Source organism: Ceratotherium simum, chromosome 25, assembly GCF_057802395.1.
Source record: "Ceratotherium simum simum isolate JZ-2026a chromosome 25, ASM5780239v1, whole genome shotgun sequence".
NCBI lineage: Eukaryota > Metazoa > Chordata > Mammalia > Perissodactyla > Rhinocerotidae > Ceratotherium > Ceratotherium simum.
Genome location: NC_141924.1, coordinates 36,278,937 through 36,423,115, shown reverse-complemented (window position 1 = coordinate 36,423,115; position 144,179 = coordinate 36,278,937). Strand labels below are relative to the sequence as shown.

Below are 144,179 nucleotides of genomic sequence, written 5' to 3'. Positions count from 1 at the left end.
TTTTTTTCCCCCCAGCAGTGATCTCTAGCTTTGATATAAGCACATAACCAGGATTTATGTTTATACAGAGTTGTTGTATTGTTTCAGGATTGTAACAAAGGAAAGGAGGGGGATGTGGTACTTAGAAGATCTGAAAGAAAATAGTTAAAAGAATAGAGCCTGGACTTGAAGAAATGTAAGCTATGACAGAGAACAGCAGTGGTTAGGGAGAAAATAGGAGAGTCACTGGATTCAATGGCTTGAGGAAATACAGGAGGAATAGAAAGTAATAAAACTCAGTTAAATAAGCCTCAAAGAAGTAGGAGTTTTATGAAAGGAAAGCCGTTTTCTGGAAGCTGCCTCAGGGTTGAGGGTGAGATGGTGTGTGGGCTATAGGAGACGGATATTCTCAAAGGAGAACCTACTGGCAGTTAAGGTCAAGAGGTAGAGAGTTTATCAATCGGGAATGATTGGAGTTTCAGAGGACACAATGGGAAAATTTGAGAGAGAAGAAAGTGTCAATTTAAGTCACTTGAGGAAGCTTATAGGATTATGTGTTTATAGATAATCAATCAAGGTATAGATAATGTTATCATTTTAGGCATGGAATAAGAGAAATGGAATAACCCTTGTGGTGGACTTTATTGACTGATGAGTGTCTATATATTAAATCACATTGGTCCCCAGTGTCACACTGTATGCTGAAAATTAAGTAAATGCCTCCTTAATAGGTCTAATGGCCGTGGGTGCCGCCAGGATAAGTTATCACACCAGGTGGCTGAGAGCAAATAATATTGCTCATCTGGCACTTGTTCCTTTCCCATAAAGCCCTTGAGGTGGGCACAGTGATGGGCAGAGAAGCCTGGGCTGGCACATCAGGGCTTGCAACTTATGTCAAATCATATCACGTTTTGCGTGTGGCTTTCTCTGCTTGGAATGAAATTTACAGGGACCGAATTTCTTCTTCCATGTGTTAGGATGGTGATATATATTTAAAGTATTTCTGCCAGCTATGTTCTCTACTTTCAAGCAATTTGGATTTAGAAAAAGAAAAACCTTATTTCTAAAGTTCTTTACTTGTCAAATTATAAGGAGGGGAAAAAGGAAAGAAAGTGAGCAGGGGCAAAGTTGACTTCTTTTGTGTAGTTAAGCAATGAAACTCATGTAATAAAAACTTATTTCCTTAATTTAATTTAAGTTTCAATAATATGAATATATTATGCCCTGGCGTTTCTATCTTTATACAAGATGCATGCAGATTGTTCATATATCTGGACTAAATTTGACAGCAATATGACCTCTGACCAAGTATTGACAGAATTATTTCTGAAAATTTAAACAGCAGAACTAGAGAAGACATTGTAAAATCTTCTACTGAGACTAACTGGATAGAGATTATTTCACCATTTGCCAATATCTTAAGGACAGTTATGTAAGGAGGACTTCTAGACAATTTCTTTTGTAACTATAACCTAAAAATAATGTTCCCAAAGCATAATTCTAGGAAATTTTACTAATAGCAGCACTTTGGTTATTTAATTGACAACATCGTACTGACTATTACTAATCCTAAAGTAATTCCTTCAGATTATCTGGGAATTGATTTCTTAATTTCCACGCTCACCACAAATTTTTCCTGATTTTATTTTGAAGTGATGATATTCAGAACTTAAAAAGGCTAACTTAAATGTATATAGCTTTTACTCTTTCAGTAATATTTAGCTGGTACATAACTTTAAATGATGATTCTTTTTCCACTAGGCTATATTATTAACAAACTCACTCAGGTTGATCTCTCCTATGCTTAGGTTAAAGTGAGACTCACTCCAGTTGTTGATTGAAAAGGATCTATCAAGAGGCCATAAAGAGAGAGAGAGATAAGGGAGAAAACACACACACAATGTCTCTCTTTCTGGCTGTATTTCTCACTTCGTTCACTTTTCCACTGTAAACATAAAATTTGCTTTCTTGTTCCTGTAATTCCTATGCTTAGAATTGCTCCACTACCACCAATTACTAATACTATTACTTCTAGGGCAGTGTTTTTGAAACTAAGACAATGGATTGGCGGATCATGACCCATTAGTGGAGTTGTGAAATCAATTTAGGGGTCAGAATTAAATAGAACAGAATTGAAAATATGAGTGCATCAAATACAATAAGGATAAGTATTATTTCATGAAACTTCAGTGTCAGTAATTATTATGAGTATGTGTGCATGTGTACATATGTGTGTGTCTTCAAGTATATACCGGTTTGCAATGTAAGCTGTATTTATGACTCTGGTTCATGTTCAAAACATTTAAAAACAATATCCTAGAGAACAGATTCTCATCTTTCAAGACTTGATTTTTACAAACCATGACTATGAAGCTTCATGTGCTACAGCTCATAGTCTGCTGGAAAGATGATTACACTATTTTACACCACATTGTAGCCTATAATGCCATGTCACCTTTATTTATTTATATGCCTGCATTTCTTTGATTGAGCTGTATTACTTTGATAGAACAAACTGATTTGTTAATTCATCTTTGTAACCACTAATTTGAACTTTCTGGTATATGGTAGACACTTAGTACGTGTTTTTGAATAATTGTATAAAACAGTGCATAATTAATTAAAGCATGTTCAATTTTAAATAAATTAGTACTTTGTTAAGGAGATGTAATTTGTAACCTAAAACCAAATAACATTTTATAGTTATAACCTAAGCTTTATTTACCTTTGGACATAGAAAGCACATTCACTGGTGCTACCCTACCAAAGTGACATTCCTAAAATGAATAGATGTTATTGTTTGCTTTAAAAAGAGAAAGTTAATTGTAATCACCTGGAAACTTTCCAGCTCTCATTAAACTACATAATGAAGGAAGGGCTCATTTGAAATGCAGATGTAACGTATCTGTGCCACAGTGTCTACAAACAAGATTTAGCCACCCTGAGGAAGCCTTTATAATATCATTGCTAATATTTGCTCTTGTCAGGGATCTGCTGTGTTTTCTCAAGAGGTCACATGCTAATGCTAGCAAAGCTGGTTGTCTAGGTACCACCACACTCAGTCAGCCCTCTTTAGGCCAACCAGTAATTAGTATTGGGAATAGAGAAATAATGACTTTTCTTCTGACATTCCTAAAATTACTTTTATTTGATCTGCTTCATGGATGCTTTCTTTACTTTTATACCACTAAATGATAATTAACATTTTCATAAATAAATGTAAAAACAGAAGACGAAGCCATCTTGAAGGTCCATTCTGTGGCTGAATTGATTTACTGGTATTGTTGCGACCATCTCTTTCTAACATGCTCAAACCCACACAGTGAAATTTCTCTCCAATAATTACTGATGGAATTATTATATTTTATATAATAGACAATATTATATGAATTCTACATATTTAAAATAGAAAATATAGCATTGTAAAATAATAAAATAATTTTTATTGTGAACAAATATATGTATTCGAAAATATACACAATATCAAGAAATAATTTTTCTTCTTTAGTATTAAATACTATTTTTTTATTGTTAAATATTAAAGACTATTTTTCAAAGAACGCCAAAAAGAAAGTATATCCATTGTTTTGTAATTTCTTATTGTAATTTATAGCCTTGCAATTAAAGGAAGAATTCAGAAAAAATAATTGACTTTTTCCAAAATCATTATTGAACTAAATTTTACAGAAAAATTAATACCAAGTTCATTATTTCATTGCCTATAAAACTAATAAACCTTTGTGTATTTGCATATATTACTAATAATGTAAGATTGTTGGTCATAGTTCTTGTTACTAACATTTTATTAACAGTGGAAAGTGAAGACCTCTTCACTAAAACAATTTCACAGGTACAACCAAGAAGCCATAATCAGGAAAAATACTATTCTGATTTAAACTGATTAGAAAATGGCTTGACACAATTAAAATTTATAGTCACAATATTGCCTGGATAATTGAAAATAATCCTTGAGCAAGAGAATATAGTATTTTGATGTGAAGTTGAGTTATGTTTTTTAGAGCCTTTTTGCCTCTTTCTAAAACTAAAACACAACTAATCATTTTTATCTCTAGCAATATAAAATAACAGTTATTTATATATTTTAAAAACGAATGAAAAATTTTTAAATTCATCCTAAGGACAAAACAATTATTCTATGTCTCAACCTTAGCTTTCAGCATGCATGGAAAACAATAAACTGAGCACATATGTAAGAAATTGTTAATCTTCAGAAGCTAATGAATAAATATTACAAAAATTAGCTAATAAGTTTTTTTATTTTAACTTGGCAACTAACATTATATTTATGCAAATATTTTATGATAGCATCTATTAATTGATTCTAAAATAATCTGTTAAATCGCGTTGTGTTATAGTCACTAAATTCAAATGGAATTTAGTTGAATTTGAGTTCAACTGAACTCAAAGAACGTCAGCAGCAAAGTACAGCCAGATTGCTTTGTTATTTTAAATATGACCAAACTCACCAAATTATACCACCCTTATCTTTCATCATTTCTGTGGCAAATGGTTAATGCTAAAGATCAGTTCTGTCACAATGTGTGGCCAAATCAACAGATGATGAATGAAATTATAGTAAGTAATGCAATAAGCATAACCAAGGTTTACTTCTGAGATTAGAAAGTAGTCATTTGCAAGTTACAAAAGGATGATATCTCTATTTCTTACTGCCAGTTTTATCAATAGAAATTCAGTTGCACTGTATATAATTATTAATTTTCTAATCTTTCCTCCTTACCAAAGAAGAAACTAACCAAATTACAGAAGATTTTATTCTTGGTAAGTTTGATTGTAAAAAAATACAATCACTTCCCAATTGATAAAAATTTCAGGAATTATCTTTTCTAGAATTCTTCTAAAAATTACAAAATCAAAAGAAGATGAAGATGTAATTATATAATCTCAGCATATGAAGCCAATAATGGGAACACAAATAATTAGATATATTCCAGAGCCTGTGATCAAGCCACAGAAGAGTTGACATATCTCATGAATTTATAAGGCCATTCTTGAGAAGATTTTCAAATATTTGCCATAAAGTAAAATAAAAATAAAATTGCTGTTGCTGAAGTTGCTAGTAAGAGGCAACTAGTACATGAATGTGATAATCATTAGTGATTTTTTACAAAATATCTCTAGTATTCACCATTGTAGACATTGTTAAGATCCATCCTCCAGAATTCTCCTTTTCCTCTAGTGATGTTTGAGATGACTGCTACTTTATCATCAGCTTATGTCCCTGACTGATCAATAGAAGAAGAAATCTCTTGCCTACTTGCAATGAAGAGATAGCATGAGCAAGAAAGAAATATATTTAAATAATATTTTGGAGTTTTTACAGCATTGTAATTTTACCTTTCCTGATTGATACAATGGCAGAAATGAAACCTATGAAATTAGCATTGTACTCCATGTCCAAGACTTTCTTTTTCTTCACTATTCCATCCTGTCATTGAGTGTGTGCAGTAATCCTTAGTAGGTCATGAAATCAATAGACTATGTCATATTGAGAATTATAAATAAATAAATGAAAACAATAGAAAAACAGGACAACTAAATGATAAATTCATCAGAATGATATATATGTATATAGAGAGGGAGAGACAGAGAGAGTGGGAAAGAGAGAGAGCGAGAGGTTCACTTATGTATATGTACAAGGTAAAATGTAGGTCCCAGCCAAACATCTGATTTAAGTCATAGATATTTGAGATAAAAGAAAATGAAACCATAATAACATACTATAATTTGTGTATTGTAGGTAAAGCAACACTCAGAGGAAAATTTATAAAAATCATAAAATGCTAATCAAGATATATTTTATGTATTTGATATATGTAAACAAACCATCTTTTGGTGTAAGTACAAATGTTAGATAAGTAAAGATGAATTTCATATCTATGAATATTTTTCCTTGATATCTGTTTCAGGCGAGTGGCTAATAATGTTAGAGAATGACTCAACATTAATGGATTGATCACTTTGGGGTGTGTGCATTTCTGTGAGTGTGCATGTATGTGTAATTATATTTTTGAATATATGTATGTTTGTATGTGTATGTTTATTTGTATGTTTGTATATGAAGAAAATCCTCTTACTTTTAGCATCACTAAAACTTCAGGGCACAAACTGAGAATTACTTTTCTAAATATCAATTTCCACAAATTTTTCAGATAATTTTTTCAAGCTCTTGACCAGCAAATAATATACAAAAGATTTTTTTAAAGAAAAACTTTGGACTATGTTTACATCTGGCCTATCATATATAATCATCTAAACACTCTTACCTAAACTCAAGTCCATGTAACTAAAATGCACACTACAGTCCAAAGGGGAATAAATTCTTCTTGATTTTCTGAGTTTCCTGGGCTTAAATTTGACTACAGCATTTTATTTTTCCGAGAAGCTGTCAAATTCTACATGTCTTGTACCACGTTGATATTTGCGTCCCTTGTCTAAAGAAGATGGAGAATTTGGATCAGTCACCTCAATTTTGTCAGTATAAATTTTCATCATTTTGTCTTTCACAAGCCTTCCCTTACACAGTCCACCAGACAAAAGGTGCGGTGTACAGGCCATGACAACATGTGGACAAGGACTCGGGCATATTTTCTCCCTTTGTTCTCTTCCTCTGGGCACGAGGGAGTTGGACTCAAAACAAAGGATAAAATACTGTACCTTCTCCTTTTTACATTAAATCATATATGTAGATTTGACTTTTGGCTATTCACAGAAATCCATGGTTGTAATTCTGAAGAGATGAGATTAGAGTTCTCAATAGGGCTCTTAACTAAGAGTCATCATATGTGAATTCTAAACAAGGCTTTGCTACATTCCAACTTCAAAATTACACATTCACTGTAACATCTCTGTGTCCCAGCCTTATTGTCTGTCAGTGTTTACACCAATAAAAATGCTTTGTTTTGTATAACCCATTATGTTATTGTAAGGATTAAGTAAAGTGATATAGTGTATATTTCAACTGCCCTGTAAAGTATAATGTTTTACAAAATCATTGAGAAAAGATTTAATGATTTATTTAACAGATATTAATGAGAGGACTAGTGATTTAAATTCCCTTAAAATTTGAAGCAAATTTTTCACTATTTCTGGTTTGATAAGAGGGTTTTTTAATCGTAGATGGATGATGAGTATTATAAAATACATATTTCTTTCATTGATTAACAGTATTATATGATTGTTTTCCTGTTAATATGGTGAATTTAATTAATCACTTTTCTAATTAAATCAACCTTTTATTCCTGGAATCTCTGAGATGAAGCCAAAAGGACCATGATGGGTTATCTTATTTAAGATAAACTAAACTATATACACCCTAACTTGATGTTAGATTGTTAACATTTTTTTAGGGTTTGAACATGTACAGTTATAAATGTGATTAGATTGAAATTTATTTTTCTTGTGTAATTACTACCAGGTTTTTATAATAGTGATCCTAGTCTTATAAATGAATTGGGAAATGATAATTTTGTTCTGTTCTCTGAAAGTGTTTGTGAATGATTCTAATTTTCTATTTCTTAAATGCTTGTGGGAATGACTTTTGAGCTGGATTTTTTTTTAGGGGGTAAGATTTTTAATTACTAAATAACTTTTTAAAATGTTTGTGAGATATTCACTGTTCAATTTCTTCTTAAAACTCAGATAGAGATGGTTTCTCTTAAGTCATTTTCCTTCTTTTTAAATAGACTTCATTTTTTAGAGCACTTTTAGGTTCACAGCAAAGCGTAGAGAATTCTCATATATTCCCTTCTCCCTATAGACAGTCTCCCGCATTATAAACATCCCACACCAGTGGTATATATGTTACAATTGATGAACCTACACTGACACATCATTATCAATCAAAGTCCGTGGGTTACATTAAGCTTCATTCTAGATCTTGTACACTCTATATGTTTTCAAAAATGTGTAATGACAGATAACCACCGTTATAGATTCATAGAGAGCTCACAGACTATTCATAAAGATTTGTTTCACTGCCCTAAAAATCCACTGTTCTCCACTTATTCATCCCTCTCTCGCTCTCCCTGGTAACCACTGATCTTTTCACTGTCTTCGTAGTTTTGCCTTTTCTAGAACGTCATACCGTTGCAATCATATAGTATGTAGCATTTTCAGATTTTTTTCTTTCACTTAGTAATATGAATTTAATTTCTTCCCTGTCTTTTCATGGCTTCATAGCTCATTTCTTTTTGGAGCTGAATAATATTCCACTGTCTGAATGTACCATAGTTTATTTATCCATTCATCTACCAAATGACATCTTGGTTGCTTCAAAGTTTTGGCATTGGTAGATAAAGCTGCTATACACATTGTGTGTAGGTTTTTGTGTGGACATAGTTTTCAACTCATTTGAGTAAACACCAAAGAGCGTGATTGCTGGATCATATCATCAGAGTATGTTTAGTCGTGTAAAAAACTGACAAACTATCATCCAAAGTGGCTGTACCATTTTGCATTCTTACCAGCAATGAGTGAGAGTTCCTGTTGCTCCACATCCTCACCAACATTTGGTTTTGCCAGTGGTCAGGGTTTGCACTACAGTCGTGTGCTGCTTAATGGCAGAGATATGTTCTGCGAAATGAGTCATTAGGCAATTTTATTGTTGTGCAAACATTATAATGTGTACTTACACAAACCTAGATGGTATAGCCTACTACACACCTCAGCTATATGGTACTAATCTATGAGACCGCTGTCGTATATACAGTTTATTGTTGATGGAAACATCATTATTTGGCACATGACTATCTTCTAATAGATGTGTAGTGGTATCTCATTGTTGTTTTAATCTGCATTTGTCCAATGACATATGATGTGGAGCATCTTTTCATATGCTTATCTGCCATCTGTTTCTCTTCTTCGGTAAGGTGTCTTTTCAGATATTTTGCCCATTATTTAACCAAGTTGATTATTATTGTTGAGTTTTAAGATATCTTTGTATTGAATACAATACATATTGAAAATATTGGATAACAATCCTCTAGATAGGTTTTTTGCAAAGAATTTCTTCCAGTCTGTGGCTTGTATTCTTTGTGTTAATGATGTCTTTCCCAGAGTAGAAGTTTTTAATTTTAGTGAAGTCTGGATTATCAATTATTTCTTTCATAGATCATGCTTCAGTGTTATGTCTAAAAAGTTATCACCATACCCAATGTATCTACATTTTCTCCTATGTTATCTTACAAGAGTTTTATGGTTTTGCATTTTAAATTTAAGCCTATGACCTATTCTGAGTTAATTTTTATGAAGGGTGTAAAGTCTGTGTCTAGATTCATTTTTTTTTTTTGCCTGTGGATGTCAAGTTATTCTAGCACCATTTGTTGAAAGTACTATCCTTGTTCCATTATATGATATTTACTCCTTTGTCAAAGATCAGTTGAATATATTTGAATATATTTTGTCACTCTATTTCTGGGCTCTCTATTCTGTTCCATTGGTCTATTTTTCTATTCTTTTGCCTATTCCACACTTTCTTTATTACTATAGCTTTTTAGTAAGTCTTGAAGTAGGGGAGTGTCAGTCCTCTAGCTTTATCCTTCTCCTTCAATATTGTGTTGGCTAATCTGGGTCTTTTGCCTCTCTCTATAAACTTTAAGATTAGTTTGTTGTTATCTACAAAATAATTTGCTGGGATTTTGATTGAAAATATATTGAATCTATAGATCAAGTTGGGAAGAACTGATATTTGACAATATTGAATCTTCTTATCCATGAACAGGGATTATCTCTCCATTTATTTAGTTTTACTTTGATTTCATTCATCAGAGTTCTGTAGTTTTTCTCATATAGATCTTGTACATATTTTGTTAGAGGTATACCTAAGTATTTCTTTTTTGTGGGTGCTAGTATAAATGGTATTGTGTTTTCATTTTTTTTTTATAATTTTATTTATTTATTCCCCCAAAGCCTCAGTAGACGGTTGTATGTCATAGCTGCACGTCCTTCTAGTTGCTCTATGTGGGACGCAGCCTCAGCATGGCCGGAGAAGCGGTGTGTTGGTGCGCACCCGGGATGCGAACCTGGGCCGCCAGCAGCGGAGCGCACGCAGTTAACCGCTAAGGCACGGGGCGGTCCCTGGTATTATGTTTTCAATTTTGGATTCCATTTGTTCATTGCTTGTTTGGCTTTTGTATATTAACCTTGTATCCTGCAACCTTGCTATAATTGCTTATGAGTTCAAGAGATTTTTTTTGTTGATTCTTTTGGAATTTCTATGTAGACAATCATGTCATCTGTAAACAAAGATAGTTTTATTTCTTCCTTCAATCTGTATACTGGCATACCTCTGAGATACTATGGGTTTGGTTCCAGACCACTGCAATAAAGTGACTTTTACAATAAAGCAAGTCACACAATTTTTTTTGGTTTCCTGGAGCCATATAAAAGTTATGTTTATGCTATATTGTAGCCTATTAAATGTGTGATAGCATTATCTCTAAAAACACAACGTTCATACCTTAATGAAAGAATATTTTATTGCTACAAAATGCTAACCGTTATCTAAACTTTCAGCGAGTCATAATCTTTTGGGTGGTGGAGAGTCTTGAAAAAAACACAATATCTGCAAAGCACGATAAAACAAAGCACAATAAAGCAAGCTATGCATGTAGGCCTTTTTTTCCCCTTGTTTTATTGCATTAGAATTTATTGTACTTGATCACCAGTATGATGTTGAAAGGAGTGGTGAAGGGGACATCCTTGCCTTGTTCCCTATCTTAGCTGGAAAGCTTCTAGTTTCTCACCATTAAAAGTGACGTGAGCTGTAGGTTTTTGCAAATGTTCTTTACCAAGTTGAGGAAATTCCTCTCTACTGCTAGTTTGCTGGGAGTTTTTATTTAAATCATAAATGGGTTTTGGATTTTTTCAAATACTTTTTCTGCATCTGATGATATGACCGTGTGCTTTTTCTTTTTTAGCTTGTTGGTGTAATGGATTACATTAATTGATTTCTGAATGTTGAATCAGACTTGCATATCTGGGAATCCCACTTGGTTGAAGTATATAATTTATTTTTATATATTATTGTAGTTAATTTGCTAATATTTTGTTGAGGATTTTGCATTTATATTCACGAGATATTGGTCTGTAATGTTGGTGTTTTTTGGTATTAGAGTAATGTTAACCTCATAGAATGGGTTAGGAAGTATTACCTATGCTTCTGTCTTCTAGAAGACATTGTAGAGAATTGGTATAGTTTCTTCCTTAAATATTTGATAACAATTCATCAGTGAACCCATCTGGGCCAGCTGCTTTCTGTATGGAAAGTTAGGATTATTGATTTAATATCTTTAATAGATGTAGGCCTATTTAGATTGTCTATTTCTTATTGTCTGACTTTGGCAGGTTGTGTCTTTCAGGAATTGGTTCATTTCATCTTGTTTACCAAATTTGTGGACATAGAGTGTTTGTGTTCCTTTGTGCATTTGTGTTCATAGAATTTCTTTATTATCCTTTTAATGTCCATGTTATCTATAGTGATGTACCCTCTTTCATTTCTGATATTAGTAATTTGTATCACCTCTTTTTTATTTTTCACTTAGCCTCTCTGGAGGCTTATTGATTTTATTGATCATTTCAAAGAACCACCTTTCAGTTTCATTGATTTTCTCCGTTGGTTTCCTCTTTTCAAGTTAATTGATTTCTGTTCTAATTCTTATTATTTCTTTTCTTCTGCTTACTTTGGATTTAATTTGCTCTTTTTTTCCTCATTTCATAAGGTGGAAGCTTAGATTATATAAGCTTAGATTATTTAGCCCATTCTTTTTTCCTAATATATGCGTTCAATGCTCTAAATTTCCCTCTAAACATGCTTTTACTGAATTTCACAATTTTGATAAATTATATTTTTATTTTCATTTAGTCCAAAAATATTTTTAATTTCTCTTGAGGTTTCTTTTTTGACACATCTGTTATTTAGAAGTATGTTTAATCTCCAAATACTTTGGTTTTTTCCAGCTATTATTCCACTCAATTTCTAGTGTGATCCCATTGCGGTCTGAGAGCAGACATTGTATGACTTCTATACTTCTAAATTTGTTAAGATGTGTTTTATGGCCCAGAATGTGGTCTATCTTGGTGAATGCTCCATGTGAGTTCGAGAAGAATGTGTATTCTGCTGTTGTTGAAAGAAGTAGTCTGTAGATGTCGATTATATCCAGTTGATTGATGGTGCTGTTGAGTTCAGCTATCAGTTCCTTACTGATTTTCTGCCTACTGGATCTGTCCATTTCTGATAGAGGGGTGTTGCAGTCTCCAACTATAATAGTGGATTCATCTATTACTTGCAGTCTGTCAGTTTTTGCCTCATGTTTTCTGATGCTCTGTTGTAGGCACATACACAGTAAGGATGTGTTTGTCTTCTTGGACGATTAACCCCATTTCTCCTGATATAATGCCTCATTTTATCTCTGATAACTTTCCTCACTCTGAAGTCTGCTCTGTCAGAAATTAATATAGCTACCCTTGATTTATTGTGATAGTGTTAGCATGGTATATCTTTGTTTTTCCATCTACTTTTAGTTTATATTTATCTTTATATTTAAAATGGATTTCCTGTAGATAACATGTATTTGGATCTTTTTGATCCACCTGGACAATCTTTGTCTTTTAATTGGTGCATTTAAACCATTATGTTCAAAGGGATATAGTTGGATTAATATCTACTATATGTTACTGTTTTCTATTGTTGTCCTTGTTCTTTGTCCCTATCTCTGTCTTCTACTCTTTCCTTGCATTTTGTGTTTTTAATCAAGCATTTTAAATGATTCCATTTTTTCTCCTCAGTTAGCATATCAGTTACACTTCTTTTCTGTTACTCTTTTTAGTGATTGCCCTAGAGTTTGCAATATACATTTACAACTAATCCAAGTCCACTTTCAAATAATACTATACCACATAACGGGTAGTACTAGTACTTATAATGACAAAATAATCCTAATTCCTTCTTCTCATCCTTTGTGTCACTGCTATCTTTCTTTTCACTTATACATAAGCATGCATAAGCATATGTATATACATAAACATACATAATTTAATTCATTGTTGTAATTATCATTTTGAACAAATTGTTAGGTGTTAGATCAATTGAGAATAGGAAAAATAGAAATTTTGTTTTTTTTTCCTTCACGTATTTGTTTTCTGATACTTTTTCTTTATGTAGATCCAAGTTTTTGAGGTGTATCATTTCCTTCTCTTTGAAGAAATTCTTTAACATTTCATGCAAGTCAGGTCTACTGGGCACAGATTTACTCAATTTTATTTGCTAAGATAGTATTTATTTCTCCTTCACGTTTTAAGGATAATTTTGTAAGGTACAGAATTCTAGATTGGTGGATTTTATCTCTCAGCTATTTAAATATTTCACTCCACTCTTTTCTTGCTTGCATGATTTCTGAGAAGTCAGATGTAATTCTCATCTTTGCTCCTCTATAGGCAACATGATTTTTTCCCCTTGGCTTCTAAGATTTTTTTTTTATCTTTGATTTTCTGCAGTTTGAATTTGATAGGGTAAGGTGTCATTTTTTTTTACATTTATCCTGCTTGGTGTTCTCTGAGATTCCTGGATCTATGGTTCAGTGTCTGATGTTAATTTGGGGAAATTCTCAGTCATTATTGCTTCTGTTCCTTTCTCTCTTTCTAGTATTCCCATTATGTGTATGTTACAACTTTTGTAGTTGTCGCACAGTTCTTGTATATTCTTTTCCTTTTTTTTCAGTCTTTTTTCCCTCTTTTCTTGTCAGTTTGGGAAGTTTCTATTGAAATAGTAACTCAAGCTCAGAGATTCTTTCCTCAGTTATGTCTAGTCTACTAATGTGCCCGTGAAAGGCATCCTTCATTTCTTTTACATGTTTTTGATTCTTAGAATTTCTTTTTGATTTTCTTAGAATATTCATGTCTCTGCTTATGTTACCCATCTGTTCTTGCATGTTGTCTACCTTTTCTATTAGAGCCCTTAGCATATTAATCATAGTTGTTTTAAATTCATGGTCTGCTAACTTTCATATCCCTGTCATATCTGAGTTTGGTTCTGATGCTTGTTCTCTCTCTTCAAAGTATGTTTTTTTTTCCTTTTAGTATCCTTTAATTTTTTTTTTTTTTATTATTGAAATCAAGACATGAAGTACTGGGCAAAAAGAACTGGGTAAATAGGTCGTTAGTGATGCAGTGGTAATGTGTGGGAAAGGTGTATATTTTATAGTCCTATGATTAGATCCCAGTATTTTACTGAGCCTGTGCCCCTAGGCTGTGAACTTCACAACTGCCTCTGACTTTTTTTCCCTTATTTTAGAAGGGATGTGATAGCTAGAGAGGGCTTTAATGGGGTATTTCTCTTCCCTCACATGGAAGGCTAGGGGAACTGGAGTTGGGTATTTCCCTTCCCCAAGGTCAGTTAGGATCTGATATAATCCCAATAGATTATGCTCTTTTAAAATAGTTTTTCTTGAGGGCAAGCCTTGTTAAGAATAATAGAATATTCTGGCTATTTCAAAATGGTTATTTTCCCCTCCCCCTGACAGAAGCCTGAGAGAATTTTTATCTAAATTTTACTGTGAGAACCTGTAAAGCTACATGAGGTAAATCTCACAAAAGTGTGGGGCCCCTATTTAAGTCTCAGACTTGTCTACCCTGAGCCTGCAGGAATTCACCAATTACTGCTCAGGTTTCCCTATTCTGGTATAGGTTCTCAGGGAGGTTTCTGCTTGTTGGTTTCTGCTCCTGTAAGTTGTGATTCTCTGTATCTATTTGTCTTTCTAATTCTGGGGGCAGTGGTTTAGAGACAGCCCTGTGGCCTCGCTTCTCTGAGGGATCTAAGAATAGTTGTTGATTTTTCAGTTTGTTTAGCTTTTTATTTGTTGTTAGGGTAGATTAGTGACTTCCAGCTCCTTACATGCCAGACCGGACACAAGAGATCTTAAGTCAGTTTTGTTGTGTTGAATTTTATGAGAGATTTACCCATTTCCTCTCAGTTTTCAATTAATTTTCATGAAATTGACTATGTAGTTTTTAAAATTCTAGTATTTTTGTATTCTAATATGAATGCCTTTTCTTTTTCTTTCTTTCTTTTTCTTCCTGGAGAATGTTACCAAAGGTTTGTCCATTTTATTAGAACAAGAGGCATAATATTAGGAGACAGGGACAGAAAGATGTATGTGTGAAGAGGGGAGGGAGGATTGAATCATTTTCAGGCCATTAAACTGACTTTGGCTTTTACTCTGGGTGCAACGGTCAGCCACTGGAGGCTTCAGAGAGGCATTATTAGGCTCACTCAAGCCACTCTCTTATAGATTGGGGGGGTGGTAATGGTGATAACAGGAATATTATTAGGAGGATATAGTTGTAATCATCATGAAAGATATCAGGTGCTGGAACCATACTGGTGGCTGTGAATGTGATAAGACGTGACTGGTTTCTAAATATAATTTGAAGACAGACTCAAACATCACAGACAGGTTGGATGTGTGGTGTGAGAGCAAGTAGTTAAGGATTAATCCAAAGTTTTTGGTCTGAGCGAAAAAAATGTGCAAGTTAGCCGAGACAGTGACACTGCTGGGAGATGATGGCAGTTAGATTACTTACAGCAATTTTTATACACATATTTGTATACCAGATTGTATCCTAATGAATATGTTGTGCAAAAATGCATTTGTTTCTTTTTTTTTCTTTTGGGAATGATTTTTGTCTCTCTGTCCACTTGAAAATACAATATTTTTCTTGGACATAAGTGATTCATGATCCTCAAATTGGTTTTACACTTCATGTTTTGACCCTTTGTTACTTTTTCCCTCTTTCAGTATATTTTATCCAGAAGAGTAGCAGTCACGTTTTGGTCTAAGTTGAAATGGATTTACTCTGTCACTTAGACACACAAATGCGTGACATTTCTTATTTTATACCATTACTTGAATCTCCTGACTATACTACTGCTTTTTTTTTTACAGTTTAACCACATTTACCCAACTATCACCTCTCTCTTCTATCACACTTCTTAGCAAAACAAATATTTTTCATCTACCACTCATCCAGACATCCTAATACTCTCTTTCAGTTTCCCATATTCCACTTGGTTCCAGGAGAAGAATATTAAACTGGGAGTGTGTTGATTAATTTTACTGTGTGACGGCAATTGCTTTAAACATAGGATTAACTCCAGCCTCATACTCTTTTCCTTACTCAATAAAGACAGATTTCCTGACTATATGAGACATGAAAAATTTAGGTAGCATTTATAGCTTACGTAGTTTGGCATTGCTAAATAAAACTTTTTCATATATACCTTGTGGCATTTCTAAAACCACTTCCGCAATATACTAGTTGATTTTGATTCAGCTCTTTTCTCGTTAACTTCTTGCCAGCATACATGGCTGGCCCTTGGCTTGGCCCTCTCGGTGTGGCTTCCCTCTTTTCAATTTCCACCTCCCTAACAGATGCAGAAATGCAATTACAAGGCATGGAAGTACCATTCTGCAGCTTCCGTTATTTCTCAAAAGGCCATATTTTACAGCATATATTCCTGCTTTTCTATCCACTTTACTTCTACTGTCTTGTTCCAAAATTCTCTTCTCTCTTTTTCTAATCATTTCCAACAACTGCACATTCATTCTCTAGACTGGGGGAGTATTACACATATAATCTCTCTACGGAAATCCTAAACAAAAATTCAATCCTATTGGGGACAGGGAATTATTTCAATTGGATGTCTGAATAAAATTACTCCTCAGGTGATTCAAAAGTTTAATCTTATGGTTTCAAGCAGACACAGTCTGAATATCTGACAGTTTTAAGTAGAAATGGGAATAAAACTATTTTCCTGGATCATATCAGCCTCAAGTTAACCATGCCAACTTTCATTAATAAATGTTCTCAAAGTTTTGCTATCCAAGCTATTTTCATTGTTTTTATTTCCTTTTTCAGACAGTATCCATTAAACAGATGGGATTTTGAAATATAAAGCCTATGAGAATTTAAAGATGTCTTGGGAGAATAAGACTACAACATTATAAGAATGTCCCCAAACTAGGTCCTTCAGTATTATATATATATACTTAAACAACTTTATAGATTTTCAATAAACCTTTTGATGAATCCTAATTTTAATAAAAGTTTTATATGATTAATATTGAAAATAAAGATAGAAGACCTAACTCAGTTATTTGAAAGAAATTATGAACAGGTGCCTTATTACACAATTTTATTAAGTGTTTAATCAATGAATTATTAAAACAGTACAGTTTATAATGCCACCTAGTGGATTTCTGAGTTAAAAATGACCCTTGAGTATAACTGATATATAATATGAAACATATGTAAAAAGAATGTTAATCCACTCTTCCTATATGTTAACACTGGTCTCTCTCTCGCTATCTATACACACTCAGTATTATACCATGAGATATAAAGCATTAAACATTTAAAAGCTTTAAATTGAAACAGAAAGAGAAAGCATGTCTGAGAAATTTCTCTTTAAGTTTTCTATAGTTGCAGAATGTTTTAATTGAATCTCAGAGACAATAGGTAAATACTTGGCACATTTTGTTATAAATAACTGCATATAAATATGATTAAAATAACTAAACAGCAAACTATATATAATTATGGTTATATATAACATAGTACACATATATATTAGCATAAATTAAGTCATTATCAGTTAAACTTTTCATTTTTAACTCCATGTAAAATTGCTCGGATCAGTATGAAGCTGTGGTTTGTAAATCTGGCAGTGTATTAGAAATCTTCTGATTAAAAGACTCCAAAAATGAGGCCCAAGAATGTCTATCTCAACAAACCTCCACAAGTTCTTATCATACACATTAAAGGCTGATCATTGCTGCCGTAAAACATTATCTAGACTCAGAGACTAGCGTCCTGACTGCCTGAAACTGGACAAATGAAATTTAATACAGAATATTGTCTTAGAATGGTTTATTCTGTGTTTGGATATAAACGTAGCATGGCAATATTCACTACTTCCTCTTCTCTGTCAGTTTTAAATACCGGTATATTCTATGATTCTTTGTCTCATCTTCTCTCTCTACAATCTCCCTAGATCACATAACTATTTCCGTGGTTTCAAATACCATATATATGTTGATACCTTCAAATTTATGTAGCAAACTCATATCTCTATCTTGATTCCCAAATCTGTGTTCAGCCGCCTCCTGAATATCCCCACAGATTCACACCAATTTCAGAGTGTCCAAAGCTAGTGGTACTAGTCCACCTCTAACCCTCGAGGAATTTATCAAAATTTTTACCTTCCCTATTTTAGGTAATGTAACCAGCATCCATCAAGATGAGCAAAAAACAAAAGTTCAAATCTGATTCTTCCATGTACTAACCTCTCACAATTTAACAGTTTTTAAAATTCATCAATTATACTTCTTAGTCTTAAATCTACCTTATTCTCTCTCTCCACACTGTGACTACCTTAGCTCAGACCTTCCTAATTTCTTTCTCTGATTGTGGACTCAAGTTTGTTTTCCTCCAATCTATCCCTTCCCTTCACTCTATAGAATGATAGCAAAGTGACCATTTTAAAATATAGTACTTTAACCTGTTTTTGATATTCTTAAGATGCTTTAAATGGCTTTTGAAATAAAGTTCTTACATTTTAACAGCAGTATTTTTCAGAGGCTCTTCAGTGACCCAACTGCCCTAGAATCACCAAGGGGTGGGCTTGTGAAAATATAGATTCTAGGGTTTAATACAAATGATGGGGTGCAGGGAATACTTTAAGTGACCATCCACTGCAGGGCAACCAGATACTAAAAGACACATTTTTTGAGGCATTGCTGGTATTATAGGAATTAGAAAAACTCTTTAAAAACACTCCTTCTAAAATAAAAATAAAAAAAAAAAAAGGATCACCTTGGTGCGAGATCTAGAAACCTAGTCACAATTGCTGGGAGTATTCCAGAGGTTGGTGACATAGACAATCACTGGTACTAGGTTAGTGAGCTTTGGGCCAGTTTCTGAGCCTGATATTCTTGTATTGAGACAGGAAATTTGAGGAGAGAAGAAATGCTCCCATATCAGATATTTCTCCTGGTGCCTAGTTGAAAAAGACATAAATCCTCTTTGGGCAAAAATTATGCCAGTTTAGTCTCACAGGGATCTGCCAGATGAAGATGTGGCAATAACTTTACAATAAACATCAAGTAGAAAATTACTTATGTAAGAAAATCAAAGAAAATTTTTTAAAAATTATCTTCTAAGACTTAAGTAGTTGAAATTGCCAGAAACACAATATTAGCAAGCTGAATATCTCTATAAGGTTTTCAAACAAATTTGAAATAAATGTAGGTCTAGAAATAAAATGTAATTTTTGAAATATAAAAGGGCAACAGATGGATGAAACAACAGAAAAGATACAACTTAAGAGAGAAGTTAAAAACTAGAAGATGTATCCAAAGAATACACTGAGTAGGGAGTGACAAAGAGATAGAAAAATATTAAAAAAAAGTTAAAAGAAATTGAAAAAAATAATGATGTTTTAACATACATCTAAGAAGATTTTCAGAAAAATAAAACAGAATGAAAGGGAAATTTTTAAGTGATAATTGCTGAACAATTTAAATGACTAAAGCAAAATTTGAATATAGTGATTCAGAAAGAGAAAATATATAGAAAGTTAAATAAAAAAACATATATCCATCTCAAAGAGGTTATGATTCTGTATATCAAGACAACATGGCCTTTGCTCTGCCTTACTCCAAATTAGTCTCTATCAGGTAAAAGTTATTAATTTACTAAACATTGCATCAAGAATTTGAAACTAGAAGATAATTAGAATTTATAAAACTATATACCTAGAGTAAGTATATTAATTATGAATATAGGCATTTCATATTAAGTACTATAGATAATTGAGTGTCATTCAAGTTTAGTTATATCTGTCAGGAAAGTCGAGCTTACTCTGAAGTAACAAACAACTCCCAAATATCAGAGGCAGCAAGAATCATGATTATTTCTTGTTCATACTCAGTGTCTATTTCAGGTTGGCTGTGCACTCTACCTGCTGTCATCATCCTCACCGTGGAAACCAGGCCGGTATTGTCATTATCTGGTATTGCCATTGCTAGTTGTCACAACAGAGGGAAAGGAGTGTGGGAAGCCTCTCATGGGCTCTTAAAATGTCTACCTAAGAGTGACACACATCCCTTCCACTCATATTTCATTGGCCAAAACAAATCACATGGCCGCTTCTAAAGTGTGAGGGTGAAGTGCTATATAACCGAGAGTCTGGAAGGAGAGACAGCTGGAATATTTGTCATCTCTCTAATGTCTACCATCCATAGTATATTAACATTGCTTATGGAAAAATAGAAATTTGGAGCAATTTAATTATAACTGTAATTACAATCAAACAAATAAAAAGGCCTGCTATTTCTCTCTTCTCTCTCTCTCTCGATCTCGCTCTCTCTCTGCCTCTCGCTCTGTCACTCCTATTTTATATGTCAGTGCTTTGGGAATTGAGTTACCAGTTTATCTATCTCTTTCTGAAACTCGAGACCAAACCCCTTATAATAATATGAAAATAGAAGAAAACACTTAAATACCACCCACTTGCTGTGTGCCTAAATAGATGGGGTTGGTTTATCAATTGGAGTAGAATAAAACAAAATTATATCATCAGTATTAAATAAATCCCTAAGGACAAAGAAAGGGATATGGAACAGACCTTGCAGAGAGCTAAGGAAGTTAGAAAAGGGAGTTTAGATCCATAAGTTAGACTGGAACAAGACAATCCTTAAAATGTTGAGAGCAGTTTTGAATCCATCCCAATATAAATAAAACTTCAGGGGAATTGTCTGAAGAGGGTGAGAGTGATGTGTTCCTGTTTCCTTGTCCTACTCAGGGCAGAAGTGCATAGCCAGAAAAAATATTGTCAATCCAAGCATTAAATGTCACTACTAAATATAGCATGGACTTATCTAAAATGCAAAAAATAAAAACAGTTGTCAATTGTTTGTGACAGTGAGCTTAACTCTATCCTGTCAACCTTTATTGTCTTCAGTTTATAACCTCCTGCATATAGTTAATCAGTGTCAGTAGTTTTTATGTTTTTTTTTTTTAATTAAGAATGTACTAGTTGTAAGTTTTCAATGCAGTGTAATTGTCTGGAAAAAACAGGCTAGATTTAACTGTAATTTTGGCTCATTTTGAACAATATTTTATTTATTTATTTATTTATTTTTGGTGAGGAAGATTAGCCCTGACCTAACATCGGTTGCCAATCCTTCTCTTTTTGCTGAGGAAGATTGGCCGTGGGCTAACATCTGTGCCCATCTTCCTCTACTTTATATGGGACGCCTGCCACAGCATGGCTTGATAAGTGGTGCATCGGTCTGCGCCCGGGATCCAAACCTGCAAACCCTGGGCCACCAAGGTGGAGTGTGCGAACTTAACCACTATGCTACCGGGCCACCCCCAAGCAATATTTTATTTTTAAATACTATATCCTTTCCACAAGTAATTAAGCCAGGAGAGAAGAAGACAAATTAATCATTGAAATGATTTTGAATTTGTAAAGCTATTAAGTTTGTTCTGTTTCCTAATATAGATAGGTTTAATTTTATGGGATGATATACACGTATACTCATTTAAGTGCCCCCTTCAATTCATTAAATGATAAAGAATAATTCAATACATTTCTGTATTTGGCATTGGTAAAGATTATAAACATAAATAAATATATATGTGTAACTAAGGATAATAGAGAGATATGATAATCCTTCAGATCATCAAATCTCTCAAAATAAGAAGCTGACACAACTAATCCAAATTTGAAATTTGTAAATAGAAATAATATGTACTCTTTGCTTTTCCCACTTAAAATAATAGCAGTTTCACTTGGCATAGAAGATGTTCCAGGATTATTAACCATGTGGAGTTAACTGCCCTTAGATTATTTTTTAGGCATCAGGAAATGTAGGACTATTAATATTCTCGGATTCTTATTCTTGAAGATACTTAATAAATATTGTTGGAATGAATGAATGATCTACAGAGAGTGAATAAATGTCCCAGACAATGGGAATTTGTGATTGTTTCTGTGACAGGACACATTTACTATAAAATAAGTCCATGTAAACGATATAGCTGAGAGTAAAGGTAAGAGTTATTGGAAAGATAAAGGAATATTTTATGAGGGTTTGGGAAGGACAGACAATGTCTGAAACACTACCATGGATCATGCCTCCATCTCATCCTTTTTATTCTCTGCCTGTGAACTCTGTTCTTTCCACTCTTCTCTCCACAAGGAATATGGTCACCAATAGCTTATAAAACTCATGTCAAGGTTACTACCACCAGAGAAGGACTCACTTGCTCTTTGGTATAGGCTGGGAAATCTAGTGTAGGTTTTTAAATGGCTTAATTTGATTCAGTTGCACAGCTCTAATTCACACAAGTGTGGTCAGGGATGTGAGACTGACATGCTTGGCTCAGCTGGGGTCAGATTATGCTTTGTGTTGGGCTAAGAAGCATGGTGCTGTTAGCACAGAAAAAGCAGCTTGGAGCACAGTAACTTGTGTTAGGACCAGGCTTAGAAAAGGAGCAATCACTCTGAACTAGGTACTATCTCAAGTTTCTCATCCTTGTAATAGTCAATTCCATATTTTCTCTATCTCCAAACATTTCTTGATGCTGGGAATCAAAAATAATATATTACTGTTCTGAGGAAAGTGAATGTATCTCCCTGACACACATTAGAGAGTATAATATAAAAATAATGGATATGTTAACTAACCTTATTACACTTCACAATGTATACATATATCAAATCATCACATTGTACACTTTAAACTTACACAATGCTTTATGTCATTTATATCTCAGTAAAGCTGGAAAAAAGAACTCTTATAATTCAATAATAAGATAAACAATCCAATATAAAAGTCTGGAAAGGATTTGAAAAGAATCTTCACCAAAGAAGATATATGAATGGCTGATAAACACATAAAAGATACTCAATAGCATTAGTCATCAGAGAATTGCAAATTAAAACTACAAACACCCATCCACTAGTATGCATAAATTAAACAGACAATATCAAGTTTGGGCAAAGATGGGGAACAACTGGACTCGTATATTGCTGGTGGGAGTGTAAAATATTACAACCACTCTGGGAAAGAGTTTGGCAATTCCTTATAAAGACAAATATACAATTACCATATGACCCAGTAGTTCTACTTTTAGGTATTTACCTAAAGAAAATAACATATGTCTACAAAAGGATTTGTATACAAATGTTCTTAGCAACTAATTACTGATATACACAATAACATGGATAGAATTCACAAACATCATGCTGAGCGAAAAAAAGACACAAAAGAATACATAATATATAATTGTTTATTTTACATTTTTCTATTTATATGAAGTTCTAAAATTGACTATTAAAAACATAAATAAATAAGTTGCAATAAGTTGCAATATTTTGCAAATCTGATGTAGGTGAGTTAATGAATCCCAACAAGATCTTCTCATTCACAGCTTGTACTTAAGCAATTCATTTAAGTTAGGGTACAGTGTCATTTTATATAACAAATATGTAACCAATTTCAAGCAAAAGAAAGCCAAGAGAAAAACATTCTCTTGCTTTTTTCAGTACTTTTTTCTAACTTTCTAAGTCAAAAGACAAACAAGAAAACAAATGAAGAATATTAGGAAAAAAGGCCTGGAGAAAATGAGAGAATAATTTTGGGGGTTTTCTTCTTATTTAACAATTCATTATTAGGAGGAAGAATAAGGAATCTTGCAAAAAATAATCCTGTTTTTTTTTCCCCCTTACTTATGTGATACATGTCATAAAATCCTCAGTGAATAATACACACTGGAAGGTCTAAGTATTTCAACTGTGTAAAATTAAGTGTGAAATAATGAGTGTGAAAGAACTTCCAATATGAATGTATTCCCTATACTCTTGTGAAAGAATTTTCTTCGTTTGTCGTGGTTATCACAAGTATAATGAAACATGAAACTTAAAAAAATTAAAGAAAACTGTTCTTTCAGTAGAGAAGTAACCCAAGGTCTGCAAATAATTATCGTGAATAAGAAATATGCCTGCTGGTGATCATTTGTTCCACAATATCATTCCATTTTTTTCCATGAGGTATACTCAAAATTACACAGTTAGTGTTTCTAAAGTTAGAAACAAGAAGATATTTGCCCAGCTGTTCTAATCTCAACAGTTGCCATTCTGATAGAAATGCCAATCTATTAGCTAATGAACACAAATTTCCACGACACCAACTCAACACATCTAAGTATTTTGAATGATTAGTTCCCAGTTAACTGAATCGTTAGCTTGGTGCTTCAAAAGGCAGAGTAGGCTAATAGACATTGATTTGTTTTCAAACGTACTGACTCATTCTTTGTCAATAAGGTAAGCATAGATATAGAAGTATCTGCTGATATGAGGTATGGAATCTAAAATTAGACTTATTTTTATTTCCTCATTTTAGAATCACTAGATTTGGGGGTCATCAATTTTTGGGGGAATAACATTTTCATGGTAGTTTGGAGTTTTTAACACAGTATTTTTCAACCTTATTTTAATTCATGCCCCAACAGCTGAGCTGAGTTTGTCGAGATTTAATTTCTAGAATTTATGCTTCAAAAATACATTCTTTAATTTCTTAAATATAAATTCATTCTACAATATTTGGTGTAAGTTTGCAAAATCCAGTGCCCCACCTCCCATCTTTAGAAAGTTTTTATTTGTTCCCTTAGAAGAGCAGTCTCTCCGGGTCATGACTCATGGGAGAAAGAACATGAAGTTTGGGGTCTAAGTGAATAAGAGTCTACCTTTAGCTCTGCAGTTTACCAGTCCTATGGTAGTTTCTTTGCCCTAATCCTGGTAACTTTTTTTTCCTCCTATATGAGAATAGTACTTATCCTCTAGATTTGCTGTGAGAATCAACTGATTATACTACTGTACCTCTAATTACCCAGGACAATAATGGGCATATAAGTCACTCAACAAAAATAATTCAGTATTTTTGAAGTATTGTTGAAATGACATCCTAGGATTATTCATTAAATATTTCTATACACACATCAACAATTATTTTGACAAGTAAAAATATAACTATTAAAAGAGAATTATTTATTCAGTGTAAACTCCCAAGAATTTAAGAATGGCTGAGTTTTGAGGCATTCATTATACTTTAGTAAGCTATTATAGGAAATACTATGCCCTCGACACTGGATGTGTTGATGTAGCATCCAGAAAGTAATACATACAGAAAAGATCCAAAAAATAAATAAAATAAGAGGAGCACCAGTAATTGATGAAACAATTTCAAACAGCCTGATATAGGAAATGTGTGGAACACATGCAATTATAGTCTTCAAAAAAAAGGGTGAGCATAAGAAATATTTGATCAAATATTGGTCAAAAATCTCCAAAATTTAATGAAAATATAAACTAACAGACTCAAGAATCTCAGTGAACTTCTGCCTTAGTAATACAGTGCCAAGCCAGAGGGATGAATAACTGCAAGGCAAATTTGCTTATTTTAATTTTATTAAAGAAGAGGTGTATTTGAGTCAGTGTCTCACATTGGGTTAACAATCGTCAGCATGTCAAAAATATTTTAAGCAATCTGGTTTGTATTTTGTAATTTCGAGAAAAGTGCAGATAAACATTATTGACCAATTATTAGTTTTGAGATGTGCAAGATTTAGCACATAATTCGTACTCACAGTTTTATATTTCTGTAATAAGATAGTGATTCTTATTTGATATCGTGTTATCAGAAAATGAAATTTAAACTTTATGTCTCTCTGGCAATCAACAAAGAGCCACAAAGTATCCTCACCTTAATTTAAATGTTCTAGGTGATTTTTTTTCAAGGCACAAAATATAAACTAGTCACTCCACCAAAGTAGAGATGCTGTGGTAGCACTGGGGGTAACCAGCAAAACTAAGTCTATAATTCTTCTCAAACAAGTAAACATACACGTGGCTAGAAAGAGTCCCTTCTTTCTAGCTGTAGGCCTCTGCCTTAGCCAGAGGCAGACTTCTCTGAGATTTTACTAGAGAAGACCATTATGGAAATATGAAGTCTAAGAAATAATAATCAAATTGCGTTTAAGTGCACTCTAAAACTAGAAGGGCAGGATATCTGAGGCATTAACTAAATTAGGAAAAGAAACGATGGACTTTTTTTCCATTTGTTTATTATTTTAAAGTAACATTTACGATTACTTCAACCAAAATTTTATGTCTAAGTTGCATTTTTAAAAAGGATAAAGAGAGGGAGAAACAGAATACCTATTAGGCTCAAATATGCTTTTAGAAGTCTAAAAATGATATCATTAACTGACTTGTTTAAATATATAGTTAAATCATTTTCTCTGGGAGTGTGAGTGAACTAAAACATTCCCTTCATGAGGCAAACTATGTAAGAAGAATTATTTTCCAGCTCATGCTTTTATTCTTAAATTCAAGTTACGTAACAGATCTTCAATTATTATGACTTAAACTCTGTTGTGGCCAATAATATTTTTTAATAGGTGCCAAAAAGCCCAGAATCTTGCACATTTTAAGGATTATGTCTACTATTTTATTCCATGCTGTATTGGGGAAGTGATCTGGTGAGTGTGGGGTAGCAAGTCCAAGCTTCCCAAGATTTTTGCTTTGTTTTTAAGAGTAAGGAGATTTGTGAAAGGGGGTAGGGCTGAGGTGTCCCCACGGAGGGTTTGCCTTGCAGTCATTCAATTCTTAGAGTCAAGTTCCTCGGTAAACTGCTGTTTACATTATAGCTCCTCATGTTTCCAAGTGAAAGAATTCCTTAGAATAATCCTTCAAGCTCTTTCCCCATTATCCATTTCTCTCTGTGGGAGGAGTGAGTTTTCTGATTAGAGATTTAACAAAAAGGAGCCAGGCATGCTCAGCTTAGCTCTTTCCTCTTTTAGAGTCAGAGGTCTCTTCACGCTATAAATTTTACAACGGTAACCTCAATAGAGGAAGTTTGTGGTTTTCCAGCTATGTCTGTACCTGGGTGAATAAGTGTAATTCTTCGATGCACTGTTAGCAAGCCATGTCTTCCAACCTAGCTTTTGTCATAAATAAAGATGATATATTAATCTCCATCCGTCTGACTCCTTCATCTACGCCACACTTTCTCCTGTTGCACTCTTTGTGTATATTTGTGAAGGCTCCTGTTTCATTCTATTGCATTTTAAATTTATCCGTCTCTTTCACTAGGCTGTCATTTCCATTATAGGCTGGGGATGTCAATTCCATCGCCCTATTTTAATTGCTTAGAAGGTTTAAACATAGGAAATAGGCAATATACGTTTGTGGAATAGATGGATGAAAATGCAGCAAGAATTCCATATGACAAAGTTTATCTTGGATATGTATTACATAACAAGTCCTAAAATAAAGGTCCAGTAACCTTAGTCAATAGACTTGCTGCTGTTTACTGGATTACAAAACATAAAGGTGATAGATTAGTTCTAACAGGGAGCCAACCTTGATCCTTAGCCTGCTGCACCTTGGCGCATCAAGTGGACTTTTCCAGGCAATTACCCTCCAAACACATATGGCAGAGTTTTCTGTTTCTTCTGTTGGATAATTCATCTTTAACCGGTGGTTCTTTGTGTGATTCTTTCCACCTAGATCAAGTGGAAGAAATGGAAGTTTTATTGAGGGTGAAAGAGCCCATTGGCACAATGACAGGAGAAAGCCTTTGAAAACGCATGTATTTCTCATTCTTCTAGCAGGACAGTCTTTCCGGTTCAAACCAGCTGTTTGATTCTCTAGGGTTCTATTACTTAGACTATCTCAACTTTGAAAGCATTGCGCCGTAATTTTAAACATATATATATTCCAACACTGGTTTAGAACTATTCTTTAAGATTGAAATAAAATCCAGGATGCAGAAATTTAGGATAATCAATATAGGTAAAGAAAAACGCATTACTGGCAGTAGAGAATGTAAACAAAAAAAGTATTAATATTTATTTGCTGAAATATTAGCTTATGAAATAAAGAATAGCCAGGATTTTATAAGCATTAAATAGAAAGTAAAACTCTTCCAGGCCATGTTATAATGTCTCAAGAATCGAGCAAGAATTTTTCCATTTCCTTTCTTTTCCAAGAGGAAAATAATAGTAATAACTATGATATTGAACCTCCTCTGGGATTTGGTAAAACATTATAAAAAGTCCAACCTGAGCACTTTTGGTTTTCATGACCTGAACTGAACATGACCTTATCCCATATATTCAGCTTCCTTTCCAAAATTGAGAAATTAGTGATTTATAACATCATGTCATTTTTGGCTGCGGTAACATATCATAAATGATGTTGCACGTTGTTACAACATGCAGAGTGTTGAACAAATATTTCTCTTTTCTTACCTCTTTCTGTGTTGTTTATTCACTTGTATTCCTAGGAGATGCCAGCTCAACACAAAACTTTCTGGCATAGAAATCTTTAAATGAGTGGAAATAACCAACGACATTTTTGGGTTAGGACTTGCACTAGCTATTGAATCCCTCAAGCCTACAGGAAGAAACCATTAAAATAGATTCCCTACATGTTCATTTTAAATGGGTCAGAAGGTTACATAACAATATAAAACAGCACACGAGAGCTTTAAAAATGATTTATGCTTTGTTACATTTATTAACACTAATAACTCTGAAAATTTTATATAGGAACAAAAACCTTATTCTTGAAAAGTATCATGTCCATCAATGGACATATGGTGTTTGTAAAATGTCCTTAGTCACAGCTTATATCCTCATTTTTAATTTTCTATAACATTTGGTTTTGTCTCTAATTTAAACTTGTCTTCTTTGTCTTAGAACAAAGTGATTCTTGGAATTAGTGAAAAAAATAAAAAGTTATATTTCATATGAAGGCATGAAATATTATCAAGAAAATATATGCAGTTAGCTTAAAGAAATAATTTAAAAGAAAAAAAGATAGGCATGTTTTATAATTCCTATTTATTTCTACAAAGGGCTTTACTCATTTATTTTATTTAAGAAAACTTTCATGTCACTTAATTCATGGCAAGCATTGTTATGAATTCTTTTCATGTATTAGCTCAAGTAATCCCCATAGTACCCCTATGAGGTAACTACTATTAGCATCCTTGTTTTATGGGTAAGAAAATTGAGCCACGCCCTGTGCTTAAAGAATTACTCAGGCGACTCAGCTAGCGAGATGGAGCTGGATCCAGAGTCGAAGCTTTTACTTCTGGGGTCACTGGAACTCCAGAATATCGAGGGGAAAAAAAGTACTCCAAAATGCTACAATATATTCTTACTTATTTATTTTTGTCCATATGCCTATGCTTAGGAAGTGAATTTATGCTTGCTTTTATATTTACAGTTACAACCACGATGCCTATACAAAATTTTACCTCAAGTTTAACCTACAATTTTATCATAAATTTTGGTCCGTTATTACATAGCGAATTTAACTATCAACTTGAAGGATGCGTAAAATACTACTATATTTTTATGTACTTTATTTATGGAGGTTCAGATCACATAATATTTTCTCCTATAGATATGAATACTGTTAGTTATGGTTAATATTTAGAGAATGTGGCTAAACCTTTCCACAATACTCGCAACAGCTTTATGAGCAGGTACAATTATTCCTATTTTAATGAGGAGGAAACTAAGCATAGGATGATCAAATAAATAATTGGGTGTCACACAGCTCTAAGGACTAATACAGGATGTGAATAAGCAGTTTGACTAGAATCTCTGTTCTTATATACACCACATGCCCTCCCATTGAATAGACCATTGTTCATAGAGAGTTCTCCAAGGTCAAAGGGTAAAGAATTTTCAAGGCTATAGATGTATTTAGCCAATTTGAAAGGGTTGTATTATTTCCTCATTCAATTGGACTGAAGATGCTGCCCAACCCCTGCCAGCATTGGAAGCTCTCTCTCTGTCTGGATCCATCTATCTTTATATCTCTATACGTACTTAGAAATATATATAGAAATATATTTGCTTAAGCTATTTTAAAAGGAAAAATAACACAATTTTTAAATATGCACTTATTTTGTTCAAAGTTAAAAATTTCACATATGTGTGTATAACATTAATTTCCTTTTTTGCATATTTTTCAATAATTTTGGCATTTTTAAGTTAGTTTGTAATGCATTAGATATATTAATATAATAAAATATTATCCTTTTTCTACCCTACTTGTCTTTTTTCTTATTTTTAAAGAGGTTCTCTACCTATGTCGACACAATGGCTAAAGAATTTTCTATGTCATATTTTACAATTTTAATCCAGCAGAAGAGGAATGGTGCTTATCCATTAATTTCAATCGAGTGCCAAAATTGAGACTAACTAGCTCTGATTGGCCCATGCTGAGCCAGGAATCCATCTTCAGAAATAGTCACTATGGCGGGTTAATGAGATGTATTTGTGTGCCCGGTCCCAGCTCACAAACTCCACTCTTAAATCAGGAATTGGAGCTATTCATGAGAAAAGCGTGGACTGAGAGTTGGTGAGGTTTGGCTCCCCGAATGAATGTCAGGAGCAGTTAATGTAAGTAGGTAGAAAGAAATGCTGACTGGCCAATATCAATAACTGTAGGCTGTATCAGTGAAAAAATATAGAATTTTCTTCCTTCTCCTAGAAAAAAGTGATTCAGGTAATGACTGGTCTCTTGGAGTTTATATTCTTGCGGATGAAGACAGTAAGTAAATGAATACATATAAAGCAGATGAAGGTAAGAGTTGATATATTATAAATAAGTTTAGAATGTAATACTTATAATGTTTGGCAACTAGGATATCAGATTGTGTTTACTTTATAAACGTTCTAATATTTCTATGAGCTCAAGCATTTCATAAAATTTAGAAATATCTTTTAGTTAATCAAAAATATTCTTTCAAGAAATGATCTTCAGGACATATACAGTCCAATAGGAAAGATGAGATATGTAAATAGATTTATTTTTAAATATCTTTCCACTTACACCTTTTTAAAGTTGGAATGATAAATTATAATCACAGTTAAGCCATAAAATGTTTAGGGCCAATAGTTCAGGAAGATTCCCTGTGAGATAAGGTATATGAGTACATAGTATAGATTTTTAATAAGAATATGATATACTTGTCCAGCACAGACTAAACAACCCAAGTGAAGAATTTTTGTCAATTTGACATAAACATAAGAGAATGATGACAACTTAATCCCGTGCTTATATAAACAATGCATATCTGGAGAAGGTATTTGACGATGTGCAGTGGAATAGTTGTAACATTTCAATAATGGTTAATGTATATCTTACTTTAAACAATCCTGATAGGAATTTCCTAATCATTTTAATTTGTATTTATACTTGAACAAAAATTCTTGGCCTTAAAAAAGTTGTTTCTTTGAAAAGTTGTTTCTTTGTAGAGTGTCTCCATTTTACGTAACATACAAAAACAGCTGTGTAGAAGTGATGTGAAGATTTTACTTAACATTACTTTATGATGAAACTCTTCTTTACCTAACGGAAGTAAAACAATTATAACAATTTCAGAGGTTACAAGTAGCATTACATTTAAAAAGAAAGATTATTTTTATTGGTTATAGAAACCCATATTTGATATAAGTGACACAAACACTTTCTTACTTCAGTGAGGAATTTTTGGTTATATATTGATTGATGAAATTCATGGCCAATCTGCAGAATTTTCCTTGTTCTCAAGCTTTTTGACTTTTGTATCCTTATCTCTGTTCAGAGCCATATGTTCTCAGGAAGTTAAAAGCTCAAAATTCTTTCGTTTATTATAATGGTGGAAAGCAGAGAGTACCTGGATTTCCTTTTCCATTAATGTGCCAAGATAGACGTGCTGAAAAAATACCTGATACAAGACACCTATAAATACTGGAAAAATGTAGCAAACATTTGTTAATGAAACACTGTGCTTGCAGAATAACAAAATATTGCCAGGAGCCAGAAAAAAATATCTGAACAAAAAAATTGCAAGTTAACTCTCAAACTATAGTCACACCTGGGGCATTTACCAGTTGTAGTAATTAAGAGTACTGGGATTTAATGCTGGGTCCTAGAACATCTAAAGTCTCCATGAAAATGTTGACAAAAATCCCCTTGGCTAGCAAAGATAGCTGAAAAGGAAAATTGTTTATTCTGGCATTTACAACATGGTCAAGGAAGTTCATACTGAGAAAACGATATTGAATAAGTCTACATTTGGTCCAGCCAGGAGCAACTGACAAAAGTAAGACTCTTGGGGCTGGCCCCATGGAGTAGTGGTTAAGTTTGGCATGCTCTGCTTCAGCAGCCCAGGTTCCTCGGTTCAGATACTGGGTGTGGACCTACACCACTCATCAGCCATGCTGTGACAGTGACCCACATATAAAAAATAGAGGATTGGCACAGATGTTAGCTCAGGGCTAATCTTCCTCAAGTGAAAAAAGGAGGAAGAGTGGCAACAGATGTTAGCTCAGGATGACCCTTCCTCGGCAAAAAAAAAAAAAAAAAGAAAAAGACTCCCAGAGATAAAGCTAGAGAAAGTCTCACTAGATTAAAACCCTACTAAAAATGATTTAAATTCCAAAATTACAAACACCCAAGGAAACAAAAAACTATTATTGGTATTCCCCAGAATTGAACACCATGAAACTTCATATGATGCAAAGACTGGGCAAAATACGCAGTCTTGCTGAATCAAGAAGTAATGTAACCCTTTCACATATCAAATTGGCAAAATATATCTACAGCCTTGTAAATTCTCTTACCCTTTGATGCTGGAGAGCTCTCTATGCACAGTGATTTATTCAATAGGAAGGAATGTAATATATATAGGAGCAGAGATTCTAGTCACACTGCTGATGCACATCTTGCATTTGCCTATAGAACCATGTGGCATCGAATTATTTATTTGACCTTCCAGCGCCTAGTTTCCTCCTCATTAAAATAGGAATAATTGTACTTGCTCATAAGGCTATTATGAGTGTAAAGTGAGATTATAAGTGGAAAAGCTCAGCCACATTCTCTAAATATTAACCATAATTAACAGTATTCTTCGTATCTGTAAGAGAAATATTATTGGTTTTCTAATAAAGCTAAAAATGGTAACCTGCTGACTTTTATTCTTCTGAGCCAATTTCAGAATGCTAAGGCAAGGACCAAATAGAGGAAAAAAAATTGTGTCATTCTAATCTTTGTAGCAACCTTGTGATGCATACATAATTTTTGATATGCCAGTGTTATGGGTTGAATTGTGTCCTCCCTCAAATTCATATGTTGAAGTCCTAACTCCCGATATCACAGAATGTGATCTTATTTGGAGATAGGGTCTTTACACAAGTAAAATGAGGTCATTAGGATGGGCTCCAATCCAATATGACTGATGTTCCTATAAAAAGGGGAAATTTTAACAAAGAGATATACCTAGTAGAAAGATAGTATGAAGAGACAGTAGGGAGATGATGGCCATCTATCAACCAAGTAGAAAGGCCCAGAACAGATCTTTCCCTCACAGCCCTCAGAAGGGACCAGCCCTGCCTATATCTTGATTTTGGACTTCTAGCCTCTATAACTGTGAGACAATAAATTTCTAATGTTTAAGCCACCCAGTGTGGTACATTGTTATAGCAGCCCTAGCAAACCAATACAGTAAGTATATAGAATAACATGATTAATTTGGTTTAAAAGGAAGGGAGGTTTGAATTAATAATAAACCTCAAGTTAAAGTAAGTTTAAATTTTTTGCAAATATACAAGAAAATGGAAAGATCTTAAAGTGTATTTTTCTTTTATGTTTCAAAATGGCTAACAATCCATGGGTTATCTGCTTTATCTTACACGTTTATATATAGCCATACAGTGAAAACTCCTAGGGCCCAAATATTGGTATCTAATACTGTTTTTCACTTTAATAAATAAGGCGTCATCTTGTTGTTGTTTGAATTTTTTTGAGAAACAAACATTATTTTGAAAGTCATCAGAAGTTGTTAAAAGGAATCAGCATAAAGAGACTCCTTTTTGCCACATTGTGACATTTTAGCTTAATTTTTTTATATAAAGATGACAGTGAATTGAAAATAATTTAGCTTGTACTAAGCCACAAATCCATGCAAATGCTTAAGATAAAGTTTATAGATGACAAGTCTCTTCTGAAAGTCAATTGATTTGTGCCTAATTTTTCACATAAAAGCGGGAGAAAAATTCAATTGATCAAGGAAAGTGTAATAAACAAACAAGTTTTACGAATGCAATATCATCTCCCAAATAGTTCAAAGAATTGTTGGAGTAAAAGTGATAGGTATGTTTTGTTTTATTTCCCTGAAAAACAAAAAAGTGGACAGTAAAGAAAAAAAAAACTTTAGGAAGTACAAACAATTTAAGGCTAAATCTACTAACTTGATGATGTGAATATATCTTAGTTCAGGGTCCATTTCAGAACTCAACCTCAGAGTCTGCTTAGGTTTTTCCTAGTGGGGGATGATATGCTTAGGAAATTGATCTGTGAAACAATGAGACATCCAGGGAACATTGGGGAATGTTTTGGGGTTGGTTTGTACCAAGCTCTTGCACCAACTAAACTGGCCCAGCACATAACCAGTGCCTAAGAGCAGTCAGAGAGAGTGAAGGGGCAAAACAAGTCCAGAGTCATCTTTGTTACCTCTATTTCTCTTAAATTCATAGATTAGGAGATTTTATAGGCTATAAAGTATTTCTAATGACAAATTTTAAAAGGTGTCACAATATTCCTCCAGTGAAAGTAGTAAGCATCCATCAGTTTCTTGACAACTGGATTACTCTAACTAGCAGGTTATATGACATGCAATTCTATCTAATATGGGATTGGCTTCACCCTAGTCTATTTGGGGGCAGGGTCTAGCCAGCCTCCTCATTTGAGCGCTCAGTAGTCTGAGCAATTCTTCATCTAAGTCAGTCAGAAGGTCCTCCCCTCATCTCCTAGGTCCAAGGGAGAACAGCTGGTTTGTTTGTTTGATTTTTAAGTCAGGTCATTTTTGATTAACTCCTTTCAAGACATTTGCTCAAATTCCAATAAGTTTATATTGATGGCAGTTTAGAATTTTGGAGTGGGAGTGAACAGCCTCCTTCTTCTTGGCTCAGACACAATGAATTTTAGCCAAAATTCTACAGGACCTGAGATGAGGGCATGGCACTACCTATTTTCTTAGAGATAGGGCTATACTGATCAGTACAGGGTAAGTGCTATTTTTTGCCACTTGTTTTCAACCAGTGCAGGGAGGCAAACTTCCCTATACAAAATTATATGTTAAATTCAAAATTGGTTATTTAACATTATAATTGCCTTGAGCTTGATGAGATTAACTCAATATTATTAGGGATCATGGATCATCTTCAAATTATGAAACTAAAGTTTCAATTTCTCAGACACTTAGAATATTCTAGTTGGCAAGATACCATGTACACATTCATCCAACTTTTAAGCAAAATTATCAAAAGAAAAATCTTTTGTACACATTCACCAATGAAAGATTTATGGCTCAATAAAAAACAAAAAATTTTTTATTTGAGGGGCAGATATTCTAAGAAGAAACTTTTAGGCCCAGTTCTCTCAGCAACAGGTTTGATACTTCTGTAAATATCATTACAAAAATTTTAAAATACAATTAATTTTCAGATATCACAGAATTCACAAGTCACTTTTTTCTTTTTATTGTTTGTTTTGAATTTTCAAAAAGGCCTTTCGAAGGAACGGTTTACTCCTTTAGATAACACGACACAATCATAATGAAAACTCACTCTAAGAATTGTTTTCTTGTCATCAATCACCCACCATTTTTCCCCCTTCATAGGAAATTCTGATTCAAAGAGTTTCTCAGTTATGATTTTTCTAAGTGAAAAGTTTATTACTCTTTAAAAAAATTGTAGTATAATACATATAAACATAAAATTTATCATTTTTCAATGTACAGTTCACTTGCATTAAGGACATTCACATTGCTGTGAAACCATCACCACCATCCATCCCCATGATTCTTTTCATCTTGTGAAACAAAAACTCTATATTCATTAAATAATAACTCCCCATTCTTCCCTTGCCCTAACCCCTGGAAATCACCATGTACTTTGTCTTTATGATTTTTACTACTCTAAGTACTTCATATAGGTAGAATCATACAGTATTTGTCTTTTTGTGGCTGGCTTATTTCACTTAGTATAATGTCCTCAAGTTTCATCCATGTTATTGCATATGCCAGAATTGCCTTCCTTTTTAAGGCTGAATAATATTCCATTGTATGTATATACCACATTTTGTTTATCCATTTATCCTTCCATAGATACTGGGGTTTCTTCCACATTTTAACTACTGCAAAAAAATGATATTATGAACATGGGTATGCAAATATTCCTTTGAGGCCCTGCTTTCGATTCTTTTGGGAATATACCCAGAAGTGGATTTGTTAGATCACATGAAATTCTATTTTTAACTTTTTGAGAAATCTCCAAACTGTTTTTCACAGTGGCTCTATCATTTTTCATTTCTACAACAGTACACAAGGATTCCAATTTCTTCGCATCCTTGCCAACACTTGTTGTGTTCTATTTTTTTGATAGTAACCATCCTTATGGGTGTGAGGTGGTATCTCATTGTAGTTTTGATTAGTATTTCCCTAATGGTTAGTGATGTTAAGCGTGTTTTCATGTGCGTATTGGCCATTAGTGTATTTTCTTTGGAGAAATGTCTATTCACGTCCTTTGCCCAGTTTTGAATCAGCTTGGATTTTTTTTTATTGTTGTTGAATTTTAGGTGTTCTCTATATATTCTGAATATTAACCCCTTAGATATATGATTTGCAAATAATTTCTCCCATTCTGTGGGCTTTTACTCTACTGATAGTGTCTTTTGATCCACATTTTTTTTTTTTAATTTCTGTGAAGTCCAATTTACCTATTTTTTCTTTTGTTACCTGTGACTTTGGTGTCGTATCTAAGAAAACATTGTCAAATCCAATATCATGAAGATTTTGTCCTATGTTATCTTCTAAGAGTTTTATTGTTTTAGCTCTTACGTTTAGGTCTTTTATCCATTCTGAGTTAATTTTTGTATATGGTGTTCATTAAGGCTCCAATGTTACTCCTCTGTATGTAGATACCCAGTTTTCCAGCACCATTTGTTGAAAAGACTACCCTTTCCGCATTGAATTGTCTTGACACTCTTGTCAAAAATCATTTGTCAATATATGTGAGGGTTTATTTCTGGGCTCTCTATTTTATTCCATTGGTCTATATGTCTGTCTTTAGGCCAATTCCTCACTGGTTTAATTACCATAACTTGTACTAAGTTTTGAAATCCTGAAGTGTCAGTCCTCCCTTTTTGTTCTTATTAAATATTGTTTTGGCTATTTGGGGTCTCTTGAGATTCCAAATGAGTTTTAGGGTGGGTTTTTCTATTTCTGCAAAAATGTCATTGTGATTTTGATAGGGATTGTGTTGAATCTGTAGATCACTTTGCTATTTTAATAATTGACATTTAATATGACATTTTAACAATGTTAAGACTTCCATTCCATGAACATGGGGTATGTTTCCATTTATTTATATCTTCTTTAATTTCTTTCAGCAATGCTTTTTAGTTTCATTGTACAAGTCTTTTACCTCCCTGGTTAAATTAATTCCTATGTATTTTATTCTTTTTGATGATATTATGAATGGACTTGTTTTTGTAATTTCCTTTTCAGATTGTTCATTGTTTGTGTATAGAAATGCAGCTCATTTTCGTATGTTGACTTGGTATCTTGCTACTTTGATAGATTCATTTAGTAGTTCTAACATTTTTTTGTGTGTGTGTAATCTTTAGGGTTTTCTTCATATAAGATCATATCATCTGCAAACAGAGGTAACTTTATTTCTTCCTTTCGATTTTGACTCTATTTCTTTATCTTGCTTAATTGCTTTGGATTGATGTGGTGAATGTTAGCATTTTTGCCTTGTTCTTGATCTTAGAAAAAATGCTTTCAGTCCTTCACCATTGAGTGTGATATTCACTATGTTTTTGCTATATGACTTTTATTAGGTTAAGGTAGTTTTCTTCTATTCCTAGTTTGTTGCGTGTTTTGATCATGAAAGTGTATTGAATTTTGTTAAATGCTTTTTTTCAGCATCAATTGAGATGATCATGTGGTTTTTTTTCTTCATTCTGTTGATGTGGCATATAGCATTCATCAATTTTCATATGTTGGACTATCCTTGCATTCCAGGAATAAATTTCACTTGGTTATGTTGTAAAATCTTTTAATATGCTGCTGAATTCTGTTTGCTAGTATTTTATTGAAGATTTTTACATCAGTGTTCTTAAGAGATATTGGTCTGTAGTTTTCTTTTCTTAGAGTGTCTTTGTCTGGCTTTGGTATCAGGATAATGCTGGCCTCATAGAAGGAGTTAGGAAGTGTTCCTTCCTCTTCAAGTTTTTGGAAATGTTTGAGGAAGATTGGTATTAGTTCTTAAATGTTTAGTAGAAGTCACCAGTGAAGCCATCTGGTCTTGGGCTTTTGTTTGTTGATAGGTTTTTTTATTACCAGCTTAAGCTCTTTACTACTTATATGTCTATTCAGATTTTCTGTTTCTTCACGATTTAGCCTTGATAGGTTTTGTGTTTCTGGGAATTTGATAATTTTATCTAGGTTATCCAGTTTGTTGGTGTACAGTTGTTCATAATTCAATCTTACCTTCATTTTTATTTCTGTAGAATTGGTAGTAATGGCCTCACTTTAATTTCTGATTTTAGTAATTTGAATCTTCACTCTTTTTTTCTTAGTCCATCTAACTAAAAGTTTATCAATTTTGTTGATCTTTTTGAAGAAATAACTTTGATTTCATTGATTTTCTTTATTGTTTTTCTATTCTCTATTTCATTTATCTCTGCTGTAATCTTTGTTGTTTCCTTCCTTTTGCTAGCATAGAGTTTAGTTTGTTCTTCTTTTTCTAATTCCTTAAGTTGTAAAGTTAGGTTGTTGATTTGAGATCTCTCTTGTTTCCATTTTGTTTGCATATCATTTTCTTGACTCTCTCTATATCTTCCTTTAGTTCTTTGAGCATCTTTAAGATACTTTTTTATGTTTTTTAAATCTTTGTCTAGTATATCTGCCATTAGGTTTCTTTCATGGACAGTTTCTGTTGATTTTTTTTCTTCCTTTGAATAGGCCATACTGTCTAGTTTCTTTGTATGCTTTGTGATTATGTTGTTGAATACTGGGCATTTGAATCTAATAATGTAGTAACCCTGAAAACCAGATTGTCCCTCTTCCCAGGTTTTGCTGTTTTTTGTTTTTATTTTTGATTGTTGTAGGCTGTCTCTGTGCTGAAGATCAGCCTGAAGTGTAAATTTAAGGTATTCTTGGGTTTCTGTTGAGCCTTTCTGTGAGCATGCATGTGGTCACTTTCTAATTTTCCCTTTATATGCAGTTGTTTTGAATATCCTAGCCTTTAATGTCTGGCTCCTGAAAGGGGAAAAAGTGAAAAATAAAGGGGAAAGGTGCTAGCCCAAATCTTCTGGAAGTCATTTCAGCCAGAAGGGTAGGGTCTTGCAACAATGGGAGGTTGTGCAACATTGATGACTGGCTGCCTCTTTGTCTTCACTTCTGTCATCAGAGGCAGCAATCAGAGATCAGACCACAGATCCCTGATATTTGGAGGACAGTGTGATTTTTTTTCTCCCTGGCTCCTCCAAGCTATGTGCAAGCTTCTCCAGGAAAATGTTCATGGTTGCCTGCCATGTGGCTGGGTTTGGGAGATGGGTAGCTACTACTGTGCTAAGAGCTGAAATTGATTGAAATTAACCACAAATTACCCTCTAAGACTTCGACTGGAAGTTGCAAGCCTTCAATAGATTCCACAGTTCCAAAATAGTTACACAAGATAGGTTCTGCCAGTACAGTTGTTGTCTAGATGGGCAGACAGATTCCTGGGGCTTCTTACTCTGCCATCTTCCTAGAATCCTCTTTCCTCAGGTGAAATTTTATACCTGAACACTTCACTGGTATTTGCCTGTAAAGATACCAGGTTCCATCTAGAAAAGATCCTGAGTACTTTCCTCAACCCTAGTGTTACCATCTTACCACCTGGTTCATGACTTCAGTCTTGGAGATGAATGAGAGTTGTCAAGTTATACAGCTAAAGAGCACTTTTTTTTTTTGGTGAGAAAGATTAGCCCTGAGCTAACATCCATTGCCAATCCTCCTCTTTTTGCTGAGGTAGATTGGCCCTGGGCTAACATCTGTGCTCATCTTCCTCTACTGCCATGGCGTGACTTGACAGGCAGTGTGGAGGTCCGCACCCGTGATCTGAACCTGTGAACCCCGGGCCGCTGAAATGGAGTGCATGAACCTAACCACTATGCCACCGGACCGGTCCCTAGAGCACAGTTTTTTAAGATTAAAATATATACAAGTGTGTACTACAAAGTCAGAGGCACTGAGGTATCTGTCCCATTGTATAGGCTTTTATAGCTTCTCTGTCTTATCCATAAAAACACAACAGCAGCCAATGTCACCATCTATACAAAGTGAGAATTTTGCGAGGCTAGAAAAGCTTGCATTTGTCATTCTATAGGTGGTTAGACATTTATGTGCCTGTACCGGACTGCCCAAAAGGCTCCATTTATATACCTAATCAGCTGACATTATCCTATGTAAGTTTTAGATTATCAATCTTGCATCTATTGGGGAGTTTGGAATGGAATGGCATAGAGGAGAAATTAAAGAGAGTGTTGTGATTATTCTTTCTGTACAGGTGTTTGCTGATGGTGACCTGAGTAGTCTGGAGAAGGAATCTTTTCATGGTTGATGGTAAGGAGCTCTCAGACACTGGAGTAGAATTGCCTAGGTTCAAATCTTGGCTATATTTCTCGTGATCTGTGTAATAGTAGGCAATATGTATAAATTCTCTTGGCATCATTTTTACCATCTCTAAATTAGGAAAATAATGCTACTTCATATGGTTGTAGAGAATATTAAATTAAATATATATATACATACACACACACACACATACGCACAATGGTTAGCATAGGAAGCACTCAATAAATTTGTAAATATTTATCTTCAAATATGTATGTGTAAGTATGAGTGTGTGTATGTGTGTGTGCATTGTAGTAGTAGTATAGAAGTCACAGTGGAAGGAAAGTAATGGATTTTAGATATACTTTACAGAGAAAATTGACAGGAATTTTTTCATAGATGAAATATATGGCATAAGGTAAAGGAAGGACCCAAGAATGTCCCCTAAATTTCTAGCTTGTACAACTAATGGTGCTATTACTTAAGATGGGAAAGCATGGAGAAGGCACAGTGATGGGATCAAGCAAGGAAAAGCAAACTGAAGCCATGTTTTTCTGTCTCCAAAGTCCATCCTTTATATTTGCTATGGAAAAAGCACTCTGTGGTGATTTGTGGTCTTCTTTGGGGTCTTCTTCGTGGTCTTCTTCCATATGATGGGGTTCAGGGCAGGCCCCTCCAAGATGTGCCACTCTAGTGTGTAGATTAGTTTGAACTGAACACAGTAAAGGCTCAGAAGACTCTGAAAGAAACTTTGACATCCCCCCCAACTAAGTGACTAAAAGAATTTAAGATAGAAGGTCTGTCCCTTCTATCTTAATGGCCTGAGGACAGGCCATCACCATAGGTAACTCTGGGTATTAATAGACTGAGAGGGTCCTTGCTAAGCCCATTCTTATCAAAGTTCTGTTACCAAACATTTACATTTGTAAGGGAAATCACCATTTATAAAGATATCTCCCTCTCTGTACTGGGAAGAAGGGGGATGACCTGTTCTCTAGAAACTTATCAGTGCAGAAGGTGAGTCCTTAAATCTGCATAATAACCTTACTTTTGTTTACTGTGCTTTTCTGGTAATCTCCCATAACTGACTCCCCCCACCCCCAACACCGTCCTTTGTCAGATAGTATTTAAGACGAGAACCTTCACCATTTTGTCAAGTTACCCAGTTTTTCCGGGTTTCTCCCATGTAAACATGTTATAAAGCTTTGTTTGATTTTCTCCTTTTATTTTGTCTCATGTCAACTCAATTTCTACCTCAGCCAGAAAGGACCCAGAATGGGTAGAGGATAATCTTTCCTCCCCTTCACATAGTAAACTGTAACTGCAAAGGAGACAGGGGGTTGCTTTGTATAATGCACACCTACCTCTAGGACACATCAAATAAACATAAAATATGAATGAAATGAGATTTTTAATTATGCAAACATAGCTTCAAAATAAATTCCCTATCTCCCTCTTCAAAACACATGGCTGTCTCTTAGAATTTTTTATATGGAAAGTTTGCATCCATCACTCTTGCAAGAAGGACAGATTCACAGAGAAAATTCACTAGAATAAGGATGACAGGCTACACAGAGAAGGCAATGTGTTTAGGGTCCATCAAGAATTCTACTTGATAAATCATATGAAATTGTCAATATTTGATCCTTTTTGGCCTACAAGAAAAGCAGTCTTGTATAGTTTAGCCAAACAGTCTGGCAGAAGGTCAGGTGATTTTTCTGAGAACTCTAATGGCTGTCATCTTATAAACAAGTCTTTTCTACACCCTGCCATCAATATTGCTCAGAAAATCTTTGAATCTATTTTTTTTTGCATATATTTTGTCTTCTGCTTCCTTTATCAACTAATGAAATCTCAACATATATTTTTATGCAATTTCTCAAAAAAAGAGAATCTAACTGATCTATCCATTTACATTGCCCCTTTGCGGGCAGAGATTTCTCACCAGATATAAAATTTTTGTTCAATTTCAAAATGTATTAAAATCCATTTAAAGTTTGTAATGGATATTGTTTCAACTCAATATTTTATAAATATCACACAGACAATTTTTTCATTTTAGTCTAATTATACAGACAATAAGCTTTATATTTATGCATAGCATTTTTGCTATAGATAATTTCACGTTTTCAATTTTTTCTACCATTAATATCATATAATAACTATTCTGTAATTAATTAACAACTACTTATTAGTACAATATCAATAAGATGCTGATTGCAAAATCAAAATTATTAAAATATTAGATGATTTATCAATGAAATTAATGAAGCTTTATTAAGCAAAATAACACATATTTTGCATTGAAATTTAAAGAGATGAAATATGCCCTTGGGTCATTGAATTCTATGTTTTCATCATTAATATGTTACAATGTGATGTCTACTTTTTTTTCTGTAAATTACTTCAAGTAGTACTTTGTCACTATGTACACCCGAACCTTTTCTTTTTTTGAGAATATACAAATAGACAGCAGGTGAATGCCAGAAGAGATTTACTGACTTGGCTTTCTATATTGCTCTCCTGTGTGATGTTAGGCCCTGCTCAATATGTAATAATAAAATAAAAGTTCAGGGGCTGGCCCCATGGCTTAGTGGTTAAGTGCACACACCCCACTACTGGCGGCCCAGGTTCGGATCCCGGGCGCGCACCGACGCACCGCTTCTCTGGCCATGCTGAGACCGCGGCCCACATACAGCAACTAGAAGGATGTGCAGCTGTGACATACAACTATCTACTGGGGCTTTGAGGAAAACAAAAAAAAAAAAGGAGGAGGATTGGCAATAGATGTTAGCTCAGAGCTGATCTTCCTCAGCAAAAAGGGGAGGATTAGCATGGATGTTAGCTCAGGGCTGATCTTCCTCACAATAAATAAATAAATAAATAAATAAATAAACAAACAAATAAATAAATAAATAAAAGGTCAAATTGCAAGATGAATAAGCCCAATCCACTGATCACGATGCAGGAGAAGTACAGGTGCTCCCAGTATCCTGGGAACTAGGTTGACATCGCTGAGAAACCCAAGAACTCTGAGCATCTGTCTCCTGAATTGTAAAACAGAGACATGGATTCTCGCCATATCTACTTCATAGAGTTGTGACAAAAATGAGATAATGATGGTGAAAGGACACTATTAATAAATCGTTGTGATACATAAATATCTATTACTCATAGATGACAAAACTTAGATTTAGACAGACTAAATGACTAATTAATTGTAGACCATCTTTAAAAGTCCATGTACTTCTTTCTTTGAAATTCTATGGAGAATGATATAAACTTGAGGACAATGGTTAGAGTAATATCTCCTTCATTTTCTAATTCTCAGCCTAAATCATTCCTGTTGCAATTTAGTTCTATTCTTTGGTCCTTCTCCGGTGCAAGGGAGAGCAGTTGTTCATCGACACCTGTAGAAGATCATTCACATCATCACATACAATGTTATTATTAGATCCTTTTGTTAGCTGTGTTTTATCCAAGTCATGCAAACATAATTCTTTATGTTTTACATGTTATCCTGATTTTCTAGCCGTTTAATCATATCTCTTCCTATGCACTGTGGCATCTCCAATTTTTTTATTTCTATTAAGTTTGAGGCACTGAATTTGGAAACACTATTCAAATAATGACTAGACCAATGATAATTGTGATTTCCTCACATTCTCTGACTAATATTCATTTTGAATATTTGAGACTCATGCTTGATAAACTTTAATTGGTAATCATTTATAGTTTCAAATAAATTATGGTCGTCTGCCACACCCATTCCCTCAAAGTGGGAAAATGTATATGATCCTCATGTTGATGTAATTACATAATATCATTTTTCTTATATTGCTTCACTATGTAATGTCTTATTATTTTGCTCTCAACTTAGCGTCCTTTTGAGGTTGGAATGATTGGTTAGTAATATTACAAAAGGGCCTCATGTTTATTGTTCACTTATGGTACATAAAATATATAAAATACAGGCTGAAATAGAATCACGTTTGTCTTAATGATAATAACAAAGTTTTTGATGAAAAAATTAACACCATGATTATTGGTTTTAGCAAAATCCAAACATCTTAGCTCAGTTCTAGAGAGGTAAACGGTCAGCAGGGCCTTCATGTTTTCCTTGCAGATTACCATTATTATATTTGAGTCCTTGGACTTCTCTTCTTTGGCTACAAAGTCATTCACACAACTTGGCAGCTAGTAGAAAATGAATTAAGTATGCAAGTGGTAAATTACAATATAGAACCTATTCCATAAAGAAGCCAAACATTTTTTAAGCGATGAAAAGCAATGGTAAAAACATCATATTTAATGGATTTGTAATATATTACACAGTAATAATCAAATGAACAACCTCAGCCAATTCATATGGGCCTGTCTTTGACTTCATGGCTGGTGATTGCATTGCGTGTTTTTGAAAAATAAATTAAATACCAAACTTTTTCAGTAATACTTTGAAGAACTTGCACTCTAATAATAAAATTCCCATAAAATTATCTGGAAATATTTTTATTAGTTTTGATTCTATAAAGTTTCACAGAATAGTAAAGATCTTTGCATAAAGAAATGTTTTCTAGAGAATAAAGTGAAATTCTTAGAACTGATATGACTATAAAATATTTATGTGGACCACGATAAGGACAAGTTTCCAGGAAATAAAGAGGAAAGTGCCAAAGAAGAAAACAATACATAAAAGAATAAAAATAAGTAACACATGTGTTATGGAAATGCTTTCATGGTCCTAAGTATCCCTTCTGTGGTGTTAGACCTAATATCTATTTTCAGGCCTTCCAGTCTTAAATAGCACAATTAAGAAAAAATTTCCTACCTTCTCCTCTCAGAAAATTTTAATATGAAGAGACATCTGTAAACCCAAACCACAATACATAAGGAAAACTGGCCAAATGCAATGAAGGTTAAATAGATATGTGGAAAGTCCTTTGGAGGTGATAATGTTGAATTTCACGTAAGCACTGAAAACAGCAACCTTTAATAAATCCCTCCCACACTTTTTTTGTCCTCGAAAATGGCTAGGAGAGAGAACCATCCTTCCTCATATGATTTACTTAGACTTGCTGTTCACTCTTTTTCATGATTTCCATAAGACTAGTGTATGACACTCTCGCTTACCTATGACAAGGCTAAACACAGATCTTTAAGCTTTTGCCTGAACCTAACAAGGACAGACACAAACCCTCCAACTTCCCATTCTTTGTCTCATGAATGATTAGCTGAACTGTTTGTCCCTCTAAACTAGCTACACACAGAGATAAATATTTCCTATTTTGCTGACTGACTGAGACATCTCCTGACTGCAAAATCAATCTCGTTAAAAATCATTCCAACTGTAAATTGTCTACTGATTCTTATAAAAGTATAAGGCAATATCATCTTACCAAGACACTCTCATCTTCAGATCCTGGGTGCTCTCCATATTTCAATAGTGTGAATAAAATAAATTTCCTTATTCTGTTTTTGTCACAGAAAGAGGGAAAATTCAAGGATGTGCATCTTATAAAAAGAAGGCAGAGGACGTTTCTCTGCATGGCAATCAGGAACACATACTCTGCAGCCGTTACATCTGGATTACAAACCCCATCTCTAACACTTAAAAGCTTTTTGAACTTCAGCAAACTTACCTAAAATTTTTATCTCAATAGCCTCAATTTAAAATGGGCAACAGTGTATTACCTATTTCATAGTGTCATTGGGAAAATTAAATGAGTTACTGTATATCTGTATATATACATAAATCACTTAAAACTGTGCAAGTCACATAGTAGGGAGTATTGGAATGTTAGATATTATTGTTATTACTATTATTGTTGTTGAATATTAGTTATTCTTGTTATTATTATTAATAATTTTATTATTTTTTCTTCCAAGTAAGTTACACAACCTAAGGGAATAAAACAGTACTCAGTTTGGAAAAATGAGATAAATTTCAGTTTGCTGGATGTGGGAGCACCCCTTGATGCAGTTTAGAATGAATGTAGGGGTCTAAATTAGGAATAATTCAGAAAATCAATCATGCAAGATGAAGCAAGTAATCAGAATAGAATAGAGGAAAAGTCCTCTACATTGTGAATATGGATCTCGGTTATAAGGACTAGGAATCAACTTACATATATACACGATATATGCACATTATTATAAGAACAATCCTTGCTTCCTTCAAAGACCTTGGCCCACCTCTGTATGAACCTCATGGAAATAGCTGGTCCAAGAAGAATAAATGTCATAAAAACATGAGAGATATACAAATAAAGACAAACATATTACTCATTTATTTATCTTTTTATTCATTCAACCAATATTTTATGAGAACTCACTGGAAACTCTAGGCATTTTTTTTTTTTTGATACATCAGTAAACAATGAGACAGTGGCACCTGTCCTCAAGGAATTTTTATTTTACTGGGAGAAATGGATACTGAACAGCTAATATCCAGATAATAAACAATAAACTTTATAAATATGTAAATTTTATGTCATGTTAGATGGTGATTAAGACCAGAAAAGAGAAAAAGTGAGACAAGATAAAGGAAATAAGGAATGATAAATAGTAGAAATGGAAGCTATGTGGAGTGTAATATTCAACAGAATAGTCAGAGTAACCTTTGAAAGGTTGAGATTTAGACAGAGACTTGCAGAATGTGAGGCAAATAGCCAAGTGGATGTGTGGGGGAAGAACATACCAGGCAGAGGGAACACTTGGAACAAAAACTCTAACAAAAATGTGCCTGGTGTGTTTGAGGAAGAATGAGGAGACTGGAGTGACTGAAGCAGAATGAGAAATAGAGTAGTAGAAAAAGAAATCTGAGAAAGTACAAGGCCAGGTCGTACAAGGTCTGGTCGAGTTTGGTGAAAAATTTTTTTTTACTCTGAAATAAATTAGAAGACATTACAGGGTTTTGAGCAGAGAAGTGACATAATCTATCTTGTGTTTTAACAGGATTACTATTTCTGTTCTTTTGAAAATAAACTAAAACTAAACTAAACTACAAGGATGATAGAAAAAGGTTAAGAGGCTATTAAAGTGAAGGATGATGATGGCTCAATCCAGGGTAATAACAATGCGTTGGCCAGAAGTGTTCAGATTCTGGATGCATTTTACAGGTGAAGACAAGAGGATTTATTGATAGATTGGATGTTCAGTATGAAAGAAAGAGAGGCATTCAAGGACAACTCCAAGATTGTTGACCTAAGAAACTGGAAGAGAGGAGTTACTATTGATTGAGCGTAAATTTTGGAAATAAAAACACAAGTTCAATTTGGACATGTTGAGATTTAGATGTTTAGAAGTTATCCAAGAGGAGTTTGTGCAGGCCTTTTCATAGTTGAATCTAGACTTTGGGGAGCGGTCTTTAAATTTACAGAGATATAAATTTAAAAGTGTTATGTAAACTATGTTTAAGAAATGGAATTGAGGGCTGGCCTGGTGGCGCAAGTGGTTAAGTGCACGCGCTCCGCTGCAGCAGCCTGGGGATCGATGGTTCGGATCCCGGATGCGCACCAACGCACAGCTTGGCAAGCCATGCTGTGGCGGTGTCCCATATAAAGTGGAGGAAGATGGGCACAGATGTTAGCCCAGGGCCAGTCTTCCTCAGCAAAAAAAAGAGGAGGATTGGCAGATGTTAGTATAGGGCTGATTTCCTCACAAACAAACAAACAAAAAAGAAATGGAATTGAATGCAATGACCAAGAGATGTAAAAAGAACAGAAAGTGAAAGTGGGCAAAATTTACACACTGAAAACAAAACAAAAGCTAAGAATAATTTTAGAATAATTTAAATAAAAATAGATATATACTATGTTCATGGATTAGAAGACTCAATATTGTTATGACATCAACTCTTCTCAAATTGAAATATAGATTAAATGCAATCCCAATTGAAATCACAGCAGGCATTGTAAGGAAATTGATAAGCTGATTTTAAAATTGATTTGTCAGTACAAAGAACCTAAAACAAACAACCTTAAAAAAGAAGAACAAGTTGTAATTCTTTCCCTACCTGATATTACAACTTACTCAAAAGGCAAAGTAATTGTGACTATATGATATTGGTATAAAGATAGACAAATATATCAATGTAACAGAACAGCAAGTTCAGAAATATTGCACATAGTTAATTGGTTTTCAAAAAAACATTGTCAAAGCTTTCAATGGAAAACGAAAATTTTCTAAACAAATGTTCTGAGGACAAACAAATAACCACATGGATAGTCAAAGCCCCAAATTACTTTGAGATGAGTCATAGTCCTAAAATTAAAACCTTGAAAAAACATAGACAAATATCTTCATGATCTATAGGTAAACAAAGAAGGCCACAAAAAGCAATAACCGTAAGAGAAAAAATATTGAGTAATATATTATCAAAAAGTAAAAAACACACTCATCACATATGGAAGCAAAAAGGAAGTGGAGAGCCTAGCCACACACTGGGAGAAAATATTTCAATATATGTATGTGGCAAATGGCTTTATCCAGAACATAAAGAACTCCTATAACTCAATAATAATAGGACAAATAAGTAAAATGGACAAAGGACTTGGACAGATATTTCAGAAAAGAAGATATACAAATGACCAATAAACACAAACAAAAATGCTCAAAATCAATAATAATCAGGGAAATGCTAATTAAAACTACCCTAAGATACCATTTCATACTCACAAAAATGACTAAAACTAAAAATACTAATAACATCAACTGTTGGTGAGGATGTGGACCAGCTGATGCTTTTATATACTGCTGTGTGAGTATAAAGTTTTACAACCACATTGGAAAACTGAATGGAAGTTTCTTATACCATTAATCATATATCTACTCTATGATCCAGCAATTCTACTCCTAGATATTTACCCAAGACAGATGAAATTAAATGCCCACAAAAAGACTTGCATAAAAATGTTCAGAGCAGTTTTATTCATAATAGTTGTAAACTGGAAACAACCCAACTGTCTATCATTAGGAGAATGATTAAAAAATAAAATTGTTTGAAATTAAAAATATTATTACTAAAAATGTAGTGTATTGGTGGGATGAAAGAATTGGGGAATTTCTGAAGAACTTAAAAACAAAAGTCAAATAGAAAGAAAATAAGAGAAAAAATATAAAAGACAAAGAGGATTAATTTAAAAGATCCAAGATCCAAGTTGAATGAATACAAAGAATTGGAAAAGAGGAAATTATCAATGGAAAAATGCAAGAACAAATTTTAGACCTGAATTGGGACAAGAGTCTTACATTTAATAGGTCTACAGAGTGTAGGTAGGATAAATGAAATACAAAATGACTCACATATGTTATATGCTATAACTTTGAGATTTTGTATATTGGATTTTCTTTCCTTATTAAAAAAATTCAGATATGGGAGTATTTATTACTATTATATAAGAATTCTTGTGTATTATTTAAAATCTAATATTGTTTTGGAATATTTTCTTTTAAAGAAAGACAGCTCTTAGGAAATATTATTTCTGATGAATTCAGAATTTTATAAGAAGATAAACAATAATACATATAATAGCCTCGCTTTCTTTCTGGCTACGTTTAACATCATACATAGTGATGCGGAACAAAATGGCTTTCAGAGGGAAGACCAATTCTTTTTCACAGCACAGATGGCCTGAGGTCTAAAGACCTGATTATACTTTCTGATGTAAAACAAGCATCAGGAAAAATAGAGCCAACTCTAATAGGGGCACACACACACACACACACACACACACACACACACACACATCAATATTTACTCAGTTCTTGGGGATGATTTTGATGGTGTGAAGAAATTTTTAAACATTTTCTTTTAATTAAAAGGGAGTTACTTATTACTACTGTTATACTATGAAATATCATTTTATTGAATACAGAAAACGTGTCTATGTGTTTGTGAAATGTGTAAATGAAATGATTCGCCAATATTCAAAACGATAGTATGAGACCTTCTTTTGCATATGAAAGGTTAAATGTAGTAGTAAAAACGTGATTTGTAGTTAGATAGTAGTCAGATTGACATGACCTAGAACCCTGGGTTTACCACTTATAAGCCATGCTCTTGGAATCTGAGAGTTTCAATTTCATCTATTAAATGAGAATAATAATATGTGCCTTGTAAATTCAATACAGATTTAAATATATACAAAATATCTAATATGAAGCCTTGAACATTATAGATGCTCAGTTCAGAATCATTTTGTGAAATCCTTCCCTGGCTTCCTAGTTCTCCTACAATAAAATTCAATGTCCTAAATATCTATCACCAGGCTCTTCATCATCAAAACTCTCTTATCTGTCCAACCTAATATGTACTTTCAGCAATATTCAAGCACTTACAGCTTCTTGAATGTTCCACGCCATCATACACCTCTAGCACTTTGCATATACCTCTTCTTGCACTTTTCACTCTATTCTTATACGTAGGTATATTCTGGCTTTTAACTTCTCAGCTATATCTTATTCATTTGTATTTGTTCATTAACATATTCATTCATCACACGGTGACCGTTCTTATCTGTCAGGCACTGCATTTGACTCTCAGGATACAGTAATAAACAAAATAAAGAAAGACCTTCTCATTTAATAGCTTATAGTTGAGTGGATGGAGACACACCTCTGTGCACATGCATACACACGCATATATAACACAGACAGGTATGTAGCATACGCTGTATTGGTGATGAGAGCTGTGATAAAAACGGAGCAACAGGTTACAAGGCAGTGTGAATTTAATGGAGTAAGATAAGGTCACAAATGGGAGGAAAAGAAGTCACAGACAAAGAGCATTTAACGTACCATCCAGTAAGACATACTGAAAAATTTAGGTGCTATTTTAAGAAGTCGTTGGAGAATTTGGAGCAGGAGGGTAGCATAATCTGATTGGCATTTTAAAAATATCCTGAAGTTTGCTGAATGGAGGAAATTTTACGGGATAGCAAGGAAGCAATCAAGAGACCAAGGGGTCAGGGTGAGAGAAGATAATGACTTTTATTAATGTCAGAGCAGTGGAGCTGGGGTTAAGAGGTTGTTAATAAAATATTTTGAAGAGAAATTGACTGTGACTTCCTGATTAGATTTGGACGTGAGAGACAGAAGTGCAAGGTTGACATCTAAGCATGTTGGTGATCGTTACTGCCATTTACTAAGATGAGGTGACAGAGGAGGAGACTTGGGAGAAAATCAAGATTCCTTTTTGGCACGTGTTACTTTTGAGATTCCTGGTATTTTCCAAGTGAAAATATCATTTAATCAGTGGAGTTTTTTTTTTCCCCCGAGGAAGATTTGTCCTTGGCTAACATCTGTGCCCATCTTCCTTTATTTTGTGTATGGGATGCCACCAGAGCATGGCTGATGAGTGGTGTAGGTCCGCGCCCGGGATCGGAACATGTGAACCTAGGCCACTGAAGCAGAGCTCGCCGAACTTAACCACTAGGACACAGGGCTGGCCCTAACCGGTGGAGTTTTGATGGAAAAATTCCACAGAAGTTATCAACATGTACGTGGCATTTAAAACCATAGGGCCAAGGATTATATAAAGAAGAGAAAGGGGTGGGAGACTGAACCCTGGGTAGCTATGTTTTTTAGCAATAAACAAGAGAAAGAGCACATAGAGGAGACATAGAGGGAGCGACCACATAAGCAGCAGAGAGACCAGGAGAATGAGTTCTCCTGTAAGTGTAGTGAGGATTTTGTATTAGTTGCGGTTCACGCTAAGGTATTGTAAAACAAAGATCTGAACACACATTGGATTAAATACAAATCTATTTTTTTAAATCATGTATTAGTCCAGTGGTTCACAGTCCAGGCTTGTAGGGCACTTTTGTTATTCTCAACGTGGCTTCCATCTCTGGGTCCATATGTCAGCTCCTGTTCGAAGCATCTCCTAACTGGAGGAAAAAAGAAAAATGGCAAAGAGAGTTTATTCCTGTTTCTTTTAAGGCCATGACCGAGAAGAGGCACACATCCTAATGGCAAGTACCTAGTTTCATGGCCCTACATAGCCACTGCAGAAGTCAGAAGTGTAGTTGGCAGTGTGTCCAGCTAAAACTTTATTACTACAGCAGAGGGAAAGAACAGATAGGGTAATGATTAGGGGATTCTTCCGCAAAACTATATCAAAAAGGACAGTGACTGACTATGCAGAGTGTTGCTGTGAGGTTAAGAAATTTTAGGACAAGGAAGTAATTGTTGGATTTGTCAAAACAGAGCTCACTAGTGACACTGACTGAATTGGTTTCAGTGGAGTAGTGGGAACACAAATCTGATTGCTGTGGTTTCAAAAGAGCTAGGAGGTTTGGGAGTAGAGACAGTAAATATGGGACAGCAGCAGTCTTATTAACTTTTAAGAAAAAGATGACAGTGGCACTGGTTTCCAATCAAATTCCTTCTTCTTAAAGTAAAATAAGCAAAGAAAACACACAGTCACACAATACGAAATGAAAAACTTGATATATATTTGGGAACATAAAACATTGTTTTAAATTTTAGGTCCAGATTTGTTCCAAAATGGTTTTATGGAAGGAAAAAAAATTGCGTATGAAGAATCAGCATGGCTAATGCAAAGACAAACCAAAGAAGGCAAATTGAAAAAAAAGGAGGAAGAAAAGGAGGCAAATCTCAAAATTCTACAAATTCTATACTCTAAACTCCATACAATCAGAATTAACGAGGGGAATACCAACACAAATTTGTTTCCTTGATTGTGGATTTTAACAATAAAAGGCAGCATAAAGATAGACAAATTTAATAGTGTTCATTTGTTTGGAAAAATATATCACGTGTGAGCAGATAACTTGAATATATCCCAGTAGAGTTGGAAAGATTGTAAACCAAACTAAAACAAGGGAAAAGAGACTCGGAGAATCCCTAAACAACCTCAATATATTCACATCCCCAGGACTCAATGATACACAGACAAAGGTGCTCAAATAATTGCCTGCTTTTATGATATCACTTAGCCAATTATTTTGATGGAAATTCAAAGAATAGGAGAACCTTGAAAGTTAAAATGACAAAAGGAGCTTTCTTGAATAATGAATAAGTCTGATAATTACCGAACACCATTAGCTTAACTTCACTCCTAGACATGCATAGTCAGGTGAGGAATAAGATAACAGTGCGTGGATGAATCCAGGAAGACGAACGTTAAAAATGTACTTGATTTTGCACCTCTGATTGTTGTTTTTTTCCTTTAAAATTTTTGAAAAGGCATTGTTTCAATTCATACCACTAAATACTTTTAAAAAGCAATTTTTTATCTCAAGTTCTCAGACATGTTTAGGACCATTTCATATATAAGTAATCAGGTTTTAAGAGGTTGAGAGCTGATATTTTCATAAAACAAAATATTAAAAGAGCAGATTTGTTTTACTTCAAAATCACTTCTTGTTTCATTGCATCCCACTGCCTTCAAAGGCATGTGTGATTCCCATTCTGTGACAATATAATTAACAGGTACTGTGAAACACGGTGTAGAACATTGACATAGTAATTCATTGGTAACAGACCAAACAAATTGAAATTAAGGAGGAACAATTTCCTTTGTAATCTGTCCTTCATTAAGAAATGTTTTTCAACTAACATGGCGGAACAGGTCCATCTGAACTTCTCAAAAACTACTGCTTCTGAGACTAGACTACTTGGTGTAAAAATAGAAAATATCCAACTGGCTATTTGACATCTTTGACCAAAAAAAGTGGTTTTTTTTAAAACTTTACCTTTTGTCTCATAGCTTTTTACTGTAGAATAAAATGTTATGTCAAATTAAAAATGAATTGCTTTTTAATGCCAGAATAGCAGAAACTAAGCGTGTTTTAAAAGACATTTTACTTGCTTCAGAAACACCGTGTGTCATGGTTGTTGCAATATATCTGTATTCACAAAATTTATCTTCTTTCTAATAGCAACAGTAAATTCCTTCTAGTAACAATAATAGCCTGCTTGATTCTGCCTTTCATCCAAAAAGATTATTTTTGTGTATATATGATGGGCAGTGTGAAATAAGCTAACCTCAGCTCCCACCTGAACCCTTGATGTTACTTGTGAAAGCTCCACATGCATCTAGGTGTTCCTGACAGCTCCCAGCTTGCACGTATCTGGTTGAAAAGTCACAGGACACTTGGAGTCTTGAGCTTGAGGCCAGTTCAGTGAAAACATGTTGGAGCAATGCTGAGTGTAAATGTGAAGAACAACAGGGCATACACATTACAGTGTGGACTATTTTAACACAGGAATTCCCTTCTTCCTCCCTTTTTGGAATGAACACTTGTACACCATAAGAAAGAACTAATCCAAACCATAAGAAAGGACTAATTAATATTCATACACACACACACACAATGCACACTGACTCACACTTTTGGAAGAAAAATAGCAAAGACAAGACCTTTATTTTCAAGCTTGTCAGAAAATCCCCCTAACTAAGCATACCTGCTTACAATGTTTATATTCTAAATATGTTCTGCTTATTGCGTTATTCCCCAAAGTTATAAACTCTTTTTTTAATTCCAAAACAGTTCAGCTAATACTTGTGAATCACTTATAGTTTATAAAATGATGCTTTCAGAGCATTACATTATATTATAGTCAATGTCCAATAGGCAAATACTATTAGTATCTCCTTTTTACGGTTAAGGGAAAATATTCAGATGGATTAAGGTCACCCAATTGTTAAGTGGCTGTTACCAAATTCTGGAATTAATAATATCAAATTTACTTCTAATTACATAGTAATGTTGGAAAATAAGTCTTCTGGGAGTTTTTTTTTGATATTTCTAAAAGTCATAGTTTATCATCTCTTCCTTAATACCAAAATTTTCTGTGAATAGAGACCAGCACCTTGAAAGGAAGACCATAAGTTACATATTTTATAAATATCAACAGTATTGTGAAAATTGATTTTGAATATCAATGATAAAGGGAATAAATAAAAACAGCAAAGGTATATTCCTGTAGCAACAATTGGCAGAGGTCGGAAAGCCTTGAAATTTTGTTTATAGCACGGAGGCAAATATTGTATGTTTCTTAAGGCAGAATTTCCCAAATTTCTCGAATTAAAGTGATTATCTATTGGGACTTATAAAAATGATGAATTGCAATGCAGATCTAGTGAATCAGAATCTTCTGAAAAGTGACCTGGGAATTCATATTTTTAATAAATAAGCTAAGTGATTCGATTAATTATAAAAGTTTGGGAGAAACAGTCAATATATTTCACAAACTTCTAAGGGTATAAAGGAATAAAATTAATCATAGGAACTCTTTTGTTCTAAATAAAAATATAGTGTTAAGTGTGTTTTTGCTAAGTTTTGAGAAATGCATATACCTTTGTAACCCATAGTGCCACCAAGATACAGACTATTACCATCACCCCAGGAGTTTTCCTAATGTCCTTTACAATCAACTCCTGCCCCATATGCAGGCAAGCAATGGCTATTCGGAATTTTTTCCACCATAGATAAGATTTGCCTCTTCTATAACATCATAAAAATGGAATCAAACAGTATTACTCTTTTGTTTAAGGCTCCATTCACTCAGCATAGGGTTTTGGAGATTAACCCATGGTGTTGCATGAACCAGTAGCTTATTTCTATGTAGTGTTCCATTTTGTTAATATACCAAAACATATTTATCCATTCTCCTATTGATACACCTATGGAATGTTTCCAGTTAGAGGCCATTATGAATAAAGCTGCTACGAACATTCTTGTACAAATATTTTGTGGACACATGTTTTCATATTTCTTGGGTAAATACTTAGGATTGGAATGGCAGGGTCATAGAGTAGGTATAGTTTTAATTTTATAAGAAACTTCCAGACATTGTTCTAAAGTGGTTGTAACATTTTATACTGCCACCAATAATACGAGTTGCTACACAATCTTCCCATCATTTGGTGTGTTTTCAGACTTTTTATTATGGTTTTGATTTGTATTTCCTTGATTAATAATGATGGTGAGAACATTTGCATGTGCTTAGTGATCATTCAGAGATCTTTTCTAGTGAGTTGTTTATTTAAGTATGTCCATTTTTTATTGGCTTCTTCCCTTTTTGGTTAACTCTGGCCTACTGTACTTCAGAGCATAGACTGTATACATATGAAGACTATGTAATTATGAATAATATGTATTTACATAGGAAAAATCCAGAATATCTGTGATGTCTACTTCTTCAAGCATTCAGTAAGGTTCCAAACACAGGGGTATAGTGGCAACCTCTCTAAAGGCAGAAAGGTAAGGCAGAAACTCTGCCCGGAGGCTTTCTGCCTGTGGCCTGCAATCCAAATTGACTGTGGGAATATAACTTTCCCCTTGTCCAAGTTAGGAAAGCTGAAGTTTCAAACTAAATTCTGGGTAAAGAAAGGTAGGAAAGCAAGATGTTGTTAGCCACATGGCAGACCCTGGAGCTATAAGGACAATAGAAAAGGGAGATCCCTCCAGCAATTATTTTTCAAATATTTTTCTGTAGCCCTCCTTCTGGGTCTCCAGATACCCTTCTCAGAGTGTTTGCCAGGTCGCTGAATCTTGCATCTTACTTTTTCAGTGTTTTATTTCTCTGAGCTTCAGTTTTGATAGTTTATATTGCTATATCTTAAAGGTCACTGATCTTTTCTTAAGCCCTTTCTAAATTACTGTTAATTCATTCTGTTAAGTTATATAGACTGCATTTTCTACTTTTTCCATCTTTAGTAAAATTTCAGTTTATAGTGAACATTGTATGATTTTTCTGTGGCTGGTATATAAGTAACTAGTGAATCAAATTAACTTTTTTTTTTTTTTTTTTTGCTGAGAACTCACCTTGAGTTAACATGTTGCCAATCTTCCTCTTTTTTTTTTGTTGTTTGAGGAAGATTAGCCCTGAACTAACATCTGTGCCCATCTTCCTCTATTTTGTATGTGGATCACTGCCACAGCATGGCTGTCAAGTGTGTAGGTCCACGGCCAGGATCCAAATCCGTGAACCTAGGCCGCTAAAGCAAAGTACACTGAACTTAACCACTACGGCACAGGGCTGGTTGACTTTTTTGAGGCTTGTGTTTAAGCTTATTATGGAGGTCTAGTGTGGCCTTGATTCTATTGCTAGTTTATCCCTACTACTAAATCCTGAATTTTCTGGGGCGTTTTTTGAATTAGAAGTGGTCAACAAGGTTTCTTCACGGAGGGTGTTTGGAACTTAGCATTATAAAATAAATTTTGAAATTCTATGTTGTTCTATGGCTTATTTCAATTTAAATAATAATGAACTTATCTCATTTTTAAAAGTTAGGCAAAATTCTGCCATTTTCCAGCTAGAGCTCACTCACTTTTCAATATATGTTAACTAACCTTTCTCTTCTTTTTGAGTACAATTAATTTAGTCAAACTTTTCACCTCTTTTTGGATCAGTTTTGATGATTTGCATGTCTCTAAGAAATCATATGCTTGTTTTATGAAGTCACATGTAGTGTTTCCTTTAAAATAGCTTAAGTTGTTTTTCTAATATTACTTACATATTTATTTCTCCTTTTTCCTTAAGTTGCTGAGAGCTTATAAATTTTATTAGTTATTAAAACACTGATAAAGAATTTTTTATATTTTTTTTGATTAATCTCAAAAGATAATTCCACATTCTTTGCAACTTCTCTTCTTCTTCTTTTTTTTTTTTTTGCTGAGGAAGATTTGCCCTGAGCTAACATCTTTTGCCAATCTTCGTCTTTTGTTTGAGGAAGATTTGCCCTGAGCTATCATCTGTGCCAATCTTCCTCTATTTTGTCTGTGGGTTGCTGCCACAGCATGGTTGCTGACAAGTGTTGTAGGTCTGTGTCCGGGAACAAAATCTGGGCCGCCAAAGTGAAGTTTGCTGAACTTAACCACTAGGCCATGGGGCCAGCCCCTCTTCTTTCTTCTTTAATGAATTATAGATAGCTATAAACTTTCCATCCTAAAGCATTTACTCCATTTCACATGTATTCATATAAAGTGTATTCCTTTTCATTTGCTTTCTAGATAGTTTGAAATTTCATTATTTTAATTTTCTTCTTTGATTCTAGAGTCACCTAGGTGTGTTTTTCAAACTTTCCAAGAAGTTGAGATGTTTCTTGATACCCTTTTCATTGCTCATACCTAACTTTATTAGATTTATTATTTATTAGATTATAATAACAGGAAATAGCGTATAAAATCTTAATATTCTAAGTTTTCATTGTGGTAGCAACTTGAGAGGTTTTACTAATAGCTTATAGTAGTAGATATTTATATAATATATTATATCATCTATTTAAGAAAGTTAATTTTCTTATTTTCTTCTCTTCTTTCATTCTGTCCCTTCTTCCCTCTCTCTTAATTCCTCTTTTTCTTCTTCTATCCCTCTCTGATAATGTTAACTTATTTTATTATGGAATCAATCAATGTCGTGTTTATGATGGCTATATCTTCTTAATAATGACTCTCCACTGTGTCTTTATTCTCAAATTTTAATATATCTAATATGAATATTCCTATATTTGTGCTCATTTTGTTTTCATTTGCCTGTATTTCTATTACAAATTATTATTTTCAACCTTACTTTATCACTTGGTCTTATCATGTCATCATTTTAGAAACAGTATTTAATTGATTTGTTTTGTGTTAACCTAATCTGAGACTGCATTATAGAAAGATAATTAAATCTATGCACATTTTATTTAATGTTAAATATGAAACGTCACTTGAATTGTCTATTTTATCTATGCCTACCTTTATATTCACTATTTGTTTTCCATTGTTCGTTTTTCTCTTTTCTTATTTCTCATGTTACTCTTTTTTAACATTCATTTCTGTTCTTTACCTTGTTAATTGAGATGTTTTACTCTACTTTAAATTTCATTGATGTGAGCTTCATTCTCTTTCCTTGCTATTTCTGCTCCCTTTCCTCATTCCAATAAGTTGAACTTTTTAATAATTTTACTTCCCTTCTCTTTTCGCCTGTGTACGTCACCCGTTTCATTCACAATCTTTGATGAGATTTTGAAAATTTTACCCCACCTCCCACAAACCTTGATTTTTGCTAAAATTTTTTATTCATTTTAGATTGTCTATTATTACATGTCCCTCACAGTATAACTCTTCTTTTTCAAGACATTTTATTTAGCAGGTTCCTATCATAGTTAGCCACTAATTCTTTTTATTATTTTCCTATATTTAGGGGACTCTGTTCTGCTTAATGTATTATTTGATTAAAATTATCTTTCAAGTATTTTCCTCAGATGTGTTTCTTGTGTGATGTCTCCAAACTCTTACATATCTGCATAGAGTCTTCTTTCCTTTTGACCATAGGTAACTTTGTGGGATTGGAGTAATTTGGTGACAGTTCTTTCCTCTCAGTCATTTGTGAATATTATTTAATAATTGTCAAACTTCTAATGGCAGGCTAACATCATACACTTTACAAGTTACTCATAATAGTTTCCTATGCCTTAAAGCATGTTTTTCATAGACTTTTTTTGCTTTATGATTAGACTTCAGTAATTTTACTAGGATATGCTAAGGTTGGTGTTTTGTTCATTTGTTTGTTTGTTTTTCTTTCTTATCAATTAGTCCTGAATTTTCTGAGCTCTTTCTACTGCTCTTGTTTAATTTTTCTTTTATCTTCTCCTGACATTCTAGGTACATTAAGTGTTCTAGACACTTTGTCTTCTGTCAATATTTTCTTCCCGCTTGACAAAAGTGCCTAGACCTTTGTACCACTGCCTGGTTGCAGGCTGCCCTAAGAAGCAAATAGAATTGGCTCAAAATCTAAGGTAGGATCTTACAGGTGGAAGTTGTCAGCTAATCGCATTCCTCATATCTAGGCAGCCTGTCCTTTCTTCAGGAGGGAGCCAAGTAGCACATCTCTGTGCCTGCCACAAAATGGTAGAGAAAAACATCTTTATCTTTAACCTGTTTTTTTAAAGAAGCTGAAAAGAACATATCAACAATATAATAAGATAACATTGTTTAAATATAGGAGGTAAAGAAAAATTAAAAGCAAGATTGTGAGATAAAAAGAATCCAGAAATGCAGCTCTGAATGATATATACATTGTGCATGAAAGGTAAATTTTTTTAATCTAAGCTTTCTAACATCTAACTGAAACTAAGAAATTAGATCATTTAGAAAATTAACTATATCCTTAGATTAAGACTTTGTAATTACTTACACGAGTCACAACTTTCCTTGGTGCTATGTTCAGACAAAATTTCTTCCCTGGCATGTTTGTTATGGCAGTAGGCTGATGGGGGAAAAAGACCAGACTTTGTAATATCACTGAACCAGTGGTGAGACTGCCATTTTACTTGTTTTTTGCCTTAGATATTACTCTGCCTAGACTCAGTGACAGCCCCAATCCCAGAAGTGTACGGACAGCAAAAGCTCCAAGGGAACAGCTCATTTTCCTGTCCAATAAGCAGGAAAAGGAAACTGATACTGGTCAGAGAGAGTGGGGAGCATTCACTTTTTCTTTCTTTTGTTCTCTCTCACCTGAGCCACCAGTAACTGTGGTGGTGGTGACACTGGAGCAGAAACCATGGTGATGGTCAGGCAGTTGCCTTAAACTCGGAGGGAGGGGAACCTTGCTTTCTCTGACCACAGGAGGTATAGTCCCAAAAGCATGAGGTGCAGCTCCGCTGTTTACCTCCTCTCTCTTTATCCTGATGCTTGGCTCTACTTGAGGACGTAGTCACAGAAAGTGTGCAGGAGAGAGGGAAAGATAGAGAAGTGAAGCCCTTGGGAAGCAGAACGAGTTAGGGTGATTGCAGAGAAGAAGGAGCTCAAGAAAGAAATTCCTTAAAATTAGTCATGATTTTCTGAGTTCACTCTTAAGCTGCATATGCATAGATCTGTCCCTCAACAGAATACCGCAGATTTTGAAAACAGAACTACAGAAAAAAATCACCATGCAGGTCGCAGACTCCCCACTGGGTGGCGTATATATGGGACAGTTCTGGATAGGACTAAAAAGACTTTAAAAAGTCAAAAAGTTGCAGTTATACAAGACAAAAAAGTCCTAGAGATCTACTGTACACTATAGTGCCTACAGTTAACAATGCTGTATTGTACACTTAAAAATTATCTGGGACCGGCCCAATGGCATAGCGGTTAAGTTCACATGCTCCACTTTGGCAGCCTGGGGTTCACAGGTTCCGATCCCAGGCACAGACCTATGTACCACTTATCAAGCCATGCTGTGGCAGGCGTCCCACATATAAAGTAGAGGAAGATGGGCACAGATGTTAGCCCTGGGCCAATCCTCCTCAGCAAAAAGAGGGGGATTGGCAACGCATGTTAGCTCAGGGCTAATCTTCCTCACACACACACAAAAAAGAGGGCCGGCCCCGTGGCTTAGCGGTTAAGTGCGCACGCTCCGCTGCTGGTGGCCCGGGTTCGGAATCCGGGCACGCACCGACGTACCGCTTCTCTGGCCATGCTGAGGCCACGTCCCACATACAGCAAACAGAAGGATGTGCAACTATGACATATAACTATCTATTGGGGCTTTGGGGGAAAAATAAATGAATAAATAAAATTATAAAAAAAAAGAAAATTTCTAAGAGGGTACAATTTATGTTAAATGTTCTTATTGCACAAAAAATAATAAATAAAGAAGGCAGGAAGAAACTTTTGGAGGTGATGGATATGTTTATGGTATAGTTTGTGGTGATAATTTCACAGGTGTATACTTAATTCCAAACTCATAATGTTGCATATATTAAATTTGTATAGCTTTCTGTATGTCAATCATATCTCAATAAAGTGGTGTGTGTATGTGTATACATATGTAAATGAAGTTTGCATTGGAATTCAGCCCTCAGAGAAGCTTGGACACAACAAGGTGGACTGTCTACATAAAACATACAAACAAATAAAAATTAGCATTCTTTTTAGGACTCAAACAAGAACAAGAGACGCATGGCATAATATTCAAAATGTCCAGGATACAATACAAAATTACTCAGCACATGAAGAATCAGAAAAGTCTCAACTTGCAAGATAAAAATAAAAAGAATCAACAGGGGCCGGCCCAGTGGCATAGCAGTTAAGTTCACACACTCCGCTTTGGCAGCCCGGGGTTCACAGGTTCGGATCCTAGGCGCGGACCTACACACTGCTCATCAAGCCATGCTGTGGAAGCATCCCATATACAAAATAGAGGAAGATGGGCACAGATGTTAGCTCAGAGCTAATCTTCCTCAGCAAAAAGAGGAAGATTGGTGATGGATGTTAGCTCAGAGCCAGTCTTCCTCACACACACACACAAAAAAAGGATCAACAGACTTCAAATCCAACACAACCGACAGGTTGGGGACATAGAGAAAAACTTTAAAGCAGCTTTTATAGCCATTCCCCAAGAAGTAAGGAAAGTAAAAATAGAAATCCTAAGCAATAAAATAAGAGGAACAAAGATAAACCAAATACGCAGAACTGCAAAATACTATAACCACAATAAAAATTCATTGGATGAACTCAATAGCATAATGGATATAACTGAAGAAAAACGTCAGTGAACTTGAAGATAGAAATCTGAACAAAAAAGAGGAAAAAAAGAATGAAAAAAATGAACGAATGTCTCAGAAATCAGTGGGAAAATACTAAAAGGTTTAATATTTGTAGCATAAGGCTTCTGGGAGGTAAAGAGAACAAGTGTGTAGTAGAAAAAGAAAATTGAATAAATAGTGGTTGAAAGCTTCTAAATATGAGGAAAGACATAAGCTTAGAGATTCAAGAAGCTGAGAAAATCCCCAGCAGATAAAACTCAAGGAAATCCACATCCAACCACATGATAATCAAACTGTTGAACACTAAAGACAAAGAGAATGCTTGACAGCAGCTGGAGTAAAACCACCCATCACTTATAGGGAAACAAACACTTAAATGACTGAATATTTCTTATTGAACACCAAGAAGGCCAGAATGAAGTGAGGAAAAAAATTTTTTTTAATTTATGAAGAGCTGAAAAAAAGATTGTTAATTCAGAGTTCTATTTCCAGTGAAAATATACTTCAGGAACAAAGGGGAAATAAAGACAATTTCTGATAGAGAAAAACTAAGAGAATACACAGCAGCTGACTTGATCTAAAAGAAATACAAAAGCATATTATTTAAACAAACAAGAATTGAGGCCAGAGGGAATCAGGCAACTTGAGGAATGCAAGTAGAGCAAAAGAAATGATTAATAACTGGGTAAATATGACTGATTGTTCTTCTCATCTTAGATTCTTCAATACATGTTTGACAATCTAAAGAAAAGTTATAATATTGTCCATACAAACTGGAAGGAGTAACACTGTCCCTATTTGTAGACCACAGGATTGCTTACTTAGAAAACACCGAGTTACCTACAAAGAAACTCCCAGAACTAATAAGTGAGTGTAATAAGGTCACAAGATACAAAGTCAACTCACAAAAATCCATTACAGTTCTATCTAGTATCCTTTATAGATCCTTTCAACAATTGGTGTCAGAACAAAGCATATTCGGTGGGCAAAAAAAAAAAAGTGCCTCAAACTAAACCTTATATTAACTCTAAATGGATTATAGACCTAAATTTAAAATATAAAATTTAACTTTAAAACTTTAAATGTAAAATATATAATCTTTTAGAAAAAAATAAGAGAAATATTTGTGACACAGGGTTATGTAAAGGATTCTTAGATATGACACAAAAAGCATAATCCATAAAGACAAAAAAAAGATAAACTGAACTTTTGCTCTGTTAAAGACATTTTTAAAAGAATGAAGCATATACTCAGAGAAAATATTTTCCAATCATGTATCAAACAAAGGACATGTATCCAGAAAACATAAAGAACTCTCAAAGCTTGATAGTAAGAAAACATTCCAACTCATGAGTGGGTAAAATACTTGAACAGACACTTCACCAAAGAGAAAGTAAGGATGCAAATAAGCTTTTGAAAAATGTTCAACACCACTCACTACCCATTAGGAAATTGTACATTAAAATCACAATGATATACTAAAACATACCTATTAAAATGGCTAAAATAAAAAAAATAGCAATAAAATAATAATGAAACTGATAATACTAAATGCTGACAAGGACATAGAGCAACTAGATCTCTCATAGATTTTTAGTGGAATGGAAAATGGTACAGGACCTCTGCAAAACAGTGTGACAATTTCTTGGAAACTTGAACATCTACTTATTCTATGACTCAGCAATATTATTCCTGGGCATTTACCCAAGGGAAAACTCATATTCACACACAAACCTGTATACAAATATTAACTGCAGCTCTATCCATAATAGAAAAAAGTGGAAATAACTCAAATGTCCTTTCCTGAGTGAATCAAACAAAACTGTAGTACATTCATACAAAAGAATACTACTCAGCAATAAAAAAAAAATGAGCTATTGATCAATGCAATAACAGGGATGAATCATAAATGCATTTGCTTAATGAAAGGAACCAGTCTCAATGGCTATATATCTCAAGACTCAATTTATATGACTGCTGGAAAAGACACAATGACAGGAGTTGAGAGTGATCAGTGGTTGCCAGGGATTAGAAAGGAACACATGACTATAAATGAATAGATAGCACAAGGGAGATTTTTGTGTGTATGTGTAAGAAAGACTAGCCCTGAGCTAATATCTGCTGCCAATCCTCCTCTTTTTGCTGAGGAAGATTGGCCCTGGGATAACATCTGTGCCCATCTTACTCTATGTTATGTGGGACACCTGCCACAGCATGGCTTGATGAGTGGTGCGTAGACTTCACCTGGGATCCAAATCTGTGAACAGGGAGGTTTTTTTAATGGGGTGGTGAAACTATTACATATCCTGATTGTGGTGTTGTTCGCACAAATCTACACATGTGTTAAATTTGCTAGTGTACACACTAAAGAGAAAGTCAATTTTATCACGTTAACTCAAAAAATAAAAATTTTAAAAATGTTCCTGGGCTCCATAAAGAGTATGGGAGAGGACCCTCCTCAACTCAGTGCTACTCTGAAGTCCCTCTGTTTTTGCTCAGTTTCTTATAAATAATCTACTCACAGCTGTGGTCTGAGCTTTCTAATCAAGATCTAGCACGTGAGGCTGTGATCACCATCTCATCCAATTCACCTCCCACCTTCCACTCATCTCTCCTCTCCTCTTCTCTTCAGCCCCTCTGCAGAATCTCTGTTTCTTCTTTCAATGCCTCTCTCTCTTTTTAATTATAAATCAAGTGCTTATTTGTGCATTTTAGGGAAGAATTGTTTAGAGAATGATAGAAATAGTATGTTTGTTAGTCTAAATTTTCTTATTAAATATTCCCAATTTGATAATTTATTGATTAGATGCAGAAACTGGGATTGGAAGTTAATAGGCTCTAGAACTGAGTTTTTTTTTTTTTTTTTGGTGAGGAAGATTGGCCCTGAGCTAATGTTTGTGCCAATCTTCCTCTATTTTGTGTGCGGGACACTGCCACAGCATGGCTTGGTGAGTGGTGTGTAGGTCTGCACCTGGGATCTGAACCTGTGAACCCCAGGCCACTGAAGGGGAGTACTAACACTGGGCTAGACCCTGGAACTGAGATTTTAACTCAGATATTCTTTAAGTATAAAAGAACTATACCATACTATGGAATTGATTGATTTTCCTGGTACATACGAGGCTCTGTAGATTCTAATTGAAATTTAATAAACATTATTTAATTCAAAATTAATAAGTGCTTCTCATTCAAATGTAATTAGCATCCTGTTCTTTATTAATGTTTTAACTTTTATTGAATATCTTCTAGAATGAAAGAAATATGAGTGATGCCTCTAGATATTTTGTTAAAATTATTATAAAATTAAATCTAAATTTAGTTAGCAGTGGTTTATAATTTTCACTCCACCTCAGAGGGAGATCTTTTATAGCAACCCTGGTTCTTAAATATAGTTTTGCTACACAGAAATTCTGCCAACTGTTACTATCACAATGTTCATAAAAACAAAAATTACATACAACTGTGAGCAACAGTTCATGTTTAATGTAGCAAACACTTGTGTTTTTAATTCAGATCAGCATCCGGTTTTGCCCTTGTTTTACCACTAAAGAAGCCAAGGTTGATTGACTAAAGAAAGATCAATTAATAGATGATGGTTGAATTAAATGTTACCATTCATATACAATAATATATCCTCCTCACTCAAAGAACCCAATTATAATACTATTTTCCATTTATATTTGTTAATATCACTGCTATTAAATTTATGGTTATAATTTTGTTTAAAATGTTTGCTCTTTCAAAAATTTTATTAATCATGCTTCTCTGTTGTTGCTACGCTAAAGTGTTTAGTAATCAGTGGATGGTGAGATATCTTCTTATACTGTTTGTTTGCTATTTTAACTATTATTTACATTAAAACTGGTTGTTAAAACTACTTCAGAGTTTTACTTTGCGCAACATTTTTAAATTGTCTTATTTGACATCAATATGAACTCATTTTTAGGTTAATACAATATGGATAGATAGATACTGAAACCATTATAGATATGCGTTTGTACATGGGTTAGGACATATACATACAGTGCTATCTCTCTGCACCGAGGGGGCTTACCAGCACCCCAGTAGCAACAAGCATGTCGAGCAGTGAGACTTTGGTTTCTAAATATCCCTCTCCAATAAAGTGAACCAAAGTCCTTTGGAGAAATGGTTGATTCTAGGCCTGGGTATGGAAAATACAAAACAATCCTGGAACATTTTGCATTATCAAAGAGTAAGAAAGACTGAAAAAGGAAGAGAAGGATAAGAGCATGTCAGAGGGAAATAGAAGTCAACTGAAAGAGCCCCCAGTGACCACAGCTGGAACAAATTGAGCAACAAAATAAATAATAATAATGTTGGGTTATAAACCAAAGAATAAAATAAATACATAAACCTATATTGATATAAGTAAATGATTAAATAAATTTAAAAATAGAGGAGATGGGACATATTTTTTACACAATAATTCCAAATAATAAAAGTAGAAGGAATAAAAATACATATAGAAGGTCATCTTTAGAAAACCACAGTAATAATCATTGCATGCAAAATCTTTTGATGAATGCTAAAAGTACTGGATGAAATTTTAAGAAAATATTTTTATACCCTCAAAGCATCATTATTAATCATTGTGGTGGTTTTAACTTATGTCCACAAATACCTTGATATTCCTCCCTCTAGGAAGCGGAGTTTACTTTCTTTCCCTTTAAGTGTGTACAAGACTTAGTGATTTGCTTTTGAAAATAAAATTATGGAAAATGAAAGATATTTACTTTGCAGTAGAAAAACCTGGCACACAGCATCTTAACAGAATGATTTAAGCTAACACTAGCAGAAACAATTCGTGTTGATGTTATATGATGTTATATCTGTTCTATTCTTCCCCCAAATCCATAACTCCAGGCTAATCATGAGAAAACATTAGACAAAATTTACTTGAAGGAATTCTACAAAATATCTTACCAGAATTCTTCATAAGTGTAAAAGTCATTAAAAAAAGGAAAAACTGAGAAACTGTCACAGACTGGAGTAAACTTGATGACTAAAAGCAATGTGTATCCTGGACTTGATCCTGGGCTAGAAAATGACACTAGTAAAAAAAATTGCTAAAATCCAAATAAAGTCCACAATTTGTTAGTATTGTACCCAATGTGAATTTCTTGCTTTTCATTTTTTACTATAGCTATTTAGAATGTTAACACTTAGCAAAAACAGGGTAAGGGTTATCCGAGAACTGTGTACTAGCTTCACAACTCCTCTGTAATTCTAAAATTATTTCAAAATAAAAAAGGTGAAATCCAAATCATCATTTAACAGAAAATGACAATCAGACTCATTAGTAATCAGGAAAATTTAATGAAATTCTACAACACACACACCACAGATTGGCATGGAACTAATAAATATCTGCTAAAGGTTGAAGGAAGAAGTTCTCTGAAACACTCCTGGTAGAAGTGTAAATAAGTACAGCTTCTTTGGAAAACCATTTGGCTTTATCTAGTAAAGCTGAGGATATGCATATCCATGACCTAACAATTGCACTCTGAGGTGGATACACTAGGGAAACTCACACACATGTACATCAGAAAAAATGTCCAGACCATCTATAGTAGCATTTTAGTACTAGCCCAAATCTCAAAACAATTAAAATGTCCATCGGTAGTAGAATGGATAAATTGTTACAGAGCCATACAATGAATTAACAAACATACAACAATTAAATTTACTGAACTTTAGCCACAGATAACTCTTTATGTATATTATAAAAACAATATTGAGTTAAAGATACAGACGAGATAAAATATGCAACGTGATTACACATATAAAAAGGTAAAAAATACAATATTATATCTCTCTAGGGACATGTGCGTAGGTAGTGTTGTAGTCCATTTTGGCTGTTATAACAAAAATACCATAGACTGGGTGACTTAAACAACAAACACTTATTTCTCACAGTTCTGGAGGCCGGGAAGTCCATGATAAAGGCCCTGGCAGGTTCGGTGTCTGGTGAGAGCCTGTTCCTGGTACGTAGAGTGCATCTTCTTACTGTGTCCTTGCTGTGGAGGAAGGGACAAGGAAGCTCTCTGGGGTCTTTTTAATGAGGGCACTAATCCCATTCATGAAGCGTCTTTCCTCATAACCTTATCGCCTATGCAAAGCCCCACTTGCATACCATCACACTGGGGGTTAGGATTTCAACGTATGAATTTGGTCAGGGGGAGACACAAGCATTCAGTCTATAGCAGGTGGTAAAAACATGAATAAAAACAAAGAAGTAATTGCCATCAAAGTTCAGCACACTTGTTACTCGTAGGATACTTTTGGGATACATACTAGGTGGTAAAAATTGACAAGTCCAAAGCTAATTACCATAAAGGTTAGCATAGTAGTTGCTCCTGAGAGTGGTGGGTGTGATCCAGCAAGAACACATTAAGGACTTCTGGGCAGGCGGCGAGTTTCTTCCCAACCTAGACGGTGGGTCACATGGTCGTTAGCGTTACTGTTATTTGACATGCTGCATGATACAGTTTTATGCACTGTCGTTATATATGTTATTTTTCTTATTTTTAAGAAGGAAAATGCATAGATACATTTGTTTTAAGAAACCCGGAATCCAAACTAAGACTTCAAAATCTGTAACACTCCAAAAACAACATTTACAAAATTAATGACTAGAAGAAAATTTGGTTAAGCAAAAGTTAACCAAGTGCTTACTAGAAGTGTCATTTGACTCTAAATTTGAAAATTAGGTACGAAATAGAGTCTCCATGAATGTAAAACACATTTTCTCTTATATTTTGTAATGTAGAATCTTAAATTTATGTGAAACTAAGAATAGCGGTTTGGCTCACCATCCAGTCTAAATACTCAAAATTACTGCCAACCTGAGAGATCTGATATAATATATTCAGACTGAGCTGATACACTGAAAAAGTGGAGACCAATTATATGGACACAATAAAATCATAGGGGAGGTAGAAGAAGAAGTAACACAATATTATAAGTTTCACTTCTGCATCACTTCCAATAGTTTATTATTCAGGCAAATCATAATCCCAGAAAGATTATACTCTCTCTGTGGCTAACTTCAACAGTCCAAGTAAAATATTTTAGTCCTTCATGGACTAGGTTATATAGCTAAAAAGAGGGCTAGTCACTAAACAGATTTCTTTAAATCCCTAGGCAGACTTAACCCCTGCACTTGCCCATTGTAGAGCTTTGATTATTATTATTTTCTATTTTTTATGGTATCTGCTGGCATGCCCGCTTGCCTAATTGTACACTGACTATATGGTTTAAATAAACCCAGACCATGAGAAGTTATCCCGAATCCTTCTTTTAGTGTTGTTAAGATTTTCTCACAGTATTTTTTGATACTATAGCTTCCATTTCATAGATTTTTTTTCTTTCCACTGAACTTTTCTGTCACGACCAATCTTTCTTCATCGTTTATGTTTTTCCAATTATGGTGTAAAGGGGTGTAAGGACTTCCCAATACACATACTCGTATCCTGACAGCTCTTTCCACACCATTTATGGTATCTAAAACAAAGAATGTATGCATCACAGACATTCCTTTCTCCACTCCTGGATTTTGATCTCACTTTGGTGGATTCATGCCAAGTAACTTATCTCTCCACTGGACGTTTGCTTTAATTTGAAGCCTGATCTATGGGGACACGTAGTCACTCTAATTTTACTTAGAAAAAGTCTCTTCTAATACCTCTCTTTCAATACTAGGACGATACATGTTTCCCCTGCATTCTATAGAACAACTTTCAAGCACATGAGGAATTTATCTCTTCATAGATTCAGAGTATAGTTCCAGAATCCCAAATGTGTATGCAGATTACCCGAGGCCATTTTGTCAATATCTCTCCATGCTTTGGGTGATAGTAGTTCTAGACCAGTTCCTATCAGTTTGATTTCACGCAAAGGCCAAAAGACCAGTTTACTTGAAGTAGATGTCCTAACTGCTTAACTGTCTATTTAGACATAAGCCTGGTCAAGGGACAGCCAGACATAGTCGAGTGGAAATGACAGCCCATAGACATGTGACTGGTATTGAAAAGTGTCAGAGAGATGGCTTTTCTGAAAAATGCAGGGAATATGTTTTTTTATAGTCAAACAAGTAAACATTTGCTGGTAAAAACAAAACCTAAATTTTTAAAAATCTTTCTAAAGATCTCTCTTGTATAAATTTTAAATTGCCTTATTTTAAATATGGATTTTGAGTAATATTATTCTTTCTCGGCTATTAGTTGGTAAATATTATTTCATCAAAAACTAAATGAAATCTGTAACATAAATAGAAGGAGTAATATGTAGGGCACAAGGCATGAGACTCTACATGAGAAAACACATTTTGATTGTTAGTTTTCAGTTACCATAACATTCAATTTTGAATTTGAAACCAAAGTTTTGCGTTAAAGAATAAGTACTCGGTTTTCACAGCAATCATTTGTTTCTAGATTTTCTGTTTTGCCTTTTCCTTGCTCAAAATAAAATTTCGTGTGGTATTCTGAGAGAGATAAATCAATGATCCTGCAATATATTGTTGTCTGTGGCTTCTAAGGGAAATTAATAACGTCTGTAATTGGAAATTTTATTGAAACCAAATCTCTGATGAATGGCACCACAAATGCTATTATTGACTCAGAAAATTACTGTCTAAATAAAAATGAAAATCCACGTTTCAGGCTATTATTATTTTCTTGCCTCAAGTTAATTTCCTCTACACCACCTTTCCCACTGATGACAGCCACTAGAGTTTTGACTAACCACAGCCTGTTACTACTATTCAGATGCCACAAATAGCACAAAACTTACCCGTACTGGAAAAACTCTGAAGATAGCTCTGTCCTCACTCCAGGCTAAAAATATTTTTTCAGGATGATAAACAGAAAGGACAGTTAACCCCAGTGACATTCTGGTACTCATAAATATAACATTTTAGTGTAAATATCTATAGCCATATTTGTCCTGTTTAGCACTTAGGTCTTATTTACATGTCTAGTAAATATTGTGAAGAGAAGAATATGTTTGCAAAATAGTAGTTATGTGAAAAACTAGCAATAATATTACAGAAGAAGTCACGTTGAAATCATACTGAGTGTGCTGGGAAATCAAATTGCTCAGCTATTAGGCCAAGAGCCAGACTAGTCTCTGGGGTCTTGCAAGTTCATGAAGGAACACGCCATCTTGTCAGGTTTCTTGGCCTCTTCCTTGGAGAGTTGTTGGTGCTATAGCTCCAAAAGTCCACATTTTTCAGATAAAGAACATAAAACTCCTAGAAACTAAGCAACATTTTTAGCCATAAACAACTCATGGAAGGGCCAAGATTCCAGATCTGGTCTACTTGAATCCAAGGTCTGTAATTTTTTCACTCATTTGTCCTTTCTCTTCTCCCCTATTCTCATTAATATCCTACAGACAAATAATCCTCATTCCTTAAAGTTATGAAGACTACATTTATGGTCTCCTGGAGGATGCTATGAAGCAGTGAGAAGGCGCAGGTATGGGAATCAGATGGAAGGCATTGTAATAGTTGGGCTGGAGGCAAAGGGCGTCTAGAACAGAGAAATGCCATAAATAAGGAAGAGACAAGAAAGGAAGAGATCTAAGTGATGTATATAAACTATATAGGACATAATTATTTTAATGTAAAGTATGAAGAAGAGGGAGGCTGCTTCACTCGCTATGACTTTTGAAGTCCTGATAAAAATATGAGTTAGGGCAATTAGATTTATCTTTTAGAAACTTGGAATTTGGAAACCTTGAGACAGAGCCAGTTGCTATTGAGCACTTGAGATGAAAAATATAAAAGTTCAGACACCCAGAGAGGAGCAGAGATGTAATGACTGAGAGAAGTTCTGGCCCATGATAAATAGAAACTTGAATTCCTGATGGCTTTCAAATTCCCGGTTGCACTCCATAAGAGGCGTGGATGCCTTTTGGTCTGCCTGTGGGTTTCTGTGAGACTACAGCGTGTACTCATATAAAACCACTTGCCTGAGCTGGTTCGAGTGAGTCTTTGTTCTTTGCAGCAAAGAAAGAAAGAAAGAGAGAGAGAGAAAGAAAGGAAGAAAACAAAACTCTTTTTAACTGAGAAAACATAAATTGTTGGGGAGGGTCTGTATTAATGGCGATGGAAGCATAAAAAGATTAAAAATATAAGGAACAAGAAACCAGTGACAGAAACTGTGGATGAGAGGGTGATATAGGCATAGATCCATAACTGATTTCCAGAAATCCACTCAGATGATCCCAACCAAATCATGAAATAGGAGATCATGTATCCATATGGCAGAAACCTTAAGGAAATTTGTCTATAGATCAGGTTCATTTTGAACCAAATTGAAGGAAAGACTGGTCCCAAATCATAAAATGATTAAAAATAAATTTATTTTACCCAGGATAGTTTTGTTTATAGTACAAGTATTTAGGCTTGCTTAACATCTTTTAACCTTACATTTTATTTTTTTAATTTTATTAATAAAATTAAAGGTTAAAAAATGAGGCTACCTGTTAAAAAAGAAATGAAAATTTTATAAATTAATAATTGTAAAAATAAACTAAATACTATAAAAATCTAGTAGGAATAAATAACATTCTTACTAAAAATAGATTACAAATACAAATTGGCTTTATATTTAAAAGAAAAAACTAAATCTTGGTCAGGAAAAAAAATTGAGAAATTTTTAGATGAAAATGGCTCCAGGCCTGCCTAATTTGGTCAGACAGTTCTTTCAAACTTTCAAGGAATAAATAATCTCACTATTATGTCCTAGTCCAGAGAGAATAATATATCTATCTACTAAATATAGTATATGTGTATATATGCTACATATATATACATATATATGACTTTAAGTTAATAAAAACTTTCTTTGAAATATCATAAATATATCGACAATTAGCGCCAATTTGGGGGGGTTAAAACTTTCATTGTGTAAAAAGCCAAATTCTATGTTAATTTAGCAAAAGGCAAAGGTCTACAGTATATCATGTTATTGCTCACTTTGAAGCAGGAGGTGAAGATTCTGCAAATAAAAAATAACATCTTTTTGGTTTTATACCATTAACATTTCTAATGCTGTCTTAACCTGAGTCATATTCCTCCAATTATACATGATTCCTGTGTGAGGTGTTCCCTGGCCGAAATGTCCCCTAGTCCTTCATTTTGAAATTCCAACTTAGCTAATTTATACTCCTTTCTCAGAACGCTTGGGAACATCTATAGTACGATTAGGCAAGAGATCTAAAGAGTTATGAGGAGGTAGGGAGAAGAAAAAGAAAATAAACTATTGTGTTCTTGTGTGCCAAGCACTGTGATGGTTACTTATCTTTAATTCTCATAACCCAATGCAGTAATTATTCTCATTTGACAGGTTAAAAAATAGACTCAGAGATGGTTATTCTGACTTCACCCCACAAGTGCTTCTCCCATACACTAGAGCATGCTAGCACTCAATATTAAAACGCTGGATTCAAAATCAAAGTGAAAATCTCAGTTACGTTAATGAAGGACATTAGAGGATAGTGGTTAAGAATATAGACTCTATGGGGCCGGCCCTGTGGCTTAGCGGTTAAGTGCACGCGCTCTGCTGCTGGCGGCCCGGGGTTGGATCCCTGGCGCACACCAATGCACCGCTTGTCAGGCTGTGCTCTGGCGGTGTCCCACATAAAGTGGAGGAAGATGGGCACGAATGTGGGCTCAGGGCCAGTCTTCCTCAGCAAAAAGAAGAGGATTGGCAACAGATGTTAGCTCAGTGATGATTTTCCTCACACACACAAAAAAGAATATAGACTCTAAAACTAGATGGCCTGGGTTCAAATTCAAATCTGAGATTTGTTAAGTTTGTGAACTTGGGCAAATTCTGTAACCAATCCATGCTTTAGTTACTTCATTTTTGACAAAGGGATGATAATAAATCCTGCCTCCTAATGTATTATAATGATTCAATCAGTTAATATATGTAAAACACATAGGAGAATGCTTGGTACCTAGTAAGAGCTTTATAGGTTTGCTAATAATAATATTTCATAAAATTAAACTTGGTAGGGAAAAATGAAAAGAACTTTCAGTCCTACAGACCAGAGCACATATCCTGTTCACTGTTGTGTATCTTCTACAATCAAGACACTGAATTCCTAGAGATTGCTTTTTTTCTTAATCCTTCACACAACATTTTAACTGTTACTGGCACATTGGGTCCTTGCTGTCCCCCAGGATGGAAATCAAGAGAGACAACAAACGGGAGTAGAAAAATAAAAGTTTATTAGCTACACAAGAGAGGCACCAGGGAGCTGGTGCCAAAAGGAAAGGGGAAGGTGACAGGCTCATTAGGGAGCAAGATTGTGGGGCTTTTATTAGGCAAAGGCTGGGGAGGAACCTTGTCATGGCATGTAGAGGTGGGGTTGTGCTTGTGCCTGAGCTGTCGTGTAGGATGCTACCACATGGGACGCATGTATCATTAGCATGTTAGCTCTCCACCCCCAGGTGTGACTTTTACTGTGATAACGGGGCTGAGGTCACCTTCAGTGGACTCCTGGGTGCTAGGGCGCATGCGTAAGCCTGGGAGAGTCCAGAAACTGCGGAATGTGGATCTTGGTGGTCTCTATCTGATTCTCCTAGCTTACAGATTGGTTAGGGGCCTTATCTTGTTAGGCCAGGGGCCTTGCAGATGGCCCTGTCTCATTAGGTTGGTTCCTGTCTCATACTATCCCAAGTAAAGTGAAACTTCCTGCAGTTTCCTTTTTGAGTATTAATATCCTCCTCTAACTTAAAGCAGTTGCCCTGTGTGATGGTTAATTTTATGTGTCACTTGTCTGGGGCCATGGTGCCCAGATACTTGTTTCCATGAGGGTGTTTTGGATGAGATTTACATGTCATGTACATACATGTATGAGATGGTCTTCCATAATGTGGGTGAGTCTTATCTGATCATTTGAAGGTTTGAATAGAACAAAAGGCTTGACTTCCCCTGAAACGAGAAAATTCTCCAGCAGACTGTCTTCAGACTTCATCTGCAACATTGGCTCTTCCTGAATTCTACAGCCTTTGAACCGTTGAACTTGAACTGCAACACTGGCTCTTTCTCGTGTCTTCTGCCTGCTGGCCAACCCTGCAGATGAAACTTCTCAGCCTCCTTAATCCCATGAGCCAATTCCTTAAAATAAATCTCTGTCTATATATATATCTAGATATGTATGTATCATATATCCGTGTGTGTGTATATCTAGATATGTCATATACACACACACACATACATCTAGATATACACACACACACACACATCCTATTGGCTCTGTTTCTCTGGAGAACCCTGACTGATACACCCCGATTTCTCATTTTCTGACTCAGTTGTTTCTAAAATTTTTCCCTGTGTTCTTTGGAAGTCCCTCCTGGGACTAAAAGCAAGGAGAAAAGGGCCACCTGCTCTTTCTGGCTAACTTGGATGGGCACATTATAAAATTCACAAAATAAAAGATGTATTACACTGTAGCAGCACCCCATTACTTTAATTGGGGAGGAGAAAAGGACACATATGTTGCTTTTGGTGTTCTTATTCTTTTCAAAGTAAACTAGCAAGCTCATAAGTTGACAATTTTCCATTGTAATTTTGAGAAATTTTCTAGTAAATAGAGGTAGCAGTTCAAGTACTGTTCTAAAGTATTTTCCTTGTTTGGAAGTAGCATTGGCGTGAAAGATGATTGACAGACAGTCGCATACAGGGCAAACAGGAGCCACCCTGTCATCACCCACCCATCTAGTCTCCATGAACTCTTTGGGAAGATACCCCTTGTCCACAAAATTTCCAGAATACATACCCATTAGATTATAAAGTTTATAGTTTTTTTCTAACTAAAGTTTTATATAGTTCCTTACTATGTGCAAGGAACATCTAGAAAAAAATAAATGCTAGAAAATCTCATCCTACTGGCAGAAAATGAAACAAAACAAAGCAAATGAAACACTTCGTTGGTTTAAAAAAAACTGATGTCATACAGGAACAGTCAGGACAAAACATTGCAGGTCACTGTAGTTGAGTGTTAAGAGTGCGGGACCTGGAGACAAGTAATAAAACTGTATTTTTCACTTCAACTTTTTTTATTATTATTAAACTTTTTATTTTTAATTAATTGTAAAATCACATGCAGTTGTAAGAAATAATACAGACAGATTCTATGTACTGTATATCCAGTTTTCCCCAATGGTAATATCTTGCAAAACCATAGTATAATGTACAATAGCACATCCAAGATATTGACAGTATCACAAGAAACTCTCATGCTTCCCTTCTGTAGCCATATCCATTCCCTCTCACATTCCCAGCTTTCCCCCCACCATCCCTAACACCTGGCAACCACTAATCTGTACTCCATTTTATAATTTTGTCACATCAAGATCATTATACATATGGAATAATACAGTATGTATGTACCTTTTGGGATTGGCTTTCTTCACTCAGCGTAATTATCTGGAGATTCATCCAGGATGTTGCATGTATAATAGATACTTTTCCTTTTTATTGGTGGGTAGCATTCCATGGTATTGGTGTACCACAGTTTGTTTAATTAGTCACCAATTGAAAAAACAGATGAGTTATTTCCAGTTTGGGGTTATTACAAATAAAGTTGCTATATCTATGTGTGTACAGATTTTTGTGTGAAGGCAAGTTTTCATTTCTTTGGGAAAACACCCAGGAGTGTAATTGGTTGGTTGTATAATAGTTGTATGTGAAGTTTTTTTAAGAAACTGATAATTAGTTTTCTAGAATTGTCATTTTATTTTATTTTTGTGAGGAAGATCAGCTCTGAGCTGACATCAATGCCGATCCTCCTCTTTTTTTTGCTGAAGAAGACTGGCCCTCAGCTAACATCCATGCCCATCTTCCTCCACTTTATGTGGGACGCTGCCACAGCATGGCTTGACAAGTGGTGCCTCGGTGTGCACCTGGGATCCGAACTTGGGGCGCCAGCAGTGGAGCACGCACGCTTAACCGCTACGCCACGGGGCCGGCCCCTGGAATTGTCATTTTACATTTCCACTGACAATGCATAAGTGATCCAGTTTCTCTACATCTCACCAACATTTGGTATTGACACTATTTTTTCCCCCTTCTGATAGGTGTTTAGTGAGTCTCATTGTGGTTTTAATTTGCATTTCACAAATGGAAAATAATGGTGAATAACTTTTCATGTGCTTGCTTGCCACCTGTATATTTTCTTCAGTAAAATGTGTATTCTCATTTTCTAATTCGATTGTTCATTTCCCTTTTGAGTTTAGAGTTCTTTATATATTCTAAATACTAGGCAAATACTAGTTTGCAAATATTTTATCCTAGTGTGTAGTTTGTCTTTTCATCCTTTAAACAAGGTGTTCACCAAAGCAAAAGTTTTTAATTTGATGAACTCTGATTCATTAACTTTTCCTTTAATGGATTATTCTTTTGGTGTCAAATCTAAGAAATCTTTGTCAATCCCTAGATCTCAAACATTTTCTTCTATGTTTCTTTCTAAAAGTTTTATGGTTTTACAATATACATTTAGGTCCATGATCCATTTTGAGTTGGGTGTGTAATTACAGCCTTGAAAGGGTGAAATTCTACGCTCACCACCAGACCTTTGCTGGCATGTTTGCAGTTGGGGCCGCATTTTTTTCCTGTGGTGTTTGAACGGAGTACAGCTGTTATTGACTATAAGTTTCCTGGCCCTTTGGTTAGAGATAGAGGACTTTTGGGGAGGCTTTTTTTTTTTGTCTCTGTTTGCTGTCATTTCTGGATTGCTGACTTCTTCAGCTCCACGTCTGGTACATATGAGGCAAAAAGACAACCCAGGGAACTCAGCACCATGTCCTTCATCAGATCCCAAAGTCCCCGGTCAGGCTGCCTCACTCTCTTCACCTTTAGAGTCTTCATATGTTTGTTTTATATATAATGGCCAAGAGTTTTAGTTGTACTAAATGGTAGAAATAGGGTAAATTGTGTCCACCACTCTTCCCAGAAGTGGAAGTCATCGCTTAAATTGAACTTGGGTTTATTTTTTCATATGTAAAAGAATATACAAATACAACCTAGGACGTGAGTTCATTGTGAGAATTAAATGATTTAATATATTTAAAGTATCTATAAAAGTGTGTGACATATAATAAACACTTAATATATGGTGTATATAGTTGATATATAATTGTTTCTTTTCTCTGTCTAGCTAATGAATCCCATGTAGCTAAATAGAATCACACATTCTAGCTCTGCATATTATTTAATTCACACACACATATGAACACAAATTGAACTATAATAGATTCAAAATTAATAATTGAAAGTTGTCCTGGAAATCACAAAAATTGCTACTTTTTTTCAATATGCTTGTTGTGTCTTTGACTATAAGTTCTGCAAGTGAAGCAAGCAACTGAATTCCCCTAGGCCTATTACATAGGAAGTCATCAATACACATGCGTGTTAGACGAATGATTGCATAAATGTTTCAGAATTTAGTTTAGGCTGTTAGCACAAATCTCCTATTTTCTAAAATGGTATTAAAAAAGGAATTCTCTTTTCCTTTTCCTTTATTTCCCTCTCTTTTGTTTTCCTTCCTTTTCTTTCCTGAACAATTTAGATCTAGTCTTTAGCAGGGCTGTGTATTATATGCATCTGGGTTTAGGGGAGTCACCATAGCCTAGAGTGTTAATTCAGAGCCAGACTCAAATGAGAAAGTCCAAACTGGGAGGTGGCCGTGTAGGCGAGTCAGAGCCCAAGCAAGATGAGGAGGCTGTCTCATGGAGGGGCGGTGTGACATGCAGTTTCAGAGCTGTAGCGGCCTGGGGTAGTGTATAGGAGGCTGCTCAGCATGGGGTGGAGGGTGAAGATCAGAGCTAAGGAGGGTGCTCACATATGAGGCGGCAGCCCGGTGCAGGGTGTCAGAACGCAATCAGAGAGAAGGATGTCTATGTAGTAAGGTAGTGATAAGAAGCTGGTTATGAGCAGGGGGACCATTCAAATAAGGAAATGGATTGTATATAATGGGAGCCAGGTTTTCCACTGTCTGAGAAGGGAGATAAATAAAAAAAGAGAGAGAAGGCTAGTAAGCCCTGTGGTTTTGGATTGATATTGGTAGTATCAGTGTGAACTCATGGCTTTCAATATAAATGTAAATAAGTAGAGAAATAGATATGGATGTATGTATTTATTCACCAGCTTTATCCACTGACATCACTCGAGATTAATGAACAGACCTCAGAACCTGGCGTTATATACCAAACTCTACTGAAAGAAGAAACTGGGATTCCTTTGCAGAAATGGTTAATTCCAAGGCTAAGTCAGGAAAATTACAAAGGAGCCTAGGACATTTAGTTTTGCCATAAAATAACAAAATACTTAAAGAATAATTCAGCCATGTCAAAAGGACCTAGAAATAGCTAGAAGGTTCTCCCACTGGCCAAAGCAGAGACACTCTGAGCACTAAAAAAACATATAATTATAGGGGCCAGCCCCGTGGCTTAGCAGTTAAGTGCGTGCACTCCGCTGCTGGCGGCCGGGGTTCGGATCCCGGGTGGGCACCAACGCACCGCTTGTCCGGCCATGCTGAGGCCGTGTCCCACATACAGCAACTAGAAGGATGTGCAACTACAACATACAACTATCTACTGGGGCTTTGAGGAGAAAAAGGGAAAAAAAGGAGGAAGATTGGCAATAGATGTTAGCTCAGGGCCGGTCTTCCTCAGCAAAAAGAGGAGGATTGGCATGGATGTTAGCTCAGGGCTGATCTTCCTCACACACACACAAAATATATATATATATAAATATAATTATAGTAACAGATTATAAACTGTTGAATAAAATAGGGATCTATGAACTTGTACTGACATTAATTAATTAATTCAGAATATTATGAGGAGTGGATATTTGTGTAGCCTCAAAGGACCTCCCGACAAAATACTGTATTCTATGAATTGACACACAATGACAATGAGTCGGTTTCAGGTGATGTTAACGTTGATCACTGATTAAGACGGGATCTTCCAGGCTTCTGTGATGTAAACATATTCTTTTTTCTTTTTGTAGTTAATAAGTATTTTGTTGGGAGATTCTTAGAGGATACTAGAAGAATTTAGGACCAATGTGTACAGGATTTGGACTGCTAATCTATATATTATATTTCCTTGTATTTTATATTATTCTGTGAATTTATAAAATAGTTAATAAGAATTACTCTGTATTATTGCACACATAAGTCTTAGTCCCAGATGTTTTTGATATCAAATAGGTAATATTGAGATACAAATATTAATAAAGTAATTTATTCCCTAACTCTCACTTTTTTGGAAACAGAACTGAATCTGTAAGGACAGCTTTTACTTATGAACCAAATTTTTCTTGGATTTGTGTCCTCTCTATGGAGTATACAACTCAATTTATTCAAGAAAGAGGAAGGAAATCTTCATAGAATACATATCACTATGTGCTACATTGTGCTGAGCAATTTACATGTTATCTTATGCATTTTTCATATTAGTCCTTTTTGCATTTTATAAATAATAAATGGAGTCCACTAACTCAACTATTTTGTATTAGAACTGGGATTTAAAACTATTTCTGCAAGGTTACAAAACCCCCTTTTTTTCCCACAGCACTACCAGGTAGTAATTATGTGTTGTCTGGCAATTATTTATCAGACACTAGAGAATGATAATGAAACTTAAATTTCAAATAGCCTTTGAATATTGTCCCTCCTTTGCCCCTAGACTCACAAGGAAACATTTTATTCTGCCCCCCAATCCTGGGTAAATCTCTTCTCCCTAACAGAGAATTTTAAATGATTTCATGCCATAACACATTCAACTTACAAATAGTTTTACCCTATTCCTTCCACACTCAACACTTTCTCTTGCCACTTTTCATTTCTTCCTAAATTACTTATTTTCTTGTCTTGTTTTTCCTCATTAGATTAAAAGATCCTTTAAGAAACCAAATCAGTTCTTTGCACAGAGCAGCAGGATTTCAGTAAATACCAACTTAAATAATTTAATAATAAGGTCAACTTATTTCCTCTTAAAAATGTATTCAAATATTTAGATATAGTGCAAGAAATATAATAAAATTAAAAGGTCTCAGAGAAACTATAGTTGAAATTTTGCTGAAATAATTTAATGAGGTTAATTAACAATAGGTATTTTCTGTAAAATTAGGGTAAAATTCAAACAAGTAAGGACTGTTTTTTTCACTTCTGACTAGAGGCTACAATTGAAAATACTGTCTTGTGGTGGGAAGAAACATATTTGAGATTTTATTTTAGTGGGTCCAAGAAATGTTTTTCATTTTCCTTTTGAGGGAGAGAGTAGGGAAAAATAAGAAGAAATCTTCCTTTCCTGTTATCTCTTCCATAGGTTAGATAAATGAGAGCTTAGGAAAGAAAGTACTTGTTCCATCCGATAGATGCAGGGTTTTTGGCATCAGGACTGGAAAAAATTGGAGGAAATGGAGGAGCCTTTGATATAAAATAATTGGAAAGATATAAATCTTCCTTTGAAGCCAATTATACATACTAAAAAGAGAAGATCCAGGAAAAGACAATCACAAATTGCTAATGATCAAAATTATACAACTATGATGAATCTTAATTTCATTTTGTTTGGTTTTGCATTTTACAATTGAAAATGCAAAAACTCAAAAATATTCTGATATAAAGAAAATGTGAGCAGATAATAAATCTAAATAACCTAAATATGCTTCTGGAAAAAAATGCAGTAACTGGTGCCAGACTAATTCTCCTGCTGTAAAGAATTTTAAACTGGATAATATATATAACGAAATTATTTTCAGGTTAACAGGCAAAGTAACACTACAACTCTGAAAAAAAAAGAGACGTTTACAAAGTGAACTTGGGCACAAATGCCCCACTTGCTGCCTCGGGTTGGTTTCCCGATCACGCTGCAGACAGCTGGAATCTGAATACAGCACAGTGGTTCCGTTGAGCTGATGAGGCAGTGATCAGACCTGTGAGTTGGAACATCGGAGAGAGGAGGAATTACAAAGAGAGAGACCTGAGAAATAATCCAGGGGCTTGTTGCAATGTCGTGACCAAGGGGTGGGCTATACATGCAGAGAGTAAGATGAGGCTTGAGGCTTTCCAGAAAGTAGTAACTGGGTTAAAAACAGGACAGAGATACTGCATTGCATGGGAAATATCGCATTGGTAAGAACAGAAAATGGCAAGATTTGAGTTCTGGCCCACCTAGAATTGTCAGAACTTATTAATATTTGTTAAAAATCCAGAAATAACAAAATTAAAACCAGTATTAATTGGTTTTAATTAACATTTAATTAATTACTTAACCAAAATTAATAGATAGTATTTAGTAAGACTTTATTGTGCATATAATAACAGTTTTTGGACTGGAAGCTTTCAAATTTAAAACCCGCTTGAAGCTCAGGGGCATGACATTACAAGATGGCTTATAAAGTGAAAATAAGGAAGTAGTTTAACATCCATAATGAGTGGTTATTACAATGGGGATTTCCAGATGGCACAGGATTGGTTAAAAGTGATTATCTAATACCATTTTTAGGAAGATGACTTAAGTTTCTTTTATGATTATCAAAAGCATTTACAAGAAATAATCTAAGTTAAGTTTCACGTATGTTCATGAAATAAGCTAGATTTAGTTTTGCTTACGTAGCTTAAATGGTTTTGTTTGCTCAGGGAATTTTCAAGTCTGGTCTCCATTTTGTATTTAATGTGAACACATTCATGGCATGCAGCTGAGATCGCAGAAAGACCACCACAGATAAGGAGTAAGAACCATGTCCTAGAGCAGTGGTTCTTAAAGAAGAGGGGAGAATTGGTTGGGTTTGTCAACCAGTGGACAACTGGCAATGTCTAGACACATTTTTGATTGTCACAAATTGTAAAGTGCTACTAGCCTATTGTGAGTAGAGGCCAAGGATGGTGCTAACCATTCTCCCTTGCACACAACAAAAAATTATCTGGTCCAAAGTGTCAGTAATGCTGAGGTTGAGAAACACTGCCCTAGAATCGGATCTACTCTCTACCTATCGCCCCAAAAAGCCTAAAACTAAGCCTCAACAAGATTCACAGGAGAAAAAGACATGTTACGTACAGGGTAATGAAAAGAGTAAATTCTACTGACTTTTTATCAGAAGTAGTGGAGACCAAAAGTCAATCGAGTGACCTTTTAAAGTGGTGAAATTAAAAAAAAAAAAAAGAAAGAAAGAAAATTGCTGACAGAAATTTTATACACGTTGAAAATGTCCTTGAAAGGCAAGATTTAAATGACATGTTTAGAAAAATGAAAGCTGAGGGAGTTTGTCACTACAAGAAATGACTCAGTCTTTCAGTCTGAAAGGAAATAATGGTAGATAGAAACTCAATGTAAAGAAAAGAACATAAATCACTGGAAATGGAAGTTTGTGGAGAGGCTGGTCTCCAGGGTTGGTTGATTCAGTTATTCAGCATGGTCTAGAAGATCTCAGGTTTTTTCACCTTCCAATTTGACATCATTGGGAAATATCATGGGATGGTAGCAATATGTCTGCCACTGTTTAAGGCATCACTTTCTGACATCATACCTACCAGAGTAAGTAGAGAAGATGATCTCTTTGAGGATTTAAGAAGTAGAGAAACTTTCCCAAAGACTTTACAGCGTGTGTCTTTGGCCAAAATTGAGTCACAAGACTATTATGGAGCGAATCACAGGCAGGGAGTTTGAATGACCATGATTGGTGTAGGACAGTCACCCGACATCTAGCAAATTCCAAGGAGTCAGCCTCAAAGTCCTCTAGCCCATGAAAGTGGAAGCTCCAATGGTCAGATTCGGTCCAAATACTTTTGTGCACATCCACCTTCCACAAAAGTCATGTCATCTATTTCTTACTGGTAACCCAACACCTAGATGTTTGAAATGGAAATTATTTCACTGTCCTGTCTAGGTCTGTGGTTAGCTACTGGGTTTCTAGGAATATGTCATAATATGCTCCATATTCTATCAAGGATCACAACTCTTTTGTGAAACCTATAAACTGTAAGTTTTTTAGTTCTCATGATGAGGGGCAGATTGGGAGAGGAGAAAGGTAGCAGCAAACACCCTGAATTGCATTGTTTATGCAACGAAACCAACTCTGTGGAACAAGATCAGGAAATGACTCCCCAAGGAATGTGGGTGCAGTCCCTTGTAACTATGGAGCAGCAGGAACTGCATCTTTGGGCTCTCCAGTGCATAATATTCCTCAGGTCTAACTGAGACCGTTGGATGACTGGCTAAGGGGCTAGTCATTCTATCTCCAGAGTTAGCTCTGTCCACAGTAAATGTTTCAAGGAACCCCTGGGTTAGTTCTTGAAGTTTTCTTGATTTTTCACACCTGTCCACTTACTAACAAGTATCTCTTGGATTTTGAAGTTTCTAAGATCAAGTTTTAGCTCCTCCACCTCCCACCTAGACAAAATTAGGGCTGTTTTTGCCAAGGGCAATGACTATGAGCAAGAGCAGGCTCTCTTAATATGCACCTCCCTCATCTACACCTCTCTGCTTCCTACAACATCCCTCACTACATGTTGCTCTCATGTCTCTCTGCCATCTCCAGCTGCCATATCCTATCATCCTTGCCAAGCTACTCAAAGTCATCTCAGATCTATTCAATATCATCTCCTCCGGTGAGACATCCTTGATCCAACAAGCACCATCGATTATTCCTAGACGACCTTGAATTTTTGTGATGGCTTCTGCCACTACAGTCTGAAAAATTAAGACAAAAAAAAAATCCCCAAGCGAAGGAGGAAGACCTGGAACAGATCCTTCCCTCATAGCCCTCAGAAGGAATCAACATTGTCTACACTTTGATTTGGGACTTTGAGCCTTCAGAAATGTGGCACAATGAATTTCTGTTGTATAAACCACTCAATTTGTGGTGCTTTGTTACAGCAGTGATAGCAAACTAACACAGTAGGCAAAGAGCAGCAGATACCAGGCACTTTTATACCTGAAGGAGTTGTCTGATCTGGCAAAGATATGCACCTGTCACAAGGACCTTGGCAAGATGAAGAGGAAACAGCCAAACTTTTCATATCTATGTAGGCTTGTGTGATGGTATAGAATTTAAAAGTGTCCCAGTTGCAAAGATAATCTTCCTGACCTGAAAATTCTCCTTCACGTAAGAGTAAGCAATAGCTAGGGTGGGGCTGGGAAGAAGAGGGAGATCTTAGCTTCATAATTCCTGGATCAAAGAACCTTGCTAAAGGGAGGGACCTGACCTGACTCTTCCAATATTTGAAACTACAAGTGATCTGAATGCCCTGAAGTACCAACTCTTAAATTTATTAGTATATAATCTGATGCAGTAAATTTGGAGTGATTGCATTATGCAGGCCAACTTTACAAACTGTGGGCAATTAAAAATAAATTTTTAATTTAATTTTAATTTTTTAAAATTTTATTTAGATTTTAACTTATCTGGATCCTGCCCAAATCCCAGCAGGAAGCCCAAGACTGGTTGGTAATTTTTAATTTTATAAAAGACTACTTCCATATCTTTTGGGATCTAATCTACCAAGTTACTCTGATTTGTTTTTCAGCCAGGTGCAGCTACAGGTAAATGAAAAATTAGGGGTAAATTTTTTCATTAAAACAATACATTTTTGCCTGGAACTTTATATTGTTTTCTTCTACTTTCTTGCTTTTAGAAATATTAAAGTTCTATAGCGTATAAAAGGATTAATACATCACAAATAAATTGAGTTTATCTGAAGACTACTGGGATAGTTTATGTCAGAAATTTGACAAACTAAACAGCATTTTAAGAGCTTAGAAGAAAATAGAGGATATGATCTTCTCAAATTATACAGAAGAATGTTATGTTAAAATGCAAAACACATCCTAATTAAAATTTCTTAGCAAAACCGAAATTGAAAAAATCTTTAACCTCATAAAGTTCATCTATTAAAAAAAAAGACAAAACACTACAGCCTGCATTATTCTTGATGAAGAAAATTTTGGAGCATTTTCTTTGAAACCAGGAACAATACAATTACACCCACTACCTATTCTATCTCTATTGAACATTGTCCTGGAGGTTCTAGACAGAACATTCTGCAAGACAACTGGCATAGATTTTAAAAAATGTTAATGTCGTTATAGATATGGTTCTACATCATACGAGAAAAATTCACAGTGGGGAAAATTTTGATATGAACTCTATAGTAGGCAATATAATGGTATCAATGTTAATTTTCATGAACATAATAATGGCTTTTTGTTTATTTATGTTAGGAGACATGCTGAAACATATAAGTAAGGGTAAAGTCCCATTATACTTGGAATTTACTTTTAAATGATACATCAACAATATGCATAAATATGGTGTGTGGATGTCTCTGCATGTGTGAATTCACACAGAGAAAGAAAGCAAATGTTATGAAATAACAATTGGTGAGTCTAGATGTAGGATATATATGGGTGTTCATTGCACTCTTCTTTCAAATTTTCAGTAGGCTTGTTTTTTTCAAAATAAAAGCTTTAAAATTCAGTGAAGAATAAGATGGACTCCAGTAAATTGAAACAGGAAAAAAAAATCCACATTGAAAAAAGAAATACAAAATTGGATCCACCTTAAAAATCATTTCCATGTAAATTAAAATCTTATTTGGGAAAGAAAACTGTTAAAGATTTATAATGTAGGAAAATATCTTTATGTATATTTTATCTATATATATATAATAAGACATAAAAGAAATTAATTGTTAATTTGAAGACATCAAAATTAGCAAAAACAAATGGAAATGACAGTCACACAAATTGTGGTTCTCCCAGTGCATGTAACTGTCAACAAATTAGTATCCAGAATATGTAAAGAATGTTTACAATAATTAAAAGACAAAAAAAAATCACAATATGAAATTAGACAAAAGATATGTATACCCAATTCACAATAAAGAAACCAAAAATAACCAATAAACACATGAAAATGTTTTTAGACTTACAAGTAATTAGGGAAATTTTAATTGAAACTAGAAAGAAACATTAGCTCATATTATTTAGATTGGGAAAAAAATAGATACTGGCGATACCAAGCACCTGCCAATTATTTTGAGCCATAGAAGAAGTTTCATACATAACTGGTGGAACTAGAAATTAGCAAGTCACCATGGAAAACAAACTGGCACTAACAAAGTCAAACAATAACATTCCCTTCTGCCCATCAAATCCACTTCAGGTATATATCCCAGAAAAGCTTTCACACAGGCACAAGGAAAGAATGCTCATGGCAGCATTATATGCAATAGTTAAATCTTGGAAACAGACCAAATGCCCACTAATAGTATAATGATAGTTTTATTTTTGTGTGTTTCTGCAATGAAATATAACACAACAATTAAAATGTGTAAATTAGGACGTGTACCAACATGGATACATTTCAGAAAGCTAATATTAAAGGAAAAAGAACATTTTAGAAGAATTTTTGTAGTATATCACTAATAAAACATGTGAAAATAGGTTAAATATTGCTTAGAGATGTATGCACGTAGAGATAAATAATTTTCACAAAGAAGAAAATAATGAAGCCATGGAACACAGATATTTAATTGGAGAATAGAAGAGAGCGAGCTTGAGAATGAGCTTAAGATGTTATAAGTTCACTTTTAGTCCACTTTGAGATAGCAAGGTGCACCTTCAGTAAGATGTCACCATACCAAAAAGCTATCCATAGAAATGTAACTGAATTCTATCAAACAAAGACCTAATTCCTTTGCCGTGGGGCATCCCTGTTGTCTCCAACCTCAGATTTTCCCAAGAATTCCTTTCTTGATCTCACTCATGTTTGAGTTCAATGTTTCTTACCATTGATCTAGTTTCAATTGATAACTCAATGTCTATTTTTTTAGTGTGCACTCAAACTAAGTTTTGCCATTACCTCAAGACACTTTCCAGAAGTTAACCTTCTCCTGTGTGCTAGATTATTCTATTGTTAGCTTGGTTTTTCCAAGAATGGTTTCGTATAATTGTTTTTCCTTTCAAGTGCTAGCATAGAGTTGGACAAAAGTAAATTGATGCAAAATTGTAAAGGCAAAAACGACGGGCAGTCATTATTCTTTCTCTGAAGGTCGTTTTTGGTTAGAGATGATAAGAGGCAGGTGCAGAGCCAACAGTGAGTTCCAGTTTGTCTTCAACCTTCCCCACTTCTCATCTAACTCTCCTTCCCAACTTCCATCATTCCTGACACAAGCTCACCACCAGAGACTGCTCTAAATTTATAGAGGCAGTAGCTATGAAGAGTCATCAACCCATCATAGACTTCCACGTTGATCCCTTTCTTTAGTTCCAATCAAGGAGCTGGATACTGATATGTCTGGTTTCCAGGTTTGCAGGCAAGCTTCAGCTCTTTGTCCTGTGCCAGGGGTAAGTATTTCTTTCTTGATCTATCAACTCCCTTTTCAGATATTCCTTCCCCATCTCCTTCCACAATTGGGCAAACTTTAATTCCTATAATAAAGTTTCTATTCCATAGTCCTCATAGTGATTGTGCTTTCCTAATTGAACCCTGACTGATACAACGAGCACCCCCAAACCTAAGTATATCCTCCCCTCCTCTGCACCGTGGTAACAAGATACTTCAGCGTCTTCTTGAATCAAGATATGGCACTATTTTCATGAATCAAACATACTTACTATAAAGAATCAATTGATTAGCTATAACTTTGTCTGTTCTAGTGATTAAATTCCACTTTGTATGTAGAAAATAGCATACTGTCACCAACCATCACAAGGTTGCAGAGCAGTAAGACTGCTAGAATGGCCTTTCATTTGTATGGGTTCACTGAACACTTTTTGTCATTTTTTCAGTAAATCTGATGAGGAGCTAACTACATTTTCGTGTTTAGAATGGAGCTTGTTTGAAGTATGACAAAGAGGTGCATATTGCAACCATGACAAACGTCCTCCCAGGGCTGGCAGAATGCTGATAAGCCACACTGATGTTAACTCCCTGGTGGTGTGCTTCAATAATAGTGTCTTTTCTCAGAAGAACTGGATCCAATTCTCATAAACACACAGGACTGCCCTGCTGATTAACTATAAGGATTAAATTTAGAAAGTTTTCTTGATTCAATTTTAGTAAAAGTTGCCTGAACCTTCTGGATATGCAGTAGCCATCCTGGTAACCAAGGCCAATATAGCCATTGCCAAGTTTTGGACATTCTTTTGGCTCCCAGTAAGCAATAATTAGCATTTAAAACTTTGATCCAGGGCCCGGCCCAGTGGCACAGCCATAAAGTGCACATGCTCTGCTTCCACAGCCCAGGGTTCATGCGTTCGGATCCCGGGTGCACACCGATGCACCACTTGTCAAGCCATGCTGTGGCAGCGTCCCATATAAAAAAGATCCAGAGCAAACAAAAACTAGTAGAAACTGCTTGCTGTACTTGTCAGATTTATAAATATTCATATGCATGTTCAGTTAACCTGGTATAACTGGCAAGCCAGCCATATAAAAATAATTGCTTTTAACGTGAAACTAGGATTCTTGAATTATAAGAACATGAAGGGATTACCTGACATATCGGTAAGGAAAAATATAGATCTGTCAACTCTAGATCCCCTATTCTTTCACCCATTCCATAGCTGTATCTTTCCCTTATGTGTCAATCAACCCACTGCTTTTTAACAGCTAATATATTTCCATTCACAATCATCATCAGATTCATTATATGTATTAGAGTAAATTGAATCTTTGGAAAAAAGTTATCTACCAATATAAAATCCAGAGAAAGTTTGTATAGGATCTTGGATTCTGCATTTATTTATTTGTTTGTTTATTTATTTATTTTGCTGAGGAAGATTCACCCTGAACTAATGTCTTTTGCCAATCTTCCTCTATTTTGTATGAGCCACCGTCACAGCATGGCCACTGATACATGAGTGGTGTAGGTCCACGCCCGGAACGGAACCTGGGCTGCCGAAGTGGAGCACACTGAACTTAACCACTAGGCTACCAGGGCTGGCCCTTAACTTCTACATTTAGACAAATCTAGAATTGAATGCTGGCTTCTCATTCATTAATCATGAGACCTTAATCACATTACTTAAGAGATCCGAACCTCAGTTTTCCAAACTGTAAAAAGGGAATAAAAAGAATATTCACCTTATAGGGTTGTTCTGAAGATTATAATATACTATGTACGTTAAATTCTTTGTACAGTTTTTAGCACATTCTTACATCTGTATACATAGTTTTTATTATTTATTTTTTATGTGGTATAATTTACATACATGGAAATACTCAGATCTTAAGTGTATTCTTCGATCAGTTTTGAAACTGATAAAGACACAAAATATTTCCATCACCCCAATGACTTTCCTTGTGTCTCTTCCCAGTCAATTCCCCATCCCAGAAGCACCTGCTGAAGTGATATAAATCACCATAGGTTAGTGTGGTAGGTAGAACGTAAAGATGAGACTCGACAACCAATGCTCTTTTATAATCCTGTCCTCTATCAATGAGGGAGGACCTATGACCTATTTATTATACATTTTCAGGTAAATGGAATCATAGAGTATGTTCTTTTCAGTATTTGGCTTCTGTCAATCAGCTTGATATTTTTGAGATCTATTCATATCGTTACATGTATCAGTAGTTTGTTCTTTTTAATTACTGGGTTGCATTCCATTGTATGAATATACAACATTTTGTATATTCCTGTTTATCTGGATTGTTTCTGGGTTTGGGATATTATGAGTAAGGCTATTATGAAGATTCATATACAAATTGTTTTCAGAACATATATTATTCTTATTTATCTTGGTTAAATATATTGGAATTCCTGGGTCATAGTGTAGATAGATGTTTAAGTTCTCTGAAGAAATTGCCAAACTGTGTTCCAAAGTGGTTCTATCGTTTTATAGTCCAGACAAAATCATAGCAGAGTTCGAGTTACCCCTGCATCCTCCCCAACATTGGGTGTTAATTTTTTTTCATTTTAACTTTTGTAGTGATATCTTAGTATAGTTTTTATTAGTATGTCCCTAATGATGTTTAGTACATTTCTTCTGCTCCTTGGCCACTTGCATATGTTATTTTGAGAAATGTTTGTTTAATCTTCAATTTTTAAAAATTGACATATTTGTCTTCTTACTATTGAGTTGCAGGTATTGTTTATATATTTGTGAAAAAAGTCTTTTCAGATATAAGTGTTTCAAATATTTTTTCCCAGAGTGTGAATAGCTTATTTATTTTCTTGATGATGTTTCTTTTCTTTTCTTTTTTGATGAGCCCAAAATTTTAGTCTTGATAAAGCCTAACTTTCTAAAAAATATATATATATAGTTTATGCTTTCTGTGTCCCCTAAGAAATCTTTGCTTAACCCAAGGTCCCAAAGATTTTCTCCAATGTTGTATTCTACAAGTTTTATTGTTCTAACTCTTATGTTTAGCTTCACAATTCATCACACATTGATTTTTCTCACATAAGGTATAAGGTATGTGGTGGGGGGTGAGTTTCTTTATTTCCATATGGATGTTCCAGCACCATTTGTTCAAGAGATTTTCCCTTTTCCCATCAAATTGCTTTGACTCTTTTGTTGCTATTATTATTGTTGTATTGTTGTTGTTGTTTTATTTACAGTTGAGATTTGATTTCCTATTATTGAGCTTCATCACCAAATTCTGGAATTAAGAGTAAGGGACCAAGTGAAGAAATATAATTTAATACTTCAATAAACTCTTAGTAATCTCTTGGGATTTAGGAAGTCTTCATTGCTCCTATACCCAAAATTTATCCTCTGCACTTATGAGAGGGTGAGAAGGACTCAAGCAGTGGCTATTTTAGACATTGGTTTAAGTTAATAGGATTAAAATATAAGGAGGAAAAGCCTTCATTCCAAAGGGAGTTTGTCACAGCTGTTTACTTCAATTCTTCCTTAATTCTTTAATTTCTTGATTCATATATCACTTATGATATATGACATATATGACATATAACACCTACCCTGTGCAGGTAACTGTGTGGTCATGGATTATAAAGGCGATGAAAGAACAATCCCTGCCCACATGGTAGTGGTTATACTAACTAAGCTCCTGGATTTTGTTCCCTAAAATTTTCCCAGTACATAACTTAAAGACTTCTCTATTTCAGACTCAGTTCTAATACTTAAGGAGAATCCACTTCAATATACAGACAAAACTAACTTAGAGACAAAAAGGGATAAATGGCAAGAGAGTAACCTAAAAGGAGAACAATATCTCAGAGAGTAAGTGTGCAACATTTTTCAAGAAGCAGTGATAATCAACAAAATGAAATGCACAGACCAATCAAATAGAAAGAGAACAACAAAATAAAGAAAACCACTATGGACATAGTGGGATAGTGGTGGGAAAACTCAACTATCATATTATAGGATTCTGATGAATGCCATGTAGGACAGTGTCTAGAAGCATGACAATGACTGTTCACATAGTCTTTGTTCCAGCAGTGTTCCAGTGCCAGTTTCCAAGTTAGCCACTCATTTGATATTTGAAATATATTAGTCTTTATACAGAAGCAAAACATAAACACATGAGCTTGAAAATCTTTGCAACATCCCCTGTGAAAAGTCTAACTTCGTCCTTAATAGCTGGGAAAGTCTTTTGCTTGGGGAGCTGTGGTATCTTTCTGATTCCCTAAAAACTATCATTAAGGCTGAGAGATAACAGCACTTTCCTTCTCTAGCCCTCCTAACAGTTTGTAATCATATAACTATTTGAATTAAATCACTTTTTGCTTAAAATACCTAGGGTTTTGTTGTTTTCTTGACCAAAAGGACTACAACTGGGAGTAAAAGAAATGTTTTATATTAAAGAAAGTAAATGAAGAAAATCCTTCTAACAAGAGTAAATGAATAGCTGTGTCAGCATAAAAAATTAATACTCTTTAAAGGAAGGCAACATGATCCAAGTAACCTATAATTTAACATGTACAATGTCCAGTAGACAGTAAAAAATTAATAAACATGAACAGAAGCAGGAAAATATAGTAATCAGAAAAAATCAGTAACCATAAACTGATACCAAGATGACTCAGATGTATAAAGAGCTAATAAAAACTTCAGGTCAGCTATTGAAAGCATGTACAAAATTTAAAGGTCAAGCTGGATATAATAAGAAAACATTTGGAGAATCTCAGCAGAGAAAAGAAAACTAAAACACAAAAAATCATGGAAAGTTCTGTGACTGAAAAGTACAATAGCTGATACAAAAAAAAATTTCTGATGGGTTTAACAGAAGAATGGAGAAAAGAAAAAGGGAGTTAGTGAATTTGAAGGCAGATTATTAAACTCATTAACTTTGAAAAACAGATAGAAATAAAAAGATTGAAGAAAATTAACTATACCTCAGTGACCTTGGGGACAAAAGCCGGGAAGAGAGCTCTCACCAGAAACCAAATTTGCCAGAACCTTGATCATGGACTTATAGCCTCCAGAACTGTGAGAAAATAAATGTTTCTTGTTTAAAATCATCCAGTCTGTGGTATTTTATTATGACAGCCCAGGCAGACTAATACTTCTTATGAAATACACATTTGAAAAATCTTTTATAAAACTAAACAAGCTACATGCTAATAATTGACTATGTGAATGGAAATATGTACAAAACTATATTTTTTCTATATTCTATTTTTTGCTTGGTAAAAAATTTTATTACATGAAATCTACTTTCTCAAATTTTTGTGTACAGTCCACTATTGTTAACTAGATACGCATGTCATACAGCAGATTTCTAGAACTTTTCCATCTTGTTTGATGAAAACCCTATACCAATTGAACAGCACAGCAATTCCCCATTTCCTCATATCCCCCAAGCCTCTGGCAACAACCATTCTACTTTCTGCTTCTATGAGTTTGACTACTTTAGATACCTCTTATAAGTGGAATCATGCAGTATTTGTTCTGGCTTGTTTGGCTGGTTTATTTTACTTAGTATAATGTGCTCAAATTTATCCACATTGTAGCATATAACAGGATTTTCTTCTTTTTAAAGGCTGGATAATATTCCATTGTATGTATATGTCACATTTTCTTTGTCCATTCATCTATCGGTGGATATTTAGCTTGACGTACAAATGGCCAATAGGTATATAAAAAGACGCCTAACATCACTAATAAACAGGGAAATGCAAATCAAAACTGCAATGAGGTATCATGTCACACCTGTTAGGATAACTAATATAAAAAAACCAGAAACTAACAAATGGTGGTGAGCATGTGGAGAAATTAGAACCCATTGTGCACTGTTGGAGAGAATGTAAAATGGTGCAGCCAGTTGAGAAACAGTATGGCAATTCCTCAAAAAATTAAAAATAGAACTCCATAGAATTCAGCAATCCCACTTCTGAGTATTTATCCAAAAGAACTAAGAACAGGATCTCAAAGAGATACATGCACTTCCATGTTCACCTCAACATTATTCATAATAGCCAAACGATGAGAAAACTCTTCATTTTAAACTGTAAATTCTTTGAAACTATAGTGTGTAAATCTTCCATAAACATTATTTTATTTTATTTTATTTTTGTGAGGAAGATCAGCCCTGAGCTAACATCTGCCAATCCTCCTCTTTTTTGCTGAGGAAGACTGGCCCTGGGTTAACATCCGTGCCCATCTTCCTTCACTTTATGTGGGAAGCCGCCACAGCATGGCTTAACAAGCGGTGCATTGGTGCGCGCCCGGGGTCTGAACAGGGGATCCCAACCGGCAAACCCCTGGCCATGGCAGCAGAGCCAAGCACTTAACCACTTGCGCCACCAGGCTGGCCCCCATAGACGTTATTTTATGTTTAGTTTTTGCCTCCTTCCAAAGTAGATATGTGCGTCAGAAATGACTTCATTTTGTGTCAGATTTTCCTTAATATAAACATTTAAAATATGAAGTACATAATCAAAAGATGACTTTTAAATCCATGAAAACAGAGGTTAAAATAGAAGCAAAAGTTTTGGCTATCTTTATGTACCACATGCCATAAATTCTAAGTTTATTTCTACTTTTCCCCAAAATATACATAGTTCCATATGTCTTGTAACCACCACCCTACATAGTTAAGTAACTCAATTATCATTTATGCAAAGAATTGAGCTTTAGATTTAATGAGTGATGTGTATATAAACTGATATTAAAAACAAACCGATGTACTGATATCTAACTTCGTACATTCATCCATATAAACCATAGGAATAATTAATTGCATTTGTGGACTGCACTAATATTTTCCATTATTTTACTTTAGTTTTGCTGTATGTTGGTTCTGTCACTCTGACTGTCATGGAAGCATTGATTCCCCACTGTAATTGTTGCTGGTGTAGAACACAGCTGCCTAACAAATGTACAGTGGACTGGGCTCCTTTTAACGCCTGTTAAATCTCAACACAGTGTATAACTGCTCTTTTCAGAGTGCATCAATCATGGAAGACTGAAACAGAATTAAAGAGTTTAGCCCTGCTTGGCTCCCCTTGTATCTAATTGAGGCATGTATGACCCATTGCATTCATTGTTGTGCTTACAACAGCTGTTTCTTATTATTAAGAAAAGCAGCTTTGCGTGCGGAACATAGAACAATAAACGCTAGCCATGTGGATAGAGTACATTTCCTTCCAAAGGTTATAAATATACACTTAATAAAAAAGTAGGATGACACTAACCATATTTCACAGAGAACAAATGGTACCACTTCAGGCAATAAAGTCTAACACCTCGTGATCAAACAAAACAAAACAATACAAAACACTGAATCCAACAATCTCTATCACTGCAAAACATTTTGTAGTTAATAAAGTTATAATGAGCACAAAGAATGGATTGAGTGCTTGAGAATTATGGCACAGGGGACCGGCCCTGTGGCTTAGCAATTAAGTGCACCCTCTCGGCTGTTGGCGGCCCAGGTTGGGATCCCAGGCATGCCCCGAGGCACCACTTGTCAGGCCATGCTGTGGCAGTGTCCCACATAAAGTGGTGGAAGATGGGCATGGATGTTATCTCAGGGCCAGTCTTCCTCAGTAAAAAGAGGAGGATTGGCATGGATGTTAGCTCAGGGCTGATCTTCCTCACCAAAAAAAAAAAAAAAAAAGAATTATGGCACAGAAAAAGCATCTTTAGGGTTTTTCTTAGAATGCCACCTAATTTAACCTCTAGAGACCATTGAGAAGTACAGAAATTATAAAAATGTTAAATGAATGCAAAGCATTATGCTATAGACCATGAACCTAATTTTACTTGTATGTATATATATTTATAGAGAACTTTTGAAAACATGTTTTTAGACACTTTTTGCCTTGTCCAATTTGTAATGTGAAATGCTAGTACTTTAATAATTGTAACAAATAAGTATTAATAAATATGTTGAAAATTAATCTTATAGTTTTATAATTCCCTGCAAGTTGAAAGTTCATAAAGCAAAAATCATTGAGGCAATTTAAGTACTTTATTAATTAGGAAACTTACCAACCAGTAGAGGTCAAAATAATAAAATATGTTAAAATTATAACAAATTTTTAAAATAATGAGTGTTTTCTGCATTATACTATCTTCTTTCATCTCTTTTCAAACTAAAGGTCAGTATGTTTCTATGTGGTCTTCCCTGATTCTGATTGGTGAGGTGCCTATAAAAGAAAATGATTACTTTTACCTCCTAGTAAAAATTCTGGCAGCTACATGGAGTTCAATAAGCCACTAATTCATTTTCTTTTTTTTGATACAAATGATAATTTTCTACAGTAGTCTTTTATATGAGTTCTTTCTAAGATTTGGCTTCTCCAAAGTACTTCTCCACACCCTTTTATGATAATGGTTCATCTTTTAAATTTTCCAGTAGTGCCTTATTCATCACACTTTCTTTTCTCATTTTCTTTCTCTAAACATTTTTAAAGAAAGATGCAGGGAATATTTAAGGGCCCTCCTGAAACCTGTATGTTTTTAGCTTCAAAAACTCTATAATACACTGGTAGATAAATTAGTCTGTGAACTCCGTGGAACCAGGGGCTGTGTGTAACCCTGGATCATACTGGCCTGGAAGTAAAAATGGAATCATATGATGATAAGCAAAATTTGTCTTTTCCCATCTGCTGTTACAAGTACTAGTCCCTCTCAGTCTTCTTTCTTATATTTTTGGAGCCCAAAGGGGTTGTCTAATGAGTGCTCTAAGAAAATACTTGAAGTTCTCCTCTCCCTCTGATGGTCAGGTTGCCTGTTATCCACAGATGTATGGTTTTTGGCCATCCACCTGCCAAGGCCCTCTGGACCTGAGCCTGCCTTGGGCTGAAGCAAGGAGGCTGCCTCCACCTTCCTCAATCTTGATACTATCCTCTCTTACATTATTCCCCAAATAGTGCTACTTTCTGATTTCAATATCTCACAGAAGTTTGTCTGAAAACAGTTGCATCATTTTTAGCTTGTTGCACCTGTCTTTCTCTTCCCAGGATTCAGATATGAGTTCATAGTGTTGGACTAATGACGAAATGGAATGAGAAAGCTTTATACTTTCTGAAGAAAGGAAGCTGACCCCTGAGGGAGCTTTATTAAGAGTTCTTTCCTTCTGACCACTGAGGCTTTGTTTTTCACTAAGCACGTGTAGTTGATGGTTTCTTACTTAGTGCCAGTTCCACTATCCCATCCCCTCCCACAAGAAGCGTCTACATTCTTTATACAAAGCAAATCCTGGTGGTTCACCATGACCTTCTAGATGTGCATTATAGACTCAAGTTGGAGTATCTGCTGCCCATTAAATCAACCTTTGTTATTCCCTCAGCACTGATAAATAAATGACAAGCAATAGAATATATTGGAGTATATGAGGATGCCATTTGGTGTAAAACTAATTCGGCCTGATCTTGTTTTTCCAAAAGGGCCTGATAGGGCCATTGAGCGTGAATTGTATATCTGCTTTAAGTATTTATTATGTCCCAAAGACAAGAACAATCCCCTTAAAGATAATGTAACTTCCTCCACATCAGCATTTCCTTAAGGATAAGCTTCCCTCCCTAGGCTAGGGATTGATTGCTGACCTGCTGTGACCACCCACCTTGAGACCACAGACCTGCTACCTGCTGTGTTCATCAATTGCTGTGTGAAATGCTGTGCCTGTGAGGCAATCTCGTGACTATTGTAAAAGGGACATTCCAATCATATGTGATGCATGCTCTTTGATGGTATATAATCACTCTGTATACCCCGACTTCTTTGGAATGCTCTATTCTTTTGTGAAAGGACTCTCCCAGGCTGTATGGTCCTCAGATCTGGCTCATAATAAACTCACCCCAATTTTGATTTATTGATTGGTTGTGGATTATTTTCATCAACAGCACCAACTGAATACCTATGCTTAATATATGGGTAAAAAATAAAAGTTTGTATATTCAATCAAATTGCTTTAAAGGATAAAGCAATATTTAGACTGAATTGTGAATTGTTCATGAGTTGATTCATTATCGTATTTTAAAAATCTATATTGAAACCCTTGATATGTGCTATACACCACACTATGCTCTGAGGAAATAATGGTGAATATAATATTCTGTAGGGAGAATGGAATTCACAATCTAATGGAAGAAAAACACTAAATAAGTGAACAAATACAAAAGTACATATTGACAATTTTTTTTAAAGTTCTCTGAAGGAATAATACTAGTCTAATGAGAGAGAATAAAGCAATTGAGAATATGAAGTGGTCAGGAATATATATTTTGTCAATGAAAAGTGATTTTAAAAAAGTCATAAAAAGAACTGGAGGGAAATCCTTGAAGATAGAGCCAAAAAGCACATAGGCTCTGATACAAGAAAGAGTTTGATATGTTCTACCATGTGACAGAGTGTTGTAAGAGGTTGGATGGATTCGATGGGAGATGTAAAAAAGAACTTTCCAACCCAAACAAATGGACTGAGTGCACACGTTATTATATAGGGAAGGGTAAAGGCAAAAGTTAGCAAATAGATATGAAGAATACAGGAAGTAGCTATATACAAAGAAACATCAGATTGGGTACTTATAATATCAAAATAGGTCAATAAAAAGAGGAAACAACATCAGATCGATTGAAAAAGAGAAACACCAGACCGATCGAAAAAGAGAACGTCAGATTGATTGAAAAAGAGAGACATCAGACTGATCAAAAAAGAGAAACATCAGATCTGGTACTTACAACATCCACGCCCTTACACCAGGGAGAGTCCCTTTGACTGACACGGGTAGGCGGGACTGCCCATCAAAAGAGGTCCTGGGCAAGGCGTCCTCCCTACAGGCGAGACTCTCATCAGGCCCCAGTTTCCAGCAGCTTATATAGTATGAGTAATTTCCAGAGTAAGCATTTGGTGTTCTCATGCACAAATGGTTATCAGTTATGTACACGCATTGAGCTCCTTGGTTATCACCCCAGCCTCGCACGGATGGCCAGTCTGTCCTGGGCTATGACACCCAAAGTGTCTTGTAATCTTACACATTGCAACTATCTCTGTGGGAGAAGGGCCAGTTCTTACCACACAGAAAGCCGCTTTATATTTCTTTGTGTACTGGTGGCTGTAGGTTCATGGACCAGCAAAACATGGCTGTACTCATGTCAAGACACAGAGGATGGTGTGCATACAGCAAAGAAAGAGGGATACTGGGAACGGCTAGCCCAGGCGGAGCCTTGGAGGAGCTGGTAAGAAGTTTGGATTTTTTTGAATTTGCAGTGGGAAGACATGTGTTTTAAGCAAAAAGAGGTATAGGATATTATTTTAATTTTTTTGCATTTGTTGTATAACAAAATATATTTGACAGTCTATTGTATATGAATATATGCATATGTAAAAAGCGATACTAATATTTGCCCACAAAACAAAATGTATACCCGTAATTTGCAAAAGAGATTGTGACTTGCAATTTTAACAATTTCCAAGTGAGCTTGTGTCACTATGCCTTAATATTTTAAACAATAGCTCACTATGAATGCTCATAAATAAATAGGAAATTTCAAATATAAAGTTCAAGCATGCTCATTTTTAAATTCATTTCTGTAAAATGATGTATGTCCATGGATGTCTTCTATAAAATATGCACTGATTTTTCAGTGAAATGTAGTCCCCAGTTTACTGAGTAGAATTATTTTAGAAAGAAAAGCTTTTCCTTCACTCCTCTCTCACTTTTTAATTTTAACTTTTAATTTTTAATTTTGTTTTTGTATGAGTGTGGACCTGTATGTGCCTTTTTTTGAAATCAGTGTGTTGGAATCCACTTATGTCATTACTCATTTTGAAGCTTGTGTTTGGGCGGTGGAAGCTGTTTAATCTGGCTCCCACGTGTTTATGCCAGATCTCCATTAGTCTGGGAACATTTTTTTTACTTGATTGGACAATTAGATATTCCAGCTTACTTGGAAATTCCCCTGTTCCAGACCTGAAACCAGTCAGTTGCACAGGAAACACTAGTTCTTTTTCAGCAGGGAACGGTGTACAGAGCGGGCATAAAATATGGTCATTGCTAATGATGAGTCAGCTTTCGTGTCTTTTAATAACTACTTGACCTCAATGCCCCGTTAACTCCAGTTCGACATCATAGCTCAACATCATCCTTCCCCTCCTCTCCTTTTCCCCATTCTGTATTTGTATCTTTCTTCACCCGGAGAAAGAACAATTGTTCCTAAGAATATAAATATATTTACTCATTTACTTATTATTCCAGTAAACAAATTTAACTTAATGTTTTGATGTGTGAAATAATAACATGGTTTAAATTCAAAACTGTGGGAAAAGATATATTCACAAAAGTTGAATCCACTTTTTTATCACTTTCAACCCACCTCTATAAGTAACTATTTTCATTAGTTTCAAAAGCTTGTTATTCATGTATAAAATTCTTAAAAAAAATAGCTTTATTTTCATTTCTTACATAAAAAGTAACATATTATATATACTGTTACAACTTATTTTTTGACTTAATAGTATAACCTGGAAAGCATTCCATTATAAATTCGCAGAGATTTTTTTCTTATATATTTTGCAGCTGCATAGTATTCTAATGAATAGCTGTACCTCGTTTTTCCAATCAATAACTTATGTATGCTGTTAGAGTATTTCTAGCATCTTCCTATTAAAATTGTTTGTGAATACATTAGTGCATGTGTTTTTGTTGTTGATGTTATGTCATTGTTTGTTTATTTTCATATTAGTGAATATATATCTTCCAGGGTAAATTCCTAAAAGTGAGATTGCTGGGCAAGGGCCAAAACAAACTTGTTTCATCAGATTTTTCCAAATTCTCTCCATAGGGATCATACCATTGTTCACTTGCAACATATGAAAGTGTTTTTACCCCCACAGTCTTGTCAGTCTTGTCTTGTTTAATCAAACTTTTGGAATTTTGCCAATGTAAAAGGTGAAAAATATTTATCTCGAAGTAGTTTTAATTTACATTTATCTTAGGATTGTTACCGGATACATACCCAGGTTCTTTACCTGCCACACAAGAGGGGCCAAATAAAACTGGAATGCCAGGCTTACCGCAAGGAAAGAGTTCTTATTTCTAGTGATGTCAGCCGGGAGACGAGAGCTCTCAAATTTGTCCTGTCTCCCTGAAAGATGGGAGGCAAGGGGTCTTAAAGGTTGTGAGGAATGTGGTTTCTGGTAGGGAGGGGGAGCCTGTGGCCTTACTGGTCGGTGCTTACCCACCAGCCTGAGTTTGGCCTTGTGAGGCTGCTAGCAGGGAGGAGGATGGCGAGACAAGGGAATTGCTGGTGAGTGTCCTTCAATCTGCTCCATGGTGGATGGTGAATTCTGGCACCAGGAAGCCAAGGAGTTGAGGTCTGAGAAGCTTTAGATTCTTGATGTCAGTTTCCCTGTAACAAACCTCCAGAAGCGGTAATTAGCCAAAACATCCTTGTGAGCCCAGCTCGAGGCCACCTGGGCTTTTAACAATTAGTAACTTCTATCTGCCTTGTGAAGTTCAGCAATACAAAGGTTTAAACAAACCAATAGTTACATATGAATGTAACTTAGAAGCAGGGAAAGAGGATGAGTGCTTTTGGTTGTAACTCCATGTAGTCTGGGTTTAATGCAGGGGAACTGATATCAGGGACGGTATCAGGATAAGTGAAGGTGAACAACTTTACATATAATTTTACAAATATTTTAGAGGCAATTATGGCTGTTTATTTCTTTTGTCTACTTTTCTAATGCAGTTTTAGCCTCAGTATCTTGATTATTTTGATGTTGTTTGTTTTTACGTTGAGATATAATTTGGATACAATGAAATGTCCAAGACTTGTAGAGGTTGAAGAGACTTGAGGAATATACACCGAAGAAACTACCACTGCAGTCAAGATAAAGAACATTGCTGTCATCCCAGAAAGTTGCTTCAGGCTCATTTCCAATCAATGCCAACATCTGCTCCCTGTGGCAAACTCTGTTTTGATTTTAAGTAGCGTATACTATGTGTATTCCCTTAAATTGCATATGAATATAATCATATAACTCTTTGGGTTGAGCTCAACATTGTCCCCATAGGATTCATTCATATTGCTGCATGGATCAGGAGCTCATTCCTTTTTATTGCTGAGTGGTATTCTGCAATCTGTTTATCCATTCTTCTGTTGGTTATTTACAAATTGGGGGTATTATAAGTTAAGCTACTACGAACACTTTTATACAAATATTTTTTGAACATATACTTTTATCTCTCTTTGATAGATACCTAGAATAGCAGGTATAAAAAATTCATAAGAAAATGTTGAACTAGTTTCCAAAGCGATTATGTTATTTTATATCCCAACAAGCTATGTCTGAGAATTCTAATTGTTCCACATCCTTGCCAAAATTTTGTAGTCAATTGTTGTTAATTTAACTATTCTAAAGAATGATGATCATATCTCATTGTGGTTTTATATTGCATTTCTGTGATGACTAATGATGTTGGGAAACCTTTTTGAGGACTAATTGACCATTTGAATATTGTTTTTTGTAAAATGTATATTCAAATTTTCACCCATTTTTATTACATTGTTTTAATTTTTTACCTCTAGTGTTTTTTTAATATATACCATGGATCTTATTCCTTTGATACATGCACTTCTAATATTTTCACTAAGTCTGTGGCTTTTCCTTTCATTTTCTAAATGATATTTTTTTAATGTGGAGAAATTTTTATTTGTTAAAGTCCAATGTGTCACTTTTATTTCTTTTTACTTAGTGCTTTTTGTCTCAAAAGTATTTTCCTACCACAAGGATACCAAAATATTCTTCTAAATTTTCTTTATAAAGCTTTATAATGTTAGCTTTTTTGATTAAACCTGTGATCAATCTTAAATTAATTTTGATATAATGAAAGTTGAGTCAAGATTCTTTTTTTCCCCTATGTTTTTATAGTTGTTCAAGAACAATTTTTCCCAAATAATTTTCTTTCTCAATTGAATTTCTTTGGAGCCTTTGAAGAAAATAAAGTGAATATATATCTCTGGGTCTATTTCCAGCCTCTATTCTGTTCTACTGCTCTATCTCTATATTCTTATGCCAATACCATACTTCCTTGATTACTATAGATTTTTACTGTCTTGAAACCAGAAAATGCAAATTCACCAACTTTTCACTTTTAATATTGCCTTGCCTATTTGAAGTCTTTAAAATACCTTCTGAATTTTACAATCAGCCTGTCAGTTTCTTAAAAAAATTACAAAGGTTTTGATTAGGACAACATTTAATCAGTAGATGAATTTGGAGAAGGTTGGTATGTTAATAATGAGTCTTCCAATTCATGACCATGGTATATTTCCTCATTTATTTATATCTTCTTTATGTCCTTCATGTAGTTTTCAGTGTAGAGTTTTTGCATACTTGTTAAATTTATTCATAAGGATTATATTTTTGATTATACATTTAACATTTATTTTTTAACTTTCTATCTTCCAATTGTTTGTTGTTCATACAGAAATTTAACTGGCATATTGACCTTGTATCATGCAACTCTGATAAATACATTTAATAGTTTGATATATGTGTACATTGCTTAGAATTTTCTACTTATAGCATTAAGTCCTCTGCAAATAAGAATATCCCTGAGCAAGAACCACCTAGATAACATGCTACTGAAACAATATATACTTCATTCTCTTGGGTTTCCTAAGGACATGATCATATTCTACTCATAAAATACCCTCAGTCTCTACTTATGGGATTTTAGTCCCTTCTATAAAATTATTTCTTCTTCTAGTTTTTGTTTTTGTCTGATTGCACTACTAGAATTTTCAGTTCAATATTGAATAGTAAAACATCTTTGTTATATTCATATGTTAATTGTGATGCTTCTAATATTTTATCATAAAGTATACTTTTTCTGTAAGTATTCCGTATCTTTCTTTTGAAATTTAAACAAGTTCATTTATTCCTAGTCACAAGAGATTTTTACATGAATGTGGGTTAAATTTTATTAAGTTGTTTTGGAAACTTATTTAGTTTTCACATTACAATATCTACTGTGCTCTACTATTAATAGTGGTCTTGGGTTCAGAGTGACAATATAACTCATCAGAAAAAATAGGTTTCACACAACACCAACTATATTTCCTTTTTTTTTTTAAATAGTTCGTTGAGCCCAACTAATCTGCTAGAAGGAAATTCTCAACTCCAGCCCACTCTAGACATCCTCTCCCACCTAAAAAGGGGGAAAAACTTGGAAACACTGGTGAAAGTTACACACCAGAGGTATAGGCTCACTAAAAGACTGAAACCTAATCTAAGGACTATAGAAAGCTTCCCCTCTTCCCATCCCTCTACACCTCATTACTAAAGACCTATTTACAGCAGTTTCTTTATTTGGTATCTTGTCCAGCTATCAAGAAAAATTACAAGACATAGTAAAAAGCAAGCAACACGGGCTGGCCCCATGGCTTGGCGGTTAAGTGCGCGAGCTCTGCTACTGACGGCCTGGGTTCGGATCCCGGGCGTGCACTGACGCACCGCTTCTCTGGCCATGCTGTGGCCGTGTCCCACATACAGCAACTAGAAGGATGTGCAACTATGACATACAACTATCTACTGGGGCTTTGGGGAAGAAAAAAAGGAGAAGGATTGGCAATAGATGTTAGCTCAGAGCTGGTCTTCCTCAGCAAAAAAAGAGGAGGATTAGCATGGATGTTAGCTCAGGGCTCACCTCCCTCACAAAAAAAAAAAAAAGCAAGCAACACAATTTGAAGAGGCAGAGCAAGCATCAAAACCAGACGTGGCAGGAATGTTGGAATTATCAGGCTGGGGATTTAAAACAACTATGATTAAGATGCTAAGGGCTCTAATGGCTAAAGTAGATAGCATGCAAAAACAGATGAGAATGTAAGCAGAGAGATAAAAATCCTAAGAAAGACTGAAAATAAAATCTAGAGACACAGTAACAGAAATGAACAATAACTTTATTAGTAGACTGGACATGGCTGAGGAAAGAACTTCTGAGCTTGAGGATAGCTCAACAGAGACCTCCAAAACTGAAAAGCAAAGAGAAGAAGACTGAAAAAAAATCCAGCAGAATATTCAAGGACTACAGAACAACTACAAAATATTTAACACACTTGATTGGGATACCAGAAGGAGAAGAAAGAGAGAAAGGAGCAGTAGAAATATTTGAAATAGTAATGATGAGATTTCCTCAAATTAATATTAGACAACAAATCACACATCCTGGAAGGTTAGAGAATTTGTTGCCAGTAGACTAGCCTTGCAAACAGTGTTAAAAGAAGTTCTTTAAAGAGAAAGAAAATAGTAGAGATCAGAAACTCTGATCTACATAAAGAAAGGAAGAGCATTGAAGAAGGAATAAGTGGCTATAAGATAAAAACTTTTAATTTTCTTATTTTTAATTGATCTAACAGATAACAGTTGGTTCAAATAATAATAATAACAATGTATTTGATTATGTGTGCTTGCAAATATATCATATATATGTGTGTACATATATATACACACCTATTACAATGGCCAATATCCAGAACACTGACAACACCAAATGCTGATAAGGATGTGAACAACAAGAACTCACATTCATTGATAGTGAGAATACAAAATGGTACAACTATTTAGGAAGATAGTTTGATGTTTTCTTACAAAACTAAACATACTCTTACCATATGATCTAGCAATCACTCTCCCTGGTATTTACCCAAAGGAGTTGAAAACATGTCCACACAAAAACCTCATAATGCTTATAGCAGCTTGATTCGTAATTGCCAAAACTTAGAAGAAACCAATATTTCCTTTAGAAGGTGAATGGATAAATAAACTGTGATAAATCTAGACAATGGAATATTATTCAATGCTGAAAAGAAATAATCCTTCAAGCCAGGAAAATACATGGAGGACTCTTAAATGCATATTACTAAGTGAAAGAAGCCAATCTGAAAAGGCTACGTTCTATATGATTTTAACTATAGACATTCTGGAAAATGCAAAACTATAGAGACAGCAGAAAGATCAGTGGTGTCCAGTGATTGGAGAGGGGGGAAAGATGAATAGGCAGAGTACAGAGGATTTTTAGGGCAGTGAAAATGCTCTGTATGGTATTATAATGATGGATACATGTCACTATACATTTGTCCAAACCCATAGAATGTATAGTACCAAGAGTGAATCCTGATGTAAACTATGGACTTTGGGTGATCATGATGAATCAATGTAGGTTCCTCAGTTGTAGCAAATGTAGAACAGTCATGTGTCACTTAACCATGGGGACACATTCTGAGAAATGCATCATTAGGCAATTTTGTCATTTTGTGAACATCATAGAATGTACTTTCACAAACCTAGATGGTATAGTCTACTACACACCTAGGCTATATGATACTAATCTTATGAGACCACTGCCATATATGCGATCCATTGTTCACAAAAGGTCCTTGTGCAATGCATGACCGTATGCTGTTGGGAGATGCTGATAATGGAGGAGGCTATGCATGTGTGGAAGTAGAGAGTATATGGGAAATCTCCTTACTTTCCTATTAATTTTGCTTTGAACCTAAAACTGCTCTAAAAATATAGTCATAAAAAACCTGACCATATTTAAGGTATATGATTTGATGAATTTGGCCAAATGTACACACTCATGTAATAATCACCACAATCAAGGTAATAGACATCTCCATCACCTCCAAAAGTTTCCTTATGTCCCTTTCTTTTATTTTTATGTGGTAATAATACTTAACATGTTATCTCCTCTCTTAAATTTTTAAGTAAACAATATGATATTGTTGATTATAGACATTATACTGTACAGCAGATCTCTAGAACCAATTTATGTTGCATAACTGAAACTTTATACCAATTGAACAACTGCACATTTCCCCTCCCCTCTAGTCTCTTGAAACCAACATTCTATTCTCTACTTCTATGAGTGACTATTTTAGCTCCCTCACATAAGTGGAACCATGCAGTATTTGTCCTTTTTTGACTGGCTTATTTCACTTAGCGTAATGTCCATCAGCTTCATCCATGTTGCCACAAATAGCAGGATTCCCTTCTTTTTTGTAAGACTGAATAATATTCTATTGTATATATATATATATGTATATATATATATATATATATATACACACACCATCTTTTTTTTATCTATTGATAGACCTTTGGGTTGTTTCCATAACCTGGCTATTGTGAATAGTGCTGCAATGAATATGGGAGTGCAGATATCTCTTCATGATTTTAATTTCAATTCTTGAGGTATATACCTAAAGCACAAGTAACTAAAGCAAAAATAAACAAGTGGGACTACATGAAACTAAAAACTTATGCACAGCAGAGGAAACAAGAGAATGAAAAGGCAATGCGCATAATGGGAGACATTATGTGCAAACCACTTATCTAATAAAAGGCTAATATCCAAAATATATAAGGAACTCATACAACTCAATAGCAAAAAAACCCCAAATAACCTAATTAAAAACTGGACAAGGAAGCAGATATTTCTTCAAAGAAGACATACAAATGGCCAACAGGTATATAAAAAGGTGCTCATCATGAAAAGTAACCCTCAGGGAAATGCAAATCAAAACCACACCAGTTAGCATGGTTATTATAAAAAAAAAAGGTAACCTGTACTGGTGAGGATGTGGAGAAATTGGAATCCTTGTACACTGTTGTTAGAAACGTAAAATGGTGGAGATGATACAGAGGACAGTATGGAGGTTCCTCAAAAAAATTAAAAATAGAACTACCATATGATCCAGCAATCCCACTGCTGGGTATATACCAAAGTGTACTTATTTTTAAGTGAGGATACAGGACAAGAAACAGCACAGTGTCCCCAGAGACATATGATGATTTCTTTAAATTCTTCTTGCAAAATTAACTGAAGTAATTTGCAGGAGATTATTCATGCCAGATCAAAGATAAATGGTAATCTGAGTGAGGACTATCCTAGACTAGTCACGTATGCTTTATTGTCAAGATTGTTTATTGCGTGATGTGTAGCAAGTTTTGAGATCATGCAGCTGCATAAGAAAATGAGTTATAGTCACATATCTTTTAGAGGGTTATGTGGCTGCTAGCCATATACACCTGAATAGTTAAATATAGGAGATGAAGAGACAGATAATGATGGATTCTTTGAGCCATGTACATCATTCACTTCATCTCTCATGACCACATGTATCCCCCATATGACATGAGTGGGACAGGAGAAACTGTGCTAGGAATCATGATACCTTTGCTCTGTTTTTGCTTTGCAAGTTGTGCTCTTTCCTTTTTTCTAGGCAGAAGTGAATATTTATATGTTCATAATATCTATATTTTACAGTGTATATTTCCTTGCATTTTTCTTGGATGACCCCAACACACACACGTGCGTGCACACACACACATACACACGCATGCACACACACGGAGTTTGGTAAGATTCTTCTCAAGCTTTTATCCAGCCCAACACATTGAGAGGTATAAACCTGCACGAATACCAGTGACTCACTAAGGCAAGGATTATCATAGTATAGGAGCATGTATTTAATTCTGATCTGACTCCTAGGGCATAGAAAAAGTCCTCCCAACCTTTTCCACATCACAGCATACCTAGAAAAAGATAAGAAAAGTATGGTACACTGGAGTGATGAGAACACTATTGGCCAATCTGGGTGCTGGCTGAACCCTATTGTGTTTCAAGAGTTTGATAATCAATCTGAATACTGCTAGTAGAGTTAATTAAATTGGCGATGATTACATTTGGATGTTTATTATTGTTACACTAACCTCATAATCCTGAAATAAATCTTACATGATAATTATACATTTTTTCATATTAGTTCCTTTTGATAATATGTAATTATTTTTGCAATTATTCATTTCTATATTTTGAGCATCTATGTTCACAAGTAAGATTGGATAATGCTTTTATCTCTTTGTTTGTTGGCTGGTCAGTTTGTTTGTTTGTACTCTTTTTGTTTTAGGGAAATTTATATCAGGCTTTGTAATCCTCATAAACTGTATTGGTTTGGTCTCCATTTTTTTTTTTATTTTTCCTCCAGAATATTTTAGAGAAAATGAGAATGATCTTTTCCTTGAATGCTTGCTAAAATCTTCTTTAAAACTGCCTTGGCACTGTCTCTATTTATGGGTAGAAAATTTACTGCCTTTTTATATCTACTGCAGTTATTGATCTCTTGAGGTACTATGCTTGTTTCTGAGCCAGTTTTAGAAATGTATATTTTTTCCCAGAAAATTGACCATTTTGTCTATGTTGCCAAATTTATTGCCATAAAGTTGAACACAGTATTCACTTATTATTTGATCTCTTTTCCTTAAATCTTCAGTTATGTGCTCTTATTGTTCCCAGTCTAGCTTGTGTATGCTTTCTCCTTTTTTTGGTAATCACGGTTACCATAGATTTGCTGATTCAATGTTGTTTGTAAAGAATAGGAATTTTTAATTAACGAATTATACAATTGCTTTTCAGTTCATTAATTCTGGCTTTATCTACAGCAATTACTCTCTTATAATTTCTTTTTGTCTTTCTTATTTAAAAATACAAACATTTAACACTATATATTTTCCTACGAGTACTCTCTTGGCTCTATCCCGGAATGTGGATATGGGCTTAGGTCTTTTCTATTGTAATATTGCTTGTCTTTAGACATTTGGTTCTTCTTTGATCCTTGCTTGTCCTTGTGTTGTTCATTTCTTATTATGCTAACTGAACTCTATATTATTTACTACAGCTTTTTTGTACAGAGGGACATGATACTGCCAGGTTTTACTTGAGTAATTTGGTTGGAGGTGATGTTCAGCTGCTGCTGTTTGAAATGAACCAGTGTCACATCTTCTGGGACAGGAATCTAATTGTTTCTCCTCATTGTTAATAGCCGTCTTGGACATTGCTCTTTTTATCTAGTGCTTTATCCCACACTACTTATTGCTTCCCGCTTCTGTTTTGTCTCTTTATGATCCTTCAAATGAAGGATTCATTTCTTATTTTACATTGTAAATAGATAGATGGATGGATAGATGTGTATGTATATATGTGAATGTTTATATATATGTGTGTATATCCCTTTAATCAGCCATTAAAATACCTATATATAGATTTAGCGATAAATTTTGAGGATTGAGGGGCTCAATATACTTACATTAATTTCTTTCCTGTATTCTGAACCAGTTGAGAGATAGAAAGAGGGGAGAGAGGTCATAATATCAAATTTTAGAACTGTGTATTATGTACTTTAGAGGCACAACCACTATAATTGTGTCGTTGAATTAAACAGTCTTATCCACCCCTTCAAACACAGGCAGTACTAGAAAACCATTGTCCATTCCTCACAAAGAGAATATCTAGGAAAGCAAAACAGCTAACGTGCTTTCTGTAGGCAGGCAGATCTGAAGATAGGGGAAAGGGAAGGACCTGAGATGCACTTTCCTAGTTTCTGTTCACTACTTACCATTCAGATAATTCATTCCTCCTGCTATGGGGAAGGGTGAGCAGAGAAAGGGCAAGATTGTTTTACTACTGGATATTTCTCCACCAGGAAATAGAAGTTGAGAAGAAATTTTTCTCTCCTTTCAATGGAACATAGATTCAAAGCAGCTGAGAGCTGAAGGAGAGGGCTGATAAAACATCTAATCTGTTGTTTCACAGTAGGTGATAGAATTACAAGAACCAACTAAGGAGTTTTACCAACATACGATTCCAATTCCAATGGTCTTGCTTCAGAACCGCTGATCTAGTAAGATGTATTGACGATTTTAATAAGAGTAGCTGACATTCGTTGAGTATTCATAATCATTGACATATATTAACATACTTATATAAACTTACTTTCCTTTATAATAACCAGTTATGAAACTAATGCTCATTAGATAGAAACGATTTCTCCAAGGCTATATAGCAAATAGGTGGTTCAATGAGGATTAGAACATGAAAGTCTTGCTCGTACCATTGCATCTTTGTCCAAACAATAAATTTAAAAAAAATAAGCCAATTCATTTCAGTAATAATCTAGGACTGATAATGTCCTTGTTTGGATTATTGAAACAGTTATGAAAAAGAACGAGAAGGTATGAGAGGAATGTAGAACTCATGGTGCTGCACTGTCAAATGATAATAAATAACAAAAAAAGGACATGAGACAAAGGGAGATAACTCAAAGGCCTTGACCCAAGATTTGGAGAAGATAGTAGCACTCCAGAAATAATCTGATAGTTACTATACGGGACTCAGTTTGACACCAAACAAAATACGCATTTGTCAAGTCTTCTTACATTTGTTGAGTTGTGTAAAAAGAATGAAATGAGAAGAATGATAAACAAACAAAAAAATTAACCAAGAGGGGCTGGCCTGTTGGGTAGTGGTTAAGATTGTGCACTCTGCATTAGTGGCCTGGGGTTCGCAGGTTTGGATCCCGGGCACGGACCAATGCACCACTCATCAAGCCATATTATGGCGGTGTCCCACACACAAAATAGAGGAAGATGGGCACAGATGTTGGCTCTGAGCTAATCTTCCTCAGCAAAAAGAGGAGGATTGGCAATGGATGTTAGCTCAGAGCCAGTCTTCCTCACATGCACACACACACACACGCACACACACACACAAAATTAACCAAGAGAGCATGGAATTTCAAGTAGATCTTTAATAGTTATGAGGCAAAGAATGATCAAGGAAGATAAGAATTAAAAATTCTATGGCATTTTTAAAGGAGTTTATTGGTAAGATTTGCTAGAACAGGTGGTATATCAAAAGACTGCAAGGTATTAAGAGCCTATGTGTAAAAGAAGTGGACGGCACCTTCCTGCATCTCTTACAAAGAAATGATGTACTTATACGTTAACAGAGGATGTATTTTGAGTGATTTTCCTTTTAGTGGCAATACACTTTGTTGAGTCATGTATGTTTTCTTCACAATGAGACTTTATCTTTACTGATAACATGTGTTTTGTAAGGTAATTCAATATGATTAGCATCAATCAATAATCTAGCTTGTCCTGGAATTGATTTTATAATCACTTGGCTTGGATGTAGCCAAGAGAGCTGGCCCCTTTTCTTCCTTCCTTCCTTCCTCCCTCCCTCTTTCCCTCCCTCTCTCCTTTCCTTCCTTCCCTTCTTCCTTCCTTCCTTCTTTTCGTTCTTTCTTTCTTTTTACAATGGTCAGTATTTATAGAAAAACACTTCTCATAAATAATCTGGTTCTTGCTGTTTGGTTGTCCCTTCCAATATCAATTTGTGATAGTTGGTATGACAGTGAATTTTCAACCAGAAAATTTTAGGTGAAATAAATAAGATATAGAATAATAAATTTCACAAATGCATGAAAAATGTGGCAAAAGGATTTAACTGAAAACCTGTTTTAATATGCATGTGCTATCAGAAGATATCTGTATTACAAGTTTGCTACTCCACCCAGATCCTCTGGGATATCTTTTACCATTTTGTGTGTGTTTCATGAGAGGGACCCTCAGGCTATAAGATTCCCCTTTCCTGACATCCTCTGAAAGCCTGACAGTGCCTGAGAATTTTTTATCTCTGGAGCCATCTTTAACCAATGACTAATAGGCAACTGACATTTGTAAGAAAGACTCATCTCCTTTGCCTTAGTCAGTTAAACTCAGAGGTGAAACTTACACTCCAGTGTTCCCCCATGGGATCAGCCTGTTCTACTCTCTGCGGGACTTAGCTTGGGGTCTCATCCTTGCCAGGTTTCCTCCCATTTTCTGTTCTGTTTCCTACATTTCCTTGTTGGTTTCTGCTCAGAGCACTTCCTCAATATATCATTTGCAAACTTATCTTCAACTCAGGAGTCTGCTTCTGGGGAGAATGGCCTAAGAAAATGCTTTGTGAGATTTCTGGGCACTTGATGTGTAACGTATAAAGCATTCCATAATTAATTGTTGAAAGGAATTATCTATCCAATTGAAATATCCCTAAAGGATTAAAGAGTTAATTAACATAATAATATTCGTTTATTTAAAAATATTCATTGAGCACCTATGTGTATGAGACGCTGTTTATGGAATCACCAAATCAAGTGTCATATTCCAAAGTAGCAAGAAAGACTATGAAGGAGGACTTTCAAAGGATGGGTAAAAAGGGTTCTATTTTTTTTTTTTTTTTGCTGAGGAACATTGGCCCTGAGCTAACATCTGTGCCCATTTTCCTCCATTTTATATGTGGGACGCCTGCCACAGCATGGCTTGATAAATGGTGCATAGGTCTGCACCCAGGATCTGAACCTGTGAACCCTGGGCTGCTGAAGCATAGTGTGAGAACTTAACCACTATATCCTGGGGCTGGCCCCAGTTCCATTTTTTTTTAAATGCTTTTCAATACTCACTGACGTTGTAAAGTCTAAAAGTGTCTGGAGTTGGAGCTAGAATAGGATTTACTGACAAAGCTAGGGTCTGCTCTAAGTTCCACTTCCCTCACCAGACGGGCGGGGGAGGGGAGTGCAGCTTTAAGAAAACTTGGTGAGCTTGATTAATGCCCTGTGAAGAGTGCACTGGCATTTGACTCCTATAGAGATATCTAAAAAGAGAGTGATGGTAAGACCAGCAGCTCTGACATGCAAGTGATAGAAAAGTAGCTGCTTTGGTTGGCCCACCCTCCCAGAGCTTGTTGGGATAAAGCATCTGTTTTTACCAAGAACCAGATGTGTGCCATGCTCTAAGAGAGTTAGCGTGGTTTTGTCTTGGACAATATCCAAGAAAACTGCCTTGAGGTGTAAAAAGACCTCAACAGAGAGACATTAGAGATACTACTACAAACTTTATAGTGGAACAAAGACAAAACGACTAAAAGGTGTAGAGATGTATTTGCCCTTATCAAGGCATCTATAGATAACTAACTGCCAGCCCCTGAGTGATGGGCAACATCCATAAGATTTTCCAAAAGAGAAAATCCAATTAAAATACTTGCAAATTCATGAGGCTGATGATGTATCAGTAGAAGAATAAGTTGAGTTATAGCTTTCTTCTTCCTCCTACACATTTTCTTCTTTATACTCTAACTCTGAAAAGATCAGAAACTTTATTATGATAGGAAAGGCAGACCTCTCATTTTTATGACTCCAGAAGGCATCATTCCCTTTAAACAAAATGTAGATGCTGTCTCAGGACGTTTGCAGCATAGTAGTCTTGGATAGGAGGAATAGAAGTGTTGGCTGGGAAAAGAGAAAATAATTTGAATGGGGAATAATTTATAAGTTAAATTAAGATTGAAAATTTGACACACACACTTGCTAAACTTTTAAATGACTAAATAAAGACTGTTTTATGATTTGAAGTGATCAGACACTTTTTGCTACCTAAATGCCAGCAAACATTCATGGGTTTTAGTAGGCAACTTCCAACACGGCCCACAATGATCTTGCCTACTGGAATTCATGCCTTTGTGTAATCCTCTCCTTTGAGTATAAACTAGGTCTAAAGACTTGTTTCTAATAAATAGAATATGGCAAAAGTGATGTGACCTCACTACTGAGATTAGGTTTCCACAGACTGTGAGTTCTGTTTTGCTGGCATTTTTTCTCTGACCTCATGCATGCTCATCCTGATGAAGCCAGCTACCATGTTAAGAACTCTTGTGTGGAGAGGTCCATGTAGCAAAAAAGCCTATTGTGAACAGCTTGTAAGAAACTGAGGCTTTCAATTCAACAGCCTGTAAGGAAATAAATCCTGCCAACAATGAGTAGAATGAGCTTGGAAAAGGATCCACCCCCAGTCAAGTCTACAGATGCGACTACAGCCACAGCCAAGGCCATGATTGCAGTTTTGTGAAAGGACCAGAACTTGAAGGCCCAGCTAAGTCGTGTCTGGGTTCCTGACTCACAGAAATGATGAGTTAATAAATGTCATTATTTTAAGCCACTAAGTTTTGGGGCAACTTGTTACAAAGCAGTAGATAACTAAACATGAACCCTGCCCTAGATTTGAACCACAGGGATGGGATGATATAACTCCAGCAACTAAATAGAAGGAACAGTAGGAGGCAAAGATAAAAAATTTTGTCTTTTGTTTATACTCTAGAGGAGCTGCTCTAACAAATGTAACCATTACAAAATCTGAATAAGATGTATTATCTGATTTTCAGCAGCTTACAGTCTCACAAGGGAGATTTGCTCAAAGCAGGAAGACTGAGGAATAACTAAATATGTATGTACTATGGAATTCCGAGGCCCTATTTTTAGAATTCATAAAATCCTAGAGGGCTTTAAGTTCTCTTCATGATGTCTAGCTAAGAACTCCCACTAACAATGAATTGCCTCCATTTAACAATCATCTCAGTATCCTACAGTTGTTATCGCTGTTTCCATTGTGCTTTCACATATATAAAATTCACACACACACACACGCACACCCAGACATGCACACACTCTTCAGGAGGGATTTAAATACAGAAGACTATATTGAAGATGGGAATGGTGGCAGGAAGAACAGAAGAGATATTTATGTCCAAACAACATACATTGATTTAAATAGAACTTTAATGAGCAAGAATTACAATTATTATTTCCCTTTAATAAGAAATTTTTATAAGCTGTTTCACTTTATGTAGTCCCCAATTACGTATCATCTCAGTATTTAGTTATCCGGGCAATGCCCTCCCCATTATAATTCTCTGTCCCTTCTTTCTTAAAAACAAAAATAAGTTTCTTTAATTTTCCACATAGCATGTTTGGTCTCTCTCTCTTCAGTTTCTGAGGCCCTTAGCTAATACCCAAATTCTAAAGATCAGCCCTTCTATCCTAGATACTTACTAAAATATTTCTTTATAAAAGCATGAAGACTTTTAATTAAAATAAATTCTGTTTCAAGCTGCTACTTTTCACCTGCTACTGGAGTTTGACATTGATCTAATTTAGATAGGTGCTGTGGACACTGAAGTGTGCTCCCCATATAGCCTCTTGTTTTTAGGACAGAAGCGTTCATTTCCCCTAACTGCTTACGCTGTGATAACTGAACCTGACAGCTGAATGCCCTGTGCTGAGGAGAACCACCTTGCCCAAATGTGGGACATCCTTTCCTAGGGGCAGTCTGTACCAATGAATGGCCAAAGCTGGGGTAGAAAAAGCTTGACTGCTTGCCACGATATTTTTTCATTTGCCTAATCCTGCTTCTTCACTGCCCCATAGACGTTGACCATTCTTAATCATTTTCTGCACACAAATTCTGTGTGTAGAACTTGTGTGTTGATCACTGTCAATAAATCTCTGCATTAGAGTTTTACTCCTGGGGAAAGTAACCTGCAAATATTGGCAAGATAGACTAGCAGACTTGAAGAGGATGTTAATAAGATGGATTTTAGATATGTTGGATTCTGTGTACTGTTAGACATCCAGTGTAAATTGTTCCTTAGGTTGCAGAGAAAATAAATAGGAGGGAAAACCAAGTTGAACATATAGATGTTGGAGTAATCAGTATACTGGATGTATTTTGTTTTATTTTATTTTTTGTGTGTGAGGAGATCACCCCTGAGCTAACATCTGCCAATCCTCCTCTTTTTGCTGAGGAAGATTGGCCCTGGGCTTACATCTGTGCCCATCTTCCTCCACTTTATATGGGACGCCGCCACAGCATGGCTTGCCAAGCAATGCGTCTCAGTGCGTGCCCGGGATCCGAACCGGTGAACCCTGGGTCGCTGCAGCGGAGCACGTGCACTAAACCGCTTGCGCCACCGGGCCAGCCCCTTACTGGATGTATTTTAAATCGCAGGAATTAACTACTCTTCTTACTGAAAACTCTTGGTCTTCGGTTTCCAGGATAGCCAAATTGGTTTTCCTCAGGAGTTTTTTTCTCAAGTTCACTGCTTTCTCCTCACCGCTTATTAAATTTTCTAATTAATTCATATGTGAAATAATTAAATTATTCAAATAATATCAACTGAATTCCTATAATTTACCAAAGAGGGTTTAAGACATGTTGTTGTGAGAAACAGAGAAAATTTCCCAGCTAATGATTAGAAGGAGACAGATATCAATGATGTGACAGAATAATAATCCAGGCGAAGATTCTGATGTGTGAATTTATTTGGCGTGTTTAGCATCACAAATAAGACCAGTGTAGCTGGAAAGTAGTAAATGAAGCAGGAGAATATATGGCCATCAGTTATAGAGTTTGGTATGTGTTTTCAATTATAGGGCTTTAGGACCATGCTTTGAATTTGTTCTTTATTTTAATAACATTAGGAAGAAATTGGCGATTTTATCCCACAGATAAATTCATTCATTTGTTATTAAAACTTCTTAAGCATCTACTCTGTGATAGCTCAAATATTTTAGTGCTGAGGTTACAATGGTGAACAAAACAAATTACCTACTTGTCTTATATCTACGTTCTGATGATACAAGAAATTGACAATAGAGAAATAGATAATAGAGAAAAATAATAGAGGAGAAAATACACAGTAAGTGAATAAATAACTAAATAATTTTCTAATACAATATCAGGTAGTGATAAAATTCATACCAAAAAAAAAACAAAGCAGCATAAAAGAATAGAGAATGATAAATGATGTTAATTTATTTTTATGTATTTATTTACTTATTGGTGAGGAAGTTTGGCCCTGAGCTAATATCTGTTGCCAATCTTCCTCTAGTTTGTACGTGGAATGCCGCCACAGCATGGCTTGATGAGCAGTGTGTAGGTCTGAACCCGGGATCCAGGCCTGTGAACCCCAGGCCACTTCATGAACCTAACTACTTACACCACCAGGCTGGCCCAAAAGGATGTTAATTTAGAATGGTGATCAAGGAAGACTTTTTCAGCACAGACCTGAATAAAGTGCAAGAACAAAATGTGAGAATAATTGTATTTACTACAATCATATTTATACTTTAGAATATTGTATCAACTGCAAAAATTTCTTGAAGACATAGATTTGAGAGTCACAAGGAAATAGATGACATTTAGAATATTGATATTGGATAAGTTCACCTTAGTAGACAGTGTAGAAAGAAAAGAAAACAGATGATAGAAACAAGGGAACTTCAACAAGAGACTTTCAGTTGAGAGGAAAGAAGAAAGTCCAATTGGAATAGGTTGAGAAGAATATAGAGTAGTGAAAAGTCTGAATCTGAGAGCGTGAATGGCAGTTTTGAGAAATTGTCCTTGGAGTGGAAAAGGTGATAGCTTTGGTTGTATACGCATGTGGGGTCAAAGGAGTTTTTCGATGATTCTGTTATGCATTTTGTTTGCTGGTGAAATACGCTCTTAATGATGAAGAATTGGGTGATGTGGCAAAGAGCAGAAATAATTTTAGGAGCAAAATTCTTAATTATGGAGAAGAGAGTGTAAGTTAAGGTAGAAATGGAGGAATTAGCAATGGATAGAAAGAGGAAATCTCTTTCCACAGTAACAGAAGTGATACTTCCAATTAAACATTAAGACTATCACCTCAAAATTAACATGCACAAAATGAACTCACCAGGTTTCCCCAATCTTCTCCTTATGTGTTTCCTACTTCAATTAGTCACTAGAACCAACTCATTGTCCAAGACACACAAAAAAGACAACTTTGAAGTTCCTTTTCCTTGTTACAAAATCCAACACAACCATCTGAAACTATCCCTAAACTCTCTATGTTCCATGAACCATACTGGTGGACTAGAGGTGGGGCTGTTCAATAAGTTCTCAGCCCTGAGGATTCATTTATATTCCTCTATTCTTTAATGTTCTCTTTACTTCCTACTAGTCAATCCCTCATTACTCCAATCTCTATTTTAGTTAATAATTCTTTAGAATAAGTTTTCCCTGTTCAAATTATTCTGTGGGTTCTCTCTCCTGATTTTAATTTGACTAAAATGCCACCATAAATTCACATAAGAGGTGGAACTGAAATTCAAAACCAGATCTATTAACAACAGATAATAATATTTATGAAACTGTGTGATCAATGATCTATATCTTCATTGAAAAATGAACTCAAATTTTTATTAGATTTCTTAGTTATCAGAACTTTTGAAATGGTAATGTTGATTACTGCTGTGGATCTAAGTTCTGTCAGATGGTTTAGTTAATGAGTAGAACAATCATTCATTCAATAAGTATTGAGTGTATACTGCCATATTTGATGTATTGCTTTAAGTCCTTGAAATAGACAAATGAATTAAACTTATAAAGTCTCTAATTTAACTGACTACTTCTGAAAAAATTCTTAAAAATAGTGTCATAAGTTCTACTACTGGTTCTTTGGGTGCTTCAGTATTATTTTGTAGAAAAAATGGATGTGTATGTATTTTGTGTTCTTAGAATTATAAATACTCATTGTGTGCAAAATTTGTACATTTCTATAGACTGACCATTATTATTTTACTCATCTTATTCTACGTTACACCTACTAAGTTTGCATATACATAATACTAGGAGAAATAAAAAGCAAATAAAGATGGAATTTTGTTTCTGTTTTATTGAAACTTTAAAAATCTTTCTTACATTTCAGAATATAAAAAGAGATTTGACACCTTTTCTTTAAAGACAGTGAGAATAGAGTATATATAATAATGTTTTCTATTCACTCAAAATAACGTTCAAAATGTATGATTTCACACTAGGTCACTATTTCATAAGTTCCACCTCCGGCAGATGAAAATTCCTGATGGGTAAATATCTCCTATGGCCATTTCTATCACTTTCCATTTCCTTTTTGAAGACTATTATAATGGAGGATTCTTTCTGCGCAGAACTAATGGCAATTTGAAATATATTTTCAGAGAAATTCCTTATTTTTATGCAAGTTATAAAAAAATCTTCCTCTTTATACCACTCACACCAAGCATTACATTTTTTTTTCTGGTGGAGATAGCTTGTTACTTTATGTCTTGATTCAATACATCAAAATCTTGGCTTTATGTGTGCAATTGAGACGTTACTCATCTAAATATCAAATACTTTCGTTAAAACTTACTTTTCTTTAATGAAATGGTTGTCTTTAGAAATTAGAAAACTATAGAACACACACATATTAAAAAATCAAGAATTACTTCAAAAATAATCATTGATGTGTTTACCTCATAATCAACACCTCCATCATTTCCTACTTAAAAATGTAAATCTACCATCAGAATTGTGTTTCTAATCATAGTCTCTTGACACTTTTAAAGAGTCACAGGGGAATATGCAAAGCATGATGATAAGAAAGAATCTGTTGCAGTGGAGACAATAGATTGAAATCCAGGAATGCTTTATCTCCTGAAGATCATCAACACTATACATTATTATTTTCTAATATGCTTTACACAATTTCAAAAAAAAACTAAAATATTGATATATTCTCAAACTTAGGAGGGATTTTTGCATTTGCACTACAAAATTAATTCTGAAAAATATAGAATTTTTAAATAAAGTTATTTCCCTTATTATTTAGCTTTTTTCAACTAAAGGAAATGGTTACAAAAAGTTTAACTGTTCATTTGAAAAGAATATAAATTGCAATAGGTTAAAACAATTCAGATTTATACTAATAATTTGTTATATATATAAATTCTGAGAAAAGTGTATGTGTATCTAAACACTTTTAATATATAAATTATAACGTCCAAATTCATCAGTAGTGAAATATTAGACTTAGATTGTGATATTATATAATATAGTTTAATAAACAATGCTTTATAGCGGAAATACACACATTCTAAACAAACAAAAATGTTTTTAATATGTTAGGTGGTGTTTCAAACATACAGGATATTGAGGGACTTAATATGCATTAGAGAAAAATGCATGGGTACTTCATTTTATCAGTCAGAGAGAACTGAATTTTTACAATTAGTAAGGGTCACCTATGTGCCAAGAAAAAAAAAAGTGTTTCCTGTTCTCATTTATTTTGTGTAAATGTGTGTCAGGGACTCTCCAAGTCACTGGAAACACAACAGTAATAGGTTCCACCCTATTGTTTTATTTTGTCCTCAAACAATACTGTGAGGTACTAATACCCCATGTACACAGATCACAAAACTGGGAATAATAGAGGTAAGTTGCAAAGTCACCATTACAACCCATTCCTTTCTGAAGCAATTGACAATTTGTGGACAACACCAGTTTACTATGCTTATTACTAGATAAAGGATAACAAATTCAGCCTTGCAACTTTAGCACCATACTGCTATCTGTTAAGGATAGTGTAATTTAATGAAAATGGTATTATAAGAGTTTTACATTTATTCATTCATCACTTTATCTATGATGCATATTGATTAACTTTAGATCCCATGTAAACAACGGTTCTTTTTTCACTGTGAATGAATCATAATTTTAAACATTTATTTTCTCTGAGTAAGGAAGGGATTAAGTAGTTCAAATTAAAATTAATACGAGCATAAATTTAAAAAGATGCTATTCTACAGAGTTACATCAGGCAGGAACTATTATAAAGATATTTGCGGGGCCGGCCCCATGGCTTAGCGGTTAAGTGCGTGCACTCTGCTACCAGCGGCCTGGGTTTGGATCCCGGGCGTGCACTGACTCACTGCTCATCCGGCCATGCTGAGGCGGCGTCCGACATACAGCAACTAGAAGGATGTGCAACTGTGACATACAACTATCTACTGGGGCTTTGGGGAAAAAAAGGAGGAGGATTGGCAATAGATGTTAGCTCAGGGCCAGTCTTCCTCAGCAAAAAGAGGAGGATTGGCATGGATGTTAGCTCAGGGCTGATCTTCCTCACCAAAAAAAAAAGATATTTGCTTGTGACTGATAAACCTGGTAGGATCGAAGAGATAACAGAGTTATATAATTAAAAATATATGTGATTTGGGGCTGGCTCAGTGGCATAGTGGCTAAGTTCATGTGCTCCACTTCAGCAGCCCAGGGTTCACGGGTTCGGATCCCAGGTGTGGACCTACACACTGCTCAGCAAGCCATGCTGTGACAGCATCCCACCCACAAAATGGAGGAAGAGTGGCACAGATGTTAACTCAGTGACAATGGTCCTCAACAAAAATATATGCATATAAATATGTGATCAAATTGTGTAAAATTATAATCACAATCAAAGGATATGTAAAGTTATGCACTTTTGGCTCATAACGTTTCATTATGTTATTATTTTTTGTTATACATTTTTATTTGAATGACGATTTGCATTCAATTTTGCAATTGCATAAGTGACAATTAAGAGAAGTCTGTGGTCAATCAGGATCAAAGATCAACTCCCATTATTTTCTTCCAAGTTCTCCATTCTTAAACCCTTCTTGCTGAATTCAATCTTTTTTCTTATTATGAGATTTTACTCCTTTTTCCGAGAGGTTACCTTCTTACTTCATATAGAAGAGGCTAAACTGTTATCTAACATATTTTTCTTGTTCCTGCAATAAAATATTGTCAAGGTTCAATAAACAAAACTATCCAACAAACTATTATTTAATGCTACCTTTAAATTAGATAACAATAGAATTTTATCTAGCATTTAACTATAGAAATAGTCTGCTACTAAATATTTGTATTATAAACTTATTTTCTCTTCACACATCTTCTCATTGATACTTGCATTTTTGGTGATATTATTCTCTCACTGATCCAGAATTGAATCATTTGATCTACAATTTTACTTTTTTTTTTTTTTTTGCTGAGGAAGATTCCTCCTGAGCTAACATCTGTTGCCAGTATTCCTGTTTTTTTTTTTTGCTTGATGAAGGTTCGCCCTGAGCTAACATCTGTGCCAATCTTCCTCTATTTTGTGTGTGGGTTGCTGCCACAGCATGGCTGCTGACAAGTGGTGTATGTCCACGCCTGGGAACCAAACCTGGGCCACTGAAGCGGAGCCCACCGATCTTAACCACTAGGCCGCAATTTTTCTGGCTCCTACAATTTTTCTCTTTTTCTAATTTTCCACATCTGCTAAAACTTAGATTCTGCATTCATCATTTAATTTGCATCTTCACAATCGTTGCTTACCCTTACATAATTCATGCATAGACATTCACTTAGTGCCTCCTGGGACCCAGCACTGTGCTAGGTGCAGGAAGCCACCATGCGGACATGTTCCCAGCCCCTGTGGACCTAGAACCTTGTAAACAAGTCTGTCATGTCTTTTAGAAATTTTGATGCTTATATTCTATCATTTTCTATCATAAGTCTGTTGACTTCCCTTTGCCTATTTTTTAATCTGGAAGAAATGTAGTCAGATTCCATGCCTGTCAAACGGCAGAGTTTATGGGACTTGTCCGTTTGTTTTTGGTTTCACTCACCACGCACTTATGTAAGGTTGAAGTCCTTCTCAGAAATACATGTGGAAAGCAGAGTAACATGCAGTGCAGTTTCTAAGGGATCTGTTGAACCAAATATAATTATCTCCTTTCCCCACTGCCTGAGTCTTAGGCACTGAAAGTCTCACCTCAAGACCAGGTGAGTTTGTACCATCCTGAGCATACCTTGCAATCCAGAATGTCCTGCCTCTTGCCTTTCTACAGGACTTTATCATTAAATTGTACATTCCTAGGATGCAATGTGGTATCACAAATACTTGATATTTCCTGCCATGTTAGTTTGTAGGAATTGCATTCTCCAAAAAGACGTAAAAGTAGTGTTGGGGAGTCAAGAGTAGAAAATAGTCACCTTGAACAGATGTCTACTTTAAAAAGGTTGCAGCAGGAAAGAGGAGAGAGATAGCTTCCTAATTTTCTTTTTGGCTCAAACTCTTACTCTCTGCATCAGGGACAAATGGCAGAAAATAACTCATGGCCCCTGGTTCTCTCAGTCATGCAGGGCTGACGTGGTTTTATGAAGTGATGGCAAGATCTGCCGCTGATGGTTTTTATGTGTAATTTATATCTAGTTGATATTTATCCAAATTTCTGGCATTTGTTTTGCTATTGGTCTTCGATTTAGTACTTTTAATGAGTCTTTATGTGTTTCCTGCTTTGGGAACAGTTTAAAGGACAGTAGGATGAAGCTGGCTCCATTTTAATGCAGGAGTTACCACATTTTTTTTTTGTCGTGTAAATATTGAATCGGTTTATTTTCCTTTTCTTTTGAAGATTCCATTAAGCAGTTAATTTATTCATAGTGCCATCTGTTTTTTCCCCTTCTACTTTTAAGAAACCAAAGGAGCAACATGTTTTGAAGTTTTAGTTTAATAAGGAGAGAGAGAAACAGACAGAGACAAAAAACAGATAAACTTACACATGAACACGTACAGCACCCAGCTGTGTATGCTTTCTTTTGTCTCTTTAAACATTAGTTTAATATTAATTTTCTTTTTTTACATGAATGCTGCCATAGATTCCCAATAAGGCATTTTGGGACCACAATAAAAAATGTATACTTTAAACAAAATATGATTTGTGCTTTTATGTAGGTATGATCACAATTGGTTTCCCTCTATAACATGAAAAGGAAATAACTAAGTGTTTTATAATAAGAACATAAAAAAGTAGGAATAATAATTTTAATAATGTGTAATGTTATTTTAGCTATTTATTATTAGAAGTGCATTACTTCAGTACAATGCATCATATCTATATTTTAAGGATACTCTATTATTAAAATAAAAACTGATATGTTTGTTGAAAACCTAATACATAAATAAAACCTATTCTATAAAAAACAAAAACAGGGGCTGGCCTGTTGGTTAAATTCAGCCGTTCTGCTTCGATGGCCCGTGTTTGTGAGTTCATGGGTTTGGATCCCGGGCGTGGAACTACACCACTTGTCAGCCACACTGTGGTGGTGACCCACATATAAAGTAGAGGTAGATTGGTAGATGTTACCTAAGGGCTAATCTTCCTCAAGCAAAATAAACCAAATACAAAACAATAACAAGAACCAACAAACAAAAAACACAAGCAAACATCTCACCATGGCTTGTCAGAATAATTCTGATGAAATGAGATGTGTGATAAACAGCATGTCCTTAAGGGAAAAAGTGAAGAAATCACATCTCTAACAGAGCTCGTGTTTTGGGAATCATCACATAAACAATAGATCCAAATAGGCTATGATTAGGCTAAACAGGAAGTCCTTTTTTTTTTAATGCAGAACATTGTCACTTTACTTAATTTCTAAAGCTTTCTGTTTTACTTTTAAATTTAATATGTAACCACTTAGATAGTTGCTGGCCTAAATGTGTGGTGGCAAAAACAACTAGAAAGGAATTTGAGAATGATTTTAATATATGAATTTTAATGTAGTTGAGTAAAAATTCATTTCAAAATGTAATCATAATCCTTTAATGTTTTGTTATATATATATATATGTTCATTTCAGAAAATTTAGAACATACTAATAAGAAAAAAAACTCTCTTCTTTGCAAAACACCAAGAAAATAAGTAGTACAAGGCAATTATTTTCCTAATTTAATTCTCTGTTAAGAAATGCATTACATGTTAAGTTCTGAATAAGTCTTCCTTGAATAACTAGAAATATCCAAAATAGTTGATAGAAGTTATCAAAATTTATTTCATCTAGGTACTCTTCATAATTCAATTTTCATCTTTTATACTAACATATTCAGAAAACAACTGCTGAAAAAGTCAATTTTATGTGCAAAGCAACATTTTAAGTGTTTATACCAACCCAATGAGATAGACATTATTTTCATCTCCATTTTTCCAATGAGGAAACCAAGACACAAAAGATAAAATATCTTGGCCATGTTTACATAGCTGTTAAAAGTTAGAAGCAGAACTTGATTTAGGAGTCTGGTTTAAAGTCTCTACTTTTTATCAATATTTACTCTGACAGAGATAATTAAGACAAGTATAAAAAATAAAGAAAGAGATATGAGAATAAAATATTTTGGCCTTTAATTCACTACTATTTTTTGGGGGAAAAAATAAGTTCAGAGCTGTATTGAGGCTATGTTCCCAAAAGTCCTCAAGGGCATAACTTTCTATCTTTTTGCTCCACTCTGCAAACTTCTTACTCTCCAAATTCCCTCAAGGTCAAGCTGGATGCTCCAGTGTTCACATCTACATTTTAGCCAATTAGAGAGAAAAGGCACAAGCTGTGCTTTAAAGAAACAATCCTGAATTTTATACACATCCCTTTTCCTACATCTCAATAGCCAGGTTATATTCAAGTAGTTATAGCTAGTTGCAAAGGAAATTGGAGTTTTATTATGCTATAAATTAAATGTGATCTTATTCTAAATCAAGGGGAAACAAACATTGGGTTAGAGTTAGCAGTCTCTGCCACAGAGAGATATATAGATATTGTCACATGTAATACCAAAAAATAAGAAAAAAAGTTTACAATGTACATAGCTGTTAAGTGTTAGAGCTAGGATTTGAATTTAGCAAATTGTCAAGTCAATACAGCATCAAGAAGAGATACTAATGGGAAAAAAATTATTGAACTGTTTTGAAGGTAGACCATCTTGGAACAAGATTATAAGGAGTATTCTTCTAAAATACTGAAAAGAATCAAGAAAAATTAAGACAAGTGTAAAACCAATATTGTCTTTTTGCTTGAGGTAAAATATTTCCTAAGATGAAGATAATTAATTTTCACTGCATAGAAAATTATACATATCCAGAACAGTGAAGAATTTGTTGAGAATTCATTAAGTATATTGCTTCAATAAGTGTATGGAAGCTCCCACTGATAATTAGAAATCATCCTAACTATAAGTAAATTTCACTTCAGCTATGTTTTCAAATTAGATAAAAAGAAACGTAGTTAATATTAAAGAGTTATATAACTAAAATTTCCTAGTTTAAAAGTTTTTAAGAGACTAATCCTAACTCTTTCTTTTGGGATACGCCACAAAATAATCTTATTGCAATTAAAACCTGATGAAAAGTAAACCAAGAAAAGTCAAGACGGTGGCGTAAGCAGACTCTGAACTCACCTCCTCCCGCGGACACAGCCAATTTACAACTACTCGTGGAAAAATTACCCCTGAGAGAGAACTGAAAACTGGATAAGAGGAACTCCTGCAACAAAGGACAATCCTAATTGAGGTGGAAGAGGCAGAAACTCCCTTCTGGAGAGAGAAAATGCCGCCTTCACAAGCCACAGTGCCTCACAGCCACCCTGGAACAGCCCACAGGTCCACAGCGCTCCCTGGAGGAGCGGGACCCTGAGCCAGGGAGCGCCCCCGCTGTGGGCATTTTGTGAACCCAGCACAATCGAGACGAGTGGCATAATATCTGACTTTGCCTGCTACTAAAACATTGGGGAGTACCCCCAGAAAAGCTGGTTCACAAAGAAATACAAACCGGCTCTTAAAGGACCCACGTGCAAACACACTTGTTTCAGAAAGCAATCCACAATTACCAGAAAGAAAGATGGACAGTGATTTGGTGAAAAGAGACTCACCTGATAGGTGCTGAGTGCATCTCGGTGAGAGGTGAGACCTCTCCAGGGACTGGGACATTGGCAGCGGCCATTGTTGTGGCCTGGTGTGGGCAGGCTGACACAGACGCCATTGGAGTTCTCTCTAGGGCCTGCTAGCCCAGGGTCTGCCCCACTCACTAGAGCACCGATTTAATCCAGCTCAGCCAGGGCAGGCAGCCCACCATAGGGACTGGCCTCACCCAACAACAAGCCCTGAGGCAACTTGTGGGCCTGCATAGATTGGTGACTGGATTCTCTGCAGCCTAGCAACTGAGCCCACTTGAGTGGGGTAGGGCGTGCACAAGGAGCAGGTGGAGAGTGTGGGGTAGGGGTGGAGTGTGTGGGGCTCCTGCCTTGGAGAGACTGGGTCCACTTCAAGAGGTCAGGGTGCGCACTGTGGTCAGGGGCAGGACTGTGTTGACTGTGTGTGTGTACCTGTGGGTGGCAGGGCTTGTCAGCTGCAGACGACTTGTGCTTATCAAAGACACACATCGGGGTTTGCCTCACCTTCCAAAGCCTGAAACAATTGGGTGCTCCAGTGCCTGAGGCCAGCCCCACCCAGCTGCAATCCTCAGAGAGCTGACAAGAGACCTAAAGGCTGGAGGCTTATAGCATTTGTAAGCCCCTGAGCCTAACAACCTGCCATGCTGGGGGCCTATTCACTTAAAAGAGATACTGAAACACAAATGTGGTATTAGAACTTGCAGCCAACAGTGCTGGGGCTCCCCACACCTGATAAAGAGACTGAAAGGCCCACAACAACTACAAGCAGCTGAGCATTACAACAGCTGGCCAGGAGCATAACTCAGCCTCCCTGGGTGCCTACAGGGAGAGCAAACAGGACACAACAGAAGGACACATGTAGCCCACATAGGGGTCACCCCTGGATCATTGAGAACCGAGGGAAGCACACTGCAGGCCTCCTAAGGCATCACTTACATATGGTCACCTATCCAAGAGCAGGAGACATAGCTGACCTACCTAATATATACTCACAAGCACAGGGAATGAGGCAAAATGAGGAGGCAAAGGAATACGTTCCAAGTAAGGGAACAGGACAAAACCCCAGAAAAGGAACTAAGTGAAACAAAAATGAACAACCTACCCAACAGAGTGTTCAAACAAAGAGTGTTAAGAGTGTTAAGGATGCTCACTGATCTGGGGAGAAGAATAGATGAACTCAGTGAGAATGTCAACAAAGAAATGGAAGATATAAAAAAGAACCAATCAGAAATGAAGAATACAATACTGGAAATGAAAAATTCATTAGAGGGACTCAAAAGCAGAGTAGAGGATACAGAAGAACGGATCTGTGAACTGGACGAAAGACTAGAAGAAATTACCCAAGCTGAACAGGTAAAAGAGAAAAGAATTAAAAAGAGTGAGGACAGTCTAAGGGACCTCTGGGACAACATCAAGCGCACTAACATCCGTGTTATAGGTGACTCAGAAGGAGAAGAGCAAGACAAAGGGACAGAGAATCTATTTCAAGAAATAATAGATGAAAACTTCCCTAACCTAAGGAAGGAAACAGACATCCAGGTACAGGAATCACAGAGAGCCCCAAACAAGATAAACCCAAAGAGGCCCACACCAAGACACATCATAATCAAAATGTCCAGAACTAAAGATAAAGAGATAATCCTAAAAGCCACAAGAGAAAGACAAGTTACATACAAAGGAAAGCCCATAAGGCTATCATCTGACTTCTCAGCAGAAACCTTACAGGCTAGAAGAGAGTGGCATGATATATTTAAAGTGCGAAAAGGAAAAAACTTACAGCTAGGAATACTCTACCTGGCAAGGTTATCATTCAAAGTGAAAGGAGAGATCAAAAGTTTCTCAGACAAGCAAAAATTAAAGGAGTTTGTCACCAAGACACCAGTGCTACAAGAAATGTTAAAAGGACTGATTTAAGGGGAAAAGAGAAGACCACAAATAGGAAAAATTATCTATTTCCATGATAAGAGGGTAATGGATACAAATACACAAAAAAGAGGTTAGATATGATATCAAAAACATAAAATGAGGGAGGAGGGGAATTAAAGAGTAGAGTTTTCAGACAGAGGTCAAACTAAAGAGACCATCAATTCTGTATCGAAGGAGAAAGGAACAGAGAAGGACTACTAAAACACTGAGGAAAAAAAAAGTTAAAAAAATGGCAGTAAGTACATACTTATCAATAGCTACCTTAAACATCAATGGACTAAATGCTCCAATTAAAAGGCATAGGGTGGCTGATTGGATAAAACAACAAGACCCATATATATGCTACATACAAGAGAAACACTTCAGACCTAAAGACACTCACAAACTGAAAGTGAAGAGATGGAAAAAGATACTCAAGGCAAATGACAATGAAAAGAAAGCTGGGGTAGCAATACACATATCAGACAAAATAGACTTTAAAACAAAAACAGACAAAGAAGGCCACTACATAATGATCAATGGAACAATCCAACAAGAGGATATAACACTTGTAAATATCTACACACCCAATGTAGAAGCACCTAAATATATAAAGCAATTATTAACAGACATAAAAACAGAAATAGACAGTAACACAATAATAGTAGGGTACTTTAACTTTCTACTTACACCAACGGATAGAGCATCCAAACAGAAGATCAATAAGGAAACATTGGCCTTAAATGACACACTAGAACAGATGGACCTAGTAGATATATACAGAGGATTCCATCCAAAAAACAAAGAGTACACGTTCTTTTCAAATGCACATGGAACATTCTCCAGGATTGATCACATGTTAGGCCACAAAACAAGTTTCCATAAGTTTAAGAAGACTGAAATAATACCAAGCATCTTTTCTGACCACAAAGGTTTGAAACTAGAAATCAACTGTAGGAAGAAAATCACAAAAGCCACAAATACCTGGAGATTAAACAAAATGCTACTGAACAATGATTGGGTCAATGAAGAAATCAAAAAATACCTGGAGACAAATGAAAATGAAAATACGACATGCCAGATTTTATGGGATACAGCAAAAGTGGTTCTAAGAGGGAGCTTTATAGCAATACAGGCCTATCTCAACAAACAAGAAAAATCTCAAATAAACAATCTAACAATGCACCTAAAGGAACTGGAAAAAGAAGAAGAAACAAAGCCCAAAATCAGTAGAAGAAAGGAAATAATAAAAATCAGAGCAGAAATAAATGAAATAGAGACCAAAAAAGCAATAGAAAAAAATTAATAAAAACAAGAGCTTTGAAAAGATCAACAAAATTGACAAACCTTTAGCTAGACTCACCAAGAAAAAATGAGAGAAGGCTCAAATAAGTAAAATCAGAAAAGAAAGAGGAGAAATGACAGCAGACACCTCAGAAATACAAAAGATTACAAGAGAATACTATGAAAAGCCATATGCCAACAAACTCCACAATCTGGAAGAAATGGATAAATTCTTAGAATCATACAACCTTCCAAACTGGATCAAGAAGAGGTAGAGAATTTGAATAGACCAATCACCAGTAAGGAAATCGAAAGAGTAATCAAAAACCTCCCCAAAAATAAAAGTCCACGACCAGATGGCTTCCCTGCTGAATTATACCAGTCAAAGAAGACTTAATACCTATCCTTCTCAAACTCTTACAAAAAATTGAGGAGGGGAGGAAGCTCACTAACTCATTCTATGAAGCCGATGTTACCCTGATACCAAAACTAGACAAGGACAACACAAAAAAAGAAAATTACCAGGCCAATATCACTGATGAACATCGATGCAAAAATCCTCAACAAAATACCAGCAAATCGCATACAACAATATGTTAAAAAGATCATATACCATGATCAGGTGGGATTTATTCCAGGGATGCAGGGATGGTTCAACATCCGCAAATCAACCAATGTGATACACCACATTAATAAAATGAAGAATAAAAATCACATGATCATCTCAATAGATGCAGAGAAAGCATTTGACAAGATACAGCATCCATTTATGATAAAAACTCTGAATAAAATGGGTATAGAAGGAAAGTACCTCAACATAATAAAGGCCATATATGACAAACCCACAGCTAATATCATCCTCAATGGTGAAAAACTGAAAGCTATCCCTCTAAGAACAGGAACCAGACAAGGATGCCCCCTCTCCCCACTCCTATTTAACATAGTACTGGAAGTCCTAGCCAGAGCAATCAGGCAAGAAAAAGAAATAAAAGGGATCCAAATTGGAAAGGAAGAAGTGAAACTGTCACTATTTGCAGATGACATGATTTTATATATAGAAAACCCTAAAGAATCCACCAAAAAACTTTTAGAAGAAATAAATGAATACAGTAAAGTTGCAGGATACAAAATCAGCATACAAAAATCAGTTCCATTTCTATACACTAACAACGAAGTAGCAGAAAGAGAAATTAAGAATACCATCCTATTTACAATTGCAACAAAAAGAATAAAATACCTAGGAATAAACTTAACCAATTAGATGAAAGATCTGTACACTGAAAACTATAAAACATTGCTGAAAGAAATTGAAGAAGACACAAAGAAATGGAAAGATATCCCGTGCTCTTGGATTGGAAGAATTAACATAGTTAAGATGTCCATACTTCCTAAAGCCATCTATAGATTCAATGCAATCCCTATCAAAGTTCCAACAACATTTTTCACAGAAATAGAACAAAGAATGCTAAAATTTATATGAAACAACAAAAGACCTCGAATAGCTGAAGGAATCCTGAGAAAAATGTACAAAGCTGGAGGTATCACACTCCCTGATTTCAAAATATACTACAAAGCTATAGTAACCAAAACAGCATGGTACTGGCACAAAAACAGACACACAGATCAATGGAATAGAATTGAAAGCCCAGAAACAAACCCACACACCCATGGACAGCTAACCTTCGACAAAGGAGCCAAGTACATAAAATGGAGAAAAGAAAGTTTCTTTAACAAATGGTGTTGGGAACACTGGACAGCCACATGCAAAAAAATGAAAGTAGACCCTTACCTTACACCATACACAAAAATTAACTCAAAATGGATTAAAGACTTGAATGTAAGACTTGAAACTATGAAACTTCTAGAAGAAAACATAGGCAGTACGCTCTTCGACATTGGTCTTAGCAACATATTTTCAAGCACCATGTCTGACCGGGCAAGAGAAACAATAGAAAAAATAAACAAATGGGACTACATCAAACTACAAATCTTCTGCACAGCAAAGGAAACCATCAACAAAACGAAAAGACAACCTAACAATTGGGAGAAGATATTTGCAAACCATACATCTGAGAAGGAGTTAATCTCCAAAATATATAAAGAACTCATGCATGTCAACAAAAAAAAAACTAACAACCCAATTAAAAAATGGGCAAAAGACCTGAACAGACATTTCTCCAAAGAAGATATACAGATGGCCAACAGGCACATGAGAAGATGTTCATTAACTATCAGGGAAATGCAAATCAAAACTACAATGAGCTATCACCTCACGCCCGTCAGAATGGCTATAATTAACAAGACAGGAAACAACATGTGTTGGAGAGGATGTGGAGAGAAGGGAACTCTCATACACTGCTGGTGGGAGTCAAACTGGTGCAGCCACTATGGAAATTCCTCAAAAAATTAAGGATAGAGCTACCATATGATCCAGCTATTCCACTGCTGGGGATTTATCCAAAGAACTTGAAACACCAATGCGTAAAGATACATGCACCCCTGTGTTCATTGCAGCGTTATTCACAATAGCCAAGACTTGGAATCAACCTAAGTGCCCATAAAGGGATGATTGGATAAAGAAGCTGTGGTACATATACACAATGGAATACTACTCAGCCATAAGAAACGATGAAATCCAGCCATTTGTGACAACATGGATGGACATTGAGGGTATTGTGCAAAGTGAAATAAGTCAGAGGGAGAAGGTCAAATACTGTATGATCTCACTCATTAAGTAGTAGATAATAACAACAACAAACAAACACGTAGAGACAGAGATTGGATTGGTGGTTACCAGAGGGGAAGGGAGGAGGGAGGAGGGCCAAAGGGATAATTGGGCACATGTGTGTGGTGATAGGTTGTAATTAGTATTTTGGTGGTGAACATGATGTAATCTATGCAGACATAGAAATATAATGATGTACACCTGAAATTTATACAATGTTATAAACCAATGTTACTGCAATAAACAAAAAATTTAAAAAATAAATTAATTAATTAATTAAAAAATAAAAACAAACACATGGACAAGAAAACTGTATTGCGGTTACCAGGGGCAACGGGGTTGGGGGGTGGGCCCAAGGGGTGAAGGGAGACATATATATGGTGACGGTCAAACGAAAATGTACAACCCAAAATTTCACAATGTTAAAAACTATTAGGGCCGGCCCTGTGGCTTAGCGGTTAAGTGCGTGCACTCTGCTGCTGGTGGCCCGGGTTCCGATCCCTTTGTGTGCACCGACGCACTGCTTCTCCGGCCATGCTGAGGCCGCATCCCACATACAGCAACTAGAAGGATGTGCAACTATGACATACAACTATCTACTGGGGCTTTGGGGGAAAAATAAATAAATAAATAAAATAAAATAAAACTATTAAAACATTAATTAAAAAGAAAAAAGAAAAATAAACCAAGATAAAAAACTGGAAAAAAAAGAAAATTTAATGAAAAGTAAAGGTTATGTATTATTATTAAATTCAGTGATCTTTAAATATCAATAAACTAAAGAATTTACATTATAACAATGATTACTTACCTGAGAAAATTTATTTACTTTTTAAAACCAATTGAAAAGAATAAAGTTGTATATAATTCACTTATGCAACCACTTTTTAAGGTGCTCGTCCTAGTTTTGATGTAAAAATCTATAATGCTCAAACACAGGACAAACAGAAGGCATCTGATCTTAAGCATTATGGTAACTTTTCTATGCCCAGTTAATCTACTCATATTTATTAGGATAAAATAAAGAGAACTCTGGAGTTAAGCAGATAGACAGGAAGATGGAAATATAAGGATCAGTATAGGAGGAAGGAAGAAAAATGTTCACCCAAAATTTCAAACAAATAATAAAAATAAATCTTAAGTACTCAGAGAGGATTTGAATTCTTCCATGGAATTCTGGGTGTTTGGTACTTTATAACTAAAAAATGTCAACCTATGAAATAAAGAAGCAACAGTTGAAATTCTTCATCAAAGGAAGGACATTAAAGTATCATTTCAGAGGAGTCAGAGAGATCTCCTCTTTGGGAAAGAAAATATTTGTCTGTAACACATGTTGAGGAGTGGCCATGGAAATGAGGCATTCAGATCTCCTGCTTTGGGGATCACGTAGGTGACCAACAGTAACCCAGCTGCTGCTGCTCCTCTACAGCCACCATCACATCTGTGCCAAGGCCATCCGTCTCCAGGGCTGCTCCCAACTAATTACTGAGTGGGGCAGGATACTGGTGCTGAACCATTCCTGTGGGAAAAAGGACTCTTGTGATTGGTGACTTTGACTCATGAACTCACCATTACCTTGGCCAAAATTTTCTCACAACTGTGCTGTTGTCTGAGACTCTTTCTACTCAATCCTCCTTCCTTTCCACTCCCCTACACAGACCAGATCTGTATCGTGGTCTGAAGTTTTTCCTGCTTCCTCTCCTTTATTCTTCACTGTCGTTTTCCTCAATAAATCTCTTGCATGTCTGATCCCATCTGGGCATCTGCTTCCTGCAGAAGCAGAACTAATGCACTTTGTATAGGAAGTTACATCAGGGAGTGAATACTAACAGCCGAGATACAGGAAATTTTATAGGAGTATATAAATTCTCAGGATAACTTTTTATTGTTAATGTTTGTAAATCTCATCATCAGAAAACAGCTGATTTTTTCCTAAGGTCTTTAGAGATAAACTTGAAGGGTAGGAATAACATGAATATAGCATGATTTTGAATTTTTATTTAATGTAATTTTGATTTACTTAAATAATGAATTTTGTTTAATATTGTACAGAATTAGTTTTATGAGAACATATGTCCTCAGATAATGTAAGGCTTCAGAGGTATTTCTTTTCTATTTAAAATTTCTCTGGCAACTGCAAATCTAAGTTCTTGGAAGAAGTCAGTGAAAATACAATAAATGATATTGTTGAACAAATTTATAAGTAAGAGATCTATGAGACCCTTTGTATATTTATATAATGGGTACTTATGCTCTATAAGTAGGTTCTGTGTTTTTTTTTCTCATGATATAATCCAATAAATTAAATAAAGCTCTATGGAAATTTTAGCTCATTTTATACGTCATTCCATCTTTATTCTTTTGCACTTAAAGTGATAGTTTTATTAGACTAACACACAAACACGAAAACTTTTATAGGTCCCCTAGTACAGACTATAAATAAAAAGTAAAGTTGCACTAAAATACCCACATGTAAGCTGAGTTGAGATCAAGTGGTTTAAGAAATTTGGAATTAATTGCAAGAAAAACAAATTTTGTGGTCTAAAAGAGTCTTTTACATTATGTTCAATTATCATAGCCTAATTAACATGAAATTCTTTTTCACTGATCAACACAAGTAGCTTTCTGTGTTAGGAAAAAAGACAAATTAAGAGACAGTTAAAAGTTACCCTTCATCACTCCATATAGATTATTGCCCATCCTGTGTAGTCTTTGATCTGAATTAACTATAAAGCAGACATTAAAAAAACCTGATGCTATCAGTTGAAAAGGTGTATCATCTAGACCAATGAGAAGACAGGCTAAATAGGCAAATTCCATCACCAGAAGGGTACTGTACTGCATTGAACAGTGCACACCCCCCCAAAAAAATTTATATCCACCGGAAACCTCAGAATGTGAATTTATTTGAAAATACAGTCTTTGCAGATGTAATTAGTTAAAATGAGGTCACAGAAGATTAGAGTGGGACCTACTTCCAATGTCTCATGTCTTTATAAGAAAAAGAAGAGACAGATTCAGACACCAACACACAGGGAAGAAGGCCTTTTGTCAACAGAGGCAGAGATTGAATTGAACCGGAAGCTAGGAAGACGCAAGGGAGAATTCTTCTCTAGAGACTTCAGGAGGAATAATGGCCCTGACCACATCTTGACTTCAGACTTCTAGCTTCTAGAACTGTGAGAGGATATATTTCTGCTGTGTCAAGCCACCCAGCTTGTGGTAATTTGTTTTGGCAGCATTAGGAATCTAATCCAGATACTTTCTTACCATAAAAAATTATTTTAGTCATAAACAAATGTTTCACTCTTAGATTGTTCATAAGTCATTTTACCTTATTTACAAGGGAATGAGTGATTTAAAAATATGGGACAGTCTTTATAATCTGTCACTAGTATACAAAAGAAAAATTTTTCTGATGATGGTATAACAGCATTATCTTTGATTTAAACACACATGAAACATTCTCTGTAACCTGTCACCGTCACTCAAAGTAAAACTCTTTCTTATGATGGAACAACAGCATTATCTATGTATTAAACCGACACACACGTACATGCACACTTACATTAATATTTTTCACATTAAATATAACTAAAACAAAAATGAAAATAAAAGAGCATTAACTAAATCAACACACAGGACATAGTATAAGCAGCCTTTGATATTCCAGTAGTGGAAAATATATGATTATAATTTTTTAAAAGAAAATTAATAGCCATTTTCCAGAGAGGTTTCAGATTTACAGAAAATCTGAGCAGAAATTAAAGGGATTTCTCACAGAGCCATCTTCTCTCCCACACTATTTACCCTATTATTAGTATCTTGCATGAGTGTGTTATATTTGTTACAATTGCTGAACCAATATTGATACCTTATAATTAACTACAGTCGGTAGTTTACACTAGAATTTACTCTTTCTGTTCTGCAGTGCTACAGGTTTTGACAAAAGCATAATGTCAGTATCGTACAGAATGACTTCACCGCCCTAAAAATCCCCTGTGCTCTATTTATCATCCTTCCCTCTCTCCCCCAAAACCTCTGTCAACCACTGATATTTTCACTATCTCTATAATTCTGACATTTTCAAAGTGTCATATAGTTAGAATCATGCAATATATTGCCTTTTCAAACTGACATTTTTCACTAAGTCACATGCATTTAAGGTTCTTTCATGTCTTCTTGTGGCTTGATAGCTCATTTCTTATTATCACTGAATAACATTCCATTGTATGGATACACAAGAGTTTGTTTATCCATTCACCTATCAAAAGATATCTTGGTTGCTTCAAATTGAGGCAATTATGAATAAAGGTGTTATAAAAATCCAAGTGCAAATTTTTGTGTAGACATAAGTTTTCAACTCATTTGTGTAAATACCTAGGAGAACAATTTTTGTGTCATATGATAAGCCTATGTTTAGCTTTTAGAAACCGTGTCCAGTATTTTCGCCGTAAGTATCTTTGCTGTAGACATCTTTGCCACAAGCATTTTTGCCACAAATATTTTTGCCACATAACTAATTGGCCATAAGCCAATTTTGCCATAAAAGATAAAATCACAAAAAATAAAAGAAGGACATTAAAAAGGACATAATGAAACATATAAATGAATAACAAGGGCCGGCCCCATGGCTTAGCAGTTAAGTGTGTGTGCTCTGCTGCTGGCGGCCCGGGTTCGGATCCTGGGCACACACTGACACACCGCTTCTCCACTCATGCTGAGGCCACGTCCCACAGACAGCAACTAGAAGGATGTGCAGCTATGACATACAACTATATACTGGGGATTTGGGGGAAAAATAAAATAAAAATTAAAAAGATAAATGAATAACAAAATTGAAAAGACTTGATTGAAAAATATAAAATATTTGAATACATTTAAAATGTGTGTAGATTCATGGCAATACTGTGCAAATAACTGACTTCATTTTGTGGGTTATACCTATGCACTTGTCTTCGAAGTCTTTCATTCCTAGTATTACATATAGTTTTTTTGTTTGCTGATTTATCTCCTCATGCGGCATCCATTATACTTTTTCTTTTTCGCTAAAATTTCTTCCTTCATTAAGAGAGATATCAGTTTCCAAATCCTAGGATGCATATTTGTAAGTGAGCTTTGTATTACATTGTGAAAAGCCTTGTACTCTGTTGTTTTTTCTTGGCATTTGGTCACATGTTTGTTGATAAATGTTCCATAGATCTTTAGGAAATGTGGAGCTAAGATTTATATAATATAAAAATGGGAGCACTATGTCAATGGAGAAGTGAAACCAAACTGTCAACTAGTTATTTTATCTTTTGTGGCAAAATCGCCAATCTGTCAACCAGTAGAGATCAAACTGTCAACCAGTTATTTTATCTTTTACAGCAAAATTGCCTCACAGCCAATTAGTTATGCAGCAAAAATGTTTGTGGCCAAAATGCTTGGGGCAAAGATGCTTACAGCAAAAATACCTAAAACCTGTAAGAAACTGCCAAAATGTCTTCCAAAGTGGCAGTATTATTTGCATTCATACCAGCAATGAATGAAAGTTCCTGTTGCTCCACATCCTGCTCAGCATTTGGCGTTGGCAGTGTTTGGGGTTTTACCCAATCTAATAGACGTGTAGCGGTGGCTCATCGTCATTTTATTTGCCATTCCCGAACGACATATGATGATGAACATTTTTTCTTATGGTTGTTTTTAATCTGTATATCTCCTTTGGTGAGGCTTCTGTTCACATCTTTTTGTCCATTTTTCAATTGAGTTGTTTGTTTTCTTATTGTTGAGTTTGGAGGAAGAGCATGATGTGCCTTCCTCCAGGAATGCTGGAAAAACAAACAGAAGATGAAAACTGGAAGCAACCGTCATTGTCCGCTGAAGGGCTGTTGTGACTCTTTGGTGCCAGGAACAAGCAATTGGGGAAGAGAAAGTTTTTTCTTTCGTCTTCTAATTGTTCTCTGGAGCCTTCCATTGGCAGAGCTTAACAGGAAGTTAGCTGATAACAGGAGAGGTGGCAGCCCCTTTGTTGTTAAGCACAGGTGAAGTAAACTCAGCAAATGTGCAATAAGGTATTAAAGATGTCTATAAACTTCCAGCATATTAGTTTTCAAAATACTTCATAATTATAGTCAGTGTAAAAAAGGGATTATACAATCAAAAAAATAACAATTTGTTTTTCTGAAAATGTTTTAACCTTAAAAGGAAATTTCTTTTTATCCAAGGACTGTGATGTCTCAGTAAACTTTTTGAACTATTAGTTACTATGTTAGCAAGTGTTTAAAAAAAGAGTCTTTAAGGAAACTAATTTCACAGTATGATCTAAACTTATATGTAATGAGTAAATTTTAATTTGTCTAAACTGCACATGGAATCAATATATTATAAAAAGCTTCTGTATTTTGAAGGTGAATTTTCTCTTCATGCTTATGAAAGGCAAATTATTCTATTTGGATATACCTAGTGGCATTTAGTCACTTACAAGTGCTCTGTGCTGTATACCATTCAACATTATTTGTTTCAAAGCATAACTGTTAAAAATATGTGTATGGCATTTATATTCCCATAGGCTCCATACAATTATTATTAAAGTTTACAATTAGATTTTTGTCATATGAACACACAAAGAAACTATACAAATGTTAAACATAGCATTTACAAACTTCATGCAAACATTTTATATTGCCCTGTACAGTCATGCTTCGCTTAACATGGGGGATACGTTCTGAGAAATTTGTCAATTTAGACAATTTCATCATTGCACGAACATCGTTAAGTATACTTGTACAAACCTAGATGGTATTGCCTGCTACACACCTAGGCTATATTATAGGTACTAATCTTATAGGACCATTATTGTAGATGGTCTGTCTGTGACCAAAACATTGTTATACAGCTCATGACTGTATATGTCCAAAGAGAGAGTGGTTTAAAATTTTTCAAGCATATTCTGTTTTATGTCTTAAAAAGTTAGGAATATGTCTACAGTTCAATTCTCACTATATCATCTAGATTAATTTTTTTAAAAAACATTTATTTTTTGGTATTAAGATTTTTTCGATGATTGTACACTTCAGGAAAATGCTGCAGAATGGTATCACAATTTTTGTTGCTACAAGAAAGACTCAACATAAATCAACACACAAGGTGTATGTGTGCGTCTTTTCTTTTATTCCTATTCGGTTAAATATTTTATTTAGGAATTGATATGATATTTATCAAATATTTTAAAATGTATCTTATATTGAAATGATCTTTGTTATAGTAAATACTACATAGTGGTGAAACTGTCACATGTAAAATTTAATAATAGAAAGAATACCAAATGAACTTGTGGCAAGATGGTTTCTAGACAAAATGTTGAAAATTTGAGCTTGTTGCTGCATACAAGCTACCAAAAGAAATTAATAAGTTCAGAAAAGAATTGTACAGATTTCAAGCAGAATTTAGAGGTAATGTAGAGAGCCCAGAACTTTGGATGGGAAAATAAAACTGTCTCTTTTTTCCCATCTCTCCAATCAGTAAAAGATTCTCAAATTAAGATACAGCCTGGAAACACAGACAAAATCAAGGGTAGAGGAGGCACTTTGGTAAGATCTCTGAAAGAATCAAGATGACATTTCATAGATCTTTTCATTTGGGCAAAAGGACTTATAAAAGGCATAAGAGCATGGTATTGCTGATGAATGATGTAACTAAATTACTTGTAATTCAATCTAGAGTGAAATGGATGTCTCTAAAAGAATTATGGCTATAGATTATAACAAAAAGAGTTGACTGGAATCAAATACATAGAAAATACATCAAGTTTTTAAGGAAATGTATTTTTAAAAGTACAGCAAGACTTGACTGAAATGGTTCAACATGAGAATAGTTCTCTTGATCCTCAACTTTCTAGAGGCGTGAAGAAGGATGAGAAGTTTGCTCATCACCAGAAAAGCATGTTTTACAATTCTCTCTGAATTGGCTAAAGAAAATGATGATAAAAGAAGGGTGTCCTTAGAGCAAATCCAAGAGCCTTAGAGAATATTGAAAAGGCAAAGCAGTTCCAGGAAGTGGGATCTGAGCCTAATTAAATGTATTTCCCGCCCCACAGATAGGAAGCTCTGGCACCATTTATCCAGTAGGGTTTCAGAATGGTTAGGGACAAATGAACAAAACACTGCAATGTGTATCAAATTATCTAAATATGAGTTTCTATTGAGGATATCCTTTCCCAGTTCTACCACCGTTGTATGCTGGGGGCATGTTTTCTCTTTAGTTCATAAGTCTTTGTGATGAGGAACTAAGGCAAAGTTGATATTGACATAGAACACAAGATCTTGAGCTTGAGGCCTGATGCTGAGAGAGATTAGGGTCCTTGCGGTGAGTGTGGACATGTTTTATAGGTAGCAAGCTTGTGAATAAATGTAACCAAGAGAGCACACTACATTCAGTGGAATTATTGGCTAACATTCTTTACTTCTCCCTGTTTCTACACCCTTCAATATGTAACTTTGTAGTTTCTTCTATAAAACGGCTAAGTGCACTTTTCTCTTTGGCTTTGGAATTGGCGTTGGTCAATAGCACAGGGATGGAAGTGACATGCTATCAGCTCTGAGTCTGAGCCTTAAATAGTCTCAAGCATTTGCTGCTTGTTCACTTGTGCTCTGCTAACACTATTAAAAAGCATGTCTCAGCTGACCCACGGGTCCATAAGAATCAATAGCTGTTGATTTGAATCCCTGAGTTTTTGAGTGTTTATTACACAGCATCATGATAGCCATAGCTAACTGATACAGGTATGAACTTAAAAGTAAAGCAAATGACGAGATAGCTCCATTAACATTTTTATAAGATCCTCTTAAATTATTTTCAAGGTGACCGTAATAGTTTATACTCCTCCTAGCAGTATTGAGAAATTCATGTCTCCCACATCCTTACCAACAACAGTGCTAAATTTTTATTTTTTTCTTTGTACCAATCTAATGAGTGATTAATTAGGTCCTATTGAAAATGAATTTCCAGGTTTCTAGTAAGTTTCAGCACCTCCTGTGATTTTACTACTCATATTTGTACATTTTCTCTGTAACTTGGGCTTTTTTTATTGATATGTAGGAAGGTTTATATGTATTTTTTACATAATCAAATTTCTATTTCTTTCTTGGCAATGTGAGTTCTAAATATTTTCCTAAGTATGAAAATTTTATTATCATGTGGTTAATTAATCATTTCCATATGCAGAAGTATATAATTGTGGTAAAATTTATTATCTATTGTTTTTGATTTTTGGTCTTT

The 144,179-nt window shown here is 35.0% G+C and overlaps 1 long non-coding RNA gene across 1 annotated transcript; it reads right to left on the bottom strand.

Moving 5' to 3' along the window:
* Positions 1-68,778: 68,778 nt before the first annotated feature.
* On the bottom strand, positions 68,779-129,116 carry LOC147913775 (uncharacterized). Its single transcript, XR_015556308.1, has 3 exons — positions 128,987-129,116; positions 72,115-72,158; positions 68,779-69,752 (listed from the first exon to the last, which is right to left on the bottom strand). It is a non-coding gene; the product is annotated as an uncharacterized LOC147913775 (long non-coding RNA).
* Positions 129,117-144,179: the final 15,063 nt, after the last annotated feature.